The 144179-nt window shown below is 38.9% G+C and overlaps 5 protein-coding genes across 8 annotated transcripts; 2 read left to right on the top strand and 3 right to left on the bottom strand.

Moving 5' to 3' along the window:
* Positions 1-6360: 6360 nt before the first annotated feature.
* LOC115423445 (prostaglandin E2 receptor EP1 subtype-like) lies at positions 6361-12036 on the bottom strand. The gene is made up of 3 exons (XM_030140265.1): positions 11805-12036; positions 8951-9870; positions 6361-6977 (listed from the first exon to the last, which is right to left on the bottom strand). The coding sequence occupies exons 2-3, from the start codon at positions 9821-9823 to the stop codon at positions 6699-6701; spliced, it is 1152 nt and encodes a 383-aa protein (XP_029996125.1). The 5' UTR covers positions 9824-9870; positions 11805-12036; the 3' UTR covers positions 6361-6698.
* A 59433-nt stretch (positions 12037-71469) lies between these two features.
* On the bottom strand, positions 71470-99528 carry wizb (WIZ zinc finger b). Of its 3 annotated transcripts, none has more exons than XM_030140202.1 (17): positions 99293-99528; positions 98564-98747; positions 98269-98470; positions 97935-98010; positions 97092-97246; positions 95361-96992; positions 90583-91023; positions 89564-89971; positions 87597-87743; positions 86593-87156; positions 86004-86468; positions 84484-84993; positions 83204-83779; positions 82897-83108; positions 78468-78762; positions 77763-77928; positions 71470-74564 (listed from the first exon to the last, which is right to left on the bottom strand). In XM_030140202.1, exons 2-17 carry the CDS (start codon positions 98669-98671, stop codon positions 74213-74215), a joined length of 6309 nt encoding a protein of 2102 aa, XP_029996062.1. In that variant the 5' UTR covers positions 98672-98747; positions 99293-99528; the 3' UTR covers positions 71470-74212. The 3 variants fall into 3 exon arrangements, with proteins under 3 accessions (XP_029996062.1, XP_029996061.1, XP_029996063.1); XM_030140201.1 differs by having other exon boundaries at positions 98564-98742; XM_030140203.1 differs by having other exon boundaries at positions 98564-98739.
* A 658-nt stretch (positions 99529-100186) lies between these two features.
* Positions 100187-105218, bottom strand: pglyrp6 (peptidoglycan recognition protein 6). The gene is made up of 5 exons (XM_030140249.1): positions 105075-105218; positions 103303-104130; positions 101785-101995; positions 101415-101709; positions 100187-100275 (listed from the first exon to the last, which is right to left on the bottom strand). Exons 1-5 carry the CDS (start codon positions 105136-105138, stop codon positions 100261-100263), a joined length of 1413 nt encoding a protein of 470 aa, XP_029996109.1. The 5' UTR covers positions 105139-105218; the 3' UTR covers positions 100187-100260.
* A 3202-nt stretch (positions 105219-108420) lies between these two features.
* On the top strand, positions 108421-112943 carry LOC115423459 (trafficking protein particle complex subunit 5-like). Its single transcript, XM_030140291.1, has 3 exons — positions 108421-108512; positions 109650-109921; positions 112064-112943. Exons 2-3 carry the CDS (start codon positions 109652-109654, stop codon positions 112358-112360), a joined length of 567 nt encoding a protein of 188 aa, XP_029996151.1. The 5' UTR covers positions 108421-108512; positions 109650-109651; the 3' UTR covers positions 112361-112943.
* Positions 112944-114334: 1391 nt separating this feature from the next.
* Positions 114335-135277, top strand: mcoln1b (mucolipin TRP cation channel 1b). 2 transcript variants are annotated; one of them, XM_030140238.1, is made up of 13 exons: positions 114335-114557; positions 118556-118800; positions 118961-119122; positions 122464-122620; positions 123150-123231; positions 123332-123428; positions 126050-126149; positions 126243-126346; positions 126959-127108; positions 127245-127346; positions 127447-127569; positions 131980-132186; positions 132837-135277. In XM_030140238.1, exons 1-13 carry the CDS (start codon positions 114515-114517, stop codon positions 132966-132968), a joined length of 1704 nt encoding a protein of 567 aa, XP_029996098.1. In that variant the 5' UTR covers positions 114335-114514; the 3' UTR covers positions 132969-135277. The 2 variants fall into 2 exon arrangements, with proteins under 2 accessions (XP_029996098.1, XP_029996097.1); XM_030140237.1 differs by having other exon boundaries at positions 126240-126346.
* The last annotated feature ends 8902 nt before the right edge of the window (positions 135278-144179 follow it).

Raw genomic sequence — 144179 nt, 5'->3', positions numbered from 1 at the left:
CAGGTGAGAGGGGTTTTGAGGAGGCTCAACCCCAGGGAAGCAGCTGGGCCTAACCTAATATGCCCCAAGCTATTAAGAGTCTGTGCTGAGGAGCTTAGTGAACCTCTTCAGCATGTTTTTAACCTAAGCCTGCACCTGGGAAAGGTCCCTTCATCATGGAAGACATCCTGTATAATCCCTGTTCCCAAAATGAAAAATCCCAAGGACTCCAACAACTTTCGGCCCATTGCTCTCACCTCACAGGTGATGAAGTCGATGGAGAGGCTGGTACTGCATTGTCTGGGGTCACAGGTGCAGCATGCCCTAGACCCACTCCAGTTTGCATATAGGGAGGGGATAGGGGTGGTGGATGCTGTCCTGTACCTACTCCATCGGACTCTCTCCTACCTTGAGGAGGGAGGCTGCGCTGTGAGGATCCTTTTTTTTCGATTTCTCCAGTGCATTTAACACCATTCAGCCCCCTCTATTGCAGGAGAAACTAGCCATGATGCAGGTAGACCCACTACTCATCTCCTGGATTACAGACTACTTGACTGACAGACCACAGTTTGTCAGGATTGGTGACTGTGTATCCAGCACCACCTCCAGCAGTACAGGAGCTCCTCAGGGGGCACAGTTGTGGCATGTATCAAGGGGAATGAGGAGGGGGAATACAGGAGACTGGTGAGTGACTTTGTAGGGTGGTGCCAGAAGAACCAGCTGCTCCTAAATGCATCAAAAACTAAGGAGATGATGCTGGACTTCAGGCGCAAGCCCCTCACCCCATTCCCTGTTTACATCAAGGGGGAAGCGGTCGAAATGGTGCCCTCCTACAAATACCTTGGCCTGATAATAGACAATAAACTAGACTGGTCTCTGAACACTGAACACATCTATAAGAAGAGTCAGAGCAGGCTCTACTTCCTGCGCAGGCTGGCATCATTTAACATCTGCACTAAGCTACTACAGATGTTTTATAACTCTGTAGTGGCTAATGTTGTTTTTTATGCTGTGACCTGCTGGGGGGGTAGTGGTAGCAAGAAGAACATCCAGCGCCTGAATAAGATCATTAAGAAGGCGGGCTCTGCGGTGGGGCTGAAGCTGGACTCTGTAGAAGTAGTGATAGAGCAGAGAACCCTGTCCAGACTGAGGACAATCATGCATAATGGTAACCACCCATTATGCAGTGTCCTAAGCCAGCAGAGGAGCACCTTCAGTGACAGACTGTGCTCATTGAGCTGCTCCACCACTAGATACGCAAAGTCGTTTGTCCCTTGTGAAATAAGATTATATAACTCTTTAAGTGGGGCGGGGGGTGGGAGGAGACAGGAGGAGGAGCAGCTGGGTGGGGATGGATAGGAGGTAGAAGCTCAGTAACACTTCTGTCCTCGGGTGGGTGTTTTTTTAAAATATAATGTTTTTATGCTTTTATGTTTTTATGGTTTTATGTTTTTATATGACAGGTAGAAAACACATCTTGCCTTTTAAGTCTACCTCTTTTTTATCTAAGTTATTCACAGCTACTTATACTCTGGATTTATTTATTCATTGTGTGTTGATGTGGTATGGCTGTGTTTGTGGAGCGGTGACCGCATTTGTATTTTGAATTTCCCCTTGGGGATGAATAAAGTAAATCAATCAATCAGTCAATCAATCAATCAATCAATCAATCAATCAATCAATCAATCAATCAATCAATCAATCTATCTATCTATCTATCTATCTATCTATCTATCTATCTATCTATCTATCTATCTATCTATCTATCTATCTATCTATCTATCTATCTATCTATCTATCTATCTATCTATCTGTATACATTGAGACTAAGTGTGTGGCCAAACATGTTGTCTGGTGTGCGAAATCTGAGGCAGAGAAAGAAAAGTTTGTGAACATCTCCCCCAATGACAGAAGTATCTTCAAGCTTGCCAAGCAGATAGACAGAACAATTCAAGATGCCGTTGGCAAGAAGTGTGTCAGAAATGACACCGGTGAGCTCTCACTCAGTGATGAGGAGAAGATGAAGGCATGGATCGGGCACTATGCTAGGCTGCTGAATGTTGAGTCCGAATGACTGAGCAACCTACTCCCCAAGGTTGCACCTGTAGAGGTCCTCCTCTGCCAGTCACCATGGAGTTAGCCCACAAAGCTCAAGGCAAGACGAAGTGTGGCAAAGCTGCTGGTCCTTCGGGCATCATTGCAGAGATATTGAAAGCTGTTGGTGAGGAGGGCGTGGAGCTGGTGAGACATTTGGCAGAGGTAATTTTCAGCAATGGTGTGACCCCTAAAGACTGGAAGAAGAGCTACATTCTTAACCTCTACAAGGGCAAAGGTGAAGCCCTCGACCATGGCAGCTATCGTGGCTCAAGCTCACTAATGAGGTCATGAAGTTGTTGGAGCGTGTGATAGATAACTTCATTTGCAAAATGGTGGACATTGAGTCAATGCAGTTTGGCTTTGTGACTGGCCGAAGCACCACTGATGCTATCTTTATCGTGTGCCAGCTGTAGGAAAAATACATCACTGCAAACAAGCCACTATATCTCACCTTTGTCGACCTGGAGAAGGCTTTTGATCGAGTACCCAGAAGTCTTTTGGTGGGCCTTGAGGTGTCTAGGTGTGGAGGAGTGGTCAGTGCATGTCATCCAGGAGATGTATATCAACATCAGAACCCATGTGCATGTCAGTGGATAGTATAGTGAGGAATTTGGGGTTGGAACAGGCATGCATCAAGGCTCTGTCCTCAACCCATTGCTTTTCATTCTTGTGCTGGAGGCACTGTCACATGAATTTTGCACCAGCATGCCATGGGAGCTTCTCAGTGCTGATGACCTTGTGGTCATTGCTGACTCACTGAAAGAATTCATCACTAAGCTGAAGGCATGGAAGGAGGGCATGGAAAGCGAGGGTCTGAGAGTCAACATGAAGAAGACGAAGTTCATGGTCTCTGGCCTTGGGTTTGACTTTCTCCAGGACTCAGGTGCATTCCCCTGTGCCATGTGTCAGAGTGGGGTCAGAGTTAATTCCATTGAGTTATCTCAGTGCAAGCTACGGGTGCACAAAAAGTGCAGTGGCATCCAAGCTAGACTCGTTGCTTATCCAGGGAATGAGCCAGTTTTTGTTACCTTGGTGATATGCTGAGTGCCAGTGGAGGATACGAGCTGGCCATCATTACCAGATGTAGTATTGCCTGGGGGAAGTTCAAGAAAGTCCTGCCAATCCTGACATCTAAGAATGTATCTCTCTTGACCCAAGGAAAAGTGTTCAGCGTCTGTGTCTGCTCTGCTTTGCTGCTTGGAAGTGCAACTTGGGTGCCTACGGCTCCAGACCTACAGCGGCTTCGCCAAAATGATAGATTCATCATCCACTGGATCTGTGGTGTCAGACCTCATGATGATGTCTTGTCTGCTATGCTACATGCAAAGCTGGGGATTCAGGAGTGGACAACGGTTCTACACTGACTAAGATGGGACAGGCACGTCGAACGCACCACTTCATGTATTAACACAGTCATGAGCATTGCAATTCCCAGCTCTGGAGGACGTGGGAGACCCAGCTATGCAACCTGGCCAGCATAGATCCGCTGATCAGAGTTGCTTGGAGAGCGGGTGTTAGACACTCTAGCCACCTGCTGCCTACCCCAGAGCCTGGGACGCCTGCAGCAGATGTGAACTTACATCAGGATGAAGCAAGCAAACAAAAGGATGCTATATAAACCTTATGCCACGTTTCCACTATGTGGAACCAGCTCGACTCAGCTCAGCTCGGCTCGACTCAGTATTCCTGGAGACCGTTTCCATTACAAGCAGTGGCGGCTGCTCATCTTTCAGACAGGGGAGCTCATTGTCGGCTTACATCAAAAAACAAACAAAACAAAAAAAAAAGTCAAGTTATTTAAACATACATTCAGCCCTCCGTTCCTTTTAAGAAAATGCTCAGTAACCTTATCGTACCAAGTAGGCGTCTTTTCCAGGGACTGGACCAGTGTCCTCTCTGCTAGACGGCCCTTGGCCCATTGTGTTGCAGGTGTTAGACTTCAGCCTTTTTAAACAAGAGATTGCTCCTTTTCACTCCGACCTAGCCGACAGTTTGATTGATTTAACTATCTACAAAACGATATTAAACTCGAACAAGAATGATTAATTATGTAACTGAAACAAGAAAACAGTGAAATTCTGTTAAATTGAAACAAGGAAGTACAATGAGTGTGTTTTATTTACAGTGCAAGAAATGAGCGAGTAATTTCGTAGTGGTTTCTCTCTTAATTTCACTGCAGAATGTGTGACGGTATTAAACTGAACTGTGTCAGTGAATGAGTAGATCTGAAAATAGCTGTCAATCAAACGCGATTCAGCCTTTGACTGATCCGCCAATCAGCACGTGGGATTCTGGCGTCCAGCCCGGCCGAGCTTCGCCCACAGCTCCATTCACCCCCAGAGATGCCCGGCGTCCGGGGGCGGGACAACATCGTGGCATTTATCCAATTACCGTCCAGTTTTGAGGCAATGAAAAAAATTGTTCCATTCAGTCCCATTGAAGCCCACAGACGCCCGCAGTCTACGGACAAATGCACAGAGCAGAGATGTATGAAAAAACAGCGCAATGGGAATGGATGAGAAGTGAACAACATAGCATCCGTTGATTTGTGATAAAGCTGATTTGAACAAACTCATCTTTAAAATGAACGTGTTAAATGAACGTGAACATTTGGAGTCAATAAAATGTCAACACAACCGTACATATTTAACCATTTAATTTTCGTAATTTTAGGGGAAGCCAGGCCTCCCTTGCAGTCTATGAGAAATCGCCACTGATTACAAGATACTACAGACTTTACAGTACCTGGACGTCATAGCGATGCGGAGCAGTACTTCCATGTCGTCTGTTCAGAGAGTTGCTGATAAACTCACTTGTTGCGTGTTGTCTTGTCTGAATTTTTACGTCGGCCACCAAAGACTGAATCTCTTCAACCGACCACAGTGTAGTTTTGGGCTGTTATCATGTGAATTAATATACCGCTATATTTACTGTCCACTTCCACATCTGTTTTTTGTAAAACAGTGGGTCACAGAGACGACTCTCTGACCAATCAGTGGTCTGCAGTGTTTACACGTCACGGTTTAGTATCTGGTCCCCAGTCCTGGAACCTCGACAGAGGTGATAGCAAAAAAGTAGTACCGAGTACCAGATTCCAGGTCCTTTTTTGTAATGGAAACGCAAAAAGGCCGAGCCGAGTTGAGTCGAGTTGAGCTGATACCACACAGTGGAAACGGGGCATTATAGAATTTTATGTTTTCAGACTTTGAAAAAAAATATTTAGGTATTTTGTCACATTTACACTTAACACTAAAACATACCCGTTCACCGCAGCTGCAAATTCAGCTTTTTCTTTTTAGATTTTTGCGTTTGACATGTTATTGTGTAGAAAGTTCAGTCTGAATAAAAAAACAAACAACTGTAATTTGCAAACAAAAAGATGTAAAAATACGACTTTTTTATGGAATGCAGCTTTAACAGGCAACCATTTAATACATATTCTTACATTCTTGGTTATTTTTTGTTTGTTTTGAACAGTTTTACATTCAGTTAGCTTTTGAGACACATAGCTTCACTTCACTTCCCAGTCATTGAGGGAAAATACTGTGTACACACATTCACATTCACACTTTGAAGAGACACATTCACATTCAGGTCACATCACTACACTAGACACTCAAAAAAAAAAAGTATTTCACATTTTCACGCTGAGGTAAAAAAGAAAAAGGCACATTTACTGTACAAACAAAACTTGAAATTGAGATGTTTGCTTCACTTTAGCAAAAATAAACACAGTAAAGCATTTTTTTTATTCACTGTACATCTTCTCTCATAGAGGACAGACGACCATGCGAACATGTCCTGTTTTATTAGCCATGTTGCATTTTGATACCTTAAATAAATTTACAGCCTTTTCCCCCCAGTGCAGTTGCACAGTCTATCATTAGCTGGTCAGTCACATTAACCCAAAAACACCCAAACCTCCACCACCAACCAAAAGAATCTACTGATCTAAAATGTTTAATAACCTCTGAACCACTAATCCTATCAATATATGTAATAATTGGTGTAAAATATAGTTTGTTATCTTTGCATGGTCATCAGATATGACCCACTTGGATGTTCAGAGGCTCGGTAGTGAATGTGGAAACACTGTCATCTTCTACAACATTGATTCACCAATAAAACCTATGGAGTTTGATAAATGACAGTAGATGGAGACACTTGTTTTGTGTTCAGTTAATTATATATTTAGCTACTGAAAAAGTCATTTTTTTTCAATTTTCTCTGTTTTTGATATAATAACCCTCAACTTTAATCTGAGCTTTTATGAACATCTACATGATCGGTAAATTAGAGGATATTATAATAAATGATGGTAAAATAAGGAGAAAAATTAATTTGGGAACTGACACAAAAGTGGCACTGGGTCTTTATGGGTTAAAAATCATGCTGTTTCCAATTTGTCTTAAACACATAGGATGACAATACTTAATACTTCATATAAACAAATTATGGACACTGTTGCTTTCATTTCTATTAGCTAAAATTACTCGATGCAGAGGCTTTAAACACTGAATCCTGATCAAGACTATATGCTGGTGAGTTCAGCGCTGATCCTACGGATGAATGCACTGGCATTCCGGAAAAAGTGACAGATCCCTTTTCCTCCTCAGAGGTTATTAAATCTTATTACCACTGTTTTTCTCTGAGGTATGAAAGGAGCCGGCATCCCAGCGGATTGAACGGAACGTGCTTCCCTTCAAACTGGCCTGCTGTTTAGTGATCCTGTAGATTTTCCTGAGGATGGCACGTCTCAGCAAGATGTAGACCCACGGGTCCAGGATCTGGTTACAGGTTGCCATCCTGACACCCGTCACCATCAGACGCCTATAAGTGTCTCTGTCACTGCCTAAGGATCCACTGTAGTATGACCGTGTAGCTGACATGAGTCCAAAAACCTGATGGAATGGAAACAAACAGCTTAAGTCATGTGTGTCTCAGGCAACAAAGGACTGGGTGTATATCCGGATGGGTAAAATGCAGAGGCTGAATTTCCCTACATGGATAATAAAGCATGTTAACCTTTGAGTTTTTACCTCTGAAACATCAAATACACAGAATTACGACAAATACTGCATAGGGAATTCATTGTTTTACAGGTCATGAAAAGTATTGCGTTGATTCTGTGTAATAAACTTCATTATTATAATTTTCCAATAAACAGTGGGCATCCTCTATGATGTTATATTTAAGATTCCTTGTTCCTGCCATAGATAAATCATTATAGTTTGAGCTGATCTGTCTTTGGTGCAGATAAGCATTACATAAACTGTTGTCATCCTTTATTGTTTTGAGGTTTACATTTATTTTTACATGACATATATTTTACTCCCTATTTGCAGATACAGAATTTTCAACAAAATATGAACTACAATTCCAGCTCAGATCAGGGTTATTTTCATCAATAAAATAAAAAAGAAAAAGAAAGAAAAAACAAAAACTAGTACTGAAAAAATGTATTTAATTAATTGAATTAAATAAACATATTGAACATTGTAAAATGAAAAAAGAAACATGAAATTACAGCAAAAGCAGCTTTGTTCTCACCCATTGTTAAAGTTTCATGTTATACATGGGTAATCATGATGTTGCATAATGTAGTACATTTAATAAATCGGGGGAGCTGTATATCATCTCCAATGTTATTATTTCATCCCACATTTTTCAGCTTCTACACATGATTTCCTCATTATATTGGAAAAACTGCAATATGTACTGAACAAAAATATAAACGCACCACTTTTGTTTTTGCTCCCATTTTTCATGAGGTGAACTCAAAGATCTAAAACTTTTTCTGTGTACACACAAGGTTTATTTCTCTCAAATATTGTTCACAAATCTGTCTAAATTTGTGTTAGTGAACACTTCTTCTTTGCTGAGATAATCCATCCACCTCACAGATGTGGCATATCAAGATGCTGATTAGACAGCAGGATTTTTGCACAGGTGTGCCTTAGGCTGGCCACAATAAAAGGCCACTCTAAAATGTGCAGTTTTATCACACAGCACAATAGCACAGATGTCACAAGTTTTGAGGGAATATGCAATTGGCATGCTGACTTCAGGAATGTCCACCAGAGCTTTTGCCTGTGAATTGAATGTTCATTTCTCAACCATAAGCCATCTCCAAAGCTGTTTCAGAGAATTCATGAAGAAGACTGTGTGAGGAAAATGGTGGTCACACCAAATACTGACTGGTTTTCTGACACCCCTGGACCACCCAGTACAGTAAAAGTGCACATTTTAGAGTGGCCTTTTATTGTGGCCAGCCTAAGTCACACCTGTGCAATAATCCTGCTGTCTAATCAGCATCTTGATATGCCACACCTGTGAGGTGGATGGATTATCTCAGCAAAGGACAAAGGAGAAGTGCTCACTAACACAGATTTAGACAAATTTATGAACAATATTTGAGAGAAATAGGCCTTTTGTGTACATAGAAAAAGTTTTAGATTGTTGAGTTGAAAACAAAAGTGGTGCGTTTATATTTTTGTTCAGTGTATAAACTGGTCATTTCCTTGAACCAAAAAAAAAAAAAAAAAAAAAAAAAAAGCAGATGCGCTCATAACACTAACTGAAAATAAACAGGAGTCAAAAATCAAGCTAATAAGTTACTATGTTATTTGAGTGTACATTTTACATTGTTACAGTCCTGAAGGCACATTGAAATTTCTTTTGAACTTTGTGATAATGATGGTGTACTGAATAATAATCTAATGGTCAAATCCCCATTTTAAATCAGTTTTTATTTTCTCTACGTAATACTGATCATGTACAACTTTTTTGCCATGCTAAAAATTGACTAAATGTGTGTTAAATATCACACAAAGTATTGCCTCTCCTTTCACCTCTGTGATTTGTCCACACTCACCAGCAGAGGGCTCCAACAGATGCAGGAGGTGACCATGATGCCAACCAGCTGGACCACCATCTCAGTGTCATGTGACCTGGCTGAGCGGCGCTGGGAGCAGGACTTCTTTTTCTTCTTTAGCCTCGCTCTCACCAGTGTGATTCCACTGATGGTGTTACACACAAAGGCCAAGCCCAGGGAGCTTAAAGCCAGTCCAGAGAACAGTGTCACAAAGACCAGATCCATGGCTTCAGTGCCCTCCATGACCCTTATGAAGCACCATGTCCCTGGGTACTGATAAGTGTAGGCCCCAAGGCTAAAGAAGGGCAGAAGAGCCACACATAAAGCCAGTAGCCAGATGAGGGCTAGTGCCATCTTTGTTCGTGCTGTGGTCACCAGATGCGCATGTAGTAAAGGCCTGGTGACGCCCAGGCAGCGTTCAGCAGCCATGGCACAGCCTAAGAAGAGTGGGCACAGGCCGAAGAACACCATACAGCCCCCAAGGAACAGGCAGGAGGCATCAGGATCATCCACAGAACCAAAATTGGAGGCCAGATCAGATGTGGACCCTGATGAGTATCTATTTAGAACTAGAGCTCCAGGGATAACATGTCCAGCTAGGTCCGTAGCCACCAGAGAACTGGCAAATAGCAGAAAAGTGGCCTTTGAACGCCGGCGGAAGCGGCGGTAAGCCTTGGCGAGAATAATAAGGGCCACCACATTGAACAGGATGCCCAGAGTCATGCTGAGGCCAGCGGCTGTGGGATTGCTCTTTAGCTGGGTGTCATTACGCACCACAGCCTCCATCTCCGGCTCCTGAACCACAGTGGTGTAGTTAGAGAGGGGGAGGGAAGCGATGATGCCAGAGGAGTTGCGGTGCTGCATTGCCAGCATCACTGCTGGGCTCTGGCCTCGATCTGGATCCTCTGCTGGAGAAGATGCTGAGAGGGAAAGGAGAAAGAATCAGCAGAGTGATAAACATTAGAACAACCTCGAGACTCCAAGATGTCACAGTTCCACTCAGTTTATTGCTTATTTGCTCTTAATGCAGTAAGGTAAATAGAATCATATAACAATAATTTGGAGGGTGACACAGTGGTGCAGTGGATAGCACTCGTGCCTCACAGCAAGAAGGTTCTGGGTTTGATTCCAACACCAGTCGATGGGGTCGGACCTTTCTGTGTGGAGTTTGTATGTCCTCCCCATGATGCAGACATGGGTTCTCTCCGGGCACAGAAAATGAATGAATGAATGAATGAATAATAATTTGATGTGGCTTCACAAATGTGGTACAAATGCATAACCTAGTATCTTATCCACATATACATAGTACATTAAATTAAACACAACCAAGCATACATGAACTAAAGGAAAACAGAAAACATTGAAAATGCAGAAATTATAAACATGTTTTTCTCTAAAGGTTAATTTCTGCTTTTTAACTATTTAAAACAGAAATCTATTCTAAATGTTTGGAACTTCAACTGCAAAAGCACATTCACCTCTGGATTTAAAACAGGAACATAAAAATGTATATTATTTTAGTATTTTGTATGAAGAAAAGCTGATGATGGCATTGTATATATTCTTACTGGCCTATTTTTGAGAAACAAACTCTGCTTCATTTGAGTTCTATAAAATTGGGTCATGATGGGTCTGAGCTGGGGAACAACATGGGTGGGACCAGTTGAGGATCATTTCCACAGACTTCCTGTGAGTGCCTAAACTTGAATGATGGCCATTGTAATAAATGACTGTTTTTTTGTTTTTGTTTTTTGCATGGTTTGTTTTAATACTGGGGAATCTGGGGAATGACTGAAAACAGATGAGACATATCATATCTGCTGACCTTAAGTGACTTCTAGTTCATTCTTGTCTCATAAAGGGGATAGAGGTCTGAATTTCCCATACATCTTCATAATTTATCCTAAATTATTCTTGAGTTGTTTAAGAATGTCCATACCAATAAAGCACACAATAAGAAATGGCAGTCTGAATGAAAGATTTAGAAAATAGGGTGAGATTTTTTCCTGTCAACATAAAAAAAATATATATATCCAGTTTTCTAAGCAGGTAAATGTACTCCCTAACTATCGTACTTATTGCTTATTTATACTCCATTGCCTCCTCCATGTCCTCTCCCTGATCCTGTTTGGAGTGTGTGTTTGAGCATCACATCTGAAGTCTGACATCAGCTCTTTGGTCTTGGATTTTTTCAGGTCCAAAGCATCAGAAGGTATCTCAGTACTGACCAGTATTTCTCCACCTGAACTGACTTACCTGTATGATAAAACAGATTATTCCTCAGCCACATTTTTCTCCTTAGACAAGGCAACACATGAAATCCGAACAAGTCCTGACAGTTTCTATTGACACTGTTGCACACATTCCTTGAAACATGCCTTTACCCAGGTACAGTGTAAATCAACAAATCTGTACTGTATGCTGACATGGGGTAAGGATTACAGACATTCCAGTGTTTTTGATATGCAGAATATGTATTTATTTATCTTTTTATTTTACAGAACATCACTCGGTAAATTCTGTTAGATCAGCTGCACTTTATAAGCCACACCATGATAACATACCAAACCATCTGCAGTGTCATTTACGTTCTGACACTTTACTGTGGGTTATATAACAATAAAAAGATGATGAATGCCTTTATGCCATAAAACTAATGTATTCACCTTTTCACCCAAATTTGGAAACAAAACATCTGAGCTCAATTTATTTTTATTAAATGAAAATGTACAAAATAAGAGAAAAAAATTAAAACAATAAATTTAAAAAACAGAACAACTTTTGACGATAGCCTGTTAAAAATAGATCTACGATGACTCTACCTAATAAAAAAAATAAGACTTTTTCTTACCTTTGTAATAAGAAATCCATGGCAACAAAAAGGATCACTTTGGATTCCACAGTTAGTCATGACTGAACTCACATCAAGTGAAATAATCCAGGTTTGAACAGTTGGTCTTGATCTCTTTTATGGGGAAGTCTTCAGCCAAGCTGTTTCTTCATTATGTAAGTAAGGTATGTAGAAACTCTGCGCAGTGTGCTCTCAGAACAAGCAGCCTCCCTGTAACATTGCACAAGCATGTTCTCTGTTACTCTGACTGCAGCTGCCTGGTTTTATATGCTGAGGCTGCAGTGTACTGACATTGCCTCTGGGTGTCCCAGTAGTAAAAACCCACTCATTTCCTGCTACCCGACAAACCTAGAGGGACAGATAGAGTGAATGAAACCCATAGAGAAACCATGAATATTTAACATCCAGCTGACTCCACCTCTCAAACCAAAATATATGGGCTTGGATATTAACAACTACCTGCAATTTTCAATTAAACAGCGTGAAAGAAGAGCAAACTGTTATAAGTGTTAATTTTATATGCAGTGTAGCTATAGTGTAAAAACAGTCTTAGACCTGACAATAAAAATTCTTCAAAATAAAATCTAAGTTTAGCCATTATAACACTATAACGGGTCTTAAAACTGCCAAAAATGTAAATTGTGCATATTACAAGCAACAAATCAGGGACATTTATCATGTGTAAATTGTCTCAATCCTGTTCATCGATTGGAACATTACACAAACCATTGTTTTAGCTCACGACTGGTAAAATTATTCATTATTAAGATGAAGTTACACATAATTTCTCAATGATCCAGTGTGTAGATTACCAGATATTTGAATACAGGAATATAATCCGATATTCATAATTATTGTTGTTATGGGATGGAATGAAGGGTATCCATAAGTTGGCTGAGAAAAACTCTGATCAAAGCTTCAAGGACATAAGTTATCAAGATGTGACAAACAATGGCTCAACAAAAGCTTTCCTTTCTCGTCGTCGTTTCTTTCTCACAGTTGTATACACATATGGTAAGGTTTTTCAACTCTTTTGGCACAAACAGCTGAGAGAATGACTTTCCTTATATATCCATCTTGCCACCAGTGCTTTCACAGGTGAGGTGTATTTCAAGGTTAAAAAAAGAGGCTGTTCAGTGTCCACAAAGAGTAACGGTCATATCAAAAGTCATTCAGAGGTCATCTGGGTACCATTCATGATATCAATTATGTTTCCATTGGTATAAAATCTTTTTAGCAGAGTCCATCATGTTGTCCTGTCATGTTTCTGAAACAGGTCAGAACAGCCTTCCTCTTGTCCTCCTCCTTCCTTTTTCCCATTTATTGTGGGCAGAAACCAGTGTTAAGTAGCATTACCTACTATATTATACTATATACTACATATCCCATATATTATCCCCTTAACTAAACTTCACTGAAGTTCACTCTCTCGTCATCAATACACAAGCAAACACTGAGACAGAGAGAACTGGATGAGGCAGCTTTACTGTCAGCAGTTCTTAAAGCTGACACTTGTTATCTAGGAATGACCGAGCATCTGCACACTACAGGTGTGAAAATTGTAAAACTGAGAGAAAATATGATCAATACTGAACTGAACTGAGCTCACAAAAAACAGATTGTAAACACAGCTATACATTTTAGTGTCCACTGGTCTGAGAGTGTGTGTGTTGAGCACTAGTCCACCTGTGAAATGACCCAGATTTTATGGAAGTAACATGAAGATTCTTTTTTTTTTGGCTAAAATGCCAATGGAGAGAATAGACACTATTTTGAGGTCTGGAATGCACCTCTGCAAATACATCCATTCACTGGCTCTATTGAAGGACTTTAATGTTTTAAGGGTCACTGTAGAGCTGCATCATTGTGAGGGCAGAGAGGTGCAATCTGCAAATTCACCACTAGATGTTACTCCATATTTCACATTGAACCTTTAATCAAAATAAAAATCTGGCCAATGAAAGACCATAATAGACATTAAAACTAGAAAAATGGCAAATTCCCTACACTGCTCATTAGTAACCAAATACCCAGTAACCAAAACATAGATGTTTCGCATAAAGTTGGTATTCTGAAATGGTTGCAAGTTTTCTCACTTTTAAAATAAGGAAACAGCTGTGTAGAGGAACTACATGGACATCATAAACCATTGTTTTAGCTTCTTACTGGTAAATGTAGCTCCACTTAGCTAGAATATCTTAAGACATTAAGACAATAAGTTACATGCTTGACAAGAACTCCTTCCCAGAAACAAGTCTTTTTTTTTTTCCTTTCTTGTTAATCTTTATTTTGCAGCCAAATACAAATGGCCTCGTATCACTGTAACTTAAGCAAAAGCTGATTTATTATAAATGACTTTAAGCTGCCTTGAGGTAGTTGAACATGTGTTATCTTTTTATTGCTTTAAAGTCCTGTCACTTGTCTCATGTCCATTCTGCACAAAATAAAACACTTGGTGCCTGCTCTATTGAGCCTCATATGGAAAACCTCAATAGTCCTGTGGTCAGCTCACATCAGTGTAAACCAGCTGCACTCCTGCCACAACAAACATGCACTGTATGTCAGAATCTGTAACTGCAGAGACTTTTACAGCTCCACAGAAGGTTGGCCAGACTGCTGTTTCTGCAGCAGGGGACATTAGGATTTAATGCTCCAAGCGTCACCTCAGGTAGGAATTATTTGGGAGTAAAAGTACACATGTCAAAGGAAAGTGGTAAAATTCCACTTTCAGTAATAATGTTAAGTCTACTGGGTGAATATACAACCTGCTGAGAATATGGGTTTCCTCAGATCACATCAGACACACACTGACCCATCTGACATTCCTACTGTAGTGAGAGGTCATGTTATTTCTATGCCCAAACAGCTGAAGGAGTATGTTGCATAATGATGTGTAAATGTGCACAATAAGACTCTTTGTTCATCCAGTGGAGACGTTACAGCGGTGAGTTAAAAAATGTCCTCTTTGACTGGCACTGCTGTGAGGCAAGGAATGGAAAATCTCAATATTTCTTATTTCTCTTGATATACAGTATGTGTTTGTGTGTGTGTGTGTGTGTGTGTGTGTGTGTGTGTGTGTGTGTGTGTGTGTGTGTGTGTGTATGTGAGAGAGACGTCTTTGCCAGTGCATTTTAATTAAAATGTTGCTTCATAAACAAATTTAGATTTCATATGCTTATTAAACCACTGTGTAAATGCAGGTAAAGACTGCCAAAGAGTCCAACAGCTTGCCATTTACTTCCACAGACCATCAGCAGTGAAATGTGCAGCTGAACAGTGGTATTAGCTATCGTTAATGCATCCATGTGCAATAAAACCCAGAGCCTCACGAAGATTAGCACATGGTTTGGCAGAATAGAGGTGCACAAAATGGATGGCAAGATCCCAAGAGTAGAGATGGCACAGGAGATGGATCTGCTAAAAAGAAAAGGCCATTAGGATTAGGAAGCAGGAAGCCAATCAGCTCCTAAAGAGGAAAACAAAATTGAAAAGCATGGTTATTATGGGGCAATTTTATTTGTATATCAGAATGGTGTAGCTGATAGTGGAGAGCCATAGAGTCGAGAAAAAACATGGTTTCTTGGATGGCAAGACAAAAAGCAAATCTCTTCATGTTGTCTTACTGATAAAAACATTTCTTTCTCACGAGTCCCCATGATAAGCCACTATAGCTGCGTTTGCTTTTAAATGTCTGCTTATACTTAAAGATGTGTGTGTTTTGTGTTAAATTTTACTGGTACATCCAGTTTTGAAGATTTGTTCTGTTTCTCTGTAGAGCTTTCCTCTTAGTGTGGCCATGTTTTTGCATTTTAATTTTTGCTGCTCCTGTAGTCTGATATATTTTACTCCACATAGATGGGATTTGCTCAGTAATGTAGTCATGTTCATTGCATGTTTTTATTTGTACCAAAGGAACACACTATAAAACAGAAAACCACACCGCAGAACATCCATAAATTTGTCTTGAGAGAGGCTTTGTGCTATCCCCTGCACTGCACAATAAAACACTTGAGTTTAGCTCCACTATTAATGTTATCTTCAATATCAACCCACGATATACTAAATATGGAATTGTGTTTGTTAATCACAGAGACATCAGACACAAGGAGCACCATCTTGCCCTGGGTGTTGTTGGTGAAGCCTCTCGTCATTATGCAGGAATCTGCTAGCTGAATGGCATTGGCCTGGGCCTAGTAAAAACACAGAGAGGTCAGCAGAAACACAGGGTTTTACAGTAAAGTGCAGAAAAGAAAAATGGCAACCTTCACTGATGTCATAGAAGCAGAAGTCTCAGCATTGTCTGCATTTCTGTAAAAAAAAAAAAAAAAGCTGTAAAAAATTCCATGAGCTATTTGCAGTAAACCTCATAATCACCATGATTTTACTGCTACAACATTTTGTATAATTAAGCACATCATGCTCATTGGTATTATTTAAGATCAGTTGTTCACAATATCTGCAAAGCATTCATAGTTATTTGATAATATAGAAGCTAGTCTTAAAAATTGCCTGAGATTGTTATTGTTCTTTTCCCTTGCGGAAAAGTTTTCCCATTGAAAGAATTGTGTCTATCTTTATAGACAGCTGGTGCTAGATTGAAATAATGAGGAACCTCCTTTAAATCACAGCGACATGGTGATGTTTTGTGGAGGTTTATGTGTTTGAGTAACTTTGTGAAGCAAATGGGACATGATCAGAGTCTGCTGAATGATGTCCAGTGGTTTATTTCTAAGGAAATGGTACCTCTGTTGTACTTCCCTTTTCTGGCATATCAACATTAAAAACAATCATTTGTCAGAAAAAGTACTTTGACTCTCCCACCAAGTCTGGCTTTTGCACTTACTATAAAAAATAAAAATGAAAACAAAAATTTCTGCAAATTACATAGAATTACATAGAAGTACATTTCTGCATGTATGAAGACCATGCTCACAAATTGGAAAAAATATTCAAGAGGGAAGACATGAATAATAAAACAGTAACAATTTTTATGTGTCACAGGGCTACAGGCTTGAGAGAGTAACCTCGCTGAACATGAGAGATCTCTGAGAGATCATTTAAACACAGGGGATGGTTAAATTTCCTCCACAGTCTGTCCTGTAGACTTCACATACAGTAGCACATACCTTGCACACATTATGTCCAAGCTCTTTATGCAACGCAGTGTATAGAGTATGTGTGAGCCTGCAGCAATCACAAAGACAAAACAATTTATTGAGTTCTCATGGCATGTTATGAGCCAAATAATCATCCCAAACCAAAAACAGAGATTGGGCGAGTTTACACAGCATCCTTCTCGTGTGAAACCCCCGAAAGATGGCCACTTATCATGTTGTGTAGCCAAACACTTTGTAAAGCCACAAAGCTCCATTCAGAATTCTAGTGGAGACTTATCTCTCCAAATGTTCCAAAAATTTCAGGCCGGCTTTTGGGTAAACAAGTTTAAAATGACAAGACACCCAGATTGTTTGTAGTTGATGTAATGCTGCAACCTTAAGACACCGCTGAAGACATTTGTGTGAAATGACTGACTTTTACAACCTTAAAAAAACACCCAGATCAAGGCAGAATAACCACAGGTGGCAAAAGTTCACACATTCTTTACTCCAGTAAGAGTATAGCTAGATAAAAAAAACTGACTCTTTAAAATGCTGTAAAGTCTGAGATGTAAAGGTAAAAAAAGTAACCCTTTAAAGGTCATTTCTACCAGCTGTTTGTGTGTGAAGCAACCTGAATGTCATGTCCTATTAATATAAGGTGAAGACCATTAAGCCATTCCTATGGGGCGCTGAATGTAAAAATTCAGTCACTGTTTAAAGGTGACATTTTGTGAACATTTAGCTCACTTTTCTCACATTTAGCTCATCTTTCTTTGAGACACAAATTTGTGTAAAACTGCATGTTCTTTAGATTTGTTAAAAATGTGTACAAATGAAAAATAAATCCTAAATCTAAATGTAAATGTTAACTCTAAATCTAAATGTTAAATCTAAATCTAAATGTTAAATCTAAATCTAAATCCTAAATCTAAATGTTAAATCTAAATCCTAAATCTAAATCCTAAATCTAAATCCTAAATCTAAATGCTAAATCTAAATCCTAAATCTAAATCTAAATCCTAAATCTAAATGTTAAATCTAAATCCTAAATCTAAATGTTAAATCTAAATCTAAATCTAAATCTTAAATCTAAATGTTGACTCTAAATCTAAATCCTAAATCTAAATGTTAAATCTAAATCCTAAATCCTAAATCTAAATGTTTAGAAAATATGCAAATTGGGCAGGTTGGCCCACACCCTTTGCCTCAGCCCCGCCCACATCACCGACAGCAGAAAGAAGAGACATGGCGGGCTCGCTCCCATCTTCTGAGATCGAGAGGGCAGTTATAGCGGGTGTACGGGCTGCCCTTCAGGGCATTGCTCCACCGGTGCAGTCCACACCACAAACGGTAAGTCAAGCGGTTGAATTTCAACTTTTTGGCTCTTCATGAACAGAGTTACCGCTAACTTGGTCGGTCTGGCCAACTACCGCTAGCCGGACCGACAGGCTAACGGTAGCTATCGACAGTGGATGCTAGGAACTACTTTCTTCCGCGAGGGGGGTGCTGCGCGGGCTGTCATAACGTTGTCAAACATGTCATAATATAATGCATTTCGCATTGATTACAAGCAGAATCGAGCAGCAAAAGAAAGTAACAAAGAGTTGTGTAGTGTTATTATATGTTGATTTAGATAGCTTGTTTGTGCTGTAAGAGTTCATGGGTCATGTCATCATGTGGGGGCGCTGTAGCGTCAGACTGTATGTTATGATTCAGAGTGTCTGCCGAGCAAGAAATAGCATTAAACAGTGTTACGTTCTACACAGTTGCTTATTACTTCTGTTATACCGTTTTAAGAACACCGACAAGTTGTTGCGCTGTTACCTGCACAAATACAAAAGGATAAATGGAAATGTTTATATATCCCGAGGGAATCTCATCCATTTAACAAAGGAACAAGATTAGCGGTTAGCATGTACCCTGTCTCTGTGCAGTACACCCGGCATCCAGAGCCCTGCCGGCATCATAAGGTTTCGTTTGTAGTCCGGCTCAGTCAGGCTGCCTCATCGAATCAAATGTCATCAGTTAGGTGAATGTGTGTCCGATATGTCAATGTCATACCTGCTGCCAGACGCTAGTCTGGTCTTGTTGTCTTTTATGTTTTGTTTGTCACTTCCTGTTTTATTTTGTTAAGTTTTCCCTCATGTGTCTTGTCTGTCGTCTTTACTTCCTGTTCCCCGTTCATCCTGACCTCTGTTCTGATTACCTGTCTCCGCCCTGATTTGCTTCACCTGTGTCTAGTTGTCTTCCCTCCCTTTTGTGTATTTAAACCCTGTCTCTCCCCTAGGTCAATCGCCAGTTTGTAACTCTAGCAGTTCAGACCAGCGTTTTGACCTCGTTTGTTCGTTTGCCTGCCTGTTTTTGACCTGTTTTTGGATCCCTCGGTTTTTCGCCTTTTGCCTGCTCCCTGTCTGGTTTTGTCTGCCTCTCCGGATTCCTGGTTTTGACCTTCTCGCCCTGACTATCGGTACGTGAGTTTTGTCTTGTCCTTATGTCCTGTCGCCCGAGAATTTGCCTGCCTGTGTATGACCTGTTTCCGTCCCTGACCTCCCTTTGCTTCTCCCTAGTCGGGAGAGAAACCCCAAACACCGTACGGGGAGACGGGCTGTCGCCCCCGATCCAGAGAACGAATCAGAGAAGGATATCAACCACCATTATCCTCAAGGTTCTGTCACTGTTCATTATTTTTCACCTGTGTGTGATAAATAAATCTTTTGAATTATATTTTTGGCGTTTGAGTTCTGCATTTGGATTCTGTGTTTGTACTAGCACCATTACAGTCAAGGCAGTTCGTAAGGTCAACATTTAATATACCGGGATGGACGCGGGATGGACGCGGGATGGACGCGGGATGTCCGCGACTGCAGGCGAGCAGAGAAAGTCCCAGGTCATTTGGAGGGTCTGTGGAGGCGAGTTGAAATCACGCGTCTAGCCTTTCATGCTTCTGCAACATCTGGCATCTGATAAATATGTCCCTTTGTTTCAGGTTTCCACACCACAGATGCCCTCAGCAGGGCCCTCACGAGCAACCACGTCACTCAGATCAGTAAGTAAAGCTGTCATACTGTAAGTGACCAAATAACGTAATGTAGGACACACTGGAAATGAGAGCAGCAAATCAGGATAGCTGTTGGCAAAATGTTTTACATGTTACACCTTTTTTCAGGATGATCATACCTTCATCTCAAAAGAGGAAATTGAAGACTTACTGGTGCTGGGAATAACATACACGGAGGTGGCTTCAGTCTTGGGGATCTCCAGACCCACGCTGTACAAGCTCATGCGGGCATACAATATTGGTACAAAATTTTCTACAGTTTCTGACCAGGAATTGGATGAAACCATCAAGGGGATCAAAACAGAGCATCCTCATGTAGGAGAGGTCATGCTGAATGGACATTTGCGTTCAAGAAACATTGTAGTGCAAAGACCCCGTCTTAGAGACTCTGTGAAAAGGGTTGACAACAGTGGCATTGAGTCAAGAAGAACACGAACAGTGCAAAGGCGAGTGTACAGTGTGCCATGTCCAAATTACATTTGGCACATTGACGGAAACCACAAACTTATTAGGTGGAAACTAGTTGTACATGCTGCAATGGATGGATACAGCCGAATGTTAACATTTCTGCAGTGTTCAAACAACAATCGGGCCGAAACTGTTAAGGACCTCTTCAATGCAGCCATCACTGAATTTGGTAGACCCCTTCACATCAGAAGTGATCATGGAGGGGAGACTGCCCGGATATGGGAAGACATGAGACTCCACAGAGGCGAGAATTCTGTGTTGACTGGAAGCTCTGTACACAATCAGAGAATTGAACGATTCAATCGAGACTTAAATAAAAACTGCCGTGATGTCTTTGCTCCCATTTTCTATTAACTTGAGTCAATGGAGGCCTTGGATGTGGACAATGAATGTGATCTCTTTTGTCTTCATTTTGTGTACATCCCCAGGATAAATCGCACATTGCAGGAGTTTAAAGCTGCATTTAACCATCATAGAATTTCCTCTGAAGGAAACAGAATGCAAGCTCAGCTTTTCACACTAGACAGACATCTCCTGACACTAAACTTTCCAGAAACAGCAACCAATGAAAGGGCAGTGGATACAGTAGTTACATCTCATACACAGAACTCCTTCTGTCCTCTTAACCCACAGGATATGCAAGAACTTGATGAAAGAGTAAACCCGCTTGAAAATGATGGGAACAGGGGAAAAACAGTATATCAGCATGTACAAGAATTTGTGTTGCACAAAATTGTGAATATGTAATTTTTATTCAGCAGTAGCATTGGACACAACAGTCATAATGCAACAACATGAGCAGAATGGTGAACCTCTACTGTAAATAGTAGCAGTGCAATGGTTTGAAAATGTACAAAACATGTAACATGAATATAAACTTGGCATGTCAGATAAAAACCTACTTCTGTGAACTATGTGCTGTCTTTTGAAGTTTTTTTTTTCACTAGCACTTTTGTCTGATTTTTGTTTGTCTGCAGGCTAGACTACACTGCACTAAAAACTGCCCCATTCATGAGAGCTACCACAAAACAGTAATCAAATGCATCATCATCTGCCAGATTTTTTTGATTGACAAAGATCTGAAGCTCATTTGAGCATGTGTGAGCAATTGGAAAGCACTTTGTGTCATCATGGATGAAACTCAGTTTTGGACTGGGACTAAATCCAATTGCAGGAATTGTGCTGCTTCCTGTCGCAAAAGCTAAGATATGTCCGAGATTCAGTGTATGGATGAATGCCTTTTCTGCTTGATTGAGGTCCCTGGAGTGTAGGCGTTCCTCCACCTCCTTATCTACAAAGGGTGAAAAAGGTACAAAATAGAAAATATTTAAATTACAGTTCTACATACATGCATAAAAAAAAATCACACTATAGTATTGTACACAGAGAAAGACAGAGATAGAATACATTCAATTTCACAGTTATCTGATAAATGATATTATATTATTACATCATTGATCGCTACTATGATATTGGCTTGTTCAGCAAATCTGTGCAACACTTCATTCAGCACTGTTTATTTTAGTTAATCAAATTTAGAATTGGTCCGGCCTCTGTGGCTTGCAAAGCAGTGAGCCGCTGCGACCCGGGGCGTGGATCCAGTTCCGACAACCGTTTTCGTTCACAGAACTCGGAACCAAGCCAGGCTGGAAGCTCTACTTTGACCATGAAAAGATGACAAATTGCATTTTACACCAATTATTTGCATGTATTGATCGGATTAGTGGTTAAGAAGTTATTAAACATTTTAGAGCAGTAGATGATTTTGGACTGTGGTGGTTTGGGTCTGTATGGGTTGAATAGAGTTATTGTGTCATACTGTCATATATTCCTTGAACACTTTGATTATAGAACGTTATGACATGTTTGACAACGTTATGACAGCCCGCGCAGCACCCCCCTTGCGGAAGAAAGTAGTTCCTAGCATCCACTGTCGATAGCTAGCGTTAGCCTGTCGGTCCGGCAAGTTAGCGGTAACTCTGTTCATGAAGAGCTAAAAAGTTGAAATTCAACCGCCTGACTTACCGTTTGTGGTGTGGACTGCACCGGTGGAGCAATGCCCTGAAGGGCAGCCCGTACGCCCACTATAACTGCCCTCTTGATCTCAGAAGATGGGAGCGAGCCCGCCATGTCTCTTCTTTCTGCTGTCGGTGATGTGGGCGGGGCTGAGGCAAAGGGTGTGGGCCAACCTGCCCAATTTGCATATTTTCTAAACATTTAGATTTAGATTTAGGATTTAGATTTAACATTTAGATTTAGGATTTAGATTTAGATTTAACATTTAGATTTAGGATTTAGATTTAACATTTAGATTTAGGATTTAGATTTAACATTTAGATTTAGGATTTAGATTTAACATTTAGATTTAGGATTTAGATTTAACATTTAGATTTAGAGTTAACATTTACATTTAGATTTAACATTTAGATTTAGGATTTATTTTTCATTTGTACACATTTTTAACAAATCTAAAGAACATGCAGTTTTACACAAATTTGTGTCTCAAATTAAAGAAAGATGAGCTAAATGTGAGAAAAGTGAGCTAAATGTTCACAAAATGTCACCTTTAAACAGTAACTGAATTTTTACATTCGGCGCCCCATACATTCCAGCTTCAAATGAATACGATACTTACTACTTATAATAAAATCCACTGATGTTCGGACCTGGTCATTCAGTATATTCAGGTTCAGCTGATCTTATTTTGCTGGACACAAAACATTGCTGAACCTAGACCTGACCAACTGACCCAACCCCAGATCATAATGCTGCCCCTGCTGACTTGTACCGTAGGCAGTAGGCATGATGAGTAATCACGTTATCCACCACTCTTCTCACCCTGATGTTATCGTCATTATGTCTTTTTGTCTTGTTACATCTTACCATATACACTGTTCTGTTATTTTTCTGCTGGTTTTAGTTTTAAACCAATCTTGATTTGGGAAAGTGTTCAATGATGCAAATTAAAAATTAGGTATTTTTCTTAAATGCATCAATATGAAAGAAACAAGCTTGTTTTGAAGACATAAAAATTACAGATGCTTGTGTTAAACTATAGAGAATAAAAGCTCAAGATTAGAGGTAAGAATAAATACTCAAAGAAAGTACAGCTAAGTACAATAACAAGTATTTAATGCCCAGAACACCTGTCTTCTCAATAGTAACACCTGTACGGCATAGTCATAATACACTATGTAATAGATGGTGACACACTTACCAAGCATGTGCCTGTGTCATTGTTAAAGACATTCTGACATGCCAAACACATATAAGCCTTCTGTTCTGCCTCCTGTCTCCATACCATTTTGATTTCTACTGCTTGAATAAGCAATAACTGAGCTGCTTCTATTATCATTCCTGTCTTTCTTCAAGCATTGGTAATGAGTGGCCATTTCCTTGATTCACTGATGTGTGAAAAGCCAGAGTATGAGAGCTGGGGCCGATAAAATATCAGAGAACACAAGTGAAAGGTTCTATGGAAACTGGTTCAGAAAGACTGCACTGGTCAGAAAGACTGCATCAATCTGAAAAGGTCATCTGCAGAAAGAAGAGAGGCCTTTGCAGACGGCTTCTCAGTCCTTGATACGTAATTATAGAGGTGAGAAGTAATGTTGGTTTATTGAAGCTGATGAAGAGCATCATCCAAACCTGGATATGGGTATGTCAGTGACCGGTGACCTGCTTGAATGTACAGCATTCACTTTTCCAAAGCAGTGGTTAATGCCTCAAAATATGTCTCCTCAACCTAACTGAACATTTTCTTATAATCGCTGTCTCTGTTCCCACTAAAATGTTAATAAAAAGAGCTGTCAAATCCCTTCAAGAGACTGTTTTTCATACACAACTGGATTTCCAGCAGCTTCTTATTCTAGTCCAAAACAAGTTGACACAAAGGAAGTCTGAGATCCCTCACTTCAGTGCCCTCTCCTGCCGTCAATCTCCACCCCAAGCAGTGACATTAATCATGCTGCTACTTGTCCTTACCCATGATACACTTCACATTATGCAGTGTGGTTTGCTCTGAATGCAATTTTATTTCACTCAGTTTTTCCTCTGTTAAGAGTGAGGGTCTACTATGGATGAAAAAACTCTCATCTCTTTTTCCTAATTCATTATGTCATAACTTGGTTTAAGATAACATGCTCTTGGGTGATGGCATCATCTATTGTACAAACAAACAAACAACAATTTCAACTTTAAGATCTATTTATCATCTCAACCAACAATTTCAACTTTAAGATCTATTTATCATCTCAACACTGTAACTGAACTAAAGCTTAGATAGAGTCATTAATGTAAGAGTGTGAGTATACTGAGTTATTAGCTCAGTTAGCTAATAGCACTTAGCAGTCTTAGCGTAGCATAGTGTATGTTTCCAGTCATGTTTCTTGCTACACAGTAAATGTGCAATATTAATTAATCTGTGTCTTGATCAATACCAAGTCATGTTCAGCTTCATCAACAGGTCTGGTTTGTGGTTTGAGCTGGTCTTTTGCTGACTTGAGCCAATTCCATTTCTAAACCAATGGCAGACTTTGTAACATAAATGCATGTTAACTGCCAAAAAACACTGATCTATATGAAGACCTGTTGGGTTGGATTTTCTGCAGAAATCCTAAGATTCGCTCTCTGGGTCTTCAGTGTTCCATTATAGCTGAAATACTTGTTACTGTTAGCTTAGAAATGCACTAATCAAACAACTAGCTCCTAGCATAACACAAACTTAAAGTGAAATTATGTGGAAAACTTTTAATTCATGATCTGAAATCTCTTTAATTCCTGTTTTTTTTTTTTTCTTGGCCACTTGGGAACAATCAACCTGTAAATACAACACATACAACAAGACAAACATATTTTAAAAAAATTTTCTTAACAAAAATGCTTTGGGTTAGCATAGTCATGTTTCTGGCCACAAAATAATTTACATTAAAATTTTAGTCTGCTTTTTATTCTGTTTCAGCTTGTTTTTCGTAAATAAAAAGCCTCAGTGGAAATGCCTTTCTCTTCAACTGATAAAATCTTTATCAGCTTTTCCAATACCAGCTACATAGGTGGGGCAGTGCAGTGGCGTAGTGGTTGGCACCTACCTCACTGTGTTAAGTTACCTGTTCTCTCTACACAATGCGTGTTTCCTCCAGGTGCTCCAGTGTCCCCCACTATTAAACACAGCTACATATTGGTTCATTCTCCCTGATCACTGATGAAGATCTGGAGGTGGTCCCTGAGTACCTTCAATGGCAGCTGGGATATGTGATAAGCTAATGTTAAGTGCTAGTGCTAATGCTAATGCTAGGTACTCTGTGTATATTAGGGTGGGTAAAATCTATGCTGTGTTCCAGGCCGTTTTTGAGCACATAAGTCACGACTTCAAACCACAACTCACGACTTTGTAATGTTCCAGGCAAGTCACGCCAAACTGTTTGAGCACAAGGAATTGTGGTAGCTAGATCTAAACAAACCAGCATGGTGGACTGTATGTTATGCTAATTTACAATCATTTCTATCGCCAAAGGTGCTTGCTCTTTGCTTATTTGAGGGAAACAGAGGAGTAAAAATGGCGCATAAGGCAAGAGAAGCTGTTATACCTTTTATGTTATGTTATTTGTATATTTGGATACGTATTTGGTATTAATTTATTCTTGCACTCAATGGACTGAAAACTAGCTAACGTTAGAATATGCTGCTGATTATGCAGAACATTTGCAGATGAATAATGTCAGAGCAATACCTTGTTGTAATAAACAATTTGCATGAACACCGCATCCATGGGGGCTGCCATTGCTATGTGACATCAGAGCTCGGAAATGGGAGTACATCGATCTTGTACAAGTTCATGGGTGGGAAGTCACAAGTTTGACTGCCATTCCAGTGCATTTTCACTGGTAGAAGGTTGGAAAAACACGAGTTAGGGGTTGCCTGGAATGCAACACTAGTCTACAGGGATAATAAATCAAATTAACCTTTAATCTTTTACATGAAGGCACAAATCTACCTGTTTTGCTGTTAACCTATAAAGACCCAGTGCTACTTTTGTGGCATTTCCTAAATGAATTTTTCTCTTTATGTAACCTTTCTTAGGTTATTTATTATTATTTATTATGACATTATCTGCTGTATTTTGTGATTTTTCAGTGAAAATCAAGTATTTTCCCATTTTTAATTTGTTGATTATGTAGATTTTCATAAAAAGTTCAGAATAAAATTGAGGATTTTTATATCAGAACCAGAGAAAGCTGAAGGAGCACTTTTTGAGTAAAGATATCATTAATTGAACATAAAACAAGTGTTTCCATCCACTGTCATTGATCAAACTCCATGGGTTTCATGGGTGAATCAATGTTGTAGAAGATGATGGTGTTTCTACATTCACTACGGAGTCTCTGAACATATAGATGACCATTAAAAGATGACAAACTGCATTTTACATCAATTATTTACATAGATTGATAGGATTAGTGGATCAACAGGTATTACACGGTTTACATCCATAGATGAATTGGGTTGCCAGTGGCTGTTTGGGTCTTCATGGGTTAAAAAACTTAACCATGAACCAAAACATTAAAGTAAGTCACAAAGTGATGAGCCACGTGAATCAGCTACAGTAAACTGTCGAAGTAGCATTGATAACTGGGTAACTGCATAAAATAATTTGTCAGACTGTTCATTTAATGTTTATTACATCAATTTTAATGATTTCAGCCACCAAGAGTCTAAAAACCAATAATTATAAAAGGCATAGCTGTAAAAGACCTTGCACAATAGCATGGGAGCATGGGCGTTATTTTCACAACACTCACTAATGAAAATTTGTCATGACTCAGGCACAAATCATGTTTATATATGAGGTAATGTCTTAAAGTTTTAGACAGACAGACAGACAGACAGATAGACAGATAGATAGATAGATAGATAGATAGATAGATAGATAGATAGATAGATAGATAGATAGATAGATAGATAGATAGATAGATAGATAGATAGATAGATAGATAGATAGATACTTTATTAATCCCAAGGGAAATTCAAGTATTCAGCAGGTTTGCATACAGCACAAGAGGACAAAACAGACAAAACAAAACAGGCAGGTTAGTAACCAGAATGACATTAATATTAAGATTAGTATATACTCTAAAAAAAAAAAAAAAAAAGAAAAAAAAAAACAAACTTGCTAGAAAACTTACTCTAAAAGTATTGCAAAAAAACTTACTCTGAAAAACTTCCTGTACAATACTGTAAGCAAAACACTTCTAATTTAAAAATCTGTAGAAAAGTAACTGTATTGTCAGTGTACAGTATTTACACATTTCAGGGCACAGTGAAAACAGTGATTTAAAATGATTACATCTCATTTAATGAGGTTTATTCATGTTACATCATTTTATAATAATAATAATAATAATAATAATAATAATAATAATAATAATAATAATAATAATATGGATTTGATTTATGTGGCGCTTTTCTATGAATGCATACTCAAAGTGCATACAGTGGATCCATTATTTATCCACTCACACATTCACACTCTGGTAGTGGTAAACTACATATGTAGCCACAGCTGCCCTGGGCCAGGTTGATGGAAGCTCGGCTGCCAATTCACACTTACGATTCCTCTGACTGCCAACAAACATTCATACGCATTCATACATTAAAGTGAGTATCAGCATTGGAGGCAAGGAGAGTGAAGTGTCTTGCCCAAGGACACAACAGCACATGACTAGGACAGAGCAGGATTCGAACTGCCAACGCTTTGGTTTTTGGGCCACGATCGCCCATTTTATGCAAATTAATTAGCCACAAATAACCTTAAATGTTAATGTCAGTGCTAACATTAGCAAAGGGGATTCCTATAGTGTCAACGAGCATGACCGAATGAAACAGGCTTTTATACTGAATAAAATTCTCTGAATGTGAGAACATTTGTTATATTTTAACAAGTCAAGAAAATGTATATCACAGGCTTAGTCATCTTTAATATTTATATATATATATATATATATTTATATACACACACACACACACACACACACACACACATATATATATATATATATATATATATATATATATATATATATATATATATATATATATATATATACACAGGGTGGGGAAGCAAAATTTACCATGAACATTTAGTTGTTTTTCTCAGCAGGCACTACGTCAATTGTTTTGAAACCAAACATATATTGATGTCATAATCATACCTAACACTATTATCCATACCTTTTCAGAAACTTTTGCCCATATGAGTAATCAGGAAAGCAAACGTCAAAGAGTGTGTGATTTGCTGAATGCACTCGTCACACCAAAGGAGATTTCAAAAATAGTTGGAGTGTCCATAAAGACTGTTTATAATGTAAAGAAGAGAATGACTATGAGCAAAACTATTACGAGAAAGTCTGGAAGATACTATTAAAGAAGAATGGGAGAAGTTGTCACCCGAATATTTGAGGAACACTTGCGCAAGTTTCAGGAAGCGTGTGAAGGCAGTTATTGAGGAAGAAGGAGGACACATGGAATAAAAACATTTTCTATTATGTAAATTTTCTTGTGGCAAATAAATTCTCATGACTTTCAATAAACTAATTGGTCACATTGGATAAAATGTAACTTGGACTCAGTATGTAAATATTGCACCTGGTCACAGGTGATTACTGAAGTCTATAAATAGGAATGAAAAGAGGAATGTGTTTGAAAACAGAATTATTCCATCTTTATGGCCAACAGTATGTATATATATATATATATATATATATATATATATAAAATGGAGCCTAATATAAATGCCATCTCATCTATACTTATAAATGCCAGTGTGTTTTTTCCATATTCAATGTATATTGTCTTTTGCCTTTACTATTACCTTTCTAAAAGCTGCCACATGGAACATATTACAACTAAAGTAACATAAGTAAAAATAGTATACACATCTCCACTTCAGATGTTCTGCTTATGCTGCCATTTCTCATCAGATTTACTGAAAAGAGACCTTTAGAAAATTATGGAAAGACCTTTTACCAAGTGTCAAGTCCAAACTGTCTGTCCTATGCAATCATGATTTTTTTTTTTCTGTCCTCAGATTTTCCACAGAGGACTTATGTCATTTGCTGGTCTGGTGGTGTGTGGAGCCTCACAGCTTGTCGACATAATAGTACAGCATGCAAAGCACAGTCTGTTTACAGCTAAGGAGATGCCAAAGACATACAGGAAAAAATACGAGCTAGCCAGGTGTTACATTAGACCTAAATGTTCTGTCTGTTACACATAATTTAAAATATACAATAAAATCTGATCCTGTTGCTTATTCCGCTAATGCAACAACAGTAAGTCATCTCCAATCATATATATTTGTGATTCATTTAATAAAAGCTCATTACATATTAGAGCTTTAAAGCAGGTTTGGTGTTTTTCTAAAAAATGTGTACATTCACTATGTTTGACTGGAAAAGGCGTTTGCAGTTCTTGGCCTCATGAGGCAGGTAGTTACAGGTCATTTTTGCTGAAATTTGGCCTTGACATAAATCTAGCCTTTCATGTTTGATGGAAACACATTTAGCTTGTTCTGTATAGTAAACTTCATCCAGTAAAGGGGCTCACTGAGGGTCACATAAAAAATGCACAAAAGAACCACAGTGTCTGGCTCTTAAATGGTTTGTTTTGAACAAACACGAACACTGTTGGGAAACTGCAAAATGAGAACAGCCTCCCTGTTGCCCATTTGCACATGGTTTTCTGATGTACTTATAAGACTATAATAGACTATTCAACCACTGTTTGTCGTCTGAAAATACATGTTTTATGTGTTTATGTGTCATATATCTGACTTCGTGCTTTTTATTCACAAGACGAACATGCTTCATATGTTTTAAAACTGAGACTGTAAACAGCACTATTTCTATTGTAAAAAAAAAGAACTGTTTTAGAATGTTGTATATCTATAGACCATTCCCTTCAAATCACATAAACCTAGCATTCCGCCAACCATTTTCCAAACATATCAGTGTCTGTACTTTTTTTTTTTTTTTTTTTTTTTAAATGGCACCTCCTAGGTTGGCTCTGGTTTCTGTCTGTTTCAGCATACAATAAAAGTCTTTGGGGTCAATCTTAAAGCTAATTGTTGCACCACAATTACCTCCTGGAAGTTGAGAGGAATACAATAACTTTGCATCTGCAGGACAACAGGAAGCATAAACAAAATGCCTGATGACTTGTTGTAAACAAACTAGAAAATTTAGCCTATAAAGTTACTTTCCCAGGACCGATAATTTCCACAAAACCATTGTTTGTCCATGTTGGACCAAAAATAATACAGTTTACTGTGTCATTATCTTGTGCTCTTGCCCTCATTACATAATAATGTATCTAATGAAATTAATGTACTCCTACCTCCTTTACTTAAGCCTTATACTCTCCATGCTGCAAGGCCTTGGTTCCAGTGCTTTATTTGGCTTTCCTGTGTCGTGATGCCATAATCAAAAAAAAAAAAAAATCAATGACTAGAGTGTTGACAAATCACAACTCTGTTTCTGAGTCATTTACAATATTCATCCCGGAGGATTTGTTTCCCCCTAACACACAAACTCAATAACCGCACCTATTCACCTCTACCCAGTATCTGCCATGCAAAATGTAATGCATGCTAGACTCTACAAAGGCAGTTATCAACAGCACCTGAGGAGTAATAGAGGATTTCCTGGAGCTGCCAGATTTGGTAACAAAGCTAATGGGGATTTTTTTTTTTTTTAATCATACATATACTGTGTATATATATATATATATATATATATATATATATATTTATTTATTTATTTATTTATTTGGCCTGTAACGGTACACAGAATTTTTGTTTCGGTACGTTTTCGGTTTTGAAAGCCACGGTTCGTTTTTTTTTTCGGTTTGGTACGGGAAGAAAGAAAACCCCTCAAAATGTTTTTAATACATTTATGAATTTTTGAACATTTTTCCCCCAATTTTTTGAAAAATTTGAATGTAGAAAAACAGGAATATAATTATGCTGCTATAAATCAAATAGAAAATAAAATAAATTATTAATATTATTAAATGTATTTTAAACATTAGTATTGCACTTTTCCCTGACAGGTAGTTTTGAACAAACGACAAAAATCAAATCCCAGTTCTATCAGTTCACATTCTGCATAAAAATACCAAAAAAAATCCACATGAAGTGCAACATTAACAAGAGGACAAACTGGTATTCTCTTTAAACAAACTGAAGAGCAACATTGACAACAAAAAAATTAACCAAATTATTTATTTTAGGACAGATAAACTCTTTAGGCCACTTTGTGTATGTGCGCGCGTGCATGCAGGGTGCGATTTGTTTGGGGGATTTTTTTTTTTTTGTTTTGGTCAGAGCCGGGGGCGTGAGGGGGTCCGTAACTAACGTAACAAACGCTGACGTGAAACAAAAGTGAAACGTTATATACTTTCAATGTTCAACTCCGGGTTCTATTCCTCTGTTATACAGCGTGCATGAGAGAGAGAGAGAGACAGACAGACAGAGCTAGTGTAAGTGTTTTAGAACTACTGTAGTTCCTAGGGGCCAAACAACGTCCGTCTTATTAACATCTCTTTCCTCGTTGTTGTCTTTCACCGGGACCTGAATTGATGCCAAACGGGACTGTAACGATGGCGGAAAATCTTCAGTCTCTTCCTTCCAGGTTCACATCATATTTGTTGTTTTTTTTTTCCTTATATCAGCTGCTATTTCGTATTTCGGGTCAATGTGCACATCCTACAATATGTCCATGTGGAACTTGCGGGGATTTAAAGTTCTGCATCAAACAACGTCTTTCGTTCCTTTTTCTCAACATACTGTGCCGTTTCAGTACAGTTGTGGACCGAACCGAACAGGTGTGTACCGAAATGGTTCGGTTCGGTACGCGTACCGTTACAGGCCTTACATATATATATATATACATATATATATATATATATATATATATATATATATATATATATATATATATATATATATATATATATGCATACTGTTGGCCATAAAGATGGAATAATTCTGTTTTCAAACACATTCCTCTTTTCATTCCTATTTATAGACTTCAGTAATCACCTGTGACCAGGTGCAATATTTACATACTGAGTCCAAGTTACATTTTTTCCATCAAAAAATTCCATTGTCACAATCATTTCATAAGAAGAGGTAAAAATATTTTATTCCAATTTTATGGGCTTTATAGGCTTTAACGGTGCATATAAGAAATTTGATATACGGTATTAGCACCAACTGCATAGTAGATCATGTCAGGTTGGAATGGAAAATGTAAGTCAACATTATCTCTAGCTGCTAATAATTCCTCAAATCTATGACATGGAATCAAATTATGGGATAGAGTGAACCATAATTTTGCATCAGGGTGGAACGATGGTTCAGTGGTTAGCAGTGTCATTTCACAGGAGGAAGGTCCTGAGTTCATTCTTTCTCCTTGTATCTGCATAGGTTCTCTCTGGGCAATCTGGCTTGCTCCCATAGTTCAAAAAGTGAATTCAAGACTGAACGTTTGTTCATCTCTGTGTCAACCCTGTGATGAACTGGTATCATATCCAGGGTGCAACCCTCCATGGGGTCCATTTACCCTGTAACTCCACAAAAGATCAAGTGAAGTAACATCAAAATGATTGTGCAAAAAGACACAACCAGTTTTGATCAAAAAGTCAAGACTGTGAAGACAAACTACAAATAAATTTTTACTTTTGGTCAAATGTGTGAAATTTGTGTGTGCTTCTGTACTAGTGGCATCATGGTGTTTATGTTGGAGTTGTGTTTTTCTAGGAACCAGTGGTTTGCTACTGTTAGTTTACTCCATGTCTAAGCAAACAGTAGCTGGTATCACACACTACAGTGGTTAGGGTATTTGCAGAAAAACCTACATTGTTCCACTGTAAAGAGATCAGGGTAGAGGCTATATCAAGGATGTAGGTAACACAGAAAGGTGCTCAACAAACAGGCTTTCAGAAACCTTACATTATGAACTTCTTATTTAGATAATTATGAATGTTGACAGAATAAAATTAGACTTTTTTAAATTTTCAAACTGTTATTCTGAGTTACTAAAAGTATTTTTAACCTTTATATTCATTTCTTACCTGAAACACCATCTGTATCATGTAAATGTCTTTGATATAAATGATATGTGAAGGGCAATCAATAATATGTCTTTCAGTGCCACTCAGCTCAAAACCAAAACCAAAACATTTTTATCTTCAATTTGTGGGCAAAAAATCGAATCAAGTGCTGATTTTGACTTTTGCAAATATGTTAATTTTATTGGTACATTTATAGTGAGACAAGAGTGACAAGTTCTTCACTAAATATTTACTAGAATGTTATTTGCAAGCTACACTCACTTACCTGCTGAGATGTTTGTGAATACATGGCAACCTGACATGTTCATGGCCAGATTTAAATGTCAAAGTGCAGCTTGAACTGTCTACCTTTGGTTCAGAGTTGTGTCCAAGCCTCTCATAAAGACTCTTTCACAGAGTGCCAGCCAGGGAGTAATGGCCCCTCCTGCCTGTGGCCTGCACAATTAAGACCAGATGCTGCTGATTCTTCCTTTTGCAGCACATCAGCCATTACGCATCTACAGAATCTACTCTGTCACTTCCTGTTCTAGTCCCATGGATTAACCTTTGCATTTCACCTTTTGTAAATTATTTGAAGAGATCAGATCTATGAAAATGCATGCTAAGCTGAAAAAAGTGGTTTATGTGTGTGACTTAAGGGCTGCTACCCAGCCAGCATCTCCATGTGGGTCCCAGAAGAGTTACATTTGGGCTGCATATAAGGGTCCCATTTGGGTTTGTCCGCAGTTTCCATGGTAGCCCCACTTGTGTTTTCCTATATAACAATCAGAATCAGAGATCTGAATCTCTTTATTGTCAGTGTACCAAGTACAACAAAATTGAGGTAAAACTCTCAGGTTCAGTGCAAGAATTTACAGACAGACAACAAATATCAGTAAAACAACAACAAATATCAGTAAAAGGCACAGTTATTTACATTAAAAAAATAAAAAGTATTGCAAACTAAGATATTTGTAAAATGTAGAATTTAAGTAGTGCAAATAACATGAGAAGTAGTGCAAATAACATGAAAGATAAATATCATGGGATAAATGGTGTGAAGAACAAATAATATGAGAGATTCAGATCTCTGATTCTGATATGTGCAAACACATGTGGGGCCACCATGGAAACTGCGAACAAAGCCAGATGGGACCCTTATATGCGGCCCAAATGTAACCCTTCTGGGGCCCACATGGACATGCTGGCTGGGTATGGTTTGTAGTCCAATAACTGGAATATACTGTAATGTGTATATTGTTGCCTCAGTGTATTGCTCTACTTTGATCACTGGAATTTAATCAAAGCCCAGAGCTTATTATGTAAAACATGTGGGCGGTCATCACTTAGGAGGTAGAGCCAACACTTCCAATAACCGAAGTGCTGGCAGTTTGAATCCAGCTCTGCCCTAGTCCAGTGTCACTCATGTATGAATGCGTATGAATGTTGGTGGTGGTCAGAGCAGCCATTTGGTGTGAATTGGCAGCCATGCTTTAGTCAACCTGCCCCAGGGCAGCTGTGGCTACAAACGTAGTTTACCACCACTAGAGTGTGAATGTGAGAGCAAATGAATAATGGATCAATAATGTAAAGCACTTTGGCTGCCTTGAATAGAAATCTAATCCATTATTATTAATTTTATTATCATGTTTGAGCAATTTCTTGGCTTCTGCATGCATCTAATACAATCTGAAACCACAATCAATAATAAATCATTAATATGGAAACACAAGCCATAAATCATAGTTATGATCATCAATCATTATTGTCCACAGTGTATAATCTGCATCGCATGAATTTGTGCATGAAAACAAATGGCATTTGGGAATGGAGGCCATTTTTCACATTTATTACTGTGGTGAACTGTGAAGCCAGATTGTATAGAAGCACACACATGACAAATAGCAGCTCCCACATGGCATGAGATTATTCTTTGTCTGAGTTCTTGCAAGACACAAAACAATAATACAATTGAAAGATATAATCTGTCCTTGTCCCTCCAACTTTTTAACGTCAGACAGTTTGATTTGCAATCATTCTCATTTATGTAGAATTCATCCAATCGCCCTCTGCATTTCCTCTTGACCTTCAAATATAATAGACACTCCTTGGGGGATTTTTTTTCCTCTCAAGCCTTGTTGTCCACAGAACAATTTGGGACACTTCCCGGATATCCTCAGTTTGCATAGTAATATTTACAGAAGGCGAAGTCCTAAATTTATCAGCAAGATGGAGGAACATAATGATCATACAAACACACTGAAAATAAAAAAAGAATAGAGGATAGGATGACAGCATAAAGATATGACAGTGAAGTAGCCCAGAGCCCAAATAATCCTTGACTGAGCGCTTGTTGTTCCAGTTTAGAATAAAACTGCAAACAAGGTTGTCAGCAGCCATGGGGAGCTGATTTGTCAGTCATGATGTTCCATGTTTTATAACCTCGCAGCGCAGTTCTTGATGGCAAAACAGAGCCTCCCCGTGTGTCTGGCTCAAAACAAATAATAGGACTGTGGTGAGTGGCAATGCAGTCCATTACAGCCTGTACACTGGCAAATATTACGGATAACTGTATTCTACCTGCTGATAAGATCCATTGTTTGTTTCCTTTGGCAGCGGTGCAGGTTTGCACTTAACTGCTGAAATCCTCTAGTTTATCGGGAGCTAAACAATGAGTTCTTTAAAATTCAGGACACTCAGGCTCAAGCTTATTAGTGTACACCACAGAGAATTAGGGTCACACCAACAGGGTAAACAGCTGATATTTTGACAGTAAAGTCATAATATCACAAAAAAATGTGGTAATGTTACAGCCATAATGTTATAAGAATAAAGTCATCAGTTTGAGAGGAAGTTAGAACATCATGTGGGGAAAAAAAGCTGCATTTCAAAAAAGTCTTCATGCTGTGAAACTTAGATTACAATAATAAGGTTGTAATGCAAAAGCAATAATATTATGAAAATAAGATGTAATATTTCTACAGGAAGCCATAATGTTATGAAAATAAAGTTGTAATATTTTGAGGAATAACTGATAATTTTACAAAAATAAAACTACAGTATTTTTAGGAAAAGATGCATAATATTATGAGAATAAAGTCATAATATTTTGAAAAGTCAAAGTCAGCTTTATTGTCAGTTTTGCCATATTTATAGCACATACAGAAAACTGAAATTGCATGACTCTAAGGCCCACAGGGCATCAAAGAACATAGTTAAAAAAAAAAATAAAAAATTGAAAATTAGAATATAACCATAAACATAGAATATATCTATAAACAACAAAGGGCTGAAGAAACAAATAAATAAACCTTACCTTAAGCCACCTAACAGAAAAAAGTTGCAGTATAAGGCACTTGACAGATTGAATTAAAAGTGACAATTGAATTGAAAAAAACTCTTCATGCCATGAAAATAGTGCTATGAGATTTTAATAGTTTTAAAGGACTTTTTAAGTCATTTTAAAAAGTCATAATATTATGAAAATAAAGTCATAACATATATATATTTTTTAAAAGTCATCATGCAATCAAAATAGTTGTCATATTTATTATTATTATTATTATTATTATTATTATTATTATTATTATTATTAATAATAATATTAAGTTATAATATTTTGATGAAAAAGTCACAATGCTTTGAGAATAAATGTATTTTTTCTCTGTAGGAAACTTCTGAAGACAAATTATGAAAATAAGAAATCATGTGCAATCAAATATCATAATAAATCTGTAATTCTTATGCTTAGGCAGTATCATTTTCTTGAATTTAACATTTGGTTTAACTGGGAATCTTGCAAACCCTCACAATATTAAGACTTGCTGTATAAAGTACATTTACTCTCCTATGATTTTTCCATATTCTAGATTGTTTTCCAGATCCTCCTATGATAGCTGTAATAGGAAAAGTTGAGTGTGTTGGATAAATTATTGCTTTATTATAAATTCCCTTTGACCTGGATACGGTCCTTGAAATGACTCAACTTATCTGTCAGTAATGGGTAAAACTAATAAAAATGGATCAGAAATGTGCTGTTCTAAGTGTTTCTACTTTGTGCACCCACCGGTAAAGTTTTCAGCCACAGTTGCATTTAATTTAGTTGACCATATGTTGGTGAAATTGGCAACCCCAGTTTCAACACATCAAGCGATTCAAAGCATTGACTCAGTGAAGCACATTCAATCTGAGAAACACATGTCCAGACATTAGCTGCTTTCACTCCCAAAGTGGTAAATGTTTATAGCTTTCAGACATGTTGGCATTTATGGTGGTTAATAAGCCTATCCACATATGTACCAACTGGCAAAAGAGGCAATTACAGTGTGAATGAGCTCATTTGCCTGATGCCTCTTAAATGGGGAAATGTTTTCAGCTTCACTCTGCTGCATCATTGCACTTCAGAGGAAGTAATTATCACCATCATTTATTGATGAAGCAAATGGTTTTCAGATAGCTTTGAAGCTTTAATGCTACCTAAAAGACTCAAAGAATGACATATAATCAGATCTGTGGTGACTTTTGTGTAATGGTTTTCAGCACCAAACTATGTCCAAAACTGACAATCCAGAACCCCGACAGAGAGAGATGTGAAATGTTGTAACCTAGAGGGAAAATAACAGATTAAAACAAATCACTAAATCACAGTCCAACTTGAAGCATAAACATAACTTGACTTGAAGACACTCACAGAATTCCTCACACTCGGGGGTTGTGGAAGGGAGATTTCCATCGAAGCCTTTGCACATTGGAATTTAAACAAAGTCTGATGCTGAGCTTTTCTTTGTGGGATTAAGCCTCACAGAGCCTTAAAGTGTGGAGCTGACTATGGATGTGAGTTCTGACTTCTGATACTAGGTTGAGTTAGTCTTGTCTGGTTGATTTCAGCTTTTCTTATTTCAACACGCTTGTGCCAAATATAATCTATGACTCAAAAACTAATTTTTTTGTCAGGATTGTCAAATAAAGTTTTTTTTTTCTTTCATGCCTGCTAAATCTGCTAAAATGCTGTCCTTATGTAACCCATGCATTGTGAATACTACATTAGGTTTCTGTTGCCTAGTGTGCCCACTGTCGAATGGTGGTTTAAGAAGCCAAGGGAAGCAAATAATTGAAAAACAGCAGCTTTACTTACAATAGCCATTATGTAAGGTGAATTAACACTTCACATGCAAGTCTATATTCTTTCTCTATGTGCAACAGTATATTTCAAGGCTGACAGCAGAGCTTCCAGTGGGAACCCGCCTCAGTGATATTTCTAGAGATAAAATAGTTGAAGCTGTCGCTCAACGCCTCTTTTCTTTGGCCACTACTGAAGTGAGACACATTCACCAAAGCCAAGGATCGCAGCGAGGTTTGACATGTCTGAACAGAGAGGAATATGCAACTTATTTCATAGAGACATGCACGCTAGCAAATAGTTGTTTTACATGTCGAAACAGACATGATGCAGCAACGTACAAATCCAATGAATGTTTTTTGCCAACTTATAAAAAGTAAAGTTGTAAAGATGACTGTGTGCTGTGGATCATATTGAATGGTGTGTAAGATTAGACAAGACAAAGTGATCCACCGTGGAGAAATCGCAGTGTTTACAAAATACAAAAAACAAGGTACTGAAAGGCAGGCAAACACAATCAAGAATGAAAGAGGAAATATAAAAGAGAATCTGTTATTCATATTACTTCTTCTGTACATACATACATGCCCAGTCACCCCAGTTGACTGAGGACTTTGCAGAGTTCTCAATGAGAGAAAAGTTGCAGAGCCTTTTCAGGACATTCTCTCCACAAAGTCCTCAGTTGACTGGGGATCTCAAGGATGGCCAAGAAGAGAGCCCTTCAATCCACAACTGAAGCAACAGAGAAAGCCACAAGGTGGCTTTGGCTCAGAGGACTGATCTGTGAGTTGCTACTAGGATGCATGTTGGGGCCTGATCAACCCCGGCTGGGTCCCCTGGGCAAGGGTGTCTGATGTTGTGAGAACCAAAACACCCGATGACCTCAGGTCACATCACTGACGATGTGTCCCAGTGCATCCATGAGATGTTTCTCATTAAGTAAAAAAAAAATTTACATACATATGTTGCATGGGGCCATGACATCATTTACTGCGTAACCCTGTTTGTGGCTCTTTCAATCAGGCAAAACACCTGCAGATGATCAGCTGAACCAGTTACCCTGATTGTCAGCCAGCTAGAAAAGCCAGTCAGTGTAATGGCGTTAGTACAAACACAGAATCCAAATGCAGAACTCAAACAACAAAAATATAATTCAAAAGGTTTATTGATCACACACACAGGTGAAAAATAATGATCAGTGACAGAATCTTGAGGATAATAGTTGGTGATATCCTCCTCTGATTCGTCCTCCGGATCGAGGGCGACAGCCCGTCTCCCCGAGCGGTGTTAGGGGTGTTTTTCCCGACTAGGGAAAAGCAAAGGGAGGTCAGGGACGGAAACAGGTCATACACAGGTAGGCAAACAATCGGGCAACAGGACATAAGGACAAGGCAAAAACTCACGTACCGGTAGTCAAGGCGAGAAGGTCAAAACCAGGTATCAGAAGAGGCAGACAAAACCGACAGGGAGCAGGCAGAAGACGAGAAAACCGAGGAATCCAAAACAGGTCAAAAACAGGCAGGCAAACGAGGTCAAAACGCTGGTAAGAACTACAGGAGTTACAAATTGGTGTCTGACAGGGGGAAGAGACAGGGTTTAAATACACAAAAGGGAGGGAAGACAACTAGACACAGGTGGAGCAAATCAGGGCGGAGACAGGTAATCAGGTAAGAGGTCAGAATGAACAGGGAACAGGAAGTAAAGACGACAGACAAGACACATGAGGGGAAACTAAACAAAATAAAACAGGAAGTGACAAACAAAACATAAAAGACAGACAAAACCAGACTAACGTCTGGCTGCAGGTGTGACAGTCAGATGAACACCTCAGGAGACCCAGACGCAGCAAACCCGTCCAACCGCAGCTGAAGCCTTAGGCTAGAGAGCCTTCTTTCTTTTAAGTTAACATTTAAGTTAATTTCTTTTAGTTTGGCTTGGGGGTGGCCGGTGGTCACACTTTATGTTTTAGCTTTAGTTGGATAAGTTCTTTTCTGTTAGGGAGGGGGAGCAGCTTCTACGTCCCTATAGGGGGTGGCCTGCCTTCCCCCTTCATCTTATTTATTTTTGCCAGCACCTCCAGGTCCTTTTGGTTCGTTGAGTTCATTTTTGGTATGTATTGCCTTTTTGAGTTCGTTTTCGTGAATGATGTCATTGTTAAGTAACTGGGAAACTGTTGTTTAATTTGATTAATAAAATCCTTAAAGTCATTTAATTTTCACGGTGTTCTTTCCTTAAGTTGGGGTCTCCTTTTCCTTTGAGCCGACATACTTTCTTATTGTTTGGAGACCATAACACATGCATACATACATTTACTAATACATATATTATTAACATATTTCCTCACTGGATGATACCAAAATGTGAGTAGTCGTAAACATCAGAGTTCATTCAAGGACCTGATTTTATTATGTCCTCTTTCTGCCTCTCACATTTTAAGTGTGACTTTGTGAAGCCTTTCTGTATTTTTCCTTTTGTGGTCAGGCGGCAGCCCCTGTAAATCCACACAGCTGCAGAGTTTCACTTGGACTACCTCCTCTTCTGCTCCAGTGGGCAACATAAAAACTGTTATGAAGCACAAAGACAAAAGGCTTGTCCTAAGGCAGATGTTTTACAGACAGAGAAATGAGCAGGCAGATTACTAAACCCCAGCATCACATACTGGAGGCCTGTTTCCTGTTCTGCCATTTTTGGATGGTATCTTTCCATCACACTGTGATCTGAGATCTAGGACAGAAATGATGGTATAATTACAAGTAAGGAGCGGCCTCAGTGAAAACCCTCCAAATATAGGTCTGCAAATGTGTTTGTTCATCTACTTCATTTAATTACAGAAGCATTTTTCCATGTTTACCCCACGCTCCTTGCCAAAATACACTTGGCCATTTATTAGTACCATGAAGAATCAGTGAGGCCAAGCAACTGTATGCGATTAGACAAAATGAAAGTAGGCAGAATTGTAGTTAGTGACATATTGAGGAAATATACAGAATATTATTGATAAGTAAGGAAAATGTTGGTGATAAAATAGCCTATATTTTTGCACTGGCAAAGTAGTCAAAAGTATTAAGTTTTGACTCATTAATTCAGAATTGGGAAATAAGTCCATCCATTTTTGAAAAGTGACTCAAACACTGAAATGCACACATTTTCCCTCTAAATGAGATGAAATGATTTCCTCTGTCACAGTCAGAAAAGCACACAGTCTGTCTGTCTAGTTCCAAAAAGTGCATTTTGAGTCATGCAGTGTTGTCAATTTAAACTTTGTTGGTATATTTAGTGATTTTTCAGATCTCTCTTGCAACTCTTCATCAAAAAAGCAATTAGTCATAAATCTATGAACTTTTTCTGGTGTTAGTGGAGACTTTTGGAAACTCTGACATGAAAGCACATATTGTTCTCTGTCTAAAACAAATCACTGTACTGAATAAAAATCACTCTCGCTGACATTGACAGTTTTCTCTATTGTCTCTTTTTGGCCTATTTAGATTGTTAATGTATAATGAAAATGTAAAATGTTATGGTTAAAATGTTTAAAATAACTAATAATAAAATAAAATAAAATAACTAATAATAATAATAACTAATAATTCATCTCTCCTACATTGTTCATTACAATTACATTCACATTTCCAGTTATGCAAATTTGGTAATGACATAATTTGGCAACTTCTATAACAGCAAATAGTTCCTTTCCTTACTGAAGACTTGATGAGTCAATCCATAATGGGCCAATCTAACTGGCTTCTGTATCATATAACTGACTACTGGATACTTGTGGTAACTGTTGCCACAATTGCATTGCATTATGAGGTATTTATCCTGTCGAAGTGCCCAGAGCTTCCATACTGTAATATTTACCTGCAAAAATAGTATGGAGTTCACATACTATTGGTTTTTGCCTAATTTAACATGGAGGAGGAGACCTTGGGGAAGAGCCAGGACACGTTGGAGAGACTATGTCTCTCGGCTGGCCTGGGAACGCCTCGGGATCCCCCCGGAAGAGCTGGAGGTGGTGTCTGGGGAGAGGGAAGTCTGGGCATCCCTGCTTAGACTGTTACCCCCGCGACCCGGCCCCGGATAAGCGGAAGAGAATGGATGGATGGAACATGTTAGTATGGAATTCCAAACACCACCAGTGTCTTGGCTCAATTCTTTACACCTCACTTCTTTTGGCACTCCAAGAATAGATCAAATGTTTTAATGCAACTTTCTATACTGTTTACCAGAATCAAAATGCTTTATTAATCCCACCACTAAATTATAAATGTGAGGTAGCTGCCAACTTTAGCTTCTTCTGGTAGCTCCCACCACTGCTTCTGAGAGATTATAATGTACCTTTTAGAGAGTTATATCACATGGATTTGACAGCCACATTATCAGCTTAAAGCTAAAGTATGTCCTGTCGCTACATCAATTAAGCCTAAATGATTACATTTTAATTCACAAAGTTGTAACAGACCATTTGATTACATTTTTGACCTTCTTTTCCAGTATCCATAAAAGGAAGGGGTAGGTGTGACACATTTACGAGATGCTACAGCTGCAAAAAATGTAAACAGTTCTAAAACATACTCTGATGTCTGCTGCATCATCACTTCTACTGTTGTTATTTTTACACTTTTCCTTCCTCTGTATTTAAAATTTCAGCAGATCTATGTCATCAACCGTGACTCTCATTGCAATTTAGAACAGATCCATTACTGAGCCATTAGTTTATGCAATTTGTTATTTCCAGCAATCTCCACAAGCTTGTCTCTGTTCAGCCTTTTCACTGTGAGGAGTGACTGTAGTTCAGACAAGGAAAGGCAACAAAACATAACACATCCTGAAAAACTTCCATTAGATTAATCATAGATTAAAAAAACAAACCAAAAAACCCCCTCCAAAAAACCCTTGCACCATTTTATTTAAAAATCAGAGAATGGATTGTATATTTCTTTATAATAACTCATCAGTCTTAATGTTACCACTTCTAAAATACTTTGTTTGTTTGAGGAAGTAATTATTATTCCTTCTTATTAAAGGTTTTCTGAGGTACCAGGGTTAGATTATTGCATCAAATGTCATTCCCTAAAGAGGCTTTTTTGCTTGCCCATCTTTGATGGTGGCTGGTGGGAGCTGTAGTACGGGAATGGGAGTCAACAGACCTTGAAGGCATGACTCACTACTCTCACTGACAAAACACACAAACATGTAGAAGCTGGAATCACAACTTAATAGAGTCAGATCAAACAGCAGTAAATCACACAGATGTGATGTCACTGATAAGAGCAAAATGGTATTCTTATAACATATGTTGTGGAATTTGGCATGGAAAGAAAGCAATCAAAATTATTCCATTGTGACAAAATACTCCATATCACTCCAATTACTCACATCAGTGCTTTGGATGATCAACTACATGTAACAGCCAAAGAGTCAGAAACATGGTCAGATGCTTGATGCTGAAGTTCCACAGTGTTATTCGCAAAGAATAATGAGAGGGTGATAACGTTTACAAGTTTTGTTTCATTTTACTCCAAGCAGATGGAGGTTAGAGTACAGGACTCCACAACAGATACCAAAAAACACAATAAAGGAATAATAACCTCCCATTGTAGTGTGTGTAGATATTTTCAGTGTTTAATCAAATGAGATGGATTTCCAGCCTCCATGTCATTTCCACAGGCAGCCTCCGTCAACTGTGCTTTTATTTGGCACCAAAAAGTCCAGTTACTGTAATGGCACCAACAGAGCATGTATGGTCTCAGTACAAACACTTTTCCAATAAGTGACCATAGATAGCCTAGAAAAGACCGTGAGAAAAACACTATGCGGCAGAAAATTCATGATAACCCTATTTCTTTAATTTTTAAACAATTTAGTGTCATGTCTTGTATAACAGAAGGACAAGTAAATTAGCTTGAGTGACAATTTACCAGATTTCCTATTGATGGTTTAAAAAAAACTTAAAAAACAGGATTGTCATGAGCCAGACAAATGGTTGGAATATTATAAACAGGAAAACAATAGGACACATAACTGGGCAAATAATCAAAGTCAGTTGGTCCCAGAGTTTCCCAGAATAAGAGGACGGAGAGGCAGTTTTAGGAAGACAGGAAGGCAGTTTTAAGGGAGCAGAAAAGAAATTTTGTTTAACTTCCTGAGACCCAGGAAAGTAAAAGTTTTGGCTTTTTTTTTTTTTTTTTACATTAATTGGAATTGATTGGAAACAGCATGATGCCACAGTTTTTCAGATATATTTAAAAACATTTTTGGACAGTGCTCTATATAAATAAATAAGTAAGTAAGTAAGTAAGTAAGTAAGTAAGTAAGTAAGTAAGTAAGTAAATAAATAAATAAATAGATTAAGATGTCTTAAAAGGGTGGCACGCAACCATCTTCCCCATAGAGAGCTGCCATGGTTTCCCAGCAAAATCGGTGTGCTACTTCCTGTAGAAGGATGGGCTAGAGCCTAAAGAGTTGATGAAAGCCACCAGGGACATAGCCGCAGCAGCCGAGACCAGCTCTAGATGGCTGTGGCTGAAGAGAGCCCATAGTTGGAACCCTTCTGCTGTTGAAGCCAACCAGTCTTCCCTGCTCCACTCAGGTGAGGTGTACAGGTTAAGGGGCAAAACACCTGTGACCCTGAGATCCCTGGTGACGATGCAGAGGGGTTTCCAACATTGTGGACTCTCATCCGTCTTGAAGACGATCTGCAACGTTAGCATAGTTCCTGCAACTGCTGCTTGTAGAAAACCATCTTTGATATTTTAGGGCATTTCTGCGAGCCAGGGGTGGGAAAGGGTTAGGAATGAAGAATTTTGTGTCTTTATTATGCAAGCAAAGGGAATAAAAGGCAATCAAAAAAATCAACATTTGAAAACAAAAATGAAGGTTTAAAAATTTTGGAGTTTAACAAAATCGATTGTGTTCTCATTTTCTTTCATTTTAAATCTGAAACTTCTGCTGGCAGGCCAAAATGTTTTGTCATTTTAAAAGATTTGTTTGCAAGTCCAAAGGTTTTGCACCTCTAAATCTTTTGCAAATCAAAAAGTTTTGCTTGCAATTTCAAGGAGTATTTCCTTCCGGGTCAAAATTGTTTGCGAGTAGAAAAGTTTTTTGTGTCAGAATCTTTTGCAAAGCAAAAACTTTTGCTGGCAAGTTCAACTGAACGTGATGGGTGGGATCTTCACGAATAGAAGGGGTGGACTTCTATTGGTAGCTTGCTTCGGATTGACAGTATGCCTGGTGCCTGGTCCCCCCACCCATTTGAAGATGGTGGAAAGTATGAAGAGAGGAACCGGTAGCTCCCCTCCACAACCCGGCTGCACGCCGGATGTGGAGCCTGGCTATGAGCCGGGGTTTGGAGTGGAGCCCTGGACCCTTTGCATAATATAATACTCTCCATTTTGCATTTTTTTTAGTGAAAATGAGGAATTTCCTATATTTATTTTACAGATCATATACTTTAATTATCATACTAAGATTCCATTTGAGGGTTGTGAGCACTGGGACTCCCCTCTGAGCCGAGCCACACCAGGTCTCTGCTTCAAGCCGAGCCACACTGCTGCGCCACTGTGAGCCGAGCTGACCCAGGGCACTGCTCCGAGCTGAGCCACACTGAAGCTCCGCACTTTATGGCTATTTTTCATCTGCAGTCCCTGGACAGATGTTGAATTGTCACCCTAAAGGTAGCACAAGGTTATAAAATAACATTTTTAAAACATAAATTTGAAATACCTAAATACAGATGAGTACAATACAAGTTTTGCAATACAAAATTTACAATTAATAACACATCAGCCAAAGTAAGTAAAAAAATATTAAAATACATTTAGCACTTAGACATATAAAAAAAAAAAATACAACAGACTAAAAAATTTCTAATGTTGGCAGCTCCAATTAATAATGTACTAGTTTTTTAGATGCATTTTGAACTCATTATAAGATGTCAATTTTCTGATTGCCACTGGAATAGAGTTCCACTCATTTGCAGCTTGAACTGCAAATGAGGGCTGACTGTGTATGAAGTTGCAAGACAAGCATTCCTTTTCTTAATGCCAAACCCAACCTCACAGAGTATCTAAACAGATTAATACTGGCTCGTCTAGCTGAAAGCATATTGGTAAATACAGGTCTGTGGATGACTGCGAAATTGCTCTCATCCCACTGCTAAAAGTGGACGAGCTCAGCTCATCAGTGGAAAATGACTCTCAACTTCGGGTCTCATTGTGACCTAAAGGGCCATGAGACCACCAACAGGCTATGAAGAACAACAGATAACACATTTAGGAACCTTCCAGAGAATTGCTCTGTTTTTAATGCATGCAACACCTTTTTATGGCCACTGTTAAAAATAAAGTGGTTTGGTAGATTAACATCTGCCAATAATAACAGGAATCAGTCACTGGGTGTATCCAGTCAATATCCAAAAATGGACTTTGGCTGGTCAGTGATAAGAGATAAGCGATGAGGATAAGAGCTTTAGCATACTGTAATATAGTGCAATAGTTAAGGCTTATCAAAGTGCGGCCAGCTAAATTCTAATGAACTGTCAGCCCAGTCAGTTTATATCTGTCCAAGACAAAGTGATGCATTTTTGTCCTCTCTGAGGTACAGGGACTTTCACACCATTACATATATATTTAAAAAAAACAACAACAAAAAAACTGGACTATCAAAACAAATAAATTTAAATGTGTGTGAAAACTTGTTGCAACAACACAAGGTATTTTCATTGAAGACAGTTACATTATGCAAAAAAGCAGATACTTTTACTTTCCGGTGTGTATAATCAATGCCACAGGATGGTCTGTAGTATATTAAATGTTATATTTAGTGCTGGGCAGTGATTAAAATTTTTAATCGCAATTAATCAAATTAATTTCTGTGATTAATCACGATTAATCGCATAGTTATTTGGGGGGCGGCATCAACAGTATTGCCTTTAAGTGACATTTCAGACTTGAAGTACTCCGGTGATAAAAAAAATAATTACACATTGCAGTGCTTACAAACAACTTTGGCCTTATCAACCCCACCATCTGAAGACATTTAAAATGAAAATGTCCATGTAAAAGACTGGTACTTTTCTCCATGTTTATGTCCCCACCAATTTATTTCCAGTTGTGAGTGAATGACAGGAGTCTTAAGCCCACTAATAAGTACTAATACTAATAAGCCCAATAATATATGATGTTCAGTTGTTAAAAGCAAGCAAAGGGGGCCCTCTAGTGGTCGGAATAAATTGCACTAACGTATGTTTTGTACTTGCAGTGTTACTGTAGCCCGTTCGGACATAAGAAGGAACTAACAGACACGTTTCTTTCACCCTGTTTGTATGGCCTGAAAAACGTTTGCCTGTGAGTATTTTATATTCAGTTGTTGTAAGAATGAATAGTGTAAAATATCTCTGATGTGAACCTTTGTTGCTGAATAAAAAGATGTTGTAAATCTTGAGTTAATCTGTAAATGCTAAGCATTAGTGTGTCTATGGATTTTCCCATTCAAGTTAGCATCAAGCTAGCAATCTTTTTCCCATTCATTTAAATGTATAATGCCATGTAAATGTACTAAGGCAATGAACATAACTGAGACATAATTTGTATGTATGTTGCAGTTTTACAGTGAGTCTCAAGTAAAAGATGTGGAGAGAAGTTTTCGGCGTCTGGCTTTTCTTGGGAAGCCTGTTGTCTATCTGCTGAGCTAATCACTACACACACACAAGCAGGGGCAGAATAATATGAGTTACAATAAAACGGCATTAACGTGAGATAAAAAAAAATTGTTGGTGTTATTTAATGAATGCGTTGACGCAGTAATAACACATTAACTTGCCCAGCCCTATTTATATTTATCACAAATGTGAATTGTAGGAACATTCACTTTGTCACATCAGCGTCCAGACGTTAGTCTGGTTTTGTCTGTTTTGTCTGTCATTTCCTGTTTTATTTTGTTAAGTCCTCCTCGTGTGTCATGTCTGGTGTCTTTGCCTCCTGTTCCCAATTACTCCCACCTGTGTGATTACCTTTCCCCGCCCTGATTCACTACGCCTGTGTCTCGTTTTCTCCTCTCCCTCTTGTGTATTTAAGCCCTGAGTTTCCCTCTATCCTGTGCCAGTTTGTGTTCTACCTTTGTGTGATACTTACCAGCGTTTTTGGATCCTGTTTGCCTGTTTTTTGACCTGGATTGCCTTTTTGACTCCTGCCTTTTGCTCAACCCTTGTCTGTGCTTCTGCCTCCAACTGATTCCACGTGTGTTCGACCTTTCGCCTGATTTACTGGTACGTGAGCCTGTTTGTTCCTTATGTCCTGTTGCCTATCTGTTTGCTTACCCTTGTATGACCTGGTTTGGACTCTGACAATTCTCTGTATTCCCCTAGTCGGGTTACCGACGCGTGTTACCGGTCCGGGCTGTGAAGCCAAATCTCCGGTACTGTCTCCGGATCCTGTGAAGAGTCCGGGACCCATTGCCTTCAAGGATCTGCTTATTAATATTGTCTGTGAATTGTCATTTATTATTGTGTTTAATAAACACAGTGAACTTTTACGTCTGCCTGTGGGTCTTGCAATTGGACTCAGTTCCTGTACTCTGACCATTACAGACTTGTGTCCCTGTGCTTATGTGAAGTTTATGCTGTGCATCTACTGCACATTAGGTGCATTTCATAAACATATCATTTATTTTTTGCATTTTAGAATGTTTATGGAAATGACACACTTGAGAAAAATTAGTCTTACATTTTGTAAAAAACATAAAGTGCATGCACTTGAAAACCCTCGGCCTTCAGTCCACACCAGAGTTTTTTGCAAATACAGACGGATGGACAGTGTGTCATATGCCCCACCCCAGACCTGTATGTGGAAATGTATAAAGCTGTGAGAAAGTGAAAGTGAACTCCCCTCACCTTATCATTGTTGACTATCTGCTGCCCTAGACTTAGGGATGGGAATCATAAAGAATTTAACGATTCTGATTCCATTATCGATATTGCCAGGATGGCGTTGATGGAACTCTCGGATCAGGTCAGGGTCCAAAATGAAGGAACCCAGGAACGTTCTTCAGGCCCATACCCTTCCCAATCCATGAGGTACTGGAAGCCCCTCCCTCGCCGTTGAACTGCCATCAGCCGTCGAACCGTGTAGGCTGGGTCTCCCTCAATAAGGCGTGGAGGAGGTGGAGGTTGGGTAGGCGGGACCAGGTGACTCTCCTTAACAGGTTTGACTTGGCTCACATGAAAGGTGGGATGGATCCTCATAGACCTTGGTAACTTAAGACGTACAGAGACAGGATTAATAACTTTCGAGATGGGGAATGGGCCTACAAACCTGGGTGCCAGCTTGCGATTCTCCATCCTCAAGGGAAGGTGCCTGGCCGACAACCAGACCCGCTGATCCGGATGGTAAACAGGTGCAGGGATCCTATGACGGTCCGCCGCGGTCTTGTAACGGCCTGACGCCTTCATCAGAGCCTGCCTGGCTCGAGACCAGGTCCTCTTACATCTGTGGATCAGAGCTAAAGCCGAAGGAACGCCCACCTCCTTCTCCAATGAAGGAAATAGAGGCGGCTGATAACCATACACTATATGAAAGGGTGACAAACCGGATGAAGCACTGGGTAGAGAGTTGTGGGAAAACTCCACCCACAACAGGTGACGACTCCAGGAGGCGGGGTTTTGGGAAGGCAGCACACGGAGTCCCACCTCCAGGACCTGATTGAGTCTCTCCGTTTGACCGTTGGTCTGCGGGTGAAAGCCAGAGGACAGACTGACAGAGGCACCAATGAGAGAACAAAAAGCCTTCCAAAATCTAGCAATAAACTGAGGCCCCCTATCGGAAACAATGTCTCTTGGGAAACCATGAAGTCGACAAACATGTTGCAACAGCGCCTCCGCAGTCTCCTTGGCAGACGGGAGTTTAGGCAGGGGAATAAAATGTACCATCTTAGAAAAGCGGTCCACCACCGTGAGTACAGCTGTGTTACCATTCGACGGAGGAAGACCAGTTACAAAATCCAGAGCGATGTCTGACCAGGGTCTCCTAGGGACAGGTAGCGGATGCAGCTGTCCCATCGGCGCTTTGTTAGACGCCTTACAAGCCGCACAGACAGGACATGCGGCCACATATTCATTCACGTCCCTCTCCATGGCGGGCCACCAAAAACGCTGTCTGATCAGAAACAGGGTTCTTCTCACACCCGGATGACACGCCATCTTAGAGGTGTGGCCCCACTGGATCACCTGAGAACGGATACGAGGAGGAACAAACAGGCGGTCTGGCGGTACGCCATCCGGAACTTCACAGTTATTAAGGGCCTCAATGACCAGCTTCTCTATACCCCGTTGAAAAGCCCCCACCATACAAGAACTGGGCAAAATAGGTTCAGGCTCAGAGACAGGCTCTTCAGGGGAGAACACTCTGGACAGTGCGTCTGGCTTACCATTCTTGGAGCCTGGACGATAGGATAGGGTGAAGTTAAAGCATGTGAAAAATAGTGCCCACCTGGCCTGCCGGGAGTTGAGGCATTTAGCCGAACGTAGGTACTCCAGGTTCTTATGGTCGGTCCAGATTAGAAACGGTACTTCAGTCCCCTCCAGCCAGTGACGCCATTCCTCCAAGGCCACCTTAATGGCTAACAGTTCACGGTTGCCTATGTCATAGTTCCTCTCGGCGGGCGATAGTCTTCTGGATAGGAAGGCACAGGGGTGAAGCCTATTATCGGCTGGCGAGCGCTGAGAGATGACCGCCCCCACCCCCAAATCGGAGGCATCGACTTCCACCACAAACTGTAGAGCAGGATCAGGAACAGACAGGATGGGAGCGGTAGAGAAGGCCCTCTTAAGGCGATTAAACGCTCTGTCAGCCTCGGGGCTCCATCTGAACGCAGACTTAGAAGAAGTGAGAGAGTGCAGGGGGGCAGCCACACTGCTGAACCCCCGAATAAACTTCCTATAAAAATTAGCAAAACCTAAGAATCTCTGAACGTCTCTCCGGGAAGCTGGAGTAGGCCATTCTCTCACCGCACTGACCTTTTCTGGGTCCATCTGGACACTCCCCTCCGAGATGATGAACCCCAAAAAAGAGACCGTAGACTGATGGAACTCGCACTTCTCCGCTTTGACATACAGCTGATTGTCAAGGAGCCTCTGGAGCACCTGACGCACATGTTGAACATGCGTGGTCTCGTCTGGGGAAAAAATCAAAATGTCGTCCAGATAGACAAACACAAAAACATTCAACATGTCTCTGAGAACATCATTGACAAGGGCCTGAAAGACAGCAGGGGCATTGGTCAGGCCAAAAGGCATCACCAGATACTCATAGTGTCCACTAGGGGTGTTAAACGCTGTCTTCCATTCATCCCCTTCTCTGATTCTAACCAAGTGATAAGCATTACGAAGATCCAACTTGGAAAATATTTTTAGCCCCATGCAAAAGTTCAAAAGCTGAGGACATCAGCGGTAATGGATATCGGTTACGTACTGTGATGTCATTTAGCCCCCGATAATCAATGCATGGCCTAAGAGTCTTATCTTTCTTGTCAACAAAAAAGAACCCTGCTCCTGCAGGCGACGAAGAGGGTCTGATTAACCCAGCTGCCAGAGACTCGTCAATGTACTTTTTCATGGCCAAATTCTCAGGACCAGATAGAGAATATAATCTCCCCTTAGGTGGAGAAGTACCCGGGCGTAAGTCAATGGCGCAGTCATACGAACGGTGAGGAGGTAAGGCCGTCGCCTTAGATTTGCTAAATACCTCCTTTAAGTCATGATAGCACAGGGGTACCTTCTCCAGAGCTGGAAACTCCTTATCCTCTCCTACTGGTACACTAACCGGGGCTACGGAGTCTTGAGGGAGTGTACAGGTAATTTAATAAATTTACAGCGAGTCTCAGTCTTTTCCCCAAGAATAAACCTCCCCGGTGCCCCAGTCAATAAATGGCTCATGTATCTGAAGCCACGGGTAACCCAGGATGAGGGGCTGGGACTCAGAATCGTAGACGTGAAAACAGATGCTCTCCGTGTGTCCATCAGAAAACTGGACTGAGACAGGATCGGTACAGTGGGTTATCCGGCAAATCACGTGGTCGTCCAGGGCCCGGGCCTCCAACGGACGTTGAACTGGAGTCGAACCGAGACCCAACTTCTGTACCAGGTTCCGGTCCATCAGATTAGCGTCGGACCCGGAATCTATCAGAACGGGGTGCTGGAGAGACAAAGAATCAGAGCAGAGGAGAACCACAGGAAACGGACGGGAAACAGTGGATAAACATACCGTTCTGCTCAACAGCGACCCCTCACCTGTCTTGCCCTCAGGCTTAAGAGGACAATTGCTTACTCTATGTCCTCCTTGCCCACAGTACAGACACAGACCCTCGGTTAGGCGACGTCGGCGTTCTTCAGCAGAGATGTGGGTTCGGCCCAGTTGCATAGGCTCCTCCTTACCCCCGCCCGTCTCAGCGACAGGGGTACGTACCGCCTCCCGACCGAACCCCTTGCTGGATGGAGAGTGAACCACAGACTCCTCTGTCTGCCATACTGACTCCTGATCAGCGACCCAGATGGCCTCAGCGATGACGTCGTCAAGGGAGTGGAGCTGTTGACGGAGCGCCATCTCTCGGCCCACGGAACGGCTTAGCCCGGTCAAAAAAGCAGTGATCAGGGCCTGGTTGTTCCACCCTGACTCCACCGCTAGTGAACGAAAAGCACTAACATACTGCCTGATTGACTGATCTCCCTGTCTCAGCCTCATCAGCTGATGCCCAGCGAATTGTCCCCGAACCGGGTGGTCATAGACCCTTTTAAGTTCAGCCACTAGGGAGGGAAATGACTGAACCGCTGGGGAATTCTGCTCAAAAAGAGCGTTGAAATAACTCAGAGGGGGTCCCTCTAACAGACTGGCCACATAGGCTATTTTAACAGTCTTTGGAAAAACGAACGGGCTGAGAATCAAAAATGAGCTGGAGCTGAGTGAAAAAATCTCGACAAGTATCGGGATTACTTGAGTACTTGGACGGTGCCGGAATGTGAGGCTCAGCCGAGTCTCTCACTGGTGGACTGGCGGCCCGGTTCTCGCCTGACGCGGCTACCGCCGCAGCCTGGGTACTGGAGAGTAGGGCGACCTGTGTGGTTAACTGGTTCATTTTATCGAGTAAGGTATGGAGAGCCTGATCATGTCCACCCAGCCTGTGCCCCTGTGACTGAATAGCCTCCTTGACCTGAGTGAGCTCTGCTGGATTCATTTTGTGGCCAGTTTGTACTGTAATGGCGCTAGTACAGGCACAGAATCCAAAAGCAGAACTCAGAGGCAAGATGTAAAGTTCAAAAGATTTATTTGTCACACACAGGTGTAGGAAAAATATTAATGACAAAATCTTGAGGATAATAGGTGGTAATTTCCTCTTCGAATCAGTCCTCTGGACCAAGAACGACAACCCGTCTCCCCGTGTGGTTAGCGGGGTCTTTTTCCCGACTGGGGAAAAGCAAAGGGAGGTCAGGGACGGAAACAGGTCATACACAGGCAAGATATTAGTCAGGCGACAGGACATAAGGGTAAGGCAAATAACTCACGTACCAAAGGTCAGGCAAGGCGATCAGAACCGGGAATCAGATGAGGCAGAAGAACCGACAGGGAGCAGGCAGTAGACAAAACCGGGTAAGCAAAAACGGGTCAAAAAACAGGAATCCAAAAACAGACAGACAAGATCAGAACGCTGGTAAGTACTTCAAGAGTAACAAACTGGCGACTGACAGGGGGAAGAGACAGGGTTTAAATACACAAAAGGGAGGGAAGACAACTAGACACAGGTGGAGCAAATCAGGGCGGAGACAGGTAATCAGGTAAAAGGTGAGAACGATCAGGGAACAGGAAGTAAAGACGACAGACAAGACACATGAGGGAAAACTTAACAAAATAAAACAGGAAGTGACAAACAAACATAAAAGACAGACAAAACCAGACTAACGTCTGGCTGCAGGCATGACAAGCAAACTGCTCAGCACAGATTTTTTAGAAATCTAGTGGGCAACTTGTTGAGGCAACGTGGCTGAACTCAGACTAGAGATGGTCTCTTGGACTGTTTTGTCAGTGACAGGTGACATATAAAGTCTTTCACATACATTGTTGCCAATAAAGTTAGAATGAAATATTGTTACCTCTTCTCTTGAAATGATTGTGACATTGAGCCAATTTACACGATCATAAAAATTAGATAACTGGAGTAAGACAAAAATTTTAATAATCCGATCTGATGCATTTACATGCACTTCAGAAATGTAATACTTGAAAAACCTTGGTTTAAATATTTCAGTCCATTATCAAATTTCTTGAGAGTATGTATGTATGTAGTGATGGAGGCTTCAAACTTCATTTTATTATCTTCTGCTCATGTTTAACTACATCAGTTAGATTTTCCACGATAGTTTTTTTTTACATGTGCAGATTAACACACCTATACCTGTTAATCTGATTTCTCATAAACATATTACTGCTTTTATCTGATAAAGCAGATCAGATTATGATGATTACAGGACCACTTGAATAATCTGATAACTCCAGAAATCAGAAATCCAGAGTTTTAGGTTGCATGGAATATGATTTATTCTTTACATTGTGTAACAATGTGTTATAATGTGTAACTTGCACTTGCACTGCACATGGTCAAAAGTGATTACTGTGTGTAGACATGGGAATAAATAAGAGGAATGTGTCTGAAAACAAAATTATTCCGTATTGCAATTTTAAGTTATTAGGACAGCCAACTGGCGAAGGCAGACAAAGCAGTAAAAGAGTACATAATAGCTCTGCAAGTGTAGCTGAGCAAAAATGCAGCTGAGGACATGATTTCCTCCTTCCAGTTACTAATCCAAAAACCTGTCACTTGGTGCTTGGGAGGTGACATAAATCAGCTGTGTCTAGCTGACTAACCCAGCATTAAAATGGAAGTTAGGGCCGTACAGTGACTCAGAGACTTATGAGAAAGTCTCACAAATGCTTCTGAGGAACAAACGACATTAGCAGAGCCATTAAAAAGCAGACGGTGAGATGCTAATGCATTTCCTCTGTCACCCTCCTCTAGATATTGCACATTTTGCATCTTAATAGGTGATCAGCATTCACTTCTCCAGATGGTAGTTGTTACCACAGTAACCGGGTTCCAACCCACTGACCTTTAGTAAAGGGGAATGTCATTTATTTCATGTACTGCCTTGAGCCTGTAAGAGGCTACAAATGAGAGATCTGACAACATGACTTTCTCTCTACCAATTTAAAGTTGTAGTTGGTCCAGTTTATATTGTAAAATATCCAAAATGACTAGTCTTATGTTGCAAAATAAGTTGATAGTGTTGTTACATTATGGAGAGGTGGAGATAGATCCATTCAAGTTGTGCACCATTTTGGAAAAAAAAACTTACAGTCAACAGAGAGAGAGAAGTGATTTTATGATCACATGTGAATTATGCATCAAGACATGTTTCAGTTTGAGGAATAATTATACAAGCAAAAAAAGTCAGAGATTGTTAAACTGTTGAAGTATCAGGCTTGGAATACAAAGACAACACACCTGAAAGTTGTGGATATGTCATTGTGATTTTCTGTCTCCACAGTCCCTTCACAGCAGCTTCAACAGAACCAGACTTATAGTGATTTTCACCTCAGCTCTTACTGTTTCACCTAGCTATTGAAGAAATATGTGAACTCTGCAGATGTAATAGCCAGTTTGGTGTTGATGACATGTATTGTACACAGTCTTTATCACAAGCTGTAAACGGTGGCACAATCCTAAAATTCTCAAAACATTACTTGTCTGTTGCCATTGACTGCTGTTCATCTTTTTTCCAAAGTTAGGTCTCATGAGGCAATGGGCAAGAGCTGGCACTTCACCTCTGTACATCAAATGTTTCCAATAATGTTCAAATTCATAGAAATCCATAATTTTATGTAATGTGATAGCCCTAATGTTAATGCTTGACATTGTGGCTATTGTATTAGAATGAAATGACATAGTGTGAATATATATGACTAAAACAGCTAATATTGAAATTGTGCTAATGAGCCAATTATCCCATGCTAGCAACAATAATTACATAATCTGTATTTAGAATTCATTTATAATATTAAATCGTCAGTTATTTTACCCCATTAACACTTCAAAACTGTGTGTGTGTGTGTGTGTGCGTGTGTGTGTGTGTGTGTGTGTGAGAGAGAGACTAATCTATGCTAGCGAATTTGATTTATTCTGTTTCACTATTCATCGGAAGTTCATTGTCAAATGTCAGTAGTTTCTCAAAGTTTTGATTTTAAAAGCAATTTCCGTCTGTGTCTCCTGGGAAGCTGCAACAAAACCACAGTACCTGCACTGTCCCTGGCTGCAGAACAAATTGCATCCTGCTTTGTATACATGAAAATCCGGACAACGTGAGGGGAGCTTGGCCCGTCTGTTTTCTTAGTCGAGCCTGTTTAGGACTCCAAAATTTCCATTATAAACACATCTACTCCCAAGGGCTGTAAAAGACAAACATTTCACAGTAGTGTGTTTCTCCATGAGCAAAAGTGGTGTTTTCAGCAGCAGTCAGACACAGCATCAGGGCCAGAATAAACAGTTGCCCTGACACCAGGCAGAGGAGGCTGTGTATGCTATAAATTCATAGATAACAACTTACAGTCTGACACTGAGTATGAGTATGGTTTATTCCCACATGCTGTCAGAAAAAGACATTGTGGAAAATCCATTTTCTTTATGAGGACTAGATACAGCATGTGTTAGGCAAATTAAAAGTTGGAACCAGCAGCTAATATTAGCTAAATATGGACAGAGTTAGCCAAGCAGGCTACGTATTTTGTGAGTGAGCTAACAGGTAGTTCATTTTATTGTCTCCTTATTACATTTGGACAAAAATACATAAAGAAAGAAAGGAAATAAAATTAAAAAGAAGACACTCAGCACCAAAAAAAAAAAAAGGGGGGGGGGGGGGGGGGGGGGGGGGGTTATTAAGACATTTTATACAGGCATGTACCAGCTGTTTATCATTCAGCCCTGAGATTTATTACAAATGACAGTTACAATATTCACCATTGTGACCTGCACTCTAAAATTGAATGGCCCTCTCTATCCAACAGGCGTGATAGACATTGGATCTTATTTGTTTTTAAAGCCCTCACTGGTCTTTCATCATCTTATACTAATTCTTTAGTATCTTTTAATGCAAGTCGATATCACACTGGCTCAAAGGACTGGCTCACTGCAGGTTCCTTTAGTACGTACTGAACTGGGATAGTCCAATTTTTCTTACTGTGCACCTGAAACCTGGAACACTCGCCAAAACCATCCAATGGTAGAGTGGCTAATTGGGAGAGTCGGTAGGATTCCCGATGGGCAGGCTCATATCAATATGGACTTTGGGCTGGTTGGGTGGGAAAATTAATTTTGACACTTATCTGTCACTTCTCTAATCTTCTTCCTGCATTCATTCTCCATTCAATTATGCATTCATTCTCCATTCATTTTACAGTGCAGCCCCTACATCACAGTAGATTTGATGGGTTCTACCATCTAAGGGAATTCTTCCTTCCCAAATGTTTAAGTTGGTTTGGCCCACGAGTCGTCTTTTCTGGAGCAGTAGCACAAGTCAGTCGGTGGTGACGGAGGCCAGGAAGAAGCCAGGTGGAGCCGAAAAGGCCAGGTTAAAGACAATGAAGCTAGTGAAGAGTTTAGTGTAAACCCGGCAGATTTGCTGGTGCCGCCCCCCCTGTTGGAAAATCTGAAGAAAAAATTGCTGGGATTCAAACCCCAGTCTTTCATTTTGCTGTCTGAATCTGCTACCTGTTGTGCTAAATCTCAGACGGCCAAAGGCTGACCTATCTGATTGTCTTGGTACTTTTCGTGCTCTGATGTTTATATTTAAGCTTCAGGGTTAATTAAGATTAAAGTGTATATTGTGTTGTGAAATATGACTGTAGTGCACAGTATGTTCTGTAAACAAAGCAAGCAGTCCTTTCACAATTTACAGAAGGATGTCATATATGTATGTACATATACCCCCCCTCATTTTTTCTGAATCTGCCACTACCTAACAATAGAGCACCTCTGTTGGGAAGAAAAATGCAATTTTAAATTATTTTAATTTCAACTTATTGCTCCTGATCAAAGGCAAACACGTTTTCATCTTTATCAGATTTTTTACCCTATAAATCTTTATCTGATTTAAATTTGAATTAAACATATTGTTAAAGTGAAGGGTTATCTGTTAACTAACTGACATATACCTCAGCTTATAGCCAATAAAAAGTCATTGTAAGAGCTAGCTGCTGTTTCATTTATTCAAATTCCTCCTCCATGGAAAAAGTGGGCCGGGTTGGGCATGAAACTCCTGAAAAAGGGGCCTACTCCGCCCCAACCATCTTATCACACTTTTATCATTAGGACAATTTAAATCCTTAATCACTTCTTATTTTACTTCCAGCTGCTCCTGTTTTGAAGTAGATGTCTTTGTTTATGGTTCATCTTTGTCACTTTTTGGTACTTCTGATATGTGCATTGTATATTTCAAATATTTTGTATTTTAAAACCATTATTCCTTCTTTTTGTACCTCCAGCTGCTCCTGTTTTTAAGTAGACTTCTCTGTTTTTAATTTGTCTTCGTCGTCGTCACTTTTACTTTTTGGTATTTGTGATATGTCCATTGTATATTTCAAATATTTGTCTCGGCTATATTGTAACTGAGATTGCTTCCTCAATATATCTCCAAGTTTAAATAAGAATTATGAATGAATGAATGAATATTTCACTGTTTCACTATATAGAGGTATAGAAAATATATTACAAAATTTGTCAAGTGGTGTAACATTGATTTTCCAAAAGAAGAAAATTTAAAAATTCAGCTATTGTGGTAGTCTGCAGATTACCATGCATTGTTTAGCTTAGGAGACAAATATGGAGTATGGAACGTTTACGCTCAGAAATGCTAAAATAAAATCCTTCTGGATAAATATGCAACATGCATAAATTAGTATTGAGAAGGACCATTAACCATAAACTTGAGCTATCAGTTTTGAAACTTTTTCCCCAGAAACCCAGCCAGGTAGCTTGCTGTACGAAAAATGAACTTGTGTAAAATATTTCCCAAAAGCAAAACTTATCTTGGAAATGAGTTAAGCTAACAGACAGATGGCTCTACTAAGAAGTTAACTTCTTTAATTCAGTTCCCAAACGCAAATGAATATCTTTTATCATATCAGCTCTCATGAACTGTCAGATAAATGCGAATGTGGGAGATGGGAGGGTATTTTCTTTTTTCTGTTTTTGTTTTTTCTCTGTGACCTGAAGGAGCTGTCAGTCTTTAGTAGATCAGGCCAGACGAGTCATGTCTAGAAATCTGCTGGCAGTGCCTCACACAGCTCCTAATGATGACTGATATCCTGAAGGCATCACAGGGATCGCTGCCAGACTCTATTCAGTGTCTCCATATCCTCTGACTCTGTTAAATCAGATGGTGATGGACCAGGCCTGAGCACCGGGCAAAGACTAAAAATAGATATGGTGTCCGTTGGTCTAGTTATAGTTCACTGCAAATAGCTTCACTTAATGTGAGGTCGTTGCGAATTCTAGTGAATTATAACCTTATCTTTCCTCTAAGTCTATTTTCAAAACGTTGACACAAGACTTTGGTATCCAGACATTAGATGCTGAAAATTACTTTACAGTAAGTGAAGAGAGAAAAGAACCTAGAGCAAACCTAGATCTATTTTTGTGGTGACTGCCAATTTAATTTTTCTTCAGATGTAACACATTTAACTGATGGAATAACATTACCCTCAGCATTTTGCATTTTTCAGCAAATATCAGGTATTTTCCTATATTTAATTTACTGATCGTGTTGATGTTCGTAAAAGCTCAGAGGAAATTCAAAGGCTATTATATAAAAATATAGAACGTTGAAGTAAAAGTAACTTTTTCAGGAAAACATATCATTAACTGAACATTAAAAGAATCATTTACCACTATCATTTGTCAAACTTCATGGGTTGTATTGATGAATTCAGTGTTGCAATGTTACATAATAACACAACAGACTAAACTTCAGTCCAGATTTTATTTTTTTCCATGGGTAGTTAAACAATAAGAATCAAATCAGTTAGTGGTGCAATGAACGTTAGAAAGCCTCTGCTCAAGGGGGGTGGGGGGTGGGGTGGTAATGATAAATGTGTTAACCCATGTGTAAGACCCATGACTATTTGTCAGTGATTTTTTTTTGTCTTTCACAAGCTATCTATCACCATTTATCATAACATTATCATCTGCATTTTGCATTTTGCATTTTTAGGTGAAAATCAAGTATTATCCTATAATGTATTTACTGACCATGTAGATGTTCATAAAAGCTCAGAGTAAATTTAATGGTTATTTGGTCAAATTCAAAAAAAAAAAAAAAAAGGAAAAAACTACCTTTTCTCAAAATAGCATTAATTGAACATAAAAACAAGTGTCTCCATCCACTGTCAACTGTCAAACTACATGGGAGTTATTGATGATTGATCAATGTTGTAGAAGACGATGGTGTTTCAGTGTTCACTATGGAGCCCTGAACATCCAAATGGGTTATATCCAATACCAGTGAAAAGCTAAGGAACTAAATTTTATCTCAATTATTTACAGGTATTGATAGGATTAGTGAGTCAATATTTATTAAACATTTTATATCAGTAGATGCTTTTAATCAGCAGCAGATGGTTAGGTCTTTATGAGTTACTCAAACCGTGCAGTGAAATACATCTGATAAATGAAGGATGCCGTGGGTTTCACTGGGAAGGATTTCCCCAATGTAGGAAACTATGTTTTCTTTGTTGGAGCTGAACTCATGTTGGAATCCAGTGTGTGTTCTGACTTGATACATAAAACTTTAAGTCCAGTAGACATTCAGGGTGGTCTAAACAGCCACTCAACAACACCTTCCATTCATCACTGGCTGTTACATTCATTTGTTGATTTGCTGCTCATAGCTTCATGGGTGAGAATTTAACAGACACATAAAATTAACCGATTCTCAACAAAAGGGACACATTTTCTAAAACAAGTGCGGATTTATGTCTTCTGTGTTTTCAGAGACTAAGAATTAATATAATAGGAACCTGTTACGAGCTTTAGGTGACATTTCATAACTATTGTTCTGATTTTATTTGTTTACTGTGAAATATTTTTAACAAAAGTGTCAGAAAAACTCAATTTGATTAAGTTTGGGAGTATTTTTGGGTTGTGTGTAATTTACCAAACAATGGGTCTAGCTGTGTCTCTTATGTTGCGCTTCAGGGAATGTGAGGATCTAATCTCCAAAGGCAGAAATGAACCTTTCCTGTTTCCAGCCTCAGTTCCCCTCTGAATTAGCCTCTGTGAAGATTTGAAACAAATGTGTAAGGATCAAGATTGAAAGAGGTCCAGAGTGTATCTTGATACTGATTAATGTATTAAATATTTGGGTCTCACAGACCAGATACTTAATCCCCTGGATTTTGATCACTGGTTTGCGTGCAAACAGAAAAAATTTTAACGGTCGGATTATCCTTCACTCTCAAACCAAAAAAGGACAGAATGAATAATCAGAGCTGACTGACCTTTGGAGGACCTTTATTGCCTCTAATCCAGTTTTTCCTGGACCATTATTGAACTGCAAAGATTTCTATGTTTTTATGACATTACTAATTCTCATTTTGGTGACAGTGTTTTGTTCTCTGTGTCATTACCCACTGTTAAAACTGTTAAACAGCAGATGAGACTTCAGGTAATGATCAATATAAATATCCTGCAGGAATTGTTAATTCCATATCTTGGAATGTCACAAGGTGTGCACCCATAAATGTATTTAATGCATATTTTTGGATTTTGGGACGCATATCATCGAGGAAATGGAAAAACCTTTTCCACATTAAAATGCTGCCACAGTACTGATGGCAATTAGCATTGCACATGCAATGTGCCTGGTTACAGGAAAAGGCTAGGGTACCAGTTACCCGAGGCTATGCCCAGATGACAATGCTCATGGTATTTTTCTTTTGCGGATTCTAAAAGTTGCATGTCCATACATGTATTGTTTCAGGAAATATCTGCATCCAGGTGGAAACTGGAAAACTGGGTTAAAATGATGTAATACCCTATATGTGGCACTGTACACAAACACAGACTGCATTGCAGGATACACGACATAAGGTTACGCTTGAGGTTTTTCTTTCTCTGGTGTTACTATGATATCATCGTTTTCAAAAAGTGATGTTTTGCCTATCCATACGACAATGCAAGGGTGGCATGGAGATTTGACCTATTCTTCAAAAATACTGTTTCAGGGCACCAACAACGCTGGTGTCATGTGGACAAAAGGCCAAAATGATATTAAACTTTTGCGGATTGACATAATTTCCTTGTTGTGTGTACAGGGTGTACGCGCCATATATCACCACAGTACTGTGGTAACAAGAGGCTAATGAGTTCATGTAACAGTATCCATGATTGGGTCTATGGCAATAAAATGTTGTTGCTGCTTATTGTCAAAGTACAAATGCCAACATTTGATTGGTTCTGTGGCAATAGACAAACTGATATTTTGTGTCACAGAACTGTGGCAGTAGCCATTGCCTAAAGATAATTGAATTTCTCTTTTAAACTACACTGATTTTGAGTAATCACACATATTATACATAATTGAAAAGCTTAATTTCTTGAGAGTTCAACAATGTATGCCACTTCATCATTCAAGCATAGCAACAGTATTTAAGTATATATAAGTATATATAAGTATATAAATATTTGTTTGCAGACTACCGACAAACAAACAAATACAACTAACCAATGAAGCTAATAGTTCACTAAAAAACACAGAAGTCTGACAGAAACAATGCTATAATTTGGTCAAAGGTCCAATAAATCTACTCCAGTGAAATAATTAATCCACACCATGAATGTTTGGTGGTGGTCGGACATGGATTGGCAGCCACACTTCTGTCAGTCTGCCCCAGGGAAGCTGTGGCTACAATGTAGTTTACCACCACCAGAGGGAGAAAGTGAGAGTGAATGAATAATGGATCTTCTGTACGCGTTTTGGGTATGCGTTCATAGAAAAGTGCTGTATAAATCTAATCCATTATTATTATTATTATTATTATTATTATTATTATTATTATTATTACACCAACTGCTTCTTCTTTAAGTCCACTGTTGCAATATATTGTATTTTGCATCACATGTGCATTATTTTCCACTTATCTAAAGAAAACATCAGTTAGTCAGCGGCCACGAGCCACACTGTGCTTGGAAAAACAGCATGAAACTCTGATCTTTCAATTGACACCTTTATTTGACCAACCAGGTGATTACTGTGCTGTGTTTCTAGCCTCCAAAATCAATGAGAGCCATCACTGGAAAAGTGTGAAATTTGGGACAATTTTGTAAACGTTCAGTATTATCCTAAGAAAAATATATGTAAAACACTAATTTTTTCAACAATTATTATCCAATTTAAAGTGGAGCAAGGTAAGACTTCATAGAATTTTTCTATATTTTTTTTTCCCAAGTCCTTACATCTTAAAATTCTCTGCAGGCAAGAGCAAAATTCTCTTTTTTTATGTTGTTCAGACATATATTAATCAGAAGCAGTACCAGTTACAGTGATGCTAATTGTTGTAGATGAAAATTCACTCATACCAGAATGTTAAGTTAATTCTGACATAGCTAACATTTGACTCAGTTGACTTATCCTCCCAGATATTCCGATATAGGGTAAAAGCATGCCTAGTAATATGACAGATTGTGTTAACTGATGAATAAAACACATAACAGTCACAAGGAAACAACAACCACTCAGATGTACCACTGTACCACTCAGATGCCAGGCCAACCGGCCTGACATGCTTTGCACATCCAAGGTAATATGTGATAATCCAAGCTGCCTGCAGGTTATGTGATAAAAGACTGTGGATTTTCAGGAAACAACTGGAGCAAGTTACTGTCACACTTTTGGGACATCCACCTCCTCCATTTCCAGTGGAACATCTTCTGATAAACACTTGATGCATCTTTTGGTTTACAGATTCCTCACTTTCATATTCAAGTTCATGTTCTGAATCATATTTTTCCCACTGAAAAAATTTAGAAAATGTCTGCAGCCGTCAACTGGTGACCTTGAAGAATTAAGGATGAAGTGATAAAAATTTCCTTAAACAGTGGCTGCTCCCTGTACTTTAGGGAGTATGTTGTTTATGCATTATGTTGGTGCTATTTCTGAATGTTTACACTGACGCAGAAGATCAGCAGATTAATGGGTGGCTAAAACGTGTCTTCACATTCCACTTTAACACAATTCTGAAAACTTAGAACTGTGTCTTTGTATTAGAATCCAAAAGAGCTACTTCAGGTCACATGTGTGCCTCCTCTTTTTACTTTTAGTTACTTTATTATTATTCCACTTCACATTCACATACTAAGGTGTTTGTGTATTGGCAGGCGGTCAGACCGATGTTGCAACATCTACAGCATCAATAGCATGGTGTGATTTTTCCTCTTCTTGTTTAAGTCCAAACTAAACAAAAAATGACAGTGTGAAGAATGACCCCTTTTTATTTGAGTATGAAACTGTTCCAGGGCTTTTCTCCCCAAGGAATCCATCTGATGGGAGCTGTTTTGGACACTGATGCAGGTGCTGTCACTTCATTCCCTTAAGCAGCAGTAGAGCCAAATTAAAAAGAGATAACCACAGAAATACTGTCCACATGATGTTCAGTTAAAATTTTACATATAATTGCATATATGTGTTAGGACAGGATTGTGTTATGGCTACTGTTGTGAATGAACTGAGTTATTTATTTTTTGAGGAATTTGTCCCAGAGGCAACAGTTAGATTTAGTACATGAATGCTGCATCAGTAAACCCAGTGTGTCTCCAGTTCAGGTCTTGAACTCAGTTCTCATGAAGTGTCCAGTACTGTTGTTTCTACCCATCACAGCAGGAATTGAATGTGACACAGATATTTGCAGGAACTCAACACAGCTTTGTCCACTAAAAGGAACATAAGAGCATCACGTTTAAGTAAAACAATGGGTTTGAGGCATTTCAGGAGCCCGCTGGTTTCCCAGGGAGTCACAGGAATCATGTGCACACACAAATTCTGAAATGAAAAGAAAGACCATATCATTGTTGTCCACTGACAAATAAATAGAGCCCTGGCAAAGACATCTTATACATTCTAAATATAATTTATATTTATAAGAATATAATTTACATATAAATTATGGACATTTGTTTTCAAGCTTAAAATACTGAGCAGACCACCGTTAATGATCAGAATCTTGTACCTAAATGTGAGTCAGAGAAATAAGAACTGGAGAGTACATACATATCGTTAAAGTCCCTAAAGTCTGTCAGGGAAAGAACATTTATTCTCACGCAGTAAAGGTTCTGTGTGTAACATTTAATTGCATCTTGTGGTGAATTTGTCTATCTGAATCAACTGAATGCCCTTCAACCACACTCCCTAAGGGTAGCTGTAATAAAACACAAAAGTCAGTGTTTTTTTTTTCCATCTTGGGCTTTGTAGTTAACAGGGCATGCATGCTACCTTAAAGATGGATTCTATGAACTGTAAAAGGAGGAAGAGCATTCAGAGACTCCTCCATCTGCAGGCTCATTCTAAGGAGGCAAAAACACAACAGTTCTTAATTTGATTTTGCCTGATTACACGTTACTGTAAGCATAGTTATCAATGACATTTTCCACTTCTGCGATTACATCATCCGACGTTCGCCTAAATCCTACACACTGGATCTTTTAACTTTCAGGTCAACTTTGCCTGCACCATGGTTGACATGAAATGCAGTTACACATAAGGAACCGATCTGTGTCTAAGCAGAAGGATTTGTTAAGTCCTCATTAGTGACAAAAACACCCTTGAACATCAGATAAATGTCCGTCTTTGAAAGCAGGAAGCTATCGTAGAGCTGTTTGTTCTGCACTGATTGAGAGTAGAAATCACAAACTTCATGTGTGTAAAGAATTATGTCAGTGATGACTTCTCTAAACACAGGTATACCTCAGGGTACACTTTTAGCACTTTTGATGGTTTATGTAATTTAATTTAATGGATGAAGTGATGTGAAAATGTTAGAGATATTATTTTTTAGAGCATCTTGCTGGTTTTCTAGTTAAAATGTTCAGTGTGAGATTCAGTGACATCTAGTGGTGATGTTGAAAATTACAATGACATGAATGACCTTCACCTCACCCTCCTCTAAAGTGGCTGCTAAAAACATGGAAACAAAAGTCTTTGTTAGAGTCAATTTTGTATTATTTGTTGAGAGGATAAGAAGTCTGGTTCACACTCATTCATTTTACCTTTTTAATGTAATCTGCATTCAAATTCAGGGTTGGGATTAGGGACATAACACAAAAAAGTGTGGGACCATGATTCATTTCAAATAAGATATCTTCTAGTTCCTGTGTTTGGCACAACCTAGTAGCTTCCTGAGTGAGATGAGTTCAAATATAACCTATATGTACACACACACACACACACACACACACATATATATATATATATATATATATATATATATATATATATGTATATATATATATATATATATATATATATATATATATATATATATATATATATATATATATATATATATATATACAAACGGACATTCAAAAAAGGAGCCAACAAAGACTGTCAGCCATCCGCAAACTTAAAGGATTACATGTTGCACCCCACCTCCTGTTGTTACTTTACAAAAGTATCATCCAACCCATCCTCCTGTACTGCTCCACATGTTTTTACACCATGCTTTCCGTCACTAACAGAGCCAAATTGATGGATGGATGGATGGATGGATGGATGGATGGTACATTGTCGTGGAATGGTCAAATAAATAATATATTGCAAAAAATGGGTCGGAGTATAGGAATAATAAAACACTGTAAGAAATGTATTCCTCAATGGTTGACCAAGCTATTAGTTCAGTCATTAGTACTATCTCATGTGGATTATGCCTCAGTTGTTTGGTCAAATACTAATGAAAATAATTTACACAAATTGCAAGTCGCACAGAATAAAGCGGCACGAATTGTTTTGGGTTGCCCATACAGAACTAATATAACCACAATACACAACAGTTTGACATGGTTAACTGTAAAATCTAGATTGAAATATTCTTTATCATTTATTTGTAACATTATCGCAACACAAACTCCAGAAATTATTCATAGAAAACTGTCATTTTTTGCTGATCAACATAATTATTGCACAAGACAAACTACTGAAACACGGTGTGCTCTGCCTTTAGGCAGAACAAATCAGTTACAGAGAACTGTTTTTTATCGAGCAATGGTTGCATGGAATGGATTGCCAGGGTTTTTGTTATCAGAAAATAATAGGAAATGTTTTCAAAAGAAAGTAAAACTTTTTTTGTTTACACAACAGGCATGAAATGGAATGAGTATTGCTAATATTGAAAGATGTTTCATGATTTGTATCAGAAAGCTATTGTTTCGTGTAGGAGTATAAATGTATAGTATTTATTTTGTTTGTCTCATTTGTATCAGACAGCTATTATTTGGTGAAGAAGTACGAATGTATAGTACTTATTTTGTTTGTTTATTTTAATTGCATTGGGCTGTTGTATATGTCCTGTTTGTTTGTGTGTGTGTGTGGGTGTGAATGGTGTAAGATTGTTAAAATTTAAAATTGTAATGTAATGTAGAGGAGACCCCAGGAAGAATAGCAACTGAATCATCAGTTGCTAATGGGGATCTTAATAAATGAAATGAAATGAAAAAAATTCACACGCATCACAAATACAGCTGCTAAAATCATCGGCCTCCCCACACCCAATCTCACAGAACTAAATAACAGATCCATCACCTGTATGGCAAACACAATAGTCCAGGACATCACGCACCCATTACACCGCTACTTCATCCCACTACCCTCAGGATGCAGGTACAGGACATTAAAATTCAGGAGGGCCCGTCTTGGGAAAAGCCTGATCCTCGCAGCCATAGCCGCCCTAAACACTAGGCCCCACTGACAGGCTGACCAGGCTGCTACCTGTCACTCCATCAATGTCTCTTTTTGTTATGTCTGCCCCTACTATTGTCTTGTTGTCTGTGTCATATAATGTTGCTGTCTTTTTCTTGTAATGCTATGTTATCTTTTTCTTGTATGTTATGTAATGTCTTTTTCTTGTAATGTTTCAGTCAGTGAAGACGAATTTCCCCACGGGGACCAATAAATTAAATCTAAATCTAATATATCTATATCTATATATCTATATCTATATCTATATATCTATATCTATATCTATATCTATATATCTATCCTCTATCTATCTATCTATCTATCTATATATATATATATATATATATATATATATATATATATACATATATATATATATATACACATATGTATATACACTGAACAAAAATATAAACGCACCACTTTTGTTTTTGCTCCCATTTTTCATGAGCTGAACTCAAAGATCTAAAACTTTTACTGTGTACACACAAGGTTTATTTCTCTCAAATATTGTTCACAAATCTGTCTAAATTTGTGTTAGTGAACACTTCTTCTTTGCTGAGATAATCCATCCACCTCACAGGTGTGGCATATCAAGATGCTGATTAGACAGCATGATTTTTGCACAGGTGTGCCTTAGGCTGGCCACAATAAAAGGCCACTCCAAAATGTGCAGTTTTATCACACAGCACAATACCACAGATGTCACAAGTTTTGAGGGAATATACAATTGGCATGCTGACTTCAGGAATCTCTACCAGAGCTTTTGCCTGTGAATTGAATGTTCATTTCTCAACCATAAGCCATCTCCAAAGCTGTTTCAGAGAATTCATGAAGAAGACTGTGCGAGGAAAATGGTGGTCACACCAAATACTGACTGGTTTTCTGACCCCCCTGGACCACCCAATACAGTAAAACTGCACATTTTAGATTGGCCCTTTATTGTGGCCAGCCTAAGTCACACCTGTGCAATAATCCTGCTGTCTAATCAGTATCTTGAAATGCCACACCTGTGAGGTGGATGGATTATCTTAGCAAAGGACAAAGGAGAAGTGCTCACTAACACAGATTTAGACAAATTTATGAACAATATTTGAGAGAAATAGGCCTTTTGTGTACATAGAAAAAGTTTTAGATCTTTGAGTTCAGCTCATGAAAAATGGGAGCAAAAACAAAAGTGGTGGGTTTATATTTTTATTCAGTGTATATACACACATACAGGGTGGGGAAGCAAAATTTACAATGAACATTTAGTTGTTTTTTCTCAGCAGGCACTACGTCAATTGTTTTGAAACCAAACATATATTGATGTCATAATCATACCTAACACTATTATCCATACCTTTTCAGAAACTTTTGCCCATATGAGTAATCAGGAAAGCAAACATCAAAGAGTGTGTGATTTGCTGAATGCACTCGTCACACCAAAGGAGATTTCAAAAATAGTTGGAGTGTCCATAAAGACTGTTTATAATGTAAAGAAGAGAATGACTATGAGCAAAACTCTTACGAGAAAGTCTGGAAGATACTATTAAAGAAGACTGGGAGAAGTTGTCACCCGAATATTTGAGGAACACTTGCGCAAGTTTCAGGAAGCGTGTGAAGGCAGTTATTAGCCTCAAAATATTGTAAATTTGGCTTCCCCTCCCTGAATATATATATAAAGTTAACAAATGACTTATTCTCAGGTGATTACATACTAATAAAATATTTTGAAAATTGCAATTCTGCAATTACTTAATTAGATAATGAACTTTTAACCCTGTATATTTTGCAGAGTATTTATTTAGATGTTATTGTTTCCAAACACAGGGGTTTCCTAGAATCAAATGCACAACAAAAACTGCTACTTCAGTATTACTTAAGTATTTTCTGTGAAATGTAACTAGTAGCATCATTTGAAGAAGTATGTTTTTTTATTTTCAATGTGTCACAATATTGTGGAATATTATATTTATGTAGTTAACACTATCAAACACATGAAAGGGTATTTCAATGTATTTCATTAATATAGTCAATTTGAGATCATTTGTAAACTACTGGGTAGATTAGTAATAATTGTACTGTGTAAAGTCATAGATTTTTTGTACGCATATGCAAAAAAATAAATAAAAAAAATGAAGTAACTGTCAAATAAATGTAGTAGAGTAAAAACATTTCCCTCTGAGTAATGGAGTAGAAGTGAAGAATGATGTGGCATCAAATGGAGTTATTTTGGTAGAAATCAAATATGTACTTTATATATGACCATACTAGGTTACATTGCAAAACTGGAATTATAAAAATTAAATCACATATCAAAGCACTTTTATGCATTTTACTTCTTGTTTGCAACTCATTAAAATAAAAAAGGATCCTGACCCCAAGTTTGGAAAAGACTGTCCTCAACTATTCTCATCAACGTTTCCCCCCAAAAATGTAATATTATTTAATGCTACAGAGAAGCATCTAAATAGCTCTTGTGGTGTGATTATCACCGACTGCTGTTATCAAGGTCCAGCATGAAATTCTGCATTTATTTCATTTTGCTCTAAATGACTGTTCTCAGTTATGTGAACTGTTTTGTTTTGTACATTTATGTGGTGCGGTTAGGTCAGTCCATTTCCATGGTATGGTCAACAAAATTCTTACATCACTTGTTATTTTCTGCGCTAATTGGCCACCAAACTGTTACAAACTTGTATTGTACCTCCCTCTAGTGGACAAACTCATCACAACTCAGGAATGCAAAGTAAGGTGATGTGCTGTTGTGCTGCAATAAAAGCAGATGCAACGTGTGAAATTGAAATCACATTTATTGTTTGTTCTGGAGTTGATTCACTTGAAACTTAACCTTTTGTGTACAGCACAGTTATTTCCTCAACAGCATCTTTTTCTTCTTAGTCATTGTCATCTCAGCATCTTTTTATATACCCATACACTCACACACGCATACTAGCCAGTTACACTGGCTGAGGCTATTTCAGGTCATCTTAAAAGGGAGACCTCTAATGCACTGGTGTCTGTGCAGCCACAGACCTGCAACAGGCTCTGTTTAACTTAGTGAATGCCGAGAGAGGATCATGTCTCACCGTGCAAAGTGGTCCCCTTTAAGGCCTGGTTTATTAGAGTCCCTTGATACCAGGACGTGACAATCACAATGAAATGTTTGTCTCGCATTTAGTCACTCACCAACTTGCCAGATTCCAACCTGCTGTACTCTCACCAGCACCAGAGTTTCAGCTTGGAGAGACTAACAGATAAAAATAAAAAATACTCTAAGTTTCACCTTGCAGGACTGCAAATACAGAAATGCACAGAGCAATAAAAAATACATAGCATCAAAGGTTGAAATCAAATCACGATAGAGGAATTAAGATCACTTTTTTTTTTTAACTACCTTGCTAATAGAACTGCTGATAGCTCTACTAGCATCAACAGTTTCTTAAGTACATGTAGTTATATAGTATGTATCTATACTCCATAAAAGGGGTTGGGGTATTGTTTGGATTGAACAGTCATGTCTCAAACATGGGCAACACTGGAACAGAGTTTAAAAGGTCATCCGCCTATATGGACCCTTGAGTTATTGCTTCAGCTCAAGTTTTGATATGAACACACTCTGAAGCAACGTAGAAAGAGACAGACTCCAACCTCAGGAGCCTGGCGCCGATCGCTCCTCTCGTACACCCGAGGTCACATGTTTCTGTGTTTGGACTGAGGGGCTGATGTTTCTCAAGGAGCTCTGCTTGAAGTTTGGTTTGTGTTCATGTTCAATTGGAATAATCTAAGCCTACAGTAATGACATGAAGTCCCGTGAAGCCACTCCAGCAGTTCTTTTCATTCTCCACGGTACAGATCGCCGCTGGTTTCACTGTTTGTCCATTGTTCAGTGTGGAGAGTTTCCTCCACCATCAGGTCCAATGTAAACAGCTTTTACGGAGGCAAGACACGGAAGTAAACAGACTCTTTGGCACATCCTACCACGACGATGGATGCATATAAGTCCTGATCAGACTAAATACAGACAAGCTCCAACACTCTGAGCTAAGGAAACTTCTTCCTATCGAGCAGTTTTACCTCCATCTTTTCTTCAAAATGGGAAACAAATGAGCATTTGCCATGTATGTACACAAACATACAAACTAAGATGCACGCACACAGTGCACTAGTACAAAAGTGCACTGTTAAAACTATTTTCCAACATTCCAAAGTTCTACTTTATCCTTAAAACGATCTAGCTTACCACATTCAGATGCATAACAATAAATAAATAATAATTTGGGTTACACTGAAAAAAAAGGCAGGAAGAAAAATGGCAACACAGAGTGGAAAATCTAAACATGTGAAATACATAACCTTGAACATTTTCTATGGCCCCAGTTCTCAAATAAAGAAAGGGAGATTAAAGAGCGACTGTACCTTCTACAAAACAGCAGCTCTATCTGCTGAAAACAGCAGAGTACGTAAGCTAAAACTAGCAAAGATTTATTAACCTCTTAATATCCACTGGGTCACTGGAGGCCCAGTTTAGGGTTAGGTATCAGTCATGTTTAACAGATATTGTTTCAGCTACATTAAACACTGAAACTAGAAGATGTTCCCTTTCAAATATCACACATACCACCCTTACACTTCATCCGTTCCCAACCCTGACCCTGAAATCAGTGGATGTCAAAAGATTAATACCTTTTGTTTGATTGTGTATGAAAGTGTGCATATAAGGTTTTATTAGGTGCTTTAAGCTACATTCAAGCAAAATTAATCATTTGGGGACAGTGTCACATTAAAGTTAACTTGGGGATCTTCCCTTTTTGGATGTGCTTCCACTTCTTGCTCCTTTAACCATTCTCAATTAGTCAAATTTCACCCATATAAATGGGTGTTTAAGTAAGTGCTCAGTGATGTCAACATTAAAAAGTGCCATTTTTAACACAAAGTGTTACCACATGTTTAAAGTCTCAACCATGAGACTAGTATGATTATGAGTGTCTTTTAATCTCAGTCAGGACCTTGAGAGGCTGAGACCAGAGCTACCGGAGTGCTGGTAGAAGTGGTCAAAGTCTCGCAGGTTAGTAACGCACTTTTGAGGGGGAAAAGGGAGGGCAGAGCTATACTAAGCAGAGGGAGGATTATGTTTGATAAGGGCTGTTTTAACCCCTGAATGGGAGGAGAGGTCCATGTCAACAACTGGACATTCAATATGAACAAGGCAAAAACACAAAACATTAGCTCATCTCTCCTCATAACCTTGGATAGTTCTCACAATCACCCATCCCCGGTGCACAGATAAGCCAGAGAGCTTCGTTCCCATGGTAACAGGACTTAGTAACAGTCTGGAAAGCTGCTTCAAAGGTGCTTGGGGCTCAGAGGGCTCTTTGGAGGGGAAACACTCCTCCTCAACAACACTTTGTGAAGGCCAACAAAAAAAGGAATGGATGGATGAAAAAGAAATCGCAAAGGCAGGAGAAACAAAATAAGAAAAAGCAGCAGGAGTTGAGCTTAGACCGCTTGGGTGGTGAGGGGGAATGGGAGTTGGAGTCAGGGCGGGCTGCTCCTCGAGACATTCTCTATCTCTGTGGCAGTGTTGGTGGGAGCACACTTGGCCAGGGGCACGGGGGAGTGGCTGTTGGGAGCCGTGGTGAGAGTGGAAGTAGGGGTAGTAGGAGTGGGGGCGGGAGGCGTAGAAGTGGTACTGGAGGTAGAGGTGGAGGCTGGGGCAGCAGAGGTGGCCTGGACCGGGGCTGGGTCTTCAGCTGAGGCAGGGGGGTCTGCGGACACTGCTTTGGGCGCAGCAGGCTTATTGTAGTTCATCTTCAGGATGTGCTGCTGGAGGTGTCTGATCCAGTCCTCCTGCACGGAAAGCGGACCGTGGAACTCCACCTCACAGAACCTGATGCGAACATGAAAAAGTGCATGGTTCATATGGCAGGGAAAAAGACCTCATATACGATATAAAACATTACAACTGCCAAAGGAAAATGGAGGATGGGGGCTACCATCCCTAAAAAAATATTATGTTTCAGCACAGGTTTAGAGCATTATTGTGTTGGTGTAAATCCATCCTATGAAGCACAATGGAAATACATCGAATGTAAAATACTATGTGACATCCCCATTCAGGCATTATTACCTGATAAAAACCTGAAGGACTACATAGACAAAATAGAAAATCAATGGATAAAATCTGTCTTAAAGATGTGGACAGGGACAATAAAAGAATATAAATTAGAAAAAACGATATTAAATTCTCAGTTGGTGCGAATATGACTCTGACTTTCTACCAAATAAATTAGACTCCAGATTTAAATTGTGGATTAAGTGGTATCATACAGAAAAATGAAATGATGAGTTTTCAAATATTAAAAGAAAAGTTCTCTTTGGAAAAAGAAGATTTCTATAGATATCTTCAATTTAGGAACTATCACAACCAAAACATCAAAAAGGAGAATATCAGAGAAGACAGCAAACCTTTCATCCAGCAATTCATAAAAGCACACAAATCAGATATGAAAAGAAACATTATATCACAACTCTACAAAAGTCTCCATAACTTTAACAATCACTCAACAAGATACATAAAAGATAAATGGGAGAAAGAGGGAGGCCTAACAATAACGGACGAAGAATGGCAAAACATCTGCCAATTTCAATGGAAAAGTACAAAGTCTAACTTATGGAAAGAATTCTGTTGGAAAAACGTAACTCGTTTCTTTATTACTCCTAGCCATAAGTCACACTATACAAATGGGAATTCACAGTGCTGGAGGAATTGTAGCTGCCACACTGCACATCATTTCCACATATTCTGAGAATGCCCAAAAATTAACCACTATTGGAAAGAAACACATAAAGCCATAGAAATCATTCTTAATACCTACTTACCTTTTGATTTCAAAACCATGTATTTGGGATACATTTCGCCACAGGTCAAAAACATAAACATACTTATTCAGCATATTAGTAGCTGCAGGAAAAAAGGCAATAACTAAATGATGGATGACTCAAGAAGAACCGACAATAAATAAGTGGACAGACATAACCATGGGAATTTATAGGATGGAAAGAATAACCTTCACTGTAAATTTGAAGATGGATTTTTTTGTGCAACACTGGGAGGGATGGGTGAGATACATAAAGCCTTCGAGATCTGATTTTGCTGAGATGAATGCATGAATATGAACCCAAAATCCTCTGAAGGAAATATGTTTTTGTGTTTTTATTTATCTTTATTAATACATTGATTCTTTACCTTGAGATCCTGTATGCCAGGACCATGATGAGCTGCTGTAAATGTTTTTGTTTTGTTTTTTCACACCCACTCTCTGGATGTGTATAGTTTGTTTTTTCAATGTATGAAAAAAAATCTGAATTCTTTCAATAAAAGAGAATTAAAAAAAAAAAAAGAAAAAAGATTAAAAAAAAGAAAAAGAAAAAGTGTATAAGTAGGCAGAGGTTACTACCCCCACCTGGTCAAACAATACTTTGTCCCTCCTGCTCACTGATACCCTACCTGCCCAGGGATTCATTTTTTTTGAGTGTTAGCTTTCAAACTTTTCAAAAACGAATCCAATCTAAAAATTGAAATTCAGTCATCAAATTGTGCACTGCACCTCTCCTAGTGGTATAGAACATGTGTGAAAACATGAAAAGAATCAGGTGAGTAGTGTTATAGGAATGGGATGGACAAAAATCTCAGAAGGATGGAAGGAAGGATGGAATTCCTGGTATATCTGTATACATCCTCTGGGTGGGCGGGGGTATAAAAACAACGCTCAGTGTGGTCACATGCAGAATAACGCTACAGCACTTGCACTTAACCCAAGTTTTTCCATTTTCTGATACTTTATCCTTGGACTCCTAGGAGTAGATATTGTCCTTTTTTGTTACACTATATTTCACAGCTTTAATTAAAGTTCATCCCTCTTCCTCTTCTTGTCCAGTGAAAACCACTTATCTTTAGATTGTTTTTGAATGTCTGATAAACTCAAGGGTGACATGTTCCTTTTAGCCAAAGACTAAAAACCCTCATGAATTTGCTGGAAAATACATTGTGACAAAGCTGAAAAAGAGACCTATGTTTATGACCTCATGAAAAGTTGGCTCTCTATAAAGATACAGAGACAGTCAAATAACAGAAATGAACAACACAACACAACCTAATCGTGTACAAAAATACAATGTATTTGCACAACATGGGAATCTTTAATAAATACTTCCACTTGTACAACTACTTATCATATTTGATCACATATTTGAGTATTTCATTCACCTTTTTTATGCACAAATCAAGCCTTTCCTCATTATGCCTGAAAAACTAAAACAAGAAATAAACTTCAACAAAAGTAGCCAGTTCCTCAAAATAAACCTAAGGACTTCTGCATGTGTAGAAATAAGACTAAACTGAAAAAAAAAGAAAAAAAGTTTAGTAACTTATCACAGGACAACAATGTTGAAAACATATAATCATCTTATAGCTCACGATGCACTGCTGTAGATACTACCAATCGTACATGAAAATATATACAGTATGTTAAAAGACAGAATTTTAACATATTGTATACAATCCAAAAAGATCACTATAATATTAAAACTCTTTGACTACACAGGGACCACTTTGTTTTCACATTTAAATGTATTTTAGTGTGTTTTACTTAAACACTTTTACTAAAGGGCAGAGCCAAAGCTGAACTTTAACTTTTAGTGAAGTATTCTCACTTATTTAAATAAAGATCTGAATTATTCTTTGACCACTGCAGTAAAATATCTGCAATGCTAACTGAGGCAGAAGCAATAAAATAAAATTCACTGTGGATGCAACCCGAGGGAGGAATCTGTGTTTGTATTGCAGTAATACTAAACTTAAGCACTCATTCATGTAGCTGAAAAGCCAAAATGGTTCACTATTCTCAATGTGGTACATTAACAACTAAAAGTGGAGTACAGCTCAGCAGTGGGTGGGGGTGGGGATTGCTGTTTAGGGATTAAGGGACTATTTAAAACTTAGCCAGGCAGTTATATTAATGTGTGTCTCAAAAACTATGAACACCAAAGGAGCTGAGCTTTTTCTCCCAGGCCTTGGGCGACTCACCGGCACTTCAGGGTGTAGAACTTTCCCACCAGTTTGACCAGTGGGTAGGAGGGCGGTTTGGGCACCAGGGAAGGGACTGTGCCTGTGCGCAGGGGCTTCGGGGGGCCACTCTCCCGCTCTGTTCCATCTGGATAAGACGGATGCTTCAAAGGTCGACGCTCAAAACCTTTGACAAGAAGAGGAGAAGGAAGTTGAAGCTGCACCAAAACATTTCTGGAGCTCTTAGACTTGATACATTTATTCTGTTGAAAGCAAATAAAGTGAAGTTTTCTTCTCAACATAGTAAACATGCACCAAATGTCTCTTCTCTTATTTGATTGTGTATTTTCAAGGTTGATTTTATACATATTTCATCTACACATCTAATGTAAAAGCTTGGCAGAAATAAAAACACTCTTCCAATGTAAAAAACATGAAGGATAAAAGGCAATTTACTGCCACTGCAAACAGATGCTAGCTTGGTACCAAGGCTCTCTTCATTTATTTCCCCTGATGAAATACGTTGGTCTGAGTATTTTTTATTTTTTGAGCCAAGAAATATCTTCATGTCTTGTTAACCCTGCTTTAAAGAAAAAAACAGCAAACAGGCTATACATAAAAAAAGTACATTTAATTAACGACAAACAAATGTATAGAAGTCCCATGATCTGGAACCTGAGTGTACCTGAGCACAGGAGAAACAACATATGCTGTAACCTGACGTACCTCTGGGCAGGCGGACGTTAAGCTCACTGCGTGCCACCTGTGCTTGAAGGGGGAGGCTGCCAGAGAGCCGCGAGGGGCTGGGACTGTTGTGGCTGGGTCTGAGCAAAGGGGCGGTACCGGCTTCACCCTCCACAGTCTTGGAAGAGCAATGGCCGACCTCGCGGCTCAGCGGTCGCACCAGGCTGACAGCCAAAGAGGAGGACCATTGAGAGGTGGAGGAGGAAGAGGCCTTCTGTGATGAGATGGGGCGGATATGATCAGAATCCGTTGACATAGACAGAGGAGAGATGCTCTTCTGAAAGACAAAAAGAGATGAGTCATGTCATCAGCATTATATCTAACAAGAGCCCCCATGTACTAATACAGAAGCTATGTAACTAACAGGGTTGTTGTAAAGCCATATAATACATAATGCATCATTTACCAAAAGACGTCCTCAGTATTTCAATTTTGTAGTGAGCAGTTATGAAGAACACTTTCTTGCTCAAAGTTAGCAGTTGAAGATGCAGCTGGTCTGTACAACAAATCAATACTAGTAAATAAAATGCTAGTAAACTAACTTGAGAAGTGTGTTAGCTATCTTAGAAATGAGAAATGGGTTAGCTAACATAGCATAAAGGCCATCAAATATAATTCATTAATTACGTCCAATTGTATAATTTTCTGCTACGGCCACATCTGCGATGTGGGAGATGGCCCTATTAAGTTTCAGGACCATGGATAAGGGCCGATCACACGAACATGGAAGAGCATGGCAAACAGGCAACTCAGTCAGACTGTAAAACATAATATAAAACCTAACTGATTAAGATTTCACATCATGCCAACATAATTCAGCTAATTACAGTACGTAAACAGTTGCACTGATGTCGGACTTCATGTGTTAAACATGCAGTTGAACATGTATACTGGTGCCTGCAGATGTCTGTCACATGGATCAGGTGTATATATACATGGACATAGATCAGGTATAACATATGTATATATATATATATATATACATACATGTGTGTGTGTGTGTGTGTGTGTGTGTGTGTGTGTGTGTGTGTGTATATATATATATATATATATATATATATATATATATATATATATATATATATATATATATTAGGCCTGTAACAGTACACAAAATTTTCGGTTCAGTACGTTTTCGGTTTTCAAAGCCACGGTTCGTTTTTTTTCGGTTCAGTATGGGAAGAAAGAAAACCCCTCAAAATGTCTATTAATGCATTTATGAATTTTTTTTAACATTTTTCCCCCAATTTTTGGAGACAATAGAATATAGAAAAACAGGAATAATATAATTCTGCTGGTACAAATCAAATAGAAAATAAAATAAATTATTAATATTACTAAATGTATTTTAAACATTAGTATTGCACTTTTCCCTGAAAGGTAGTTTCAAACAAACAAGAAAAATCTAATCACAGTTCTGTCAGTTCACATTCTGCATAAAAATAACAAAAAAATTCCACATGAAGTGCAACATTAACAAGAGGGTAAACTGGTAATCTGTTGAAACAAACTGAAGAGAAATATTGACAACACAATGAACCAAATTATTTATTTTAGGACAGAGAACAAACTGTTTAGGCCACTGTGTGTATTTGTGTGTGCCTGTGTGCACGGGGGATTTTTTTTTTTTTTTGGTCGGAGCCGGGGGTGTGGGGGGTCCATAACTAACGTAACTAATGCTGGCGTGAAACGAAAGTGAAACTTTATATACTTTTAACGTCCAACTCCGGGTTCTATTCCTCTGTTATACAGCGCGTGTGTGTGTGTGTGTGTGTGTGTGTGTGTGTGTGTGTGTGAATGTGAGAGAGAGAGAGAGAGAGAAAGAGAGAGAGAGAGAGAGAGCTAGTGTCAGTGTTTTAGAACTACTGTAGTTCCTAGGGGCCAAACAACGTCCATCTTATTAACGTGTTTCCTCGTTGTTGTCTTTCACCGGGACCTGAACTGATCCCAAACGGGATTGTAATGATGGCGGAGGGTCTCCAGTCTCTTCCTTCCAGGTTCACATCATATTTGTTGGTGTTGTTTTTTGTTTTTTTTACCTTACATCAGCTGCTATTTGGTATTTCGGGTCAATGTGTGCGTCCTTCAATATGTCCGTGTGAAACTTGCGCGGATTAAAAGTTCTGCATCAAACAACGTCTTTCGTTTCTTTTTCTTTTTCTCATCATACTGTGCCGTTTCGGTACAGCTGTGTACCGAACCAAACAGGTGTGTACCGAAACGGTTCGGTACGTGTACCATTACTGGCCTAATATATATATATATATACTATAAATGACATATAAAATTTTGAGATACTTTGTTGTATTTTTCTGTATTTTTTCTGAGCTGTCGGCTGTAATAATCAACATTAAAATTAAAAATGCATGACATATTTTAAGTTATGTGCAATGAGTCTACAATATTTACAATTTTTAATTTCCAAAATAACTGACAAAAAAATTTACTTTTCTACATGATCTAATTGACTGAGATGCACATGATTCCCATCCCTTTCTATTCAGTGACCCCTCATGCCCCTTGGATAAAGGTACTGTCATCCCGGAAAAGACCACCACCATCAAAATACAACTGTCTCATCATAAGATAAAGGGGACTATTCAGAATAATATTGATTCGCAGAGACCCTTCCATTGAAGGTGACAAGTGTACCTGAACCATTTTAGAAAAATGGCTGAATGACTCATCTGATGGTATCACCTTTTTTTTGCACACCTCTGTAGACTGAACCACTGAACTCTCAAAACGTACACTCATCTTTGTAATGACAGGTTTATGCACAGCAAACCTACTATAACATCTCTCTCTGTGTAATTGTCGTCGGACTGTTCTTCCTGACGCATTCAGATCACATCCTGCATTGACAGTCACCTGTAGAAGAGTTCCTCTTGTGTTTTTCTTCATGTATCACGCTAATGCACCAGCATCACAGTATACAAACTTATATTGTCAACTACAGTTTCCACCATTGTTCACTGACTTTTCCATAGATCTAAATCCAAGTGTCACTTCAGTCCCTGTTCAAACACTAGTGAGCAGCCTTTCTGACAGGAGCTTCTGTCATCCGTATTCCAACTATGAGCCCTCTTTCAAAGTCATTCAGTTGTTTTCTCTCATCCTAATCCAAAATCTGAATCAACTGTGCCAAACGTGCCATTAAACGTGCCCTATGGCATATCCAGTTAGTAGTTAGATTCTGGTCACAGCACACAAAAGTCCTTTTCCCTGAACACAGTTTGAGTAATTATAGGAGGAAGAGCAGAGGTGTTAATAATTACAACAGCAGCATTGTTGTGTTCAAGTGTCTCATTGAGCCATGAAAGTGAACAAGAGACTATATACAAAGGCAGGCTTCTAAACGTGCAGATAACTGAAATACAGCCATCCTCAGTCTTATAAGTTTACATCCAAGCCTTTCCTACTACAACATGCCAGATGTCCTCTGTAAAAAAAAAAAAAAAAAAAAAAAAAAAAAAAAAAAAAGTTTTGCAGCATAGATTCACTTTCAAGGCATGTTGCGCAGGACTTTTAACAAGGTGTGCTACTTCTGAATGTTAATGACACAGAAAAAGTAGTCATTATTCCCCTCAATTATTCACTTATTTCATTTCCTTATTTGGGGATATTAACAAATATGTAAATTGCATTCCTTTTGGGAAATCTCTTCTAAGTGAATTTCTAATATATCCAACTTGATCCTGAGATGTAGGCTTAAGATTGCAATGTATAAAGTGTAGTTTGGTTCACTTCTCTGGTATGAAAAAAAATATTACAAGGACATTCAAAAGGTAATCCATTCTGTATGTGTGTCACATATCAGCTCAGGGAAAAGGTGTAACAGTGACGCAAATGCACCAGAAACTAATTCAGGAGGGGGGAAAAAAAGAGAGAAAAAAATGTACATTTTCTTCTATCAACAGCATGCCATAATTTATCTGAAGATGAAACATAAGCTGCCAGGCACCCTGGTTACTATGGCAACTATCAAGTCAATAGCGGAGTTGTTCTGGCATCTGTCCCTGCAGTGATTTTTGCTGGGTGTAAAGACACAGGATCTACAGTAAGGCTCAAAGCTGTTAGACAACACGTCTGAAGCTTTCCAAGACACAAAATGTCTGTCGAGCAACCAGCTGAGGCATTTTAGATCTCCAAGCATGACGCCTATTCAGAGATACTTCGAGAGAACTGAGTATAGCAGAACACAGCGGGTAATAATCTTGTTGTATAGACACATTGCTTTGGGGGAGGCAAAGTTCGCATGCAGACATCTGACATTCATTCTGTGGGAAATGAAATGTTAAGACTCCTGACAACAGACAGAACTCCAACCTGAGAACTTCCTCTGCAAACCCAAAACCCAGCTTTGACCTGACTAAATTATCAATAACTGCTAAAAACTGAACTTCATTACCTTCTTGAGCGCAGAGCGGTTGCCCTGCATGTAGCTACGGTGCATCTCCAACACCTTCTGTGGCCTGCTGCGCATCCAAGCACTGAGCGTCTCGATGGGGGATCCATTTACACACCACTCAGTCACCCCAAACTGCCTGAGGTGTGCTCGTGCGTGACTGGCCAAAGCTTTACGGTTCTCAAAGTAGAACCCGCAGAGCTCACAGCTGGGATCTGTGAAAATACGTGACAGGAAAACAGAGAAGATCTCCTTTTGAGGACAGTCAGAACAAGATGTCACAGAGAAAACTAAACCTTAAATGACTTACCCTGGTGCCCATGCTTGACTGGGGGTGATTTTCTTTTGAAGGAAAAGTCATGTGGCAGAGGTGAATAAGTCTTCAGATGATGCGGTGGTGAGTGGACAGTCTCCAGTGACTGGGCCTCTTCTGACAGTGGCCTTTTCCCCAGTGGGGACATCCTGAAGAATCTCCCTGTGGGTGTGGTAGCAGATGAGCCCACAGATCCCAGTCCTTGCTTATGAAGCCTTGACCCTGACTGCAGCAAACTGAGGGGAGATTTTCTCAATTTAGATGACTGGTACGCTGAAACACCCAAACCCTCCAAACTGCCAGCAAGCCCTGGGTTCTCCCATGAAGGACTGCTTGCTCCATGGCTTGACTCCTTCTTCACTCCCTGGTCTGAAAGTGCAGAGGCACCCACCCCTCTCTTGTGCATAACTTCCCTCAGGGTGTCGATTGGGGAGCCGTTGACAGACCATTCAGTGATTCCCATCTGGCGCAGGTGGGAGCGTGCATGGCTAGAGAGGCCTTTACGGTTCTCAAAATATTCACCACAAAACTCACAGCGAATATCCCTTGTAGGCTCTGCTTCATGGGTCATGGCTGAGTAAGGACCAGAGGGCAAAAGTAAATAACAAAAAAATAACTGCAAGTGCAATAGGAGCATGCATGTCACAATAAAAAGCTAGAGCTGGCATTGATTTCAATTTCAGATTTTCTTCTGTCCAACAAACTACAAATGAGAGCATACAAAAAACTTTTCAACAATGGAAATTTAAATTCTATGTTCATAATCAAATAATGACAATTACCTGTTACACTTTCTCCAAAACGGCACCATATTACAGGACCTTCCCTCAAACCTCAAAATAAACCCCTACAAGTTACTGGACAAAGCTTTTTATCCTCCAAATTGCATCCTGCTGAAATACAGACATGTGACATTTATTTATTCTTCGAAGTCACCTCTAATAATTTTATTTGTTGTGACTTGTTTCAGTCATGGTCAAGAAGTTTCACCAAATACATGTTAGTGTATCTGGATGAACCAGCAATCAAACCAACTGATTACAGCCAGCATCTAATTGATGAATGTATAACTCAAATCAAATTGAATTAAATTTTATTTATATAGCGCCAAATCATAACAAAAGTTATCTCATGACACTTTACATACAGAGTTGGTCAAAACCAGACTCAGTAGAAAATGTTTATTGATGATTTCATTACATTGCGAGTCCTCTCCTCAGCATTTTTTACAGTTTTCTTACAAAGGCAAAATGTGTCCTGCAGATAAAATGACTTACCTAGGTTGAGTGGGAACACGCTGTCAGAGCTGCTCCAGTTTGAGTTGAGGGATTCGGTATGGTAGCCTCCAGATCTCCCAACTGCCTGAGGCGCGGTGACTTCGAGCTGCACTGGTTCAGGCTTGAGCTTAAGGATCAGCCCACTAGAAGACGTTGGTGGAGCAGAGTTCAACTTAGACACTGCTGACTGAGGTGGGCTGGAGGGGCGGGCGAAGGCAAAGGGCAGGCGGTTGAGAAGGGTGGCTGAAGGGGAGGATGAGGAGGTCGACAGAGGTGACCGAGGGGGTCCTGGAGAGGATGGAGGTGGGGTTTTGAGTGGTTTCAGGGGAAGGGCACAGGGAAGACCACGCCTTGTAATGATCTCCCTCAGGGTGTCTATTGGGGAGCCATTGACAGACCATTCAGTGATGCCCATCTGGCGAAGGTGGGAGCGGGCATGGCTGGAGAGGCCTTTACGGTTCTCAAAATATTCTCCACAGAACTCACAGCCTATTTCCTTTGGAGGTTCACCTGGGAAATTAGAGAAGTGATGTGAGTCTCTATGTTTTTCACAGAATGTATATAAGAAGTTGGCATAGGCACTCTGATGGCATCCACCGCTTTTTGGACAAGAATCACTGAACTTATATTAATTAAAACTGAAAGCTAATGTATCCATCATCTAGCAGACCTTTTGTTCCATATTGGATTAAAAATGGTTGTCTAAAAAGTAATTTTGTCCTTCCTCTAATCTTTGTCTATACTATTTGCTACTGTCAAACATTTTATAGTGATAAGAAGCTAATTACATGTTTCATTGCAACATCAGCATGTAGTAGAGCTATACCTCAGCCATGTTGGAATGAAAGCTGTTAACGTAACAAAAACTATACTATAAACTTACAATGTTAATGGTTTTAGTGACCTGTTAAATGTCAGCACCTACATATATGATAGCAGTCATGTCAACTTCGCAATATGTATATGCTACCTAATTACCACGCTAAATATCTTGGCATATACTGCAGCACTGGATCAATGGAACCCATAGCTAATGTATTTAAGTTATGACAACAGGGGTGGTATGGTAATTAAGGATATTCATGAAACAGTTATGTAAAAAAAAATGATTTGATGGTTTTTGTGTAAATTCTTAACCAAGACAACAGATGAGTTGCCCCTCGTAAAATAATTGAAATTTTATTAAATTAACAAAAGTGCAAAAAAGTGCAAACACGCCTTATCAATGAGAGAATAATTTACAAAAAAAATCACCATGGTCAAAATTAAGTGAATGACACCAAGAAAATACAATTACTGACAGTACTTCTAGAGAGAGGTTGCCATTTTGAGTATCTAGAGGCCTTCAGTGGTACTACATTCGGAAATACTTCTGTATTAGCTTCACGTTCTGGCAGTAGTTGTTCAATAGAATTATAACTCAGAACAACTGACTTAATTGCAGATGAACTTTATGAAAAGGATTTAGCATTTTGCACCTCAAACAGGATTAAGTTCCAAACTTAAAGAACAGCACTCACTATGTGGAAGGGCCATGAGCTCCCCACTACTCAGGCGGAAGACCTGCATGGAAGAGGACTTGAGTCGCTTGGCAGGTGGGCCAAGCAAAGATGAGGCAGAGGAAGAGGTAGCTTTGGACGTCGACCCACCCCCAGCTGTGGTCACTTTATATAGAAGAGATGAAGACGAAGAAGAGGAGGAGGAGGATGACAGGCTCAACAGGGACTGCTTTGGGGAGGAGAGCGTAGTTGTGAGCCCTTGTGGTTCAGCGGGACTGTCGAGCTGCAACACACTGGCTTTGTGCTTGAAGTCATCCGTGTCAATGAGCTGGTTCAGTAGGTCAATGGGGGAGCCCTTAGATTCAGAATACTCTACACCAAAATGTCGCAGGTGGGCTCGTGCATGACTGGACAAGCCTTTCCGTGTCTCGAACCAAGCACCACAAAGCTGACAAACAATGTCTTTGTTGGGATCCACCTCCAGTGCTGCACATCAAGAGAAATAACTACACTGAGTCTTATAAAAGTTTACAGTAAAATGGAACAATTCCAAAATAAAAAATGTACACAGTTATCAGAGGCATAATTTAGTGTGGGCAGTTTCACTTACTGAGGTTGAGAGGAGCATCGTTCTCCTGCGGTGCCCACAGGGGCTTGGTTGATGTGATGGTGGCAGGGGTGGACAGGTTAGAGGTTAAGCTTTTTATCCCCCCAGCCTTGTGCTCTGGGGAGCGCAAGGGGGAAGACACAGGCAGGAGGGAGGAAATGGGGGCTTTCCTCACTACTGAAGAAGGAGAGCCACAATGGGCCTGAGCTGGAGAGGCACCGGGAGAAGGTGTAGGCGTTGAGGAGGGGGAGGGTGGCACTGCTTTCGCTGCTTTGGCCAGGATGGAGGGAGGGATTGGTTTCTCGTCCAAGTCCATGTCTTCTAACTCTTCATCTTTTTGAGAAGCAGAGGGGGAGGAGTTCTTGGCTGAAAGGGGCTCCAGGAGAGATGAGCTTATTTGGCTGTCTAGGTTGCGCTCCTTGGCAATTTGGTAAAGGAGGTTGATGGGCGCCCCACTGCTTTCTGAAACTCTGATGCCCAGCTGGCGTAAGTGAGAGCGGGCGTGGCTGGAGAGTCCTCGCCTGGTCTCAAACTGAGCCCCACACACCTCACACTTTAAGCTGTCAACTGTGGAAAACAAAAAAAGTTGCATGTTAGACTTGAAAAGTCAGGCAAGTAATAAATTTCCTAAAGATTTCACTGCAGTCCCAGACTCTCTGCAATACAGTAAATAGTTTACAAAACAATAGCAGGTGGCTGAGGTTATTTTAGAGGCCACACATCTCCCAAAGGACATGTCACCTCACTTACCCTTCCTGTTTACATCTTCAGTCTGCAGTAACATTAGCAAAGTGTTGGAGGTGCCTCTATTAGCCTCCGAGTACATTTGTCTCCCTCTGAGGATTTCCCAGGGGACAGCCCTCTGTGATGTAGAGTCGCAACACCTCAACATTGACCTAAGGTCAGTTGTACAATTTTGCAACTGACAGCTACGATAAGGCTTCACTGTGGCAAATCCAATCCCTTGTCAACACTCTGGGGTCAGCATTCCCATAGATCTCCCTCACCCTTGGTGTCAGCATCCTCCCTGGGTGAGAGGCAGTCTTGGTCCTCACTGCACAACCCTGTTTTCCCGGGGCTTGAGCTCAGACCATCCAGAGCTTGAAGCTGCAGCTCATCCTCATCTTCTTCCTCGGCTGCTTCCTCCTCCTCAACTAAAACACAGTCACAATATCCAAAATAAGCCTAGAAACAGCAAGCCAGTAAAATGCATTTTAGGTGACTGTGGTCATAAATTGCCTTTCAGAAAATGCTAATGTGTGAAGGAGTCTCCAAAAGAAAGCCAGCCTTAGAAAACATGCATTTAAAAAAAAGCCTTAATAACACATTTTTAAAAAGCAAAGTGAGCACAGAAAAATTAACTCAGTCTTGTGGGCTCATTGCATGTAATTTCTCAGTCCTCAAAACGTCTTCTGTAAATAAATGTATGTGCAAACAACTCAAGTGATGAAACCACGCCAAAAATAATAATAATCGCAGTACTGTATGAAACAAACATGGCAGTCTTGGTTCCCCGCATTCCTGGGACAAAAGTGCCATTTTCTGCGACAAATCGGTAAATCAAAAGAGACGTGAGACAGACAATGCTTTTTGTCTGGTGGGCGGCTCTGCGCTTGTCAGTTCATCTCTTGACTGTAAAAGAGCGGCGATGTGACACCTCGGAGCGCAGCGTTATAACACCAGCTATTATAATGGAGACAATACCATAGAATAATCACAGGAGTATTTTTAAGTAGCAAAGCGCTAACTTGACTTTGTATCCGTCCAGGCAGAACAGCTTAACCCTGAACAACCCGACACTTCCAAGAAAAAGTGATACTTCCATTATACTTCGTTCATCCGCATAAGTTGCAATAAGATTACCGACCACGACCGCGTTTAGTCCACGAAGTTACCATGTTTCAAAGCAATCTCACGTATAGTTTATAATAAATATAGACACAAATGCATGCACTTGAAAGCACAGCGTGTCCTCTATCAAAAATCAAAGCAAAGTAAAATGGCGAGGATTGGGCAACTGTAGGTAATTTTAGAGATCCTGCAGCATTGAAAATACTGGACGTCATCCCAGACGCACTCAATGAAAACCTCACACATGAAGAAAACACTGTAACAACAACATTACAACAAGCAAAACATCAGCATTTATCCGAAAAGGAGCACCACAAAACAGTAACACTGATCCGCTTTATGAGCTCCTGACATACATGTCACAGGCTACCTGCATGGCTCTGCGCGACACTGCTTTTCTTTCCACGCTCTCACATTCTAAAGAGTTTTCAATGGTTGTTGTCTGGGTACAATGTGTGTGAAGATGCGGAGCAAGACGCGCACCGCAACGCCGCGGTGTGATCCGAGGGCACGCGGTGCACGGGAATTACAGAGCGCGGTACTCACCGGTCCGCAACCGCAGTGCATCGGACTCCCGGCAGCTGAAGCCAGACAGTTTTTCCGCTATTGTTTGGGTCTGCGGGGAGGTGGAAGCAGCCATTTTGCCCCCATATGCACCGCTAAGCTAAGGCGTGACCAATCGAGTGGAGGCGGAGGTTGGGATAAATGCACTGAGTGCCACATCAACCGCGGGCATCAGGGACTCAGCCTCTCTTATACACATTAAAACACTCAGTCTCTGGAAAATAACCTCTGTATTTCTCCACATCCACAATCCTGATTCAAGCACTTCACACAGTGCACACCAGTGACACCCAGGTCACAAAGTCACTGTTATTTAAAAAGTACAAGAACAAACACAAGAACCCTGTAAAACAACAGTAACATCACCTGAACTCTGATTTCCCACCCATCTCCACACTCGTGTCTACACACACCCTGTGATAAGTTCAAGCTGCAAACTGACAGGGGCACTAGGTTACAAAAGTCATATCAGCATCAGTACCAACAATAACAATACACACAAACTCAATAATCTATTTATCACAGAGATGCTATTAAGGATAGATCCCTAATCACTTACCCTCACACTCTTTGGCCCCTTCCTCATGTTTCCAAGACTGTGGAGATGCTGAAGGCAGCACATCAGTACCGGCACCACTCTGCATCCTTTCACTCTCCCTCTCCAGCTTTACTTTAGTGATTCCTTCCGCACCCTCCTCTGGTTCTTCTTCCTCTTCTTCATTGTTGTCACACTCCTCCGGTTGCGAGCCCGGACTCCGAGGGGGAGCTGTGGGGATTACAAGGTCAGGCCTGCTGGAGAAAAGCTCCCTCAGGATGTGGATCGGTGACACGGTTACATCCCAGTTAGTGATGCCAAAGTCGCGGAGGTGCGCCCGGGCATGGCTGGACAGTCCGGCCCGGGTGTCAAAGCCAGCACTGCAGAACTCACAGTGCATCACACTGAAGGTGTCTGGGTCAAAGTTGGCAACTGTGGAAAGAGCAGGTCATAGAAGTTAAAGTTTGTACAACCTCAGGAGTCAACATGATACTGTAAACCAATGAATTACTTATGGCCAGATGCATAGTTTGATTAGATAAAATGTGACCAGATAAAACTAGTTTCTCTAGTAACTCATAGAGAACTATTATTTTCAACTTCCACTTGCACAGAGAGAGAGAGAGAGAGAGAGAGTGTGTGTGTGTGTGTGTGAGTGTGTGTGCGTGCGTGCGTGCGTGTGTGTATGAAAATCAGGCAATTGGCTGGTCATCTGTGTTACCCCACCTTAAGTCTCAAATCCCAGGTTGGAAACCACTGCTTTAAATTATAGTCACCACTTTTAAAAGCGGTTCACATTGTGTTCCCAACAGGTCAGCAAAAATTAAATTAAGTGTGGGAAAGAGTGTCCCATGATGAAAAAAAAAAGAAAAAAACCTAGTCATATTTGTTCTTTTAGGCTGAGAAGGGCATCTAACAGAATAATGCTACGGCTATTTTACTCTACAACTCAATGTCATATTTTACCCAAAAACAGATCATCGTCTGGTTTTCAGAATCTGCTCAGTCATCATCTAAACAGCCTGAGGCAACAAGATGCTGACCTTTTTTCTTCTTCTTCTGATAGGAGAACTTCTTCTCAATCGCATTGACTTCCTCAGGGGATATGAAGTGACGCACATTGTAGCTGACGCCCACCCGGTTCAGGTGGCCTCTCACGTGATTGGCAAGCCCAATGCCATTATGAAATCGATCAGGGCAGTAGGGGCATTTCCTCTCCACAGACTTTAGCGCTTCTGTGTCTTCATCAATCTCGTCTTTGTCTTCATCCAAGATGCCCTCTGACAGGAAGCGTCGCAAACGTTCATCATCAATGTCGTCGTCGTCATCATCACTGCCAATTTCTGCAGTAACGGCAGTAACCCGACTGCTCCTCCTCAAAAAGAAAACCTTTCCATCTCTTCCCACTTCCTGCTTGTCTTCATCCCCGACAGTCTTCTTCGCAGGGAGCGACACTGTAGGACTGCGCTCTGCAGAACAGTCATCTGGAAAAGAAAGGAAAAGAAAAACCCTGAACAAACAGAAAAACCCTAATCCAACTGAAACTACCAGTTCTATAAACTGTGTACATGTGAAGGTTTGGCTCCTGTACAGACACAACCATATCTCAACACTTGAATATGACGTTAATGTTCATGGCATTATTTTTTATATGTAGCCTAATAATCACATCAAACTTGTTCATTAAAGTAAACTACTGATGGGGTGGGAATGCAACAACAGCATTTGCTAGCCTACGATAACATTTAAAGAGGTAAAATGACCTGTAGAGCAAGGTAAACAATTTCTATGTGGGTCAGTCAAAAAGAAACACAGTTGAGCAAATGTTAGTAATAAAATGACCCACGTTTCTTCAATTGTTTCTATGATCAAGCAGATTTACATATGGCTTTAGAAAAAAAAAACAGATTAATTCCTTTTTATGCTACTGATATCAAAGGTAGATGATAAAACTTAATATTAAGTAAAATGATTTGCATTGTAGTGCTTAGGAAAGTTTGTAAGGGTGACATGAACAAGTACAAGTACATGATGGGCAGCCATGGCTCAGGAGGTAGAGCGGATCATCCAAAAACCGAAGGGTTGGCGGTTTGACTCCCACTCTCTCCTAGTCATGTGCCACCTTCATCCACCTTGCCTCCACTGTCATTCAGACTGGTGTATGAATGCATATGAATGTTTGTTGGTGTTTGGAGGGGCCATTTGGCACAGATTAGAAGCCCCAGGGCTGCTGTGGCTCCAAAAAAAATGTAGCTTGCTACCACCAGAGTGTGAATGTGTGAGTGAACAAATAATGGATCAATAATGTAAAGAGCTTTGGGTACCTTGAAAAATGCTATATAAATCTAATTCATTATCATTATCACTAGTATCTGACCCATGGGGAACCACAGGTTGTAAATGTGGTAGTTTTTATGCTGGGGAGAGCAGACTTTTGGGAAAAGATGTTAGTCTATATTGGTGGGAGGTGGGGGGGTGTTGGCGGGAGTTCTCCCTAAGTACTGGGATGTACCTTACCTATCTCTCTCTCTATATATGTCTGTCTCTCTCTCTCTTTCAAATGTCACTCAGTACACACAAGTTGTATGGCTGCAAGTGATGTTGGGCGTGCAGGAGTAAACGCAGCGTTCCTGTTTTTAACTTCATTTCCCGTCATGCAGCGTGGTACTGATATGTTGGGACTGCAGGATAAATGCGGCATTCCTGTTTTTAACTTTATTTCCCGTCATGCAGCGGGTACTTATTGTGATTGTAAGGCTTCTGTATTACAAAATGACTAATATCTGCGAAAATACTGGTCCTGTCAATTTGCCGAGATATTTAATGTGGAGATGGGACTATTCCTGAACTGTAGGTGCCAAGTTGGGCAGGTAAAAATGCCTCAATTTGTCAGAATCTTGCCAAAGCGGCATCCCTGCTTTTTACTTCATTTCCTGTCATGCAGCGTGGTACTGCGCTTCCATGATTGTAAGGCAGTTGTACTCCAAAATGACTAATATTTCCGAAAATATTGGTCCTATCAACTTATTGAGATATTTAATGTGGAGATGGGACAATTCTTCAACTGTAGGTAACAAATGGGCCAGGTAAAAATATTTCAATTAGTCAGAATTGCACACACACACACACACACACACACACACATACACACATACACACACACATACAGATGCTCTGAGACCTCCCAGTATTATGATGTAGATCATAAGAGGCAGTAAAATTATTTAATTCAGTGGTTCCATGCACATCACCTAAAGCACAGGCTACACTGGACTATCTTTCACAAATAGAAAGGAAATAATGCTGCCCCACAACCCCTTGTTGCACACTCCAACAGTTCACAAAGAAACAATAATCATAATTTACCATTGTTGACAATGCACTTTCAGTCTCTCCTTAACCCTTCGGTATCCCGTCCACCAAGGCCCTTACTAAGCACCAAGTGTGCTTTTTTGGCACACTTGTGGATAATGTCAAAAAAAATTTCATACAGTTTGTTTTTAATTCTTTTACACTTTTTTCTATTTCATCAACTTGAGCCATAAATAAAAATACCAAATACTCAATAATTGTCACATTTTTTAACCCTTTAAATGCCGTGTTTGTATTGTAAACAAACCATTTTTTTTGGATGCAAAAAACAAAAAATTATTATTTTTTCAATACACTATATGGATCACATATTATTTGATTTTTGCAGCCTGGCATATGTCAATAATTAACTCCAACATTGGTTAATTTGCATTATTATTTTTGGCGCTAGGTCAAATGTTCAAAAACACTAGCATCTGTGACCAAGTGCGCCAAAATGGCACACCTATAAATCAAACTATTAAATATTATATATTGATTTATTTTTCTGCTCCAATTTGATTTTATTTTTGTAAATCAAGGTCAGCCCTAATAATCATACATATCAAATAATAATTCATTTTAGATTCTTTTAACCTTTTAAACGATCTCTTTTCATCATGATGTCACTACATATTTTGATGCAAAAAACACAAAATATGTTTTGGGTTTTTGTCAAAATACTACATAAAAATTGGATTACATATTATTTGATTTTTGCAGCCTGGCATATGTCAATGATTAACAGCAACATTAACAACGTTAATAAATTAATTTAGACCCTCACCTCTCAAATAAAGCCCAGATATCAGTAAAAGCATGATTTATGCCTTAATGGCTTATGGATCAAAAACAGTGGTTATAATGGAAGAAATAGTGCGTTTTAGGCACACTTGGGAGACAGATGCTAGTCTTGTAATTTTCTTTTGTTTACAATGTGCAAATTTTAGTTGGTGGCCAGAATTTTAAAGATCATGCACAAATGAACAACTTTTGAATTCTAACCTTATCTAAATTGTGAAAAATAATATGAAGTTTTTTAACACGAAGTGCAGTGTGCCTAAAAGGCGCACCCGGATACCGGAGGGTATGTTGATACATTTTGAATTTTCACCAAAATGTTAAAGTTACTGGCGAACCATGACTTAATGTTAAAATGATCAAAGGTGAATGTTGCAATAATGTTTTGTTGCCAGCCTTCAAGAACACCATCAATTTGACTTCAATCTTAAAGCTGTGTATGACTTTCATCACAAATTTTTTTTCAAATTTGTAAAACCTGAGTGATAGCCTAATTATCACTAATCCATTAGTCTTTCAATGGTTACGCACCTGAATCACTTCCCTCATGGTGAACAACTTTGAAGATGACTCCATCATAAACACAGTCCGCTTGTTTACATAACAAACTGAATTGTCACTGGGTCCTTTTTGGACATTTTGTTACAAAGTGAATTGTGGGACTGGGAATTCCACGCCACATCAATTTCGCTATCTCTTTGAGCGCTAAAACCAAATGTCACCTTTACCACTATCCACCCAATATACTCATTCTTTACAAGAACACTGGTGGACTATATAATTTTATGATGTAGCAATCTGGCTCATTTTCTTGTTGAATCTTTGAGAAACCGCTTTTGCTTCCCACAATGCACTTTGCAACAAAATTTCTGAAAAGGCCCAAGTGACATTTCGGTTAGTTATGTAAACAACCGGAATGTGTTTATGATGGAGTCATGTTTGAAGTTGTTCATCATGAGGGAAGTGATTCAGGTGTGTAAGCACAGAAAGACTAATGGATTAGTGATAATTACACTATCACTTGGGTTTTACAAATTTGAAAAAGAATTTGTGATGAAAGTCATATGCTGCTTTAATGAAATTTCATTAACCTGGATCATCTCTGTACAGTCAAATTTTGCTGGGAGTGTTGCATGTGGTGAGTTATAATCTTTTAGCCAGATGTTTTTATTCAGCATTAAAATTTAAGAATGAGGACATGTACAGTGGTAGATCTAATGCGTGATGTGAAGCGTGAAGGCCATCCTCAATGTGACAACCATTTAGTTTCACTTTTGTGACTGGCCTATATTCCCCTTTTCCCCATTGGTTGATAATGAAGTATTACTTCTCACCATGTTGTCCATATGTATTATAATAATACATATATATTATATTATTGCCTTCATGACACAATGCAGTAAAAGGCCATGGGGTGAAATATCTAAAATTCACTTTTCTTAGTCTACATCTATAACATGTGCCACTGCATATTTCATAACCTAATGTTTGGATCCAAAGTTTTGTGTTTTTAAGTTTTTATGTATTCCTCTTCACATACTTGACCTCATGACATTTTCCAACAAGATTAAGGAAAAAATGGTTAAGAAAAGGAGATAGGAAGTAATTTCTTTGTCTATTTGGTAGCTGCTATGGTCTAAAATGTCTTTATTTTGCTATTTAATCTCACCTGTGTTGGACTGAGCTCTGGTGTGCCGTTTCAGGTCCACAGGTGAGTTTGCCTTTTGCTGGAACACCTCAGTGTCCATCTCTGTGCTCTGATCTTCATCTTCACTCCCAGGCAGCTTGTCATATTCAAGTCTGGCATGAGCCTTAGTCCAAATCTTCCCTCTCCTGCTGAATCTCCTGTTCCCGACACGCTTGAATGCCACTTGGCTTGTGGGCCAAGCTTCTGCACCATCTGGTATTGTGCTGTCCTCAGAGGCAGTGAGTCCTTGTTGGCTTTTGCCTTGAGAGGCATCGGTCAGAGATCCAGACCCAGAGAGATTAGGATCTAAGACAGGTTTTGAAATACGAGCGCCCGCATTGGGCCATGGACACTGGCCATTCTCATCAGCCTGCGCCCCACTGACAGAGGCCTGTCCCGGGTGAGCGACTTTCTGGTGTTCCCTCAGTACAGTTTGACTTGATGTCAAAAAGGCACAATGAGCACAGGCCAGGGAAGTGGATGCCAAACAGGACGATGAACCAGGAGATGGACAGTCAGCCTGGCGAGCAGCTGTTTTTCGGTTGTGGGTCTTTGAGTGATTAGCCAGTGCCTGGGAGGTTCTTGTGCTAAAGTTACACTTAGTGCAGACAAAACGGCGGCGATAGCCAGAGACACCTCGGCCCTGAACTGGGGTCCGGATGCAGTTTAGAGGACTAGTGTCTGAGTCAATGATTGCAGAATCTGGGTTGGGTGTTGAAATCGTGGTTGGGGACAGAGGTGGAGATGTGACTATTTCTGTTTCTGAGACTTTCCTTGGAATCAGGACTGGGCCTGCATCTTGCATAACAGCTGGGTCAAGGGTTATGTTCTTCACAACTTTGCCTTCCTGTTCATCAGTCTCCTTTGTCTTCTTATTTTCATTGAGTTTCTCAATCTCCTCCAAGATTTTAAGACGGGACTCTTGGTGCCGTCTGTGGTGGTCTGCCAGTGCAAGTCGATTTGGCAGGTTCCATCCACACTCCATACATCGAAAACGCCCTCCCTTGACTAATCGGTCCTTCTTGCCACCCACTGAACCACTCTGACAGTGTTCAGTCATGTGCTCCTGAAGGTGGACTTGCTTCTTGAAGTAAATGCTACATTCCACACATGTGAAAATCTCTTTTCCCAGCTCAGCATCGCTTTCCTCTTCTTGGTCTTGTTTCTTTCCTCTGCCTCTGAACTTTATCGGTTCTTCCAACACTCCCTCCTCAAAGGTGACTTCATCAAAGTCATAAACCCCTCCACCTTGACTGAGCTGTGCTGGTTCAGGGCTTTTGGGTTTTTGTGGACTCTCTCTCACTCGCTTCCCAGTCACAGACGATGTGCGCTTCAAGGGGCTGAGGCCGGAGAAGGGCCTGAGCAGGACCCTCTTCTTTCTGCACCGCTGAATGAATGTGCAATGAGCCCAGGGGGCAGGAGGGGGACTCTCGGGGTCTGAGTCTCCAGGGAAGGTGTACACATCTCTCTCAGGCTCCTTGGATTCTTTTCCCTTGGGCCTTTTCTCGCCTTCTCTATTGTCCGCCTCCTCCATTTGGCAGCCTTCCTTTGGTTTTAGTTTGGACAGAAACAGCTCAGCTCCCTCAGATACATTCCAGACTTTGTTGTCTGCCACTGAGAACAGAAAACAGAGAAATTATGAATGAAAAGAGCCTTAAGATACAAAGATATCACATGTACTGGCACATGTTGTTTCTTCTTGGTGGTACTCACATTTACTAGGGCCAAGCTGAGATGTATTTGGCTCTTCTGTATTTGTGCTCTCATTGTTGCTATTGTTGTCGTTCCCCTCCACACTGGTAGACAGATCAGTCTTAGTTTGCAACGGCTGTAGTTTTTCAGGTTCTTCGTCTTCTTCACTATCAAGTCTGGACAAACATTACATCATATTTTGAACAATTTATAAGCAATTTTGACATAAATCAACATTACATATCCTGCACAAAATTTAAAAAAAAAATTTGCATCTTTTTGAAAACTGGGTTCATAACAGTATTTATAGGATGCATATATACATGTTTGGGTACTTTTGTGCTAAAATAATATTTTTTTAAAAATTACTTGCCAAACTTTAATTAAATATTATAGTCCTAAATATATATATATATATATATATATATATATATATATATATATATATATATATATATATATATATATATAATTAAAATAAAATAAATTATAAAGTGAAATAGCAATTCTTTACTTCTGCTTCTCCTCATTTATATGGAATCATGAATTATTTTATTTTGCCATTTACGTGGCTTAATAAAAAAATTATCAAAGCTTAAGCCTGAAAGTATAATTTTAAGCTTAAAGTGAAGCTTCCAAAAATAATATGATAGCCAACTCAACATGTTAGCTCAATAAATATTTACTTTTTGTTCTATGAGGGGTGTTTGGGGTAACACGACTTCTATCCCTCATATTTTGACTATGTCCTTGTTGCTTTTGCAGTGTCTCTCCATGGTTTTCCTTGGTCTGCCTTTCTCTTTGCACTAACTTGTTTCACAACCACATAACTTGCTCACTCTTCCACCTGTACCTCCTTCTCACCTGAGTCCAGAAGAAGGAGATCCAGGGCTGTGAGCAGCCAGACCATGAGGGTTAGAAAAGTGCTGTAGCTCCTCCTCTGAAGCACAACAGCAGACAAAACACACAACCATAGGAACATCACTTCAACAGCTCAACAGTTACAAAAATACAGTGCATACTCAGATTACATGGAGAAGCAGACTGAGTAACATTCAATAACATAAGAGAACAACAGCGATAGACACACTGACTATGTCATATATTAGTTTGGATAAGTGTCTCACTGTTTTTTCATCCATTTGTTTAGTTACTCCTGAAAAGTGTGCAACAGGTTTCCAATCAAGCTGTACATTACCATCTAGTGTTTCTCTCTCAGAGTCTGAGTCCCAGCTCAGGGAGGAGGGAAAGGCTGAGGACCTGAATCTCCTCTGTGCGCTCCTCCCCGGGTCCGAACTGGGCCGAGCGCCCTCCGTCTGCTCTGGGCCCTCATCTCCTGGGTGGCCCCATGAGCATTTGGCAGACATCGAGCCGTCTTGCACTTTTGGAGAACATGAGGACTGGGGCAAGAATGACAAAAACAAACAGAGCTTTTACAGATCTCTGTGTAGATGCAGAGACACACTGATAATAACAGTACTTTGATTTGGTACCTGTAGGGTGCAGTTGAGGAAGGCGGAGGTTACAGAGTTTTGTGCTGAGTTGAAGGATGGGGGCCCATAGCTGGTCTCTGGGGTCAGGGATTGGCCTTCTGGCTCCATGATTCCCCCAGAGAGCAGTATGGAGACCCACTAGTGACCAGTCCACCTACATGGTGCAATCTCCTCCTCTTCTGTGCTCACATATAAACACATATCATAAAATTAAAGTTTTACCAATGCCTTTAAAGTTTTCCACCTCTACTTATACACAATATTCAAAACTCATGACAGATTGTAAGCATGGATTTAATGATATGAAAGCGTCAAATTTGCAGTGTTGAGTTTTATCTGTCCTCAGTTTATTCCAGCTGCAGTTTTCATCCTGTCTGACCTATTTTCACAATATGTCTAGTCTTAAAGAATGAAATAGGGCGCCCAAATGGTTACATAAATAAGTGGCCTTTATATTCAGGCCCATGTCCTCTCTTGCTGCTCCTGTGAAAAACCAGGAAAATGCCCGGGTGCATCAAGGTGTCCCACGGTGCTGCCTCTGTTGCTTCAGAGGACGTGTCTGATCCTATCGATCCGCTCCTTCGTCAGGTGACCACCATAACAACGCATCCGTGCACGGTGCCTGTTCAAGCTCAAACGCCCTTAAAACTGCAGTTTTAGTGTGTGTGTGTGTGTGTGTGTGTGTATGTGTGTGTGTGTATGTGTGTGCATGTGCGTGCAAATACTCACTGAAATCGGCCTGCTTTGCGGATCGCACTGAGAGGCTTGTTGTTTTAAGCACCGTCCGTCATAGTTGAGGACAAGAGCTGAAGCTTCACGCCCCGACGCGATGCTCGCAAGAAGCTTCGGCAGCTGCTCCCACGGACAAACTTACGGGCTCTGTGTTTAGAATAGATAGGCGCTCAGGATTTTGCATGGATCCCTTGGAGATGCCAGACAGAGGACTCCATGTTATTTGGCTTGCAGGCACGCCACGGCTGCGTACGTAACGTCAACGGGGAGGGCGAGGAGAAGAGTTTCGAGTAAAACCCACCGACGCAAGTTTATTAAGTTCAACTTTTACGACCGCTGGGATTTCACTTAATGTTGACAAGGTCGCTCTTATTTATACACAAGGCTTTTTGTTGCCGGGCATTTCAATTAATTATCATTAACCCACCGATGCCAAAAAAACAAAACAAAACAAACAAACAAACAAAAAACAAACAAAAAACAAAACACTGAACTTCTTTTCTATTAACTCAAATCCATTTTATTCTCACTTCGTCATATATAAATAAAGTGAGCATTAATCCTCATTTGTACCCATATTCTATCAATTTAGTGACATCTTTACACCTTACACGTCAATCAGTGTACTAAATACAGAGATTACAACAATTTAGATTTATCCCCGGCTCTGTAAATAGCTGTTGTTTGCAGTTTGTCAGCTCATTTGTGTAACAAAATTCCCTGAATACTAGTGGAAATCAATAAAAGCCTCACTACTGTGCATTTTCCGATCATTTGGCGCCCTCTACTGTCCCTAAATGGAAATGTATATTTGTGTCATCAAGGTCACTATTTTTTCCACAGTAATCAGTCATGATCCAGGTCATAATGCTCCAAAGAAAACAGCCAGAACATGAAGAGACAAATGTTTATTGTGTTAGGCTTGAATTAATCCAGGAGTGTGCATCTTGACTGGTAGATGGTTCTCATTTCTCAACCTCCTGAAAGGAAGGGAAAAAGAAGTTATGACAGTGGGTCAAGTAGCCCATTACACTTGTGTTTTACTACATCTCAGAGATCAATATCATACTTTTTACCCCAGGACTTTTTTCTGGAAACTTTACTTATTTTTTACAGTTTTTCCTCCCTTTGCTGCAGTGAAAACCACATATCTCCAAACGTGTTCATTTTTAATGTTGTAATAAACTTGAGTATGAAGTGTTTTTTCAGTGTGAGAAAATCCTCCTCCTTTTTGAGCTAAATAAAGCCCTTCACTGTAAAATGCTAACAAGGCAGAAAACAGGCTTGTTTTTCTGAGCTCATGAGAACATGATGCAGGATATAGGACAGAACAGGGATACTAAAAACATATGATAATTTTATGGAACATGATGCATTACTGCAGAGTTAAATTTTGCTTGTACATTAGTGGGGGACATAGTTAGTGACAGATCTGGGGTAAGACAATTTCCTGCACTCTTTTTTAATGCATCAAGTTGCATTTCCCCTGTATCAGACCCAAGCCTAGAAAAGTCACATCAAGAATTGGCATAGCACCTACTTACATTCGTAAATTACTAGTAAAATAGTGCAACAAACTACATGAAAAGACTGAGCTATATGAGTGTAATATTATATTTCTCACTGTCTCATAGTAACTTTCAACAAAAATGACTGATTGACTCACTGACCAAGTGATGGCTGGATGAGAAAATCCACCACTTTTTTTTTTAACAGCTAAAAGGTGTGAATACATGATATTTAATTATTATGAAACTGGTTGGTTGAAATGCTTGAAACCCTGTACTTTGTGCTTTTAGTAAGAGGACAAATGTATGTTTCGTAAATACTGTGTCCCCGCTGAATACTTCTTCCTCTGCTGTTAAACATACCATAGTGCTTTTGCAACCATTATACATGTTACAGCTGTCTTGACATGTCCAAAACGGAGAGTTGAAATGCCACACCTTGCCGAAACAAGGCCACAGAACCTTACTGTACATCCTTGACTTTGTACTTTTAATCTTTTCTGACATGCCAAGGCAGCTGAGAGCAGAGTATGAATGGTTTCTGGAGCAGGATTCTGTCTTTTACTCTTATTCTATTTCTACGCTGATGTAAAACTTGTTCATAAACGTACCCCAAAGTGCTCCCAGCCTCTGATCTCATTATAGAGAGCATCTCCAGGACAGGAAGTGTTCACCACCTGTCTGTGCCCCTGCAGGGTAAAGTTGGCCACCAGTCGCCCTCCGCTGATGGCACAGGATGCCAACTGATCTCTCACCAGTCCCATTGAATGCTGTGAGGGCAGGGTGGTAGAGTAGTCCCCGATGAAGGAAATGCCGTAGCCAATGGAGTTATGTCCAAGAGTGTGGGCTCCTCTCCAGTGCCAGCCCCGGCCCTCGTAGATGTAGCCATCAGAGCCAGCAACAAAGCTTTACACACAGAAAGAAAGGTTTGGGTGTGTAATATTTGGCATTTTAATTTATAGACTTTTTTCTTTTCTATACCTGTATCCTATGTCATCCCAGCCTCGGTCTTCCTGGTGGAAGTGCTGCATGGAGCGCATGTCTGCAGAGCACTGCTGGAAAGTCAGACAGGGTTGGCCTGGCATATGAGTGTGGTGGATGTACATAAAGCTCAGAGGCAGAGACAGGTTGGTGGGAGTTCCTCTGTATGGCTCTGCACCCCACATGCACCGTGGGATGATGGGTGGGCACTCTGAAACACATGAATAATGTTTTGTTTCAGCTGGTTTACAGCAAATCAGGGGTTTGTGAAAGTCCTTAAGAAGTCTAAAGTCCAATCATTTGAAACTTAGGGGTTAAAGGTATAGATGGGCGTTACGGACAACAATGATATTGTGCTTCTCATTCAATATCTGCACTTATCACAACTACCAAATAATATTTTCTCTCCAACTTAAATGATGATTTTTTTTATGTCCTGAGGGAAAGTTGAAGAAGCGAGATGGATTGTGGTTTCAATAATTTGTAAAAGATGTTTCAGGACAAAAAAGACAATTAAGGTGCAGCAAGAAAACAACAGTGCAAAAGATGCAACACATCACATAAAAACATTAAAATGTGGAAAAGATATAAAAATATAAAATGATGCAACAAAACATTAAACAAAAAACAGAAAATATATAACAAGATAAAAACTACAAGATGAAAACAACAAAACAAGGCCTAAAACAATACGAAAAGGATAAAAAAAAAAAAAACAACAAACAAAAAACCAACTCTATAGGTTCCACCAATACTGACAAAATTAGAATGACCAAAACAGATTAGTCTGTCTTTGTCTACTCTGGACTTTATACATGTATCTAAACTTTACTCATACAAAGGCAATGAAGACATGAACTGTTTCAAACCTTCATTCTCTGATTCTGTCATGTCAAGTGTGCAAAGCATATAATGTCTTACTGTAATGTGAAATGACAAATTAAAAGAAGCCTCATCTCATCTCAGAAGTTAAGTCTTATTAAACAAACAAACAAAACCAAGCCCTTGGATGGGAAATTGGTCATAAATTTCATCCATAATAGCCCTAAAAAGATTTTAATTTAACTTGTTGATACCTTCAGAAACCCTGCTAATTGTATTAGTGTCAATGTGTAATATTTTGTGACATCTAGTGGTGAGGTTGCAGATTGCTCCACTCTGCCCTAGTCTATGGTGGCTGCATGTTGCTGGTGTTTATGTCTGCTTGTGGACTTGTTCTTGAAGTGGATTTTTAACATACAAATGGTGGATTAATTCTCTATCATTTTAAGGAGACAAAAATACAATGATACTTTTAAATGTGATTATACACTCAGGAAGACAATATTATGAATACTGTCTGTGATTTCTGTAGTTGGATACTCATACGTTCTCTTACATTTGGCATTGAGGTCCTTAAATTTGGAAAAAAGTAATTAACATTTTAAAGAGCTACATTCATCATTTTTTTCATTAACCGTCTAAAAGACATTCTTAAAATTTACTCTTGCCTCCTTTGTGCTCTGCTTTCATGCTTACCTATGTACCGATGTACAAACTCTTTCATTCCCCTCTTCACCACAGTTGACAGCTGCTTCTTCTCCTTCACATTCATCTTTCTGAGCCTCTTCAGTTCTCTCTGCAGCTCTACTGAGTTCACTGCCTCTCTGGCCAGCAGCTGAAAGGAACACATCTCCCTGAAATTGTCCCTGCGACGTTGGCTGATAATGCGGGGGGCAGTGTCCAGCCCTTTGTTTTCCAGGCGGTGGCAGTAGTACTCTGTCAGCACCGTGCTCAGCCTCAAAGAGCGCCCAGGTTTAGCAGACAGATTCTTCCCTAGAATCAAGCCGTCCATGCCTCCATTGACCTGAGCAGTTGTGAGTAAAGAGGCGTCATCTGAGAGGGTGAAGACTTGAGGAGCGGTCACACTGTCCCAGCAGCCATCAGGTCCCAGATGCCGGCTCTGAGTAGAACTTTGCCCAAAGAAAAGGCTCAGATCTCTGGCCAGAGTGAGCTGGTACTGGGCCTTACCTCGGTCCTTAGTCTTAGGGAGGAAACGAGCCTCGATGCCAAGAAGGAGAGGTCCCAGTGCCACAGTGGTGCCATCTGAGGTCAGGACCACGCCCTCCTCTCTGCCGTTGTCAGTCACCCTGTGGTGCACAGCCTTGGAGAAGTAATGTGAGAGGCCTGCATCCAGTGGGGGACCTGCAGAGTTCGCATCGCCCAGGTAGTGTTGAATGAACGGATCATTAAGGCCAGTCGCCCTGCGGATCTTCTTCAACACCTTTATTGGCTTCACACCAGGGCTTCTGTCTTCCACCTGTTTCACCACCTTGATGAAGTCATTCATGTGCAGAGAAAATGAAGCTAGAGGTGACGACAGAAAACACCATGAACAACAAACGCCTTTGTTATTCCAATGAAAGCTAATCCATGGCCTGTAGCCTCACCCCTCAATACTTGTTAAATCTGCTTCTAGTTCAAACATGAGCAACCTCTACTCCAGTACATCTCAGAGGCAAAAATCCACTTTATCCTCTTCTACATTTGTCTGTTAGTTTTAGCTACATTTCAGATTTTCATCCGGTCCAGTGAAAGCCATGTATGTCCATATGTGCTGATTTTGAAGGTTTGTGTTCCTTTATGGTTGAGAAAATTCTCCCTCTTCCCAAAACAAATACGGTAATTTCTACTGATTCACAGAAAATATTTGCTGTTTTTCTGAGTTCATTAAAAGCAAACGACGTTTTAGAGATTTTTTTGTGGTTCTCACAGGACAGTTATTCAACAAACATATAAGTATTTTAAATGAGCTCAACTATAAACTTCTACAGCAGTAAAATTAATCAAAAACATCATATTGTCACCTTCCTAAAACAATTGCTAAAGTCTTTTTTCAGATTTGTAAGGAAACACAAGAAAACTTCACCAGAAATTGAGTATTTGATGGTTTAGGCAAAAGAAAAAGTCATCAAGACAATTATTTTAGAAAAGTGATGATATGTCATAGTGAAACACTGACAGAAACCATTTTACAACATAAAACTTCTGTAACTTTTCATAATGTATGATACTTTATTGAGCCTTTCTTGGATACTAACCTGGGTCTTAATTGTTGCTCGTGACCTTAAGACCAGAGGTGGATCTCCAAAGCAGATTAATATTTACGTAAAAATCAAATTTGCAGTTTGTCCAGACAACCGTACAATAATTATTTCAGGTATGTTTTACTCTCAATCACCTTGATCCAAATCCACATTTTACCCATGCTTTTTAAAAACTTGTGCAGACATAAACATAAATAGAATTACCTTCTGTGCACACACTGCCTATGACCACCAATAGGGCCAGGGTCTGTCTCCAGTGCCATGACATCCTGCAGCCGTGAATGACCCCCCTGTCTTTCAGCTCCGAGCTTCAAAATGTCTTTCAAAATGGGTTGACGCTTTTATTTATAGGAATTCATGTGCAAACAAAGTGGATGGTTGTGTAACAGCTGCACACACACACAGATACGCCTACGTTTAATCAGCCACTGTGTCTGACTAAAGCCAACGTGGGAAACTGACACCTGTAATTATGGTTCCTGTACACCGCACACACAAGGTCGATGTGATTGACTGGGCAATTTCAGAGAAATTCACAAGTTCTGTAATAAATCATGTTCATCCTGTTTGTGTCATTAATTGAATTGTGCTAAAGGAAGCAAACATTATGGGATTAGTGTGTATTATTGTACAAATCAGTGGCAGTCCTCTCTGAAGCAATGACTGTGTTCTTGTAAATGTTCATAATATACCATGCCAGTCTGCAGAACTGAGGAAGTCCCACAGCCATGAATCATGTGTGCTGCATTGACAGAGTTGTGTCTGTTCTCTGATTTTTTTTATTTTTAATCACAGGTCAGGCCATGATTTATATGTGTACACACTGTCATTGTTTTGCAGCAGAGAGAAAGTGTACAAACTGTTCAGAACAGCGGTTACTTCTCAGTGCTTACAGTGGACATAAGAAAATAAGAGCAGGAAATAGATTTACAATATCAGTGAGCTGGAAAATACACAGCAGAAGGTCAGGGATTTACATAACAGAAGTCAAAAATAAAACTTCTATCAGCACTGCGATCTGGAAGAGGAAGAAGGAAGAAAATGTGACACTGTGTGAAAGTACAGATTCTAATGGTTAACACATTCACATTTCTACACAGGCTATGTAATATACGCATCATCTATGAACTGTAAGAAGACAAACACAAAGTTATTTTTGATGTGTCACCTGTGGCGATGTAAACTGAACTGTAATTTTTTTTAACGTATTTACAGTAATATAATGTGAAGTCACATTAACTGATAAAATAAAATGAACATAAAAATTAACAAAATAGTGGTATAAGACATGGAATGTTTTTTCTGTATTCACCAGTATGTGTGTAATGTACTTTAGGTGACCAGGTGTCCTACTGGATGAGGATCTGCACAGTGTTTTGATCATTTGCCCCACGTTTTGATTTAGAAGGAAATACATAAGTTAAAGCTGAATAAAATCAGCTTTCCAATCAAATGTGTCTCAAATTTTATGGGTTACTTTCTTAAAATGAAATGAGCTGTACTTATTAGCTTCACTGTTGTAAGATGTGTCTAAATGTTCTAAACTGATTATCTTTAAAAAAAAAAACAAAAAAAAAAAACACTGGCTGAAACTAAAACTCCACAGTAATATTAGGGGCCATTTCTATATTCAAAAGGATATTTGATTATTTATTTATTTATTAAGATTTAAGGTTTAGTGTGTTGTTATTGTGTTCTCTCTCTCTCTCTTTTTTTTTTTTATTTTTTAAATGTTATTAATATTTTGAGAAGCAGCACAATATTCAAAAACATTTTTGATTGTTCTCATATTTGCAGATTGTTTTTCTTATATTTTTGGATTCAAAAAAAAAAAATATATATATATATATATGTATATATATATATATATATATATATATATATATATATATATATATATATATATATATATATATATATATATATATATATATATTTATATTTATATATATATATTTATATTTATATTTATATATATGACTTTGACTGGGTCATGTCCTTGAACCACTACTGCACTACCTTGGTGGTATGCTTGGGGTCAGTGTCCTGCTGGGACATCCAATCAGGACCAGTCTAGAGTTTCTCAGCACTTTCACGCTGTCATCCAGGACGTTGACATAATTATGTTAAATTCATGATGCCTTGTAACTTCATGAGGTTTCCAGTGCCACTAGCAGAGAAGCATCCTAGCATTATAGGTTATAACCATAGCATTATGTTGCCACCAAAATAACCGAGGTATGAAGGTATCACAGACAACCATCCAGCCAGTATTGCACAAAGGAGTTCTCCATGGATGCAGACACAGGAAGATGGCATGACTCAGGATGAAACATCAGGAGGCTCATCTGGCATTTCCTAGAGCTCTTCTTAACCAAGATCCAAGCTTTTGGTCATCAATCCAGTGATTTGATGAAACAAAGATGGAGTTGTTTGGCCACATGGATGTTGACTGCATCTGAAGGAAGCAAGGAGAAGAAACCAAGCTGAACACAGCCCCAACCATCAAGCATGGTGGTGGCAACATAATGCTATAGGGTTGCTTTTCTGCTAGTGGCACCGAGAACCTCATCAAGATACAGGGCATCATGAAAAAGGAGGATTATATCAACATCCTGGATGACAATGTGGAAGTGTCTGCTGAGAAACTCTAGATTGGTCCTGACTGGACGTCCCAGCAGGACACTGACCCCAAGCATACCATCAAGGTAGTGCAGTAGTGGTTCAAGGACATGACCCAGTCAAAGCTCTGACCTAAATCATATAGAGAATCTGTGGAGGGAGCCAAAGACTAGCATGATGGGTAGGAAACCATCCAACCGGACCCAGCTAGAGGCTTTGGTCCTGGAAGAGTGGACCAAAACCCCACAGGAGACAGAAGAGAACCTGTGGACACTTATAGGAACCATTATCAAGAAAAAAGGCTACTCTACTGACTATTAAGAAAAGACTTTGGATTTAATAAACCTAGGGTATGAATAATTTTGAACATGGCGTTTTTTTAGAAATCCTCTAATAAAATACTCCTGAAATAAAGTATTTCTCCAAGTATCATTTGTTCTTATTTCCTCACTTGTGTATCACATATAAGTCACAAACAAACTTGACAAAACTCATTCATTTCATCACAAAAACAAAAAGTTACAAAAATGGCAGGGATGAATAATTTTGAGGACGACTGTGTATATATATATATATATATATATATATATATATATATATATATATATATATATATATATATATATATATATATACACACACACACACACACACACATATATATGTATGTATGTATGTATATATGTATGTATATATATATTTTTTAGATTTGACTTTACATATAATTATTGCTTTTTTTTTTTTTTTTTAATCCCTTCATTTGCTTAAAGTCAAACCTATAAGCTAAAGAATCTGTTGCGTGTGTGTGTGTTTTTTTAAGGTAGCTATATATTGTATCAAAATGTAAGTGACATTTTCCACATTGCCCCACATTTGATTTTTTCGGATTTGTTCGCCCTAAATGCACTGGTAGTTGTTGTCGTTGACTGCAGGGGGTGCTGTCTCACCGTTGTGTCCAATTAAAACCAAGAGGAAGAACAAGCGGAAGAAACCACACGACACCTAGCTAAGCATAACAAGGTTGGTGTGTATAAAAATGCACTTTCCGCTTAATATATGAACAATTATTGTGTCTTTTTTGTGCATTTGAAATATGTTTGTTAAACCGACACAGAGGTTATCATACCGCTGTCTTTGTATTAAACAGTAGTTGCGGTTTTCGCCGCATATTTAACTTGCTAGCGGTGATCTGCTGAGCTACAGCAGGTTTACAACGCTCTAACTAGACTGAAGCATTTATTTAACGGACACTAAAACATATTAAATGTGCTGATAAAAACATATAGTAATTTGCGACTTTTCTCCCGACCTAACAAGGAATTTCAATTCTTGAAAGAAATACCGTAACCGTTTTGGTGAGATCACCACTCCTGTCACATGAAAGCATTTTATGCTAAAACTTTTTGCAGACCGTTTGATTATTTCTTAATAACATATATTTTTATGCATGACATTTGTGTTTTATTGTATCTGCTATGTTTATCTACATTCTGTGAGACGTGGTTAAACGCATGACGTCTGAGTAAATGTCACTTACCATTTCTAAACATAACAGTATTCGGATTATAATTTATTATGCGAGGATTTTTCAATCTCAACCAAATACTGATGTGTGGAAAACAACAAATAACCTATTATAATTACAGTAGAGCTGCAACGACTAATTGTTTAGTACTCAGTTACTAAATTGACAGCTATCTCTTGAGGACAAAAAAGAAACTCTTAAGAGTGTAACTTCCTAATGTGAATATTTTGTAGTGTCTTTCATTTTCTGTGATTAACTGCACATCTTTGTTGGGCTTTCTGCAACACTTTCACAATTTTTTAACATTTTATAGACTGAACAATTACCCAGTAAATCAAATATATAATCAACACAGAAAATAATTGTTAGTTGCAGCCTTACATTACTGGGCTCAGGCTTATGGTTTTACAGTTTTTCTGTATTTTTTGTCCACAGTAGAATGTTTTGACTTGCTGAACGGTGAAGATATAAATTTTAACCTGAAAATCCTAAAGACACTGAGTCACAGTGTGCTTTTGAACCTCCAAAAATACTTAATAAAAAGAGTTCTGATGTATTAAGTTTTTTCTGCCTATTACCTTTGTGTCAGTGGATACTAACCTGTTCTGCTGACTGTCTTCCCTCTCAAACAGAAATGGACACGCGGTTCACTCGAGGGAAATCCACCATCCTAGAGCGGCCCCTGACCCGGCCTAAGACTGAAGTCAGCTTGAGCGCTTTTGCCCTGCTGTTTTCTGAGATGGTCCAGTACTGTCAGAGCCGTGTGTACTCTGTGTCTGAGCTGCAGACACGTTTGGCGGATATGGGTCAGAGTGTTGGAGCCAGTCTACTGGATGTGCTGGTGCTGAGGGAGAAGAATGGGAAGAGGGAGACCAAGGTCTTGAACATGCTTCTTTTCATCAAGGTAAGTCGGTACGGACTGAGTCACTCCATAAAAGTATGGTCTCATAATGATTGAAGGGGGAAATGTTTTTTTGTTGTTTTTTTTTCAGATTGCTTTATTCAAATATTCAATATACAAAAAGGTACAAACATTGCACAACTATATATTCATTGTCCATAAAGGCACAGACAATTGAAGTGTACAAAAAAAAAAGACAGACATGTTCTCAACAGTTGAATAAATAACGAAAAGACATAAATCAACATAAGAAAAATAAACAAAATAAAAAAGTTCCAATTAAGTAAAAAATAACATTAACTCTCTTCCTCTTTAAGCCACATATCGTATAGCTTGACAGTTTTTATGCTCGTCATTGAATCTAAATATCTCAGTGCTTTGATGTATTCCTTTCCAATTCACAATTAAAACGAATAAAACGGGGTTACTTTGGACATTCTACTTTTGCGGATGTGAAATTTCCCAAACAAAATTAATAAATTAAGAAAAAATTCAATTTTGTCATTATTGTGATCAAAATAAGTGATAATGTTTTTACATTCTATCTTCACACTTATTTTAATTTTGCACATAATATAACTTTCTAATCGAGACCAGAGCTCACTTGAATGTACACAGTAATAAAATAAATGTGTTATTTTTTCTGATTCATTGTTACAGAAAGTGCACTTATTCTCAACATCTAAAAACTTAGAGAGATACGAGTTTGTTACATATATATTGTGCAAAATTTTAATATGTATTTCTTTGAATTTATTGTTAATACAAAATCTATATGGTAACAGCCATGCCTTCTGTCAAAAAATAAATTATTGGGGAAAATCATTATGCGATCAGGGACGGATAGGTTTTGCAACAGGGCAATAGCCCTAATCAATGGACAGACTTCTGTTTGGACACGACTAACTACTTTTGTTTCGACAATGGGCCAAGAGCAATACTTTTTATACACTGTATTTATCATGTTTGTATTATATGCATATTTTTGCATATTTTGTAGATTTTATTCTGTGTATATTTTGTTCTGTTTTTACTGTTGCGTGCTTTCTCTTTTGCACCATATGGGCAGTGCTCCATTTTCGTTGTACTGTGTACATAATATGTTGGTACAATGACTATAAAGATTTATCTTATCTTATCTTAAAACACACACACACATATTTTTCATGTTTTTATCATTCTATCTGAATAATGACGTGGTTAACTTTCATAAATCCATACGGGCCAGGCTCAGGGACTTGAGAAATAATAATGATCATGAATAATTGTAAAATACAGACTACGGGAAAATTTAAAAAAAACAAAACAGAACAAGTGCACCATCCTGTTAGAGGCATTTCACTAAATTCTAATGTGTGGAAAATTTAGAGCTAGGTGAGCTGTGGAAAAACAGAACAATGTTGGAAATTGATGTTATTGTTTAAATATTCTAACAAGAGTGGACGTTTAAGAGTGTGACAAGCAGGATACTGATGAGAAACATTTTACATAGGGGTTCTAGTGACAGTTGGAGCTGAGTTCAGTTTGCACAGCTGAATTCTGTAGAAATAACATGTCATTTCCTGAAAATAATCTCATTGTAGATTTTGTCTTTGTTGGAAAGTGATAAATCAATAACAGGGGTATACAGGAAGAAAATGATCAACTAACTGTGGTTTCACCTGATTTTAATGTCTGATTTTTGGCTGTATAGCCTTTTCTATAACAGAGATATTTTTGTTTTAGTTTTGACAGAAAAAAATTATTTCATGGGAGACAAACTCAGAAAAATACCAAGTTATGTCATGTTTAAATACAGATATAAATTTCTTCTCTGAAATTATTTTTTCTCACAAATATATGACTTTATAATCTCAAAGAATATTACATATTAGTATTTTTTTCTCTTGCCACTTTAATAAAAAAGAATTAATTCAAGTTTTTTTTCTCTGAATGTTGAATTTTTGTCAAAGTGGCCCTAGTACAGAAAAGGCATGTGTTCCAATAGTGTTATTTAAGCCTTTTATTGTAGATTGAGGCTCATATTAGAAATGAAACTGTATGAATCATAGTGACATATAAATCAATATATTACAAAAATTGCCCAAATACTAATTATTGATTATTAAGCCTTCATTTGTTCATTCACTTGTTTTGCTGCTATAGGTGAACGTGTGGAAGTCCTTGTTTGGGAAGGAGGCTGACAAGTTGGAGCAGGCCAACGATGACGACAAGACTTACTACATTATTGAAAAGGAGCCACTCATCAATGCATACATCTCTGTACCCAAGGAGAACAGCAGCTTAAACTGTGCCGCCTTCACAGCGGGTGTCGTAGAGGCCATCCTCACGCACAGTGGCTTCCCTGCCAAGGTCACCGCTCACTGGCACAAAGGCACCACACTGATGATAAAGTTTAATGAGTCAGTCATAGCCAGGGATAAGGCTTTGGATGGCAGATAAAGAAGACTGAAGACACTGTGGGTCCAGTGAAGATATATTCCCAAGTGTTGTTTTGTGTTTGTATCTGAAGTGTTTGTGACTGCTGCTATGTTCAGTGACTGAATTTCCATGTGGGAGCTGACATGAATGAATGAATGAATGAATGAATGAATGCACTGAGCCATGCCCACAGCCGAAAAGACGCTGGTGGTCAGTTCAGTCCTCCACTTGTTCATGGATCATCTCACGTCTGTTATACCTCATGGCACATTTGTTTTCCATTACAGATTTACACTATTTGTCCCTTTTAATCCTAATCTCTTATTACATTCTTACATCACTGACCATTCATTAAAAGTCAGATGTGTGTATATTTAACGGTTCAACAAAACCTATTTCATTAAAAGGTTATGTAGGTATACATTTCAATAAAACTTAAGATTGAAACTCAGCAGATGACATAGGTTTTTGATTAGCCTTTTATGATTAGAAAGTGCAATTGAGAGAAAATAATTTTTGTTAATATTTATAGTGACATTCAAATGACAACTGATTTGAACATTGGTAGTTTCTGTGATGTTAATAAAATACATTGTCATAATTGTCCAGACTCCAGAATATTTTATTGTAAATGTTCTAATAAGAGGTGTATATTTGAGAGACTAAGCTATATTTCATTCTAGTTTATAGCCAGTTGCACTTGACACCTCTGAAGAACTGCCTCAGAGGAAGTGTATCACTGGGACTGAATGATTTATTTGCAACATCTGCGTGTGAAATTAGGGTGACAGACTATGTATCAGATATGCGGAGGATGTCACAGAAGCCATTGTTCAGAGCTTTCAGGTGAATTAGAATCACCTCGGACACAAAATATGGGGACACTTTAAAATGTAGTAAACAGAATGCAGTGATTTGCAAATTTCATGAACCCATATTTATTCCCAACAGCATGGAAAATGTGTTTAAATTGAAAAAAAATTACCATTAGAAAAAATTAGGTATGCCAAATTCGGGAACATGTCTACAAATAGTTGGGACCATGTTTACATCCATACAATCAGAGGTACAGGCTGTTAAACTAAGGTGGTGATAAGCCAAATGGCTCCTCTCCTTTTTTTCTATGGGATGTGGCATTCATGGTTCCTCTTCTTCACTTGCTGTGCTTTGTCATGTTTGTAAACATTGATTTCTGGAAGTATTCCTAAGCCAATACAGTGATTTCCATTACAGTCGTGTCAGATTATGCCTGGATTTAATCAAGTTCCACTTGAGGGCAAAAGATCTCAGGCATCCAATACTGATTCTTAGTCTTGTCCCATACAGGATCCTCAGTCTTGACTGAATATTCTGTACATTGAGGAACATGGTTCTGAAATTGTTCTACAATTTGAAGAGTTTTTTTCTTTTTCTTTTTGCAGACTGGTGAACCTCTGCCTATCTTTTCTTCTGAGAGACTGCCTTTATAAGATGCACTTTTTATACCTCAACGTGTCACTAACCTGTTGCCAGTTCACCCATTTAGTTTCAACATTTTCATGTTTCCTGCGTGTACGACATACTTTTCCGGTCTGTAGTCGTCCGTCACAACTATTTGAAGATGTGTTTTGTCCCGAAATTCAAAATAACTGTTTCCATTAAAATTCTTAATGAATTCTATTTAAATATTTTTATGTTTTCTATGTTCTGTTGTGAATTAAATATAGGTTCATGGGATTTGCAAATCATTGCATTCCACGATCCAACTTTTTTGGAACCGAGTTTATATAGTATATGTGTATCTGTTATGTTGAATAAAGTAAAATATAGATCATTTATATGGGACTCTGAGCTATCACCATATCAAATATCAAATGTGTAAAGGAATAATATCCATTTGAGTATCCCAATACATCTTGTGAATTAAAAGGATAATAAAAATGTTCACTATAGGACATGGACTGTTTTCTTCCTCTTGCAGCAGTGATGACATCAGTCATGTGACGCGGTCACGTGGTAAACAGGAAGCTACTGCGTATTGTTTACCTGTGTGTGTCATTCATTTACTGCCATAGCATCCTCTAACGACTTGAATGAAACCCGACATGCTTTAATAACGATGCGTATTCGGAATTCGGTGTTTGTGGCTGTAATGTCGCCGTCCGTGGGCCTCGTGTGACCGTCTGAAGCATCACCATGGCGTGTTCAGGTCACAGCAGCATCCAGGACAGCGCCACAGGTCTGACACACAACACAGCTTTGTTATGGATTTACTGCACCAGGTTCAGCTCCTTTATGTCAGAGCTACTAACTGCATTCTACCTGTATATGTCAGACAGGATTGTGTGCTCTTTATTTTATGGAGTCATCGGTTAAATATGTCTCCAACCGGTTTGATGAAGAACAAAGGAAACAGTGAAGCGTCTCTTCCCATTGTACTTATAATAATAATGTAATGCAATATCCTCTGACTTTTGTCTAAATAATCTCCATACATAGGTGAATTACCCTCCAGTAATTTAAAGGACCGCATTTTCGTTAGTCTTTCAGTTTTTTTATTTTAATTTTTTACATAGTATTTGGTGAGTTTTGATACTCGTATACATTAATATTAAATAGTAATACAGTATTAATGTGAGCAGATCAGATGTGAACTGATCAGGCGTAATATTCAAACCACTAACATGCAACAAGGTATTAACTTGTGAAGACTCAAACAACCACCAGTGACCAAAAGCATCTACTGATCTAAAATGTTTATTAACCGTGGATTTTCTTATCCTATCAATCCGGGTAAATAATTGTGGTATGCAGTTTATCATCTTTTCATGCTCATCAGATATGACTCATTTGGACGTTCAGAGGTTCCATAGTGAAAGAGGAAACACCATCATCTTCTGCAACATTGATTCACACCTAAACCCCATGTAATTTGACAAATGACAGTGGTTGTAAACACTCGTTTTTATGTTCAGTTAATTATATATTTGGCTTTAAAAGTCAATTTTTTTAAAGTTTTCTCTGTTTGATATAATAACCTTTGAACTTACTCAAAACTCTTATGAGCATCTACATGATCATTGAATTAAATACAAGAAAATTCCTCATTTACACTGAAAAATTCAAAATGAAGAGCATAATATTATAATAAATGGTGATAAATCACTTAAGAAGGATTAGATTTACATGAAAAAAATAATGTGGAAGTTGACACAAAAGTAGGGGTTAATGTTGATTATGTCATTACAGTGGGACCTCTCAGTGAGTGTGATATATTAGTCATAGCATCTCCAGATCTTGTTGGTCATTCTTAATGTAGAGTGGTTAGTACCGACCAAACCTGATCTCAACCAGTTGAGCATCTATGTGAACAGAACATTATTACCACCTGTGTTATATTGTGTAGGTTCCCCTTTCTGCACAAAACAGTTCTGACCCCAGGTCTAGACTCCACCAGACCTCTGAAGGTGTGCTGTGGTATCTGGACCAAGACGTTAGCAGCAGATCATTTAAGTCCTGGAAGTAGAGAGGTGGACCTCCATGGATTGGATTTATTTATCCATCACCTCTCACAGATGATCAATAGTCCTGAGATTGGGATGTCCTTCTTTAGTCCATTTTTGGTCAGTACTATCCACTGCAAACCAGGAACACCCAACAAGACCTACAGTTATGGAGATGCTCTGACCGAGTAATCACCACTACAATATGACCCATTTCTTTATGTTGCTCATTTTGCTGTTTCCTACACATCAGCTTCGAAGATTAAATGTTCACTGGCTGCCTAATATATCCAACTCAGTGAAAGGTGTCATTGTAATGAAATAATCAATATTATCATCACTTCTCTTGTCAGTGGTTACAACGTTGTGTATAGTATGCTATGTATATTCTGAACACACACTGTTTACTCTGAAATAAAGAAAATGAGATAAACAACCAGATATCACCAATTAGTTTGATTAAAATAATTAATGAATGATCAGATTGCATAAAACATAGTTGTATTTCCTCTTATTCTTATCTATGTATAAATGTCTCATCACATCTTTCAGTAAAGCTGTGTTTTTCTGTTTCTAATTGAACAAAAGGAATCTGCACTAACAATAGCATAGAATGTACCAGAACATAATATTTATTAGGCCTGGTTAGGGTTGCTTCTCTTAGACCTGTGACAGATTTTGACATATTTCCATCCAGTCACTTGAACCTTCCAGGCTGAGGCATGTGTTCACCTAGATCAGTCACTGCAAAATGGACTGATGCTAGGAGGCAATATTGGAGAGTCTGAGTATAGTCTGTGTAGTCTGTAAACGTATTCTGAGGCTTTTCTCCACTGACCAGATCCACCTACCAGGCATCTGTTAGGTGTGGTCCTACAGTACATTTATACTGGTTCCTCATGGATTTTAGTTATAAGATCATCATTGGTAAAGCATGGAATGTTGTTATTATAAAACTATGAACCTGGATTTCAGTTTACTTTTGATTTAGTTTTGATGTTACAGTTTTTCTCAACTGCTAAAACACATTTCACAAAATTTTCCTCCATTTTTCCAAAACTCTAAACACAGCACACTTTTCTAAAGCTACATGAACACAACTACACCTTCTCTCCTCAAAATTCAAACGTTCACTCCAGAACAGCTGCTCAAGCCTGCAAAAATTTAAACACTGTACACATCATTTCACACCACAAAAAAACAACTGAAAACACAGTGGTCAGTGTGTGAGACTGTTCTCTTTTTTCCACAACTGCCAAAGCATATTTTTAGAAACCTTACAGCATCTAATCTCAGAATATATCACTGTACAGTATTGGGCCTTCATAGATGTGTGTTTCATGTGAACAGTATGTAAATCTACAGAAAATACAGTATGTACACTACTGTACTGAATCATAACTCTATGCAAACACTACAGAGGATCCAGTACACACAACAATACTCATTGAAAACAATGTTCAGGGTGTGATATTTTTACCTCCTGGTGGAGGTAAAAATTGTAATTGCTTTGCTTTGTGTGCGTACGTGTGTGTTTGTTTGTTTGTTAGCAAGATAACTCAAAAAGTTATGGACGGATTTTCATGAAATTTTCAGGAAATGTTGATATTGGCACAAGGAAGAAATGATTAAATTTTGGTGGTGATCAGGGGTGGGGGGGGGTCCATGGGGGGGGGGGGGGGGGGGGGGGGGCACTGATCTGCCTTGGCGGAGGTCTGCACTGTCTTTTCTAGAAAAGCACTCAGCGAGACCTCCGCCAAGGCAGGTCAGTGGGGCCCCCCCTCCGTGGACCCCCCCCACCCCTGATCACCACCGAAATTTAATCATTTCTTCCTTGTGCCAGTATCAACATTTCCTGAAAATTTCATTAAAATCCGTCCATAACTTTTTGAGTTATCTTCCTAACAAACGAACAAACAAACATGGGGGGGTTAGATCTGTCTTGGCAGAGGTCTGTGCTCTCCGAGTGCTTTTCTTGTTTATTTACAGTATTTATCCCACACACACATATATTATGCGGCATCACGTCATCGCACTCCTCTTCCTCTGACTCTGCCTCTGTCCATTGTGTTTGTGTGAACCTTCAGCAAACTGTGCACTCTGAACTGGCTTTTATAGGTGTAATCACATCATTTGCAACAAGTGTCTTCAATTTTGAGTCGTTGTGTTTACTGAATGAAGGCAGACGTGTTCACTGTGTACAAATTTTGCTGACTGTGGCAAGTATTTTGCATCACATGAGCTTTAATTTGAGAATTTGAGCAGTTTTTTTGCAACTTGTGTTGTAGCAAGACAAAATGTGTTTAGATTTATGAAAAAAGGAGGATGTGTTTTGTGAATTGTGTCTTCATGTGAAATGTGTTTATGGTTTTGGCAAACGGGGGCTACTTTTATTAAATGTGTTTATAGGACTGGTCATTTGGTTTAGAGAATTGGCTTTTGTGTTTTAGCAATTGGGAAAAACTATAATTGTAGTTTGTCAGGTTATAAAGGTTCTGTATTGTGCAAAGCCATTTTACTTTTATTTATCATGAATAATTTATATCGGGGGGAAACTATGCTGATTTTGCCCAATTGTGGAAAATTTTTTAATGTTAAAAACCCAGTAGTAACCTCTGTTTGCTTTAATTTTAGCCATGCAATCTCTCTGTTTTGCAGCCTCTAGGTGTTCTGGTGCACTATTTTATCTGTTTTGTCTTGTTTTCTCAATCTCTGCACACTATTGTATTCACAGAGAAGGACAGGCTGCTCTCCTCTGTGGCTGGCTATGGGTCTCAAGACCTTGGGGAAGGGAGTCCACGTCCGAGTGGCCTGGGGGGCTCCAGGTTCCAGCAGCAGCAGCAGGAGGAAGAGGAGGAGGCCCTCAGGAGGAAGCTCAAGTACTTCTTCATGAGTCCGTGTGACAAGTATCATGCAAAGGGCCGCAAGCCTTTCAAACTGGGACTTCAGCTGCTCAAAATCATCATCGTAACCGTGCAGGTAGATATGGTTTTACTCTGATTTGATATACTTCAGGTTACTGTCCATGAAAATAAGCCTGTTAAATTAAATGCCAGTGAAGTGGCTTATTTTAACTACGTATTCTGCATTTGCTTAATTGTTTAAGCTCATTTTGTTTTGTCTTCCTTTGGCTCTTTAGTTAGTGCTGTTTGGACTCAGCAACCAGATGGTGGTGACATTTAAGGAGGAAAACACAGCAGCGTTCAGACACCTTTTCCTGAAGGATTATCAGGATGGCAGTCCTCAGGCCATCCACACACAGGAAGAGCTGTACAGTCACATAAACTTCGCCATAGATCAGGTAAATGTTACTGGTCATTTTGTGAAAAATAAGCAAAATTTACCTCCAGTTTATTAGCATGGATCATCCCAAAAGAATAATATCACATCAACAATATCATCTTATATCCCATTTTATATCATGACATTGTAATTTTCCTGTGAATTCTTTTAAAATTACTTAGTCACACTGGATTTTCCCATTTTATAAATAGTATAGAAACAAAAATAACAGCTGTCTGTGTTGAAAACAAAAGACTCAAAACAATGGAACTTGTTACACTGCATCAGTCCTACCCATGTTTCAGTCCATCTTATGTTCCATTTCCATTTGTCCATGACTAATAGTTCTGCTTCTGATGTTCAATGTACTGAACCTCATACCTGAACTCCTCCACCCATGAACAATTGCTGGTGGCTCCACTCCCTCTGATCTTCATTATGATAAAATGATCAACACTAATTACAAATTTGACATATTCCTTCCCAATTATCATTTACTGTATATGCGAAATTTTTAAGACCTTTGAGTGCCAGATTTAAGAATCAATTATCAATTCTAAGCATAAACTAAGGAGGACTGTAGGCATCCTGTACAAATATAAACAGTCTCTGGATCTGATACAAATGACACCAAAATGTTTAAGTTCAGCTGGTTTTTAAATGTTGTGAATCCTGCTGTCCAAATCTTGTGACATTGTGAAGCAACTGACTTTGCACAGTCACACAATAATCCACCTCAGATTTACTTCATAGCCTGTCCAGTATTTACAAAGTCTCTTAACAACTTAACAAATATGTTACAAAAGCAAATGAATAGACAAATCTGTGGAAATTATTACAAAATGTAAAGTAGATATTGAAGGTTTTTTGCCTCACTTAATACAGCTCTATATGGGCACCATTAATTGCAGAAAGCACATTAAGTCAGTACTGGATTTCTTGCCATGTTGGCTGTATCATAGCCTCATCAATGGTGGCAATGGCATCAGTGATCTTTTGCTTCAGGTAGTTGATGTCCCATGTCTTTGTTTGACATTATATCTTTAACATAACCCCGTAGAAAGAAATCCAGGGCAGTGATATCTGATGAATGAGGTGGCCAGGGAATTGGGCCATCCCTTCCAATGCACTGGTCTGGAAAAGTTTGATTTAGGAACCCACCAACATGCAGTCTCCAATGTGGTGGTGCATCACCTACCTGGAAAATGATGGTTGGTTGAAAATCATCCAGTTGTGGTGCCACATGTTCAGTCAAAAGGTCAAGATAAACATTTATTTAACAGAACCTATTTCATCAACAGGGTACCTGAAACACACAAATGCAATGTGATTAAAAACTTTGATAACCACTGAGTACATAGAACAATGTAATACATTTTTAAATTGTAAAACGACTTTGCGGACACCTTGTAGATCAGATTCTCTAATAGCTGTGGTTGAAATGGTATTGACGAACCTCTGCCTGTGGACTCATTTCTGCTGTTACGTGTAGAGTTGATGTAAAAAGTCTACACACTCTTGTTAAAATGCCAGGTTTTTGTGATGTAAAAACATTAGACCAAGTTAAATCATTTCAAAACTTTTTCCACCATTAATGTAACCTATAACCGCTACAACTCAATTGAAAAACAAACAGAATTTTTTTAGGGAGGGGAAGTAAAAATAAACAACTGAGATAATGTGGTTGCACAACTGTGCACACCCTCTTACAGCTGGGGATGTGGCTTTGTTCAGAATTAACCAATCACATTTAAACTCATGTTAAATTGTAGTCAGCACACACCTGCCACCATTTTAAGTGCTTCTGATTAACCTCAAATGAAGTTGGACTGTTCTAGTAGGTTTTTCCTGACATTTTTGCAGTCACATCTTACAGTATAAGCCATGGTCCGCAGAGAGTTTCCAAAGCATCAGTGGGATCTCATTGTTCAAAGGTATCAGTCAGGAGAAAGGTACAAAAGAATTTCCAAGGCATTAAATATACCATAGAACACAGTGAAGACAGTCATCAAGTGGAGAAAATATGGCACAACAGTGACATGACTGAGAACTGGACATTCCTCCAAAACTGATGAAAAGATGGAAGAAAACTGGTTAGAGAGGCTGTCAAGAGGCTGACAGCAACATTGAAGGAGATGCAACAATTTCTAGCAAATATTTGTGATGTAGTGCATATCACAACAATCTCACACGTCTGGGCTATGTAGATAGGACTTTTGCCAGGGCTGTGGGGAAGGGTAGCAAGACCAAAGCCTTATCTTGTGAAGAAAAGTACCCAAGCCCAGCTAAATCTTTTAAAAACACATTTTAAATCTCACAAATGCATATAGGAAAATGTGTTATAGTCAGATGAAACCAAGGTTGAATTTTTTGGCCATAATTCCAAAAGGTATATTTTGCGCAAACACAACACTGCTCATCACCAAAAGAACACCATACCTACAGTGAAGCATGGTGGTGGCAGCATCATACTTTGGGGCTGTTTTTCTTCAGCTGGAACTGGGGCCTTAGACAAGGTGGAGGGAATTCGGAACAGTTCCAAATACCAGTCAGTGTTTGCACAAAACCTTCAGGCTTCTATCAGGAAGCTGAAGATGAAGAGGAACTTCATCTTTTAGCATGACAGTGACCAGATGCAAATCAACAAAAGAATGGCTTCATCAGAAGAAGATGAAGGTTTTGGAATGGCCCAGCCAGAGTCCAGACCTGAGTCTCATTGAACATCTGTGGGGTGGTCTGAAGAGGGCTGTGTACAAGAGATGCCCTTGCAGTCTGACAGATTTGAAGCATTTTCATTAAGAAGAGTGGGCAAATATGGCCACATCAAGATGTGTCACGCTGATAGACTCCTACCCAAAAAGACTGAGTGTTGTAATAAAAGCCAAAGGTGCTGCAACAAAGTATTAGTTTAAGGGTGTGCATATTTATGCAACCAGGTTATTGTAAGTTAGTTTTTTATTTTTTATTCTTCCCCTTAAAAGATTTCAGTTTGTTTTTCAATTGACTTGTACAGGTCATAGGTCTCATTAATGGTGGAAAAAGTTTTGAAATGATTTATCTTGGTCTCATTATTTTACATCACAAAAACCTGGCATTTGAACAGGTGTGTGTGGACTTTTTATATCCACTGTATATTCATATCTCATAAACCTAATACAGAAGGATCTGTATAATGAACTGATTTGTGATTGCAAGAATTGGTTTGTAAATTTTAGGAATTGGTCCTTTTCATGTAATTACAGTCACATTTTCAGTTTTAGTTAAGATTTCAAATGCCTTTCTACTATTTTCAAAAATAATGTACCTGAGGTAATCCCAGGTCAATTTCATTTTTAATATTTTTTTTTTCCTCCCTATTAGTACTTGGCTTTGCCTCAGATCTCACTGGGCCGGTACGCATATGTTCTGGGTGTTGGTGTAAATGGAAGCGCGCTGTCCCTTTGCCAAAGGTACTACAGAAGAGGCACCATCGATCCTGTCAACGACACATTTGACATCGACCCCAATGTAGTCAACGGTAGGATTCTGCTTTATTTTTAATATTTACAATGAGTGTCATGTTTAGATTTGTCTCCAAGTGTTTAGCATCAAAATCAGTGACCTTGTTTTGTATTTATTGCCAGTATTTTCTTTGTCCCTAAGGAAATGACTGTATGAGTGAGTCATTGTTTTACTGTTCCACATATGTCATACAAGTGCCCTGCAACTATGCCCTACTTTTAAAGACCAGAAATACTTATAAAAACAGGACAGAATCCGTACTTTAATAGTGACCCATGGTGCCTTTTGCTGGGGAAAGGACTTATTTACATACACCTGCTGATTTGGGACTCACAGGTGTTGATAGTGAGATAAATCTAGCAGCAAAAATGAAGCAATACAAATCTCTGTAGAATCTGCAGTAGAATTATTCTCCTTTGAGGAAGTCTATAAGTGTGTTTTTAAATCCATGTGAATGGAAACACTTCCTCATATAACATCATTTTTAGTTCCTGTTGCACTATTTCTAATACTCTGTTGTTTTTTTGTTGTTTTTTTTTTTACAGAATGCATTGGAATTAATCCTCTGACTTACACCGCTGTTCCAGTAAACAGTGACCACAGGAATTTCACTCTGAAGTTTTACAAGTTAGACAATGATGCTGTTTTTAACATCAGAGATAAAAAGTGTTGTTGATCTCATGAGTTAGTGTGTTAAAATAGTGTGTGTCATGTATTTTTTCTCCAGGCTGATCAATGTCACCATTGATTTCCAGCTGAAGGCCATTAACATTCAGACTATTATCAACAATGAAATCCCAGACTGCTACACCTTTGCTATCACGGTAAACTATGAATTTTCTTTTCAAATGAACACACATTTTTCTGTACACTTGAAGAAGTGGAGGTTTTTGATATCTAGCTTAACCCTTTCATGCATTGTGGTCACTCCAGTGGACAGTTCTTCTCCAGCTGTTCTCTTGTATATTCATAGGTTTTGCTGTTTTAGTTCCATATGAGCCAACACAGTGGACACTTATACAACATCCCATAATACACTGCAATTCATACCATTACTATAATTTTGCTGTTCTTGATAAACCTGATCTGCACTAACATGTTTAAGTGTAAATCAGTTGTTATTTGTTAGACAAAAATAGTTGTTTTTTGCATATTTTATGAGTTAATAACTAGCATTGGAGTGTGGTAAAATGTGAGAAAACATCAAATTAGCAGCCTTAAAAATGTTTTTATTTCATTGTTTTCATTTTACTTTCTGATATTGGGTTTTAAATATATATTTCTTTACTTAAAAAGTTAAATGCATGGACATTTTTGTAACTCCATGAAAAAAAAAACCTCGATCACAATTTTTTTTTATGCCAAAGGAGGTATAAAAACACTCCAGAAAAAAAAATATCTTGACTAAGGTTGTCATAATTCATGCATGAAAGGGTTAATAGGTCTGGGTGATAATGCTAAATATTGCAATAATATATATTTTTACCTCCACCAAGGAAGTTATGTTTTCATCAGGGTTTGTCTGTTTGTTTGTTTGTTACCTCCGCCAGGAGGTATAGTGATCACTTTGCTTTGTGTGTGTGTTTGTTTGTTTGTTTGTTAGCAAGATAACTCAAAAAGTTATGGACGGATTTTCATGAAATTTTCAGGAAATGATACTGGCACAAGGAACAAATGATTAAATCTTGGTGGTGATGGGGGGGCAGATCTGTCTTGGCGGAGGTCTGCGCTCTCCGAGTGCTTCTCTTGTTTGTTTGTTTGTCTGTTAGCAAGATAACTCAAAAAGTTATGGACAGGTTTTGATGAAATTTTCAGGAAATGTTAATACTGGCACGAGGAACAAATGATTAAGTTTGGTGGTGATCCGGGGGGGGGGGGGCGTTGTTGTTTGTTTATCTGTCTGTTAGCAAGATAACTCAAAAAGTTATGGAAGGATTTGATGAAATTTTCAGGAAATGTTTATACTGGCACAAGGAACAAATGATTCCATTTTTGTGGTGATTTGGGGGGGGCCTTGGTGGAGGTCTGCACTCTCCGAGTGCTTTTCTAGTTTTTTTATTGTGATGACTACCATTATTATTTATCTTCTCTATTTTATTTTGTGTACGCTGTTAGCTCAAACACTTGTTTGAATGTTTGGTTTTCTTTTATATTGTTCTCATCCTCCTGAGTAAGAACTGAGATTGAACTTAGATGTATCTCATTCATTGTTATTGTCTTGTTACAACTTTTATGTTTTTTTTAATTGGGTTCCTTGTGTTACAGCTTTTGTCATTTTGCCATCTTACATCTTTTTCATCCTTTTTCAGTTTTTTCATTTTTTATGTTGTTCATCTTGTTATATCTTTTATGTCATTTTCATCCTGTTGTATCTTTTGACATTTTTTTGTTTTGTTGTACCATATACACCATAACATTCTGACCACTGACATGAGAAGTGTAATCATTTTCATTATTTCATTACAATGGTTCCTTTCACTGGATTGGATATATTAGGCAGCAAGTGAACTATTAGTCCTTGAAGTTGAGGTGTTGGAAGCAGCAAAATGAGCAACGTAAGGAACTGACTTTAATAAAGTCCGCATTGTAATGGTGATGACTGGGTCAGAGCATCTCCACAGCTGCGTGTGTTGATAGGTGTTCCTGTGGTTAGTACCAACCAAAAATACTTAGGAAAGGGATCCCAATCTCAGTACAATTGATCATCTGTGAGAGATGCTGGAAAAATAAATCCGATCCATGAAGGCCCCACCTCTCTACAGTACTTACAGGACTTCAGGGATCTGCTGCTATTGTCTTGGTCCAGATACCACAGCACACCTTCAGAGGTCTGGTGGAGTCTAGACCTCAGGTCAGAACTGTTTTTGTGGAAAAAGGGGGACCTACACAATATTAGACAAGTGATCATAATGTTATGAGCCCATAGATACAATTGGATGAGATCCAGTTGTTCTTTATATACTTTTGGAAAGTATTAACCACTTTACATTGAGAATGAGCAACAAGATGTGGAGATACTCTGACTCAGTGATTCTCTCTTATTGAAGTTGCTAAGATCCCTACTCTTGCCCATTTTACTGTTTCACATCAATTATGAGGTCCATGTGTTCACTTGCTGTCTAATATGCCCCGCCCCCTGACACCATTGTAAAGAGATGATCAACATCAATACTGCTTTGCTTATCAGTGTCATAATGTTATGGCTGATCAGTGCATATTGTTTTTGTATCATCCTTTATGAATAATTTAAAACCACAAAATACCATTGGGTTTATTTAGCTTTTGCTCAGGACTAAAAATCAGCCTTTAAGCTTTAAGAAAGAAATAATAATTTCACATTTACCATTATGATCATCAATATCAGGTGATATGAAAAACCCTTTGTTTAACAATGTAAAACCAATCCATATCTGAGGATGTATATATTTACTTATTGTGTTGTCAGATTTTCATGGATAACAAGGCACACAGTGGTAAAGTTAAAATCAGTCTGCAGAATGAGGCCTCCATAAAGGAGTGTAAAGACCCCAACGTTTCCGGGCATGGTGAGTAATAAATGAACAAATGACCATTACAGATTTTTTCATTCATCTGTGTCTTTTGTATCTAATTTTCTCATTTATCCCCTCATTTAGCGGAGAGCTATGCACGGGAGTTCTTTGATGTGGTGGTGGCGTTTGTGTGTCTCCTATCTCTGCTGTTGTGTGGTCGCTCCATAATGAGAGGAATCCTCCTGCAAAATGTAAGCCTGAACTACTACGATTATTCGCACGTTAAAATTTATTTTATTTTTAAAATTCATGTTAAAAACAAGTCTTTATCCAACCACTTGTGTTAAAGGATTTTGATGTAAATGCAAAATATGAAGGAGTCAGCCCTGCTTTTTTGATTCTTACACTGAGTGTCATGTTCCGTTTGTCCTCGGGTGTTCAGCATTAAAGTCAGTGGCCTTGTTTTGTATCCGATGCCAGTATTTTCCTTGTCCCTAAGGAAATGACTGCTGTGTCAGTGAGTCATTGTGTTAGTGTTCCACATATGTCAGGAGGTGCCCTACAACAGTGTTCTACTTATAAATAGATCGCATGACCAAAAGTACTATAAAAACTTTTTTCCATCTGATTGCAGTATTGATGAGAGTGGCAGCATTTGGTTATAATTAAATATGATCCACTGGTCACTCTTGACTTTATTTAATAGTTGAAGCACTGTTACTGTCAGTTTATGAATATAATTGTTACTATTTTGTTTGTCACTGATAACCTTTGTTCTAAATTAAAAGAAAAAATACTTTTACACCATTTAACACTATCCTAACATTCTCATTTCAACGATCATCTCTTGTCTCAATACACAGGAGTATGTGCAGTTCTTCAAACATAGACTCGGATGCAACGTGACCTGGGGAGACAGAATGGAGTTTATAAATGGCTGGTACATTCTGCTCATTATCAGTGACATGTTTACCATCATCGGCAGCTTCATTAAAATTGGGATTGAATCCAAGGTAACATGATACACAATACAAGTAAGGGTTCTCGCTGCACTATCACAGAGAAATTGTAATCAGTAAATGCAGTCATTTTGCTCTGTAGTCTAATACACATCATCTGTTGTTTAATGATATTTCTGCTTTGATGTAGAATATCTCATCATACGACGTGTGCGGGATCCTTCTGGGGACCTCAACTCTGCTGGTGTGGGTTGGAGTTATCCGCTACCTCAGCTTCTTTCAAAAATACAATGTATGTGGAAGACACATATACACCTATGGGCAAATTTTGTATATTTTGCAAGTAACATTTTTTTTTTCTGTTTGTACCCCCTATTTTGTTATTCCCACAGATCTTGATTGTGACTTTGAGAGCCGCTTTTCCTAATGTTATTCGTTTCTGCTGCTGTGCTGCCGCCATTTATATGGGCTATTGCTTCTGTGGCTGGATTGTGCTGGGGCCTTATCACGCCAAGGTACTGTGGCCTTCTTTTAAATAACAACAGATATTGTGAGTCTTTCAGGCCATAGATCCACCTAAGCTTCATTAATTGCCTGGGGAGCATCTTTCATATTTCTGTTCAATGAATGATGAAAACCCACTTTTTTATTCATTTATCTGTGTTAATTATTGATAATATCTTGCAGTGTATATTGGTATTATTTTGTAGCTACTAACAATCCACTATTGATCCTTACATAGAGTACACACAAAAAAGAAATACAATTTAAAAAAAAAAAAAAAAATACAAACCAAAGAAACCCAAGACAACAAAAGCATTTGTAAAAGTTCAATTTTATGTCTGTCGCTAACATTGACAGCCTTTCTACATTTAATTTAGAATAGCTCATTATTCTTGGTAATTGTCCTAGGTTTGTTACTGACATGACTTGAGAAGGAGTTAGATCTAACAGCTGGTTAGTCTAACTTAACACTTGAAATTAATTTAATTTATGTGTGGCCATAGTTGTGTGACCTTTGTTGTAATTAGTCTGACATTTTTGCACTCTTGGGAAACATATTTTGGTGGGCAGATTTGGTTTGCCATTTCATAGTAATGTGGTCATATTAATACATATTCGTAATCCTTACATATGTGAAATAAGCCAAGGAATTCTTGTTTTAAAGAGGTTGAAAATGCCTATCTGAAGAAATGCATACGGCTTCAGAGGTATTTGGAAAAAGTTATATTTACAAACCATTATGTATGTATGTATTTATTTATTTATTCTTTTACAAACCGTTATTAACATCAACAGTTAAAAGCCTTTTTGACATCAAATTAATTTAGCATAGCTTAACATTTTTACATTAATACCAATTATTATCTTAAACTAGAGATAGCTTGTTGATATTCATTGAAGTGAAGATGAGCCACAGTTTGTTAGCCTAGCGTAGCACCGAGATTGGGAACAAGCATGAAATTAAAGCCGCAAGCAGCATCTAAAGGCCCTCGCCACGGGCATGTCCAGTAGAAGTATGTCCATCGTTCAGCAGGTGGCGCTCTAGCACCAAATTTCAATGTCTTCTGATGAATGGGTGTAGGCCTGGGAGATTGACAACTGATTCAAATTTCAGGCAAATCTTTGTTCGTATGTCCGAACTAAGGAATTTTTTGTATAAGTAAATCTGTAGGGGGCACTATGCAGCTAAACTTAAATTTCTTCCATTAAAAGGGTGTAGGCCTGCAAGATGTACCACTGAGCCAAATTTGAGCCAAATCGGTGTTCGTATGTCCGAATTGATGCAATTTTCCTGAAGGTAAATTTGTAGGGGGCGCTACTGAGTGAAATGCCAATTTCTTTTGATAAATGGGTCTGGGAGATTGACAACTGTTTCAAATTTCAGCCAAATTGGTGTTCGTATGTCTGACGTGAAGTAATTTTCGTAAAGGTAAAATTGTAGGGGGCGCTATAGCGCCAAATTTCAAATTTTTCTGATAAATGGGTGTAGGCCTGGGAGATAGACGACTGAGTCAAATTTCAGCCAAATTGGTGTTTGTATGTCCGAACTGAAGCAATTTTAATAAAAAATTAAAGCCGCAAGCGGCATCTAAAGGCCCTCACCACAGGCACATCCAGTACAAGTAAGTCCAGCGTTCAGCAGGTAGCGCTCTAGCACCAAATTTTAATGTCTTCTGATGAATGGGTGTAGGCCTGGGAGACTGAAAATTGACTCAAATTTGAGGTAAATCAGTGTTCATATGTACGAACTAAAGACATTTTTGTATAAGTAAATCTTTAGGGGGTGCTATGCAGCCAAAATTCAATTTCTTCCATTGAGTGGGTGTAGGCCCAGGAGATGTACCACTGAGACAAATTTGAGCCAAATCGGTGTTCTAATGTCTGAACTGATGCAATTTTCGTAAAGGTAAACTGTAGGGGGCGCTATTGTGTGAATTTTCAATGTCTTCTGACAAATGGGCGTTGGCCTGGGAGATTGGCAAGTGACTCAAATTTGAGGCAAACAGGTGTTTGTATGCCCGAACTGATGCAATTTTCGTGAAGGTAAATTTGTAGGAGGCGCTATTGAGCAAAATGGCATTTTCTTTTGATAAATGGGTGTAGGCCTGGGAGATTGACAACTGATTCAAATTTGAGTAAAATCGGTGTTCGTATGTCCAAACTGAAGCAATTATCGTAAAGGTAAAGTTGTAGGGGGTGCTATAGCACCAAATTTCAAATTTTTCTGATAAATGGGTGTAGGTCTGGGAGATAGACGTCTGAGTCAAATTTGAGCCAAATCGGTGTTCGTATGTCTGAACTGATGTCATTTTTGTAAATGTACATTTGTAGCGGGTGCTATAGTGCGAAATTTCAATTTCTTTTAATACATGGGTGTAGGCCTGGGAGATGGACGTCTGAGTCAAATTTGAGCCAAATCGGTGTTCATATATCTGAGCTGAAGCAATTTTTGTAATGGTAAATTCCCGAAGAAACTTTGCAAAGTTTGCTCCGTCGTCACACAAAAACGGTGACACCGATCCCAAGAATTCGGCTAACTTTTGATGCCCCACTTCTCTAGATACTGTATACCGATTTTGAGCTCATTTGGCCAAACGGCCAAGGAGGAGATAGTTAAAATACGACGTCAGCGAAAACGCTGACTCAGCATTTTGGAAATTTCAATCCAATATGGCCGACTTCTGGTTGGTTACGAACACCAATTTGGCTCAAATTTGACTCAGACATCTATGTCTCAGGCCTACACCCATTTATCAGAAAAATTTGAAATTTGCCCCTACAATTTTATCTTTACGAAAATTACTTCACTTCAGACATACGAAAACCAATTTGGCTCAAATTTGAATCAGTTGTCAATCTCCCAGGCCTACACCCATTTATCAAAAGAAATTGCCACTTCACTCAGTAGCACCCCCTACAAATTTACCTTCATGAAAATTGCATCAATTCGGACATACGAACACCGATTTGGCTCAAGTTTGAATCAGTGGTACATCTCGCAGGCCTACACCCATTCAACGGAAAAAATTGAATTTTGGCTCCATAGCGCCCCCTACAGATTTATTTATACAAAAATTTGTTCAGTTTGGACATACGAACACTGATTTGTCTCAAATTTGAGTCAATTGTCAATCTCCCAGGCCTACAACCATTCATCAGAAGACACAAAATTTGGGGCTAGAGCGCCACCTGCTGAACGATGGACATACTGGTACTGGACGTGCCCGTGGCGAGGGCATTTAGATGCCACTTGCGGCTTTAATAATATTTTTTTTTTGTCTCCTCATGATGAATCTGTGTACCGATTTTCGTGGCTCTATGACAAATTTTACGTTGGACGTTGTCCCATTGACGTAATGTATTTCCACTTTTCAAGGGGGCGCTGTCGCAACATTTCTTTACCGACATCTACGAAACCTATATGTAAATTCAATTACTCACATTTCTGAATTTTGGGCAAAATTTGGTGAGTTTTTGAAAATGTTCAGGGGATCAAAATTGAGCTCAAAGCGCAGGAGAAGGAAAAATAAGACAAAAAAAAAACAATAATAATCTGAGCAAGAACAATATAGCCGTTTCTATGGCAACCGCATATTTGGCCTTATTTGAAAGCTCTCGAGGTCCCCCACATGTCTGTGGGGTCAGATGTCACGTGTCGTGCACTTACACACATGTGACTGACCCCGAGTGGGTGTGTCCCATTGACTCCCATTCATTCTGAGCAGGTGTAAATATGCGATTTGTGCACAAGTCATGTACATCTTCGGAAAGGTCTCACTGCCGTGAATGTGAATATGTGTGAGAGTGGCAACAGTGGTGAAAGGCGACCGCATCACTGGCGATTTTGTCCCCATGCGCCTACTGCAGACTCAATAGGCCCTGCGCCGGCTTTACTCGGCTCGGGCCTAACAAGGGAAAGTTGCTACGTTAGGTTGGGAAGTCCAAAGGAAACAAATTTATCTACTTACAACTCTAATTGCCACCAATTAAAATATAAATGACAAAGGCACATAGCTCCTGTTAAAACTACAATGTTGTATTACACCTATGGGTTGGTACAGATAAAATAAAAAGATATAATGTGTTAAATAGGGAGCTTTAGACGTGTTGATAGACAGCTTCTGTTAGCACTTCCACTGGAGCAGGGCTAGCTCTAGCTGCTTTCCATTTCACTTTAAATTAGCCAAGCTAGCTACCTGTTGGCTGTAGATTTGTACTGACTATGAATGAATTTTCCTGTTGGCAAAAAGACATATTTTCAAGATTTAGCTGTGGCTTCCATATACATGTAACTTTGTCTAAATAGAAGACACAAATCTATGTTTTGTGATACAGATTTATGTACATATAAATTAACTTGCTAATACTATACAGCATTTGTCACATGTATGTTGTGTTCTTCTCTCAACCCACTGATACAGTTTCGCTCCCTGTCCATGGTGTCAGAGTGCTTGTTTTCTCTCATAAATGGTGACGACATGTTCGTAACATTTGCTGAGATGGAGCAGAGTGGTACACTGGTTTGGGTCTTCAGCCAGATCTACCTTTACACCTTCATCTCCCTCTTCATCTACATGGTGCTGTCCCTCTTCATCGCACTCATCACAGGAGCCTATGACACTATAATGGTACGGTCAGCAGTTAGACAGTCTGTAATTTTGTCCTAAATATAAGAGAATATGGATTATAGGTTGAGAAAATTGCTCTGGGTACTGGATATATGTGGCAAATGGATGGAACATTTTTGAAAATAGATGCAGGTTAATGTAAGAACAAGGCATTGTTTGTTTTATGTTTTATTGTCAATATTCATTATAGCATAACAGGTAGAAGGTAAAACATCAGGTACAATATCAAATTCTGCAACTGAAAGAAAAGAAAAAGCAAAAATATGTTCCAGTGTTAATGGTTTAAAAGAGCAGAGTTCAGTATAAATGTTTTTATTAGTCAGTGCTTAAAATTCAGAAGGAATAGAATAGAATAGAATAGAATAGAATAGAATAGAATAGAATAGAATAGAATAGAATAGAATAGAACGGGTCTTTAGTGTCAAGGTTACAGGAACAGCAGCAGATTCTTAAAGTGCTAAAAGAAAGACTATATAAAAATATCATATAAAATCAAACATTATGCTGAAAAATACTGACAAAACTACAGAGAAATACTTAAATATACAAAAGGCCAACTCTGTACCACAGATAAAAGAAATATACACAAAATATATAGGACATATACAAGGCAAAATTAAAAACAAGAGCCTTTGCTTCTCCTCCTACAGGCACAAACACAGGAGCAGGTCCGCATCACAGATCTGCATGCGTTCATTGCAGAGTGTACAGACACGCCCAGCTCTGGGAAGTTCCGAGGTCCTGAAGGCACATCATGCTCCTTCTTCTGCTGCTGTGATTAGTGAGGAGGAAGAGGAGGAAGATGCACAGTGGGAGGAAGCAGCATATGAGTGGAAGGGCAAAACAGTCCATATGTCTCGGCATTGCTTTTTTTTTTTTTTTTCTTTAAAGGGTTTTTCTCTAGTGACAGCTGACTGCACTTGCGCTCCTTTTGGCAGATCCCCAGCAGGGCCCATAATGCCTTCAGAGTAAACTGACTGACCTTGGAGCACATTGTCCTCTGTTGCCCACCTTTGAATTGTGCATTTAAATTAGTGCTGGAACAGCAGAGTGCATGCACTTTCACAAGCCCAATTACCTGCTTTGGCTTTCGTACTGTATGAATAATTTATTCTTTTGTTCTGACATGCCAGTTTTTTAGGCCTTTGATGACTAGACACATAATGCCATTAATTGCTGTAGCCTGAACACAGGGTTAAAGACATTTTCACTTGAATGACACACATGTAGAGCAGGCTTTTATATGTCTTATTATCATTGTGTGGCTACTTAGGCAATGAGATATTTGTGCCCCATGATCATTACATGTAAATGTGGATACAATATCTTTATAACAGGGGTAGAGTAGACAACAGACAGCCAGATAAGCTGTAAGGAGAGGAACTGTTACAGCCTATTTCTTCATTTTGGCTTCATTTTCTTACTCTTCGTCCTCCTTCAAAGCGAAGGACACTGTAAGATGAAGGCAAGCCCTGCAGCCAGTCAGTTAGTCATCAATATGTATGAAGTGGTTTTGCTGTTAAGAGCCAGGTGACTGCACACTAATGCACCCAGAGCATTGTCTGAGGCTGAAATGGTTCAGAAAATCAGGATTTTAGTGGTATTAAAAGATATCTATCAATGTAGAGCACTGGATCCGTTTGGACCACGTAGGTGGCGTAGAGCGCCAGTCTGACAGTCGGTACACGGGCATTGAAATCACATGCTCATTTATGTTATCTGTCATTGAGCAAGGAATTTCTAAAAACCAGCAGTTCTTCATTCACTGTTTTTAAAGAAAATGTGTCTGAATACGACTTTGATTATAGAAACTTATTTAAGCATGAAGTGGTCATCCCAGCACTCTGCTTGAAGGCATGCATACAAAAGGCAGTGATCAGTGGAAAAGGCATTTCGACCTAAATTAAAGGGATGAAAGGGATGAAGGTTGCACATATTTTCAACCCTGGCATGTTTACTTAAATGATGTTTCATTTTTTCATGCACACATGTTTAAATGTTTTAGAGCTGCAATGATTGGTTTTATCATACAAAAATGAATTTACTATAATATATACTTTTTGTTTTAGTCTTATTTATACTGTTGCAGTGCAGCATCACAGAAAATGGATAAATGTAAGATTTGGATGCTGTTGGTAGTGTTTTCTTTCTGATATTAAACTATATACCTTTAGATTCTGGATTAAAAGGGCGATGTACATACATAACCATGGACTAAAGCAGTTTTTCTTTTGTGATGGGGGTTTGGGGGGGCTCTGTATATAAACCCCCCTCACCTCATCATTTGCCACTGTTATACGTTGGAGCTTACATGGGATCTTTACGCAGGGATACCACCCACTGTAACAGTCCAACTGCTTGCATTACCATACAGGGGGAATCTGCTGCATCTTGTTTGTACTAATAGCCAGTGAGTCTGTGATTTTTTTGTGATTTTTTTTGTTTTTTTTCCCCTCCCGTCCTGTGTTCACTCCCTCTCGGGAGAGTGTCTGTGTAATGTCTCACATGGGAGCCATAGAGCACAATGGAGAAAAGCCCTGCGTACATAATCCGTCTGTTAGCATGGAAGTCCTTAATGCTGTTTTAATTTAATGGTAACACTGTTACTGCTCACTTGTGTTTTTGTTAATTACACTGCCTGGACAAAAAAACAAAGTTCCACACATTTTGTTGGACCATCTTTAAATTTGATTACAGGACACATTCTCCATAGCAGTAATTGCATTGGTTGCATTAATTTTTGGCCAAGAGTGATGGGAGAGTTGGGTCCCTGCTTAAAGTCCTAAAGATTCTCAATAGGGTTCAGGTCTGGACTCTGTGGTGTCCAATCCATGTGTGGAAATGACAGTTTATGCTCTTTCACAATCTGAGACTAATGAATCCTGGTTATGTCCAATCTTTGTTTTGTTTTTCATAGCAAATTATTATTTTTTAAGAAATGAGAAACCACTCATTGCATCAATTAGGGTCAAACAAGTTCAGATATAATAAACACTGTGGTAATTATCCAATGGAAGGATCTGAACTATTGGCTTAGTCAAATGGAGTTGAATTCAATTTTTACCAGGTAGTGTATTTTTACTTCTGTCAGTGTAAAAAGGAAATGGCATGTCAAAGGGAGTTTTCTCAGTTTCTGTAAAAGATGAACTGTGAACTTTTTTTTTTTTTTTTTTTTAATACCTTCATTTGTATAGAATCTAGTCTGTAGATGTGCCTTCTGACTGAACATTTGCAACTAAACAAAAATAAATTAGACAGGCACTAAAACAGTGTTGTTAATCGTTTACATTTTATGTCCTCAGCACAGAAACAGTGTTTTCATTAATAGCAGTAAATAGTAATACTATGCAAGAGCTCATGTGCCCAAAACATGTTTTTATCAATTTCCAAAACATCAAAACCAGATTATGAGAATATTACCACTTTTCCACATGAACAACACAGTAGAAAATAAATGTTTTAAACCATCTACTATTGCAGCCCAGTGATGTAGAAATCTTACAGAAGCATATTTTAAAAAGTGCTGCATGCTTTTCTAAATTTTGGTTTAACCCTCAAAAACATAAAAATCCTTCAGTGACCAAAAGCATCTACTGATCTAAAATGATTAATAACTTATCAACCACTAATTCCATCAGTAAAAATGTAAATAACTCATGTGAAATGTAGTCTCTCAGTATTTCAGCGACACCAGATGTGTTTAATTTGGACGTACAGATGCTCCATAGTGAACATGGAACGACAGTCATTGATTCATTAGTAAAACCTATGTCGTTTGACAAATGTGGTTGTAGATGCTTATTGAGATGTTTAGTTAATGATAGATTTTGCTGAAAAGGTCACTTTTACTTCAGCTTTCTGTTTTGATATAATAATCTTTGAATTTACTCTGAGCTTTTATGAAAATCTACATGGTCAGTAGATTAAACATATGAAAATAACTGATTTCCAATTAAAAATGCAACATGAACAGGATAATGATATAATAAACGTCGAAAAAACACTTAGGAAAAGTTAAATGTAGAGAAAAATTCCTTTGAAAGTCACCACAAAATAGGTTTAGGGTCAATATAATAATTTCCCGATAGTGCACTAAAGTTTGCACTTATTGGAACTTGGTTGAAAATGTAATACAACCCAATAATGTAATAACCTTACCAACATTTTTAGGATGGATGGAGGGACAGACAGACAGACTATAAATTTAATGTAAATTGTACAAATTTGGATGAAATGAATACACTTTTTATAGTATCACTATATATAACATATTATTACCACCAGAAGTGTCAAATTAGCAGTTGTGTGGTTCTGAAAAATAAAGAATTTAAGACCCAGAAGTAAATTCCCAAGAATGTACAAAGGTTTTACATTATCAATTTTACATTATGCTCAAAGGTCCTATGTTGTCTGTACAAGCGTTTTTAAAATATCAGTTAGGTCTAAAGGTGGGTTATAGTATTACAGGTTTTATTTCCTGCATAAGGGCCACACTGAGAGCAAAACAAATTCTCATGTTAGGAGAACATTATCACAAGAATACTTGGAATACTAAAAAATAAAGTTGTAATTACACAATTCTTATTTTAAATGAGCCATTATTTAATATTAATAGAGTTGTCAAAATTACCAGATGAGTCAAACACAGTGGTTAATGTCCAGCAGTGGTTTTTCATCTAGGATTTGATTTGATGCCAGCAGTAGTGTTTTGAAGCATGATTTGATGCTACGCAATGTCATTATTTCTATTCAGATATTTCACAGAGGTAAGATTACAACTTTATTCCTGTGGTATTGGGATCCATTCCCCGACCACCCACAAAATAATGACTTTATTCTCAAGCAATCTTTTTTTCTATCAGTGTGAGCCTAATACTTGTTTTTGACTAGGTTAAGTGTACATATTAGATTTCAAGAAAATTAGGACATTAAGGTGTGCTACAACCAATTTAACATTACTTCATGTAGCTAATGTGGCAAAAAAAAAAAGTATAAAATAATTACCTGTGCTAAATATAACCTATTCAGGAAGTATTTTGACTGAAATGTCTGCAGTTCTATTAAACAAACCTGCTGACCCCAGTGTGCTGTGAAATTCTGACACCACTAGAGGGAGAACTCAGGTTCTGTCTGCATCACCAGACAAGCATTCATAGGAAATTAAAACCGATTCAATAGCAATACAGACACAACGGGAGGCTGAAATGCCTCCACTTTGAGGAGGAGTGAAGAGGAGGGGAGAAACATTAAGAAAAGGGAGTGCCTTTCATAAAATACAATGCTGATTGAGAATCTCTGAGGGTACTAACCTTCAAGTCTTACCATTATCACCATCTCAACTACCTCTCAGTGCAAGATAAGTGGATGCACTACTCACACAGCTAAAGATGCAAATGGACGAGAATGACAGAGCATACAGCAGAGAGTAAAAGATCAAGGCAGATATGAGCACTCCTCAGTTCTCTTAGGGCTGCTGAGCTGTATAGCTGTCCAATACCCTTAGTACGCACATGCATTATTAATTTGAGGATGCTACCAAGGCTGAGATGAAGCAGTCAGACTGACAGGAACAGGCTCTGTATATCGTCAGGTTTCTCGGTAAAGCTGATTAAACTGTCCCATAGAGAAAGCATAATGTGAAGCAGGGCCTTGCAATTTCCCATCGAGTTAACAGCACTCACTTGGCAACAACACAGGTGTGGAATATTTACTGTTGAAATCACCACTGAAACCAAGTGCAGCAAGTATCATCATCTGTGCTAGATGTATGCACACTGTGTCTGGCTGAACATACATATTATATGATGATGGCCTATAAATGAGGTTCAGTTAGCCTCTTATGTGTTGCCTGTGTGTGCTCCTCCTTCGCATGTTCCCTGTTGGTAAGTGCAGCAGCATCCAGCATGTTAATGATATGCTTTGCTGGCACGTTGCACTCTTCAGGGAGTCTGTGCTGTGCAGCTGCACTAGTATGCAGCGCATTAACCTGTATCCGCATGCACTCATCCACACATCCACGCCCCATTTGTAAAATAATGATACTCATCTTTATTAGTGTTAAGCATTATGCATGGTAATTTCTGACTAATAAGATGGAGTTAATACCTCTACAAAAGATGGCGACTGGTGTCTGATGTGATGGGTGTGTCTTGTCTCCCTGCCTTGTCTCCTAGTGCCAGCTGCTTTCTTTCTGGTGTGGTTTGGCTCACTAACAGACCTCTGTACAATCCAAGCATCTGACTGTACATGCCTGGGCAAAAAAGAAAGGCATATTATGCTTTGTTTTATTGATTAGAGGCAAAATATGGATACACGGCAAACTGAACTATGACTGTTAAAAACTAGAATTGCTGTTGCTAGTATAACTACCAATAACTAACACGAATACCCAAATCACTACAACAAGTACAAGTACTGACAGTGGATATACTACCACTGGAGCTGTTAGTACCAATAACAGAAACCTCTACCATCCATGTAGCTATATAATAAACACTATCACAACTGTATGGATAAATTAATGATGACGATGGAGGCAGGAGGGAAGCGGACCACAGCAGCAGGTCCAGAAATGCAGAAATCCAGGGAAAACCTGTGAGGACATAAAGCACAGAGACTCCGGGGAAGAAGTTAAGTCCATAACATGTATTTGCTGGGGCATGAATAGAGGAGAAGAGGAGCAGAGAGGAGCTCATGTCAAGTATATGTACTTGGACTTTCATTTCTTTAATATGAAATCAAACCTACATGCATACACATGTGTCCCATAATTCATGTTTTACATTCTGGGGTATCTGGATTCCACTTTCTAAATTGGTTACACATTTCAAGTGACAGGTTCTGTGGCAGGGAAAGTAGCTTCTGGAGATCAGTGTCAGTTTGTAGTTATTGTGCCTAATTAATTTAATACTCAAACAACAGTCCTTGCACATCTAATTTTGCATTTGCCTTGTATTTTGTATGAACATTGTGTACATTTATGTTTAGTTGCTATCCTGTCTGTAATCTCTTGTATCGTAGCCAGGACAGTCTTGTAAATAAATTTTACAAGAGTGTCTTTTCTGGTTAAATAAAGGTTACATAAATTAAAAAAAAAGATCACATAAGGCTTTAACTGACTAATCTGAAGCATCATAAAGACACAAGAATTTAGAATTTCTGATTTGGGGAATTTCTGATTTTTTGTGCTTTCTTTGTGAGAGTCTTCTTATGATGTCAAGCAGTTGGACATAAATGACAGGTTTTTCTTTCCCGTAAATTTTCAATCAATCAATCAATCAATCAATCAATCAATCAAATTTTATTTATATAGCGCCAAATCATAGCAAAAGTTATCTAATGACACTTTACATATAGAGCTGGTTGAAACTCAGCATCTTGTACCAACTCCTGCTCTCAACAGAACTCTGATGTGGTTCTTCATGGAAAACACTTTCTTAAAAGCATTGAACTTATGTGTCAGTGCCGACGTTTTTATTTATTTATTTTTTTAATCAATAGAGATATGAAAGATAATAGAGATAAGCCACCAAAGAGGCTTTCAAACTTGTTTGTTGGGTGTTAAAGGCTGAGGCTGATCCATTATTTCTTTTCTTTCAAAACCTCCCACAAATGCTGATGTCCACCTAAACTGTATAGTGGAGATACCTGGATAATTAATAAATCTAGTGTCACTGTAACATATATTCTTTGATTTTGGCTCACTTGATGCAGTTTTTACTTGATAGAATAACAATAAAACTCATTAACATACTGCATTTATACAATAATTGTAATTTTCTTCCTTTATATAACCATTAGAGCTCCTATAAAATGCTTGAGCTGGCTGAGGGTGTGGTTCATATGATCAGGATGGTACCTCCACCTAAATAAGAACCAGGAAAAAATACAACTGATGAAGAACAGTCAAAATCAAGATATTAAAGCTTGACTGTATAATGTTTTTTGGCATCAGCATTTCTATGGAAACTCTTGCTCAGCTCTCTTTACAGGGAGACGAGGGAGCAACAAGAATTTGTTTCAGTTTTGACATTTACCTCAAAAACAAGCTTCCACAGAAAATTATCACATGTTTTGTATTTTATGGTCACATTTTTGTTTTTGTCTTGGTTTAATAAATCTTATGAAAAAAGGTTACTTCATTTTGTATCCCAGGAATCAACAGTAAAAACATGCCTGCATCTGCTGCTGCATGAATAGCTTTCATATGTTGTGTAAGAGTTTGTCAAACGTAGCAGACACCCAGACTAAAGGCCAAGGTTTGTTTGGAGCTTGACAGAGTGCCAGAACCTTTTGGTGCCCCAGCTGGACTGTTGGGCTGAAGGGCGGAGGGGCGGTGGGGGGAAAAAACAATAAGATAAATAACACGGGAACTGTGCAGCCGGGGGTACGCGGCCCTGCCTCTTCCTGTCTCCGCTACCGCACAGCACCGCCTGTGTGAACAAAAACACCTTCCTCTCTTTGTTGCTGCTGCTTGACCATGCCAATACGTCCATCAGCATCAGCCAAGAGGCATCGAACCCTTTTAGTCCCCACCCTCTTCCTGCTCTCATTTCATGTCTTCCACCTGCATTCATCCCACATAACATGGATGCCTCTGTGCAGTCAGATGAGAAAGTCTCAAGTGGACAAACAACTTCATTAACCATGCAGATAATGACTTGGTCTTAAATTAAACAGCAATAAAGCAGCACTGAAGATCACAATAAGCTGGGTAATAAGCTTACTAATTGATGTAAAGTGGTGGGTAAAGTAGTCTGAGGCCAGTCTACTCCACAACACAAACAAAACTTCCCCTGGAAATCTGACAGGGAGAGATAAAGGGAGACGCCTTTGCAAGCTGATTGCCACGATTGCACTGTAGATTTCTGCCCTGACTGAGCTCAAACAAGCAACGTGGGGGCCAAATCTCCCTCACTGTCTCCAGCACTTGGAAAGAGAAGAGCACCTCACAAAAGAAGCCCCTCCAGAACAAGAGCAGCAACACAAAAGCCTGGCTCATGGAGGAGACAGGGCCAGGCAGGCGGCTGCTGGGAGCTGAGCAGCAGCAGCAGCACAAGCAGACAGACAGACAGACAGACAGACGGGCAGACAGGCGGCATGCCCACCCAGACTGTCTCTGATGAAAAGCCCCGTTCTGGTGAGGAGCACGGCGCACACAGACAAAAGCTCATAAGCCACGAAACAATGCACCTTCTATGTCTGATTGGAACCAAGTGAAAACACACATCCTAACCAAAAGGGTGCTTGCACAGACTCCTTGGTGTCATCTTTTCTTCTGTCTTTTTTTTAATGGCTATTTCTGTTTTTTTCCCTCACACTGTGTCAGATTAAACTGCCAAGCAGGTGCACACCTCACACTGCAGCCATGTCTAAGCATGTTTCCTTGTTGTTTGCTTGAAATGTGACTTAAAGGACACATAATTCTATACACTGCCCATACATTTATGCATGATCATATCCACCATTTGGAGTAATTTGCAAGAGATTAAAAAAATTTTTGACAATTCCGTCAGTAACCAAATTATTTACATTTCCACAATCAACAGGTCCATGATATGTTAGACTATAAATTCTTATTGATGCAACAGCAACAGTGAACAATACAGGCAACTTGATGCATGCGGGGTGGCTGTGTGTGTCTATGTGTGTGTGCAATCAGGCATGGAGAAAGGAAGAAAAAAGGGGGTTTGAAGAGGAGTGAAAAGGGGTGTAGGGGCCTTAGGGGAGGGAGGGAGGGCAACAGACAGACAAGCAGAGGAAGAACTCGGGCAAGAGAGCCAGAGAGAGTAGGGTGACTTGCAAGAGGTGACATCATCTCTAATTTGAATAATCCCCGAGCCTGGGAGGTGATTGGTTTATGCTTAGAGAGACCACAGTTCCCCTGCTATTCGCTATTCACTCCTTTTCAATTCCAGCATGGCGCGCTGTCCTGGTGAATGCTGCATTCAAGGACCCATAGTAACTACTCATTCCTGAAGTTGGAAATTGGAAATAAAATATGTGATTGTATAAAAAAGGATTTTTTAAAAAATGCACTTTGACAGTTTTCATATGTAGTTGTTCCATACAGGATCAGTCTTGTTTATCCTGCTACTGTATGTCAATCCTCCAAATTTTCTATGTATTAAATGTCTTCTCTCCGATAAATGGATTTGCTAGGGATTACTATACCAGACATCTATAGCCAAACAACATCACCAATGTATCCCTGTTCCCTTAAAGGTTCAGTGTGTGATATTTAGTGAGGTCTAGTTATGAAGTTACAGCATGAAAACAACTGAATACCCACAATATACTATGGTGGACACCAAAACATCTTTTGTGAGAACCAGTGTTTGTTTTGTCCATTTTAGATATGTTTTTAGTTAAGCAGTCAACATGTTTATATTACTTATGGTAATGCACCTATATATACAATATATAGCTATGAAACAGAAAGGAAGTCAGTTCAGAGCTACTGTAGAAACATTGCAGACTCTGTAAAGGGTCAATATAAACAGCTCAATCTAATGAAACACAATTATTTATATCATGTTCCAATTCTGCAATTAGATCTTATTCTGTATCTAAACCCCCACAAACCTTCACATTTCTACCATATAGCAGACTGAAAGGGCAGAGGCAGAGGCTTAGCCCATTTGACCAGTCTGAATTTTGTCTTCAGTCAATGATCTATTGAGATTTTATGATTTATAGCCTATTTTAGTTGACCAACAACAGAGCATCGCCAAACTCCAAAGGCTTACATAATAGTGTTTTCACCTGGCCTTAAGGGCTGCACTTGTATACAAATCATTTTCCCAAAGGACCCACTAATATATATGATTAAAATAGTCACAAACCAACTAATGTGGATGAATATTTTGTTCCCCACTTATTATGCAGTTTTTATTCCACTTATCCTTAGGATGGTCATATGGCTTATTTAAAGATACTTTAATGTCCATTTAAATTTGTGATATAGTTTTCAAATTTACTCTTTCCGTCTGGGAAAAAACAAACAAACAAAGCAACACAAAACCCCAGTACTTTATTTATCTACATTTGGCAATAGAAGAACTATATATTCATCACTATATAATTTTTGTCTTGTTGTTTGTGTTTATTTTCTTTCCTTTGTCAACACACAGAATGCTTCATTGTTTTGTGGTTCACTTCATTTCATTGGTGAATATTATGATGATGTCATTGCAATTGTTTTGATTGTTCGATCTCTTTATTTCTGGAATAGTACACTGCTTAGTGTGGTAAGTAGTGTTTAAATATATAATGTGCATATTCTTCAGCTGCATTTGGGACCAAAGATGAGTCAAATAGCTGTTGTTACTGGCTCACATACTGCTGGAGTGAAATCCATATTATATAAATATATAACCATAACTAAGATATATATGATCGATATGAAACCTTTTTCTGATTAAGGTAGAAGTGTTCATCTCTTTTACAAAGGTTGACCTCAGCAAAGAGATGTGAAAGGTAGAGGAGAGGCCACAGTTGTAAAGATGTAACAAGATGAAAATGATGAGACAAGAAATTATTTTTTAAAAATCAGACAAAAAAACCTAAAAGACCTAAAAACATGAGATGTAACAAGATGAAATTGACAATATAAGACATAACAGGACATGAATAAGACATGACAGGACAAAGAGAACATATAAATAACAGGACACAGATGATGCAGATCAGGGGTCACCAACCCTGGTCCTTGAGCGCTACTACACCTGATTCAAATAATAACCCTATCATCCAACTCTGCAGAAGCCTGATAATGAGTGTTAGGTGTGCTGCAAGAGGAAACACCAAAAATATGCAGGCTAGTAGCTCTCGAAGACCAGGGTGTCTTTGTCTCTCTCTTATCATCTACATCTTGTAGATGATGTAAAGAAAGAGACAAAGAAAAAGACATAAGACAAAACAAGTAACATAACATAACATAACATAACAAATGTTTTCTCTTAAAAGTTACAAGGAGCTTCAGTGGACCTGAG

Source organism: Sphaeramia orbicularis, chromosome 8 (genome assembly GCF_902148855.1).
Source record: "Sphaeramia orbicularis chromosome 8, fSphaOr1.1, whole genome shotgun sequence".
NCBI lineage: Eukaryota > Metazoa > Chordata > Actinopteri > Kurtiformes > Apogonidae > Sphaeramia > Sphaeramia orbicularis.
This window is presented reverse-complemented; position numbering and strand designations above follow the sequence as displayed.

What these genes read in the sequence shown, in the direction of transcription:
- LOC115423445 (XM_030140265.1), bottom strand. Translation starts at nt 9,823, where the DNA reads ATGCTGGCAATGCAGCACCGCAACTCCTCTGGCATCATCGCTTCCCTC. An exon ending in TCTGTTGGAGCCCTCTGCTG is followed by an intron (nt 6,978 to 8,950) that starts GTGAGTGTGGAC and finishes CCATTCCATCAG; the next exon opens with GTTTTTGGACTCATGTCAGC.
- wizb (XM_030140202.1), bottom strand. Translation starts at nt 98,671, where the DNA reads ATGGAGCCAGAAGGCCAATCCCTGACCCCAGAGACCAGCTATGGGCCC. An exon ending in GGAGGATGCTGACACCAAGG is followed by an intron (nt 87,157 to 87,596) that starts GTGAGGGAGATC and finishes TGTTTTCCACAG; the next exon opens with TTGACAGCTTAAAGTGTGAG. An exon ending in TTCTACACCCTGAAGTGCCG is followed by an intron (nt 74,565 to 77,762) that starts GTGAGTCGCCCA and finishes TGTTCGCATCAG; the next exon opens with GTTCTGTGAGGTGGAGTTCC.
- pglyrp6 (XM_030140249.1), bottom strand. Translation starts at nt 105,138, where the DNA reads ATGTCATGGCACTGGAGACAGACCCTGGCCCTATTGGTGGTCATAGGC. An exon ending in AGGCAGTGTGTGCACAGAAG is followed by an intron (nt 104,131 to 105,074) that starts GTAATTCTATTT and finishes CGTCACCTCTAG; the next exon opens with CTTCATTTTCTCTGCACATG. An exon ending in GTTTGTACATCGGTACATAG is followed by an intron (nt 101,996 to 103,302) that starts GTAAGCATGAAA and finishes CATGTGTTTCAG; the next exon opens with AGTGCCCACCCATCATCCCA.
- LOC115423459 (XM_030140291.1), top strand. Translation starts at nt 109,652, where the DNA reads ATGGACACGCGGTTCACTCGAGGGAAATCCACCATCCTAGAGCGGCCC. An exon ending in ACATGCTTCTTTTCATCAAG is followed by an intron (nt 109,922 to 112,063) that starts GTAAGTCGGTAC and finishes TTGCTGCTATAG; the next exon opens with GTGAACGTGTGGAAGTCCTT.
- mcoln1b (XM_030140237.1), top strand. Translation starts at nt 114,515, where the DNA reads ATGGCGTGTTCAGGTCACAGCAGCATCCAGGACAGCGCCACAG. An exon ending in TAAACTTCGCCATAGATCAG is followed by an intron (nt 119,123 to 122,463) that starts GTAAATGTTACT and finishes CCTCCCTATTAG; the next exon opens with TACTTGGCTTTGCCTCAGAT. An exon ending in GCTACACCTTTGCTATCACG is followed by an intron (nt 123,429 to 126,049) that starts GTAAACTATGAA and finishes TTGTGTTGTCAG; the next exon opens with ATTTTCATGGATAACAAGGC.